The sequence below is a fragment of the Cheilinus undulatus genome, linkage group 20 (genome assembly GCF_018320785.1).
Source record: "Cheilinus undulatus linkage group 20, ASM1832078v1, whole genome shotgun sequence".
Classification (NCBI taxonomy): domain Eukaryota; kingdom Metazoa; phylum Chordata; class Actinopteri; order Labriformes; family Labridae; genus Cheilinus; species Cheilinus undulatus.
In genome coordinates this window covers 14,808,301-14,924,595 of record NC_054884.1, presented here as the reverse complement: position 1 = coordinate 14,924,595, position 116,295 = coordinate 14,808,301, and the positions used below count along the sequence as shown (strand labels likewise).

At 38.9% G+C, this 116,295-nt stretch overlaps 2 protein-coding genes across 3 annotated transcripts; one reads left to right on the top strand and one right to left on the bottom strand.

The window, feature by feature from the left end:
- The first annotated feature begins 273 nt into the window (after positions 1-273).
- ace (angiotensin I converting enzyme (peptidyl-dipeptidase A) 1) lies at positions 274-36,376 on the top strand. Its single transcript, XM_041815557.1, has 25 exons — positions 274-780; positions 6,971-7,138; positions 7,224-7,311; positions 8,790-8,933; positions 9,021-9,212; positions 10,281-10,378; positions 10,467-10,636; positions 11,171-11,394; positions 11,510-11,654; positions 13,727-13,825; positions 14,351-14,473; positions 14,559-14,764; positions 15,336-15,472; positions 15,977-16,135; positions 18,578-18,665; positions 18,803-18,946; positions 23,753-23,944; positions 24,354-24,451; positions 24,900-25,072; positions 29,079-29,302; positions 29,388-29,532; positions 29,679-29,777; positions 30,025-30,147; positions 33,025-33,215; positions 35,851-36,376. Exons 1-25 carry the CDS (start codon positions 571-573, stop codon positions 36,045-36,047), a joined length of 3,837 nt encoding a protein of 1,278 aa, XP_041671491.1. The 5' UTR covers positions 274-570; the 3' UTR covers positions 36,048-36,376.
- A 60-nt stretch (positions 36,377-36,436) lies between these two features.
- Positions 36,437-91,390, bottom strand: itga3b (integrin, alpha 3b). 2 transcript variants are annotated; one of them, XM_041815558.1, is made up of 26 exons: positions 91,081-91,390; positions 64,130-64,257; positions 61,436-61,518; positions 59,929-60,178; positions 59,662-59,760; positions 56,674-56,878; positions 56,069-56,262; positions 55,078-55,166; positions 54,849-54,985; positions 54,265-54,351; positions 54,107-54,174; positions 53,120-53,265; positions 52,806-52,952; positions 52,543-52,640; positions 51,276-51,444; positions 51,045-51,119; positions 50,860-50,939; positions 50,366-50,443; positions 50,153-50,255; positions 49,689-49,859; positions 45,788-45,916; positions 45,100-45,213; positions 41,023-41,121; positions 40,816-40,941; positions 40,509-40,666; positions 36,437-40,147 (listed from the first exon to the last, which is right to left on the bottom strand). In XM_041815558.1, exons 1-25 carry the CDS (start codon positions 91,254-91,256, stop codon positions 40,556-40,558), a joined length of 3,162 nt encoding a protein of 1,053 aa, XP_041671492.1. In that variant the 5' UTR covers positions 91,257-91,390; the 3' UTR covers positions 36,437-40,147; positions 40,509-40,555. The 2 variants fall into 2 exon arrangements, with proteins under 2 accessions (XP_041671492.1, XP_041671493.1); XM_041815559.1 differs by having other exon boundaries at positions 40,522-40,666.
- Between the last annotated feature and the right edge of the window lie 24,905 nt (positions 91,391-116,295).

Here is a 116,295-nt window from a genome sequence, read left to right as displayed (position 1 = left end):
CTCTCTTTCATTCCCCCTGCCTTTATTCCTCCCACCCTCCCTCTGTTGTCACTAAGCTGAAGGAGGGAACTGAGAGCGAAGTATGTGGAGTCCCTCCCAAACACTCCAGTGCTGCTTATTGGGGATCTGCCTCTCCACATGCAAGCAGGCAGGCAGGCAGGCAGGGAGGCAGACAGACACATCTCATCACCATCAGAGAAACTTGGATCTGATCAAAGATACTGTTGAATCCTGGCAGTGAGGAGAGGGAGAGGAGATAGTAAAGAAAGGAGCAGAGGAGGGGGGGAAACATGTCCAGAGCAGTAAAGTGCTGAGAAGAGGGAAGGCTGCAGAGAAGTGTGGGCTGGCTCACACCGGCACTTAAAAAGACGTCCGCTTTGGCTCCTGTGCATTTCACCAGCAGGCGGGCTGGGAGGGCTGAGAGGGGAAGACGTGAGGGAGTGTATGAGACAACAGCTCCAGGGGAAAGGTGCACTCTCACTTTATCGGAGCAATTGTATTTTTAGCTCTTAACTTCTCCTCTTCATAGGGTTTTCTTGTCTGTGGTGGAGGCTCGCCATCAGCATCAGCATGTGGACGGCGGTGCTGCTTGTGTCATCTTTTGGACTCTCTGTAGCTCTGCCAGCTTCCTGGCTGCCAGGGGACTATGAAAACACTGAGGACGATGCATTAAGGTTCCTGGACAACTACAACAGCACGGCCGAGGAGGTGTTATACCACAGCGTGTCTGCCAGCTGGAACTACAACACCAACATCACTGAGCACAACTCACAGCTTCAGGTAGGCATCCCTTTTTCTCTTTCACTGGTACAAATTTGGCTCCTTTACTGGCACCTCCTCATCTGAATTCCTCCTTGGTCAAGTCATAAATTAAGGGTCTGAGCCCTGCTTGACTTGGAGATCACCCCTATTCATCTCCATCCAGAATTACATGCTCAGTTTCCTCCCGGAGAAGCCAACTCAGCTTGTGTTTTACTGGAAATCTAAAACTGATCTGAACACCTGCCGTGCAAACGTCTACAAGTTTTCAATATATTTCTAAGGGGTCTTGCACTCTATTATGCTGCCTGTTGGTTTTTTATGATCTTTTCTACTTTATAAGTTCTTCCACTTGCTGTAGGAGGCAGTTTTGCACACACTTTTACTCTTCATGGTATCCTATTTGCTGCAAATTAAATGCTTCACCTTTACAGGAATTCCAAAATAAGGCTGCATGCTATGGGACATTAGTTTAATAGATGGCTGAAATGGCTTGATAGTTTCATATCAACATACGCCTGAAATGCATTTGCATTAACAATAAAGACAAGGTAGAGTGGCTGCAATAAAAGCAAGTAGAGTCAGGCAGGAAGCAAGCAGATGAAACTGCAGAAGTGTGACAGAAAATTGACTTCCCTTCAGGCAAGTCAACAAAGTCATGTTCATAGATCCTTGCAAACACATTTTCCCTCTCATACACAAATTCATGAGTGCAAAGCCTGTGTTTTCTCCTCTGTGTGTGCTTAGACAGCTGTCACAACACGATTTTAGTACACTATCCAGGCGTTCCTCCACAAATTGAACAGGTGTAGATGTGCCCCCCTCCACCCCTACACCAGTGTCAGCAGGGTCAGGATTCTCTGCTCACTAGAAGGTGTTGGGGATTTAAGGTGAAGGATGAGGCAGGATTGTAGCTGCCATGTACCGGCGTGATTTTTTTTTTTATCCTTAAAGGTTCAAAGATAAGATCAAAGTGGATCAGAGCGCTGAGATCCATCTGATGTGGCGGCCAGGGGAGAGCAGAGTGATGCGGCCTGACAGAGAAATTCTTAAATGTTGGCTTTGTTTTCTACTTTAAGCCCATTACATTCAAATTATTAAGACAAACTGGCAGACTAGATTACAACATGTGCACTCAGCTCATTCAAACATGCACACACTTCCTCTACTGCAGCACCAGGAGTGAGCCTGTTATAGTCTCATGCAAACGTGCAGAGGATCAAACAGAATAGAGATCAGATCACAGGCTTCTAGTCATGCTGAATTAAGAGTAGTGTGAGTGGATATCAATGACTGAAGTCTTTTGAACAGTTACCTTCAAGGGTCATAATCAGTGTAGAAATTTCTACATAAACCGTACACTTTAAAAAAAATAAAAATCTAAGCCAATGTATTTGTTTTATTTCTATTGAAAAACGTCATAATTAGCATTTTAAAAATATGCATTTTGTTTCAAGAAACTACAAGGCCTGAATCCCTTTTAATTAGTAAAAGTATCTGCCAGAGCAGCGAGCAGAATTATTTGTAAATATATTGATAGTACATCTTCTTTCAATAGAGTTTAATTCTTTGTGAAGCTAAATCAGAAATTAATTTCCATATAGACTATATTTTGTTGATGAAAAATTAAGAATGGGTTTAAGATGGTCAGAAAGCTTATTGTAACTTTAAGATTCAGGTTTGTTTGGGGCAATTGATGACTCACTGTGGTGCCTTGGCATAAGCAGTCAAGCAAGCAATCAAAATCAAAACAAAGTTTTAGCACATTCAGTTTTCCTGCTTAACCACAAACTGTGGGACAAAATTTAACACAACAGTATGTTGTTTTTCACTCTATGACTTTATCTAAAAGTGCTCCAGTATGGCAGCATTAAATGGAATGAACAACAAGCCACCAGGCTGTAATCAATAATGTAACAGAAACTTAAAAATATGTCTGGTATTGAATACAGTCAATTTTATCTCAGCAGGGAAATGGCTGACTCCACCTTAACCAAGAAAAGTCACTACTCAGAGTGAAAATGATCATCACAGGTTACACAGCATTTGCAGATAAGAAAGTGCTTACCCTGGGAATCACAGTCAAGTTATACGATATGATACAGCACAGGTAGCTATTACTTCATTTAGTAAGTGCTCTCATATGGCATCATTAAAAGTAATAAGCCACAAGGCTTGAATCAGAAACATTAAAGTGAGCTAGATTACATCATGCAATGTGTGTAAATTGTCAGTCTTATAATTTCACTCCTTCTGAACCAAGAATATGCACGACACTGAAGGATTGACTTGAACGTGTAGCACAGAATTTGCAGAAAACAAAATACTGAAACTTAACAATACGATAAGATACAATATGATTTGAAATTTAATGATACAATTTGGTCGGATACAATGTGAAATGAAAAGAAACCTGTTATACAAACCATGCGGTACAAAATTATAAGATACGAAACCATATGATACAAAATTATACCATAAGATAGAATATGATGCGAAATGATTCAGTGCAATATCAAACAATAGGATACAGTAGAAACAAAATATAAAAATGATACAAACCAAATTGATAGGATACGATGCAATATCATATGACACACTGTAATATGATACAATGCAGAACTATAGGATATAAAACAATGGGATAATATTGGATCCGTTACTATATGAAACAAAATCATATGATACAGCACGATACTCTACCAAATGATATGTAAAAACTGAAACAAAACTAGAAATGATACTTTAGTCAGTCATTTCACGTTTGTAATTTTTTCAAGCATTTAGTATGGCAGCATAGCATAGCTAGTTTGGCGTCAGGCTCTGACTTTATTGCTCATCGCTGATTTATCCTACATGCAGAATTCAGGAGTGATGAGATAACTGAATTAGGAGGATGTGAGTCATGTGATTTGATTAAGATGCCCGTCAGGTGTGACCTGACATGCCAGATGGGAAAGCTTCAATAGGAAACATCTGAGAAAAGGCAGAGGCTTTGAAAAAACTCGGTTTTAGTTTTGGATTGGGTGAAAGTTCTGTCTGTCACATCTCTACGGGCCAATCAGAGCAACAAAACACGTGACGTAGCCGCTATCGAGCTGTGCGTGCGCAGCTACTGAGGAATAACGCAAAACATGGTGACTATAGACATGTAAGTACTCAACTTTTGTCGTTTTTGAAAAGAAAACAACTCACTGCTGTTCTTTGTTCTTCTTTTAACGAAGAAATGTCGTCAAGTTCTGATAAAACTGGCGCTTTAGCGGCATCCATGCTAATCTCTTCCTCCATAATTGCACCAGCCCCAGCCGCTTGTTTACGTCACGACTCTGCTGCGCCTGAAAGTACTGCCCCTCGTTGCTGATTGGTCCTGTCACTTTCTAACCGGGCCCAAACGGTTCAGATGTGAGCTCTGAAAAATGGATTCGCCAGTGGAAAATAAGGAAACGGGCGTATCCATCTGCTTTGCAAGGTTATATCAGGTGTGAATAATTGTGCTTCAACTTACTGACCTGAACTACCTCATGAGGTTCCTCACATAAAGTGAAGCGAAGGGAACAGGATCAGATCCAATCTGAAATGAAATGAAAAAATAAACAGATGAAACGATACAAAATGATTTAATTCGATACGATACTAAACTATAGGATACAGTGCAAAACAAAACGATGCAAAATGATGCAATACAATACGAAACAAAATAAAACAAAATAAGGTGAAACGAAACGATACGATACAATGTGATACGATGCAATGTGATATGATGCGATGCGATGCGATACAATACGATACGATACAATATAGCATAGTTAGCTCCTCCCAGACCTGGCCTGGTTTCAACATATTCAGCCTCTACATCCCCCTAGCAAAGATACACAGTGGTTTATTAGACAGTTTTCTTTGGTATAACAAAATAAAATGTATGTTTTTTATTGCTTTAAGTTCAAATTTCCTACTGCATTGGAAAAGATTTTTTATTGAGTGCAAGCAACAAGTCTCAGTTTGCTTTTTAAATGGTTTGATGTATGATGTTTATCAGACTTAGTAGGTGAATGTGAATTTTTTTTTGTCAGTGGTTAAGTTAGAGAACTTCCCTTATGTTGTGTGAAATCAAAGTCTTACCAAGGGTATATGTCTTACTTCTTAAATATTTATGATATAGATAGCCAGAGTACAAGGCTTGAAATGTTAGTTACCAGTAAAAAAAAAAAAAAAAATCTAACAATCATCTCCTTTCAAGGCACTCGTGTAAATTTGTTTGCTTCACTAGCAGATATTTTTTCCTTATCCAAGTGTTCCAAGCTAAAATTTTCCTTTTTATTGTTTGAAATAAGATACCTATCTTTATTTTTTCAGTTGATTGTGACATATTAAGTGTGACTAGATGAGAAATTTGACAAATGCAAATGACTTTATTTGATGTAGTCTGATGCTAATATAAATCCACATTTTGTCACATATAAAGTTCATCTAAACTTTAACTTCTGACAAATTGCAAAAGTGACTGCAGATTGGATAATACAAAGACCTTGAGGCAGAGATAACGAGCAGAAAAAGCAGTCATTTCAGCCTTATCTTTACTGTCTTTCAGTGGAGGAGAGTGTGATAATCTGGGTGTTGGCTGACTGGAAAAAAGCCACAGATTGAGAAAAAGACAAAGATTGAGAGGAGGAGCACAAAGGTCTAAGTTAATACTTCAACTCACTGTCACCTGTTTTCCCTCCCACAGCCTGTTATTTTAGCAAAGGCCGGGAGAAAGACAGATAAGAAGAGGCTTTAATGAAAACATGACCGGAGTGAGGCTACTGTGCTATCAGACTTGACAGGATGTGTGTTGAACAACTGGTGAGCTGTGAGCGCTATCTCAGCCCTGCAGTTAAATCAACATTAGTTTGTGTCTATTTTTCTTGCTTAATAGGTTAAACATGATTTGATTTTTCTAAACTGTATCAGGGTAAAGTTAAGGGTTGCAACTACATCAAGTCATTTTTCTTTAGCATATGGTTCAACATGTACAACACACAATGCTCCAAAAACAGCAGTGCTTTGTCATTTATATTGAGTAAATCAATGGGAAAAACACATCTACTATCCATTCAATTTCCAGGGGCAGCCTTGACCCCATCCATTTTTTCGATGCTGTTATTACACACTTACAGCCTGCAGTGTCCATGACCTCCCACAGTGCAATAAAGAAAAGCTCTTGACACTCACTGAAGCCATACATGAGCATGTGTACAAGAGACAAAGACATTTATTTACAAATGTAATCCTTGAGCTTTTGCAGCTCTGTCCTTGCTCTTGATAGGTAGATCGTTTTTATTGATTCCAGTGGAAGGATGTGGTGCTTCAGCTGACGATGAAGGCTCAAACTTGCACTTGTATAAAACACTGACATAAGCCTGACTATTACATTAAATGGGGACTGTAATGACATTGCATTCAAATGTATTCAAATTACTTTGATATGGAGTTGCTCCCACATCCACTCTTCTTGAAAGGCTTTTCACGTGATTTTTTAGAGTGTTTCTATGGGAATTTTTGCCCATTTGTTCTATAGAGCATTTATCAAGTCAGGCACCGGTGTTGGGAGAAGGCCTGGCTTGTGATTCCCATTCCAATTCGTCCCAAAGGTGCTCAGTAGGGTAGAGGTCAGGGTTTTGTGTGGGCCAGTCAAGTTCCTCCACATGGGACTCATCAAACCATGTCTTCATAGTCCTTTGTTCACTGGGGCACAGACATGTTTGAATAGAAGAGGGCCTTTCCCCAAACTGTTGCCTCAAAGTTGAAAGCATAGCATTCTCCAAAATGTCTTGGTATGCTGAAGCATTGAGAGTGGCTTTCACTGGAGATAAGGGGCCTAGCCCAAACCCTGAAATCACAACTAGAGATACAGCCCATTCTGTGGGGTTTTCAGGGGCCCAGCCAACTCTGTGGGCAGGTCTGATATTGAAGGCTTAAGTTATACAGCATGTCTCAAAAATATTTCTCTCTCCCCTGCTTCGTTTTCTTCATACGACTCTTGTGAGAGGGACAAAGATGCAAGGAAAAGATGCAACTTGAGACTTTGAATGCATCCTGTTACACGTCTGCAGGACAAAATCAGCACAGATGAGACTTGCTCTTGTTCACAATGGTCACCAGAAGTGACATTACCCCAAACTCCCACACAGGAACTTTCACACTGATGACTTCCTCCTCCTCTACTCTTTAGGTTCAAGCATCTCTTGAAGAGCAGGAATTCTCCTCAGCATGGGGCCTGAAGGCCAAGCAGGTCTTCACCCAAGAGACTCTGGACAATCTCACTGCAAGCGACAAGAAACTGATGGGGAAGATCATGATCCTTGGAGCTGCCAATCTGCTTCCCAATGAGAGAGAGGAGGTGTGTTAAACTTTGTAAGCAATTTCTGATTTTCTGGCCTATGTTAAGCACAAAACGCTGACTTCAAATCTCGTTTTATCTCCAGTATAACACAATCCTCAGCACCATGGACAACATTTACTCCACTTCCAAGGTGCATCCACAGCCGAACATTAGCTGGAGCCTGGAACCTGGTGAGTACAAGTACTCAAATAAAAGGTTCCAAATGCATGAACACACATATACAGATGTTTTGGAGTAAGTTGAAAGGAACAGGAAAGGTTGGGAACTATGAAACAAACACGGACGCAGAGGGAGAAGTCTAGAAAGAAAATCATTATAAGTGCTTCAGATCTTATCAGCTTTCAGAGAAAGAAACAGGATGGGCAAAATGACTTCAGAGAGTTCTCTAAAGGAAGTGTTATGGATGTGCCCATGAGTGTTGAGTTAAAAGCTATAGAAAAATCATGTTGGTATCTTTTAACGGCTGGCTTTTACTGTGAACAATGGCTCTGTATTTTGTTAGCAGCAACTGCCAAAACTAATTGTGAGAAACGCCTGCCAAGGAAAACACAGTACAACGAGAAGGCAAAAACCTATTGCTACTTAAAATGAGCATGTATGAATAGAAATGAGCTAATTTGATTGCTCTAAAGGTGTAGATTGCTGGTTTCTTGGTCTTGGAAAAAATCAAAGGTGGGGCAGGGCCATTCGAAGTGTGTGGTTTGTCTGTTCATAAAAACATACAGCCATTAAAAATAACATAGACATTCACCTTTCCACTGGTCAAATTGTCCTCTGTCTTCTTTTCTTCACCTTATTTCCTACTTTGAAGATAAATGATTTAAAGACAAACAGAGCATCACAGAGTCCCAGTAACTCAAAGCTAATCTCTTGATTTTGCCTTTTGTCCTTTTTGGGAGCATAAAGTCATCTAAACATTAATACTTCTTGATTGTTTTAGGAAACTGTGCAGGTTTTTGAGTTATTTTTTTAGTTTTTGTTTTCTTTTAAGCGAATGAGATTGACTGCCCTACAAGAGATTAAAGTCATAATTTGACTTGCCTTTAGCTGGTTATTTAACAAATTAAAGCAGTAAATTTACAAGAACTAGAAAAGCACTCAGAGAGCTCAGACCTCCACCATTAGCCCTATCTCTCAATAGTACAGAATCCTTTAAAAAATTCCTGCATCCAGACAGTGATCCGGATCACTCCCAAAATCTAATCAGTTCTTCCTTATGCCATTTCTGACATTTCCTGAAAATTTCATCAAAATCTGTTCATAACTTTTTGAGTTATGTTGCCAACAAACAAACTAACAAACTAAGTAACAAACCAACAAACCCTGCCAATCACATAACCTCCTTGGCGGAGGTAATGAGGTTGTAACTTTAATTTGTAAACTTATCAAAAATTCATTTGTGTTAAATTACAACTTTATTAAACATTCAGAAAGATAGGACTTCATCCTCTCTGTATTACAACTTTTTCTTTTACAATTTTATTTTAATAAATATAAAATCTTAATCTTTGACTTTCTTCTTTTAACTTTAATGTAATGAATTTGAAGAGACAGTTTATTTTTTACCTTGATTTTTTGTATGTTACATGGTCCGGTACTCTCCTATACACTGCCCTTCATATTTCCCACTTTTTATTATTTTTTACAGACCTCACAGAAATCATGGCTACCTCGAGGAGCTACAAGAGGCTGCTGTTTGCATGGGAGGGCTGGCACAATGCATCAGGTGTCCCTCTGAAGGAGTTTTACCCCAGGTTTGTGGAGCTCAGCAACAAAGCCTCTCAAGCTGATGGTAAGAGTCTCTGTTTGACATTGAAAGCACAGAGTTTATAATGGATGAAGAAGACATGCTAAAGCGTGTTATTTTTTCCCTTTTTAGGATTTGCAGACACTGGAGCTGACTGGCGCTCTTGGTACGAGACGGAAACCTTCGAGCAAGACATAGAGGATCTCTACAGGACTATCGAACCGCTCTACCAGAATCTGCACGCCTTTGTGCGCCGTCAGCTCTACAACCAGTACGGCCCAAAATACATCAATCTTAAAGGACCGATTCCAGCCCACCTGCTAGGTACAACTTAATTTCTTTATCCTGCCTCCAAACAGAGTCTACTGGCAAAATGATGAATATTTACTTTATATCATTAGAGACTTTATAAAAAGTTATTAGCATATGGGGAAAGTGTTTTTTTTCTTCCTTTACTTGCTGGAGGATAAAAAGATTTGTTTGTGAAGGCAAAGTAGTGTCTTAGAAATTAAATCTGTATTTTATAAGTAGACATTTTAAATCTGTAAGTATGTGGATCTAGTTTATGAAGGCAAAAGTAGCAGTTGTCATTAAAACTGTTGCCTCCACTGAACTTTTCAGAGTAGAAAAAGGCAAAACAGTCAAGATAAGCCTCCTGACAGTTACAGTGTCCCTGCTCATCGATGATAGGCATTCCCCTAACTATGCACATTTTTTTAAAGTCTTTTGCTTAATAAAATGAAAATGAATGAGTTGCAAAAAAAAATCACCCACTGAATATTATGCAGCAATACAGAAATAAACAACTGTCACCAAATTAATGTTTTTAATCAGGCTTTTAACATGTTTATTTCTGCTATTAATGCTTTAATATTGGCTTTAATGATGATTCCTCAGCTTTTGAAGCTAGCCTCAAGTGGTCATTTGAGGAACTGCTTTTTTTTTTTGCATTTTGCTTGTTCAACAAAACTAGCCAAAACCATAAATATTCGGTTGACTCAGGCAAATATTTAAGTATTTTCTGCATTTTTTTAAGGCTCTCTATCTTAATAAATCAGTCTGACAGTATCCAACAAGCCATTAGGCAGGCTTTGTCATTGTTTGTTCATAAATAAACTAAAGTTCAAGATTTCAAACAAAAAACCTCACTCTTTCAGATATACACATTTTTTAAAAGTCAGACAAAAGTTTCATGCCCAGCCCATGCCATAATTTTTCTCACAGTCCCTAACACTCACTGTGATTCTTTAATTAAGTCTTGGAAAACTGTCAGATTTAATCATTCTTGTGCTGATCTCATTACTGTGAACGAGACATTTCCTATGGTGCCTTGGAGCCAAGTATCCCATATCGAGTATTGTTGCTTAAGTGTGTTTTCTTCCTCACTCTCAGGAAATATGTGGGCCCAGACCTGGAACAATATTTATAGTATGATGATCCCGTTTCCTGGCAAACCCAACATGGATGTGACGAAAGAAATGGTCGATCAAGTGAGTGTGGGGGAAAGATTTTTCTAGAAAGATGGGCTTTATAAAAGGAAAAATAATAAATTCTGACCTCTCTCTTCCCTTTTCTCAGGGCTATGATGCCATTCGCATGTTTCGTGTGGCTGAGGAGTTCTTCACATCTTTGGGTTTGGAGGAAATGCCTGAGGAGTTCTGGAACGGGTCCATGCTGGTGAAACCAGAAGGTCGAGAGGTCGTGTGCCACGCGTCTGCATGGGACTTTTACAACCGCAAAGACTTCAGGTAAAATGCATTGATTTAGCTAAAAGTAAGATATTGAGCGAGCTGTACTTCTACTTTGTTCATTTCAAAAATATGGGCAGAAAATGATAAAAGTAATATTGCACTAGTTTTTAAAGCCTCTGTGTGGAAATTTGAGCTTATTACAAAACAGAATATTATCAGTGCTGTATGGCCTATAAAAGCAAACAAGACCATCAGCAAGAAGATTGATTTTTTTAACAGGATTTTTTTTTTTTTAATTTTCAACCTCCTGGTAGGCTTTACAAAGCTTAACTTGGAGTTTAAAGCTTGTTTATAACTGAGGAGTAAATAGTTTTTAATGATTTTTTTACTCTTACAAGTGTTTAAAAAGCTTGAATGTTGATACACAAATCTAAATTCAACCAAAAAGTCAAACCCTTAATGTATTGGTACATTTACAGCATGATGCTCCACATATTCCACACAAGTCAGTCCAAATACAGTCCATACTAGATATATATACTAGAAAATACAAAGTCATTAATGGCTCATATGAGTGTTTGCTACTCTTAGGATCAAGCAGTGCACCACCGTGACAATGGAGCAGCTCTTCACTGTGCACCATGAGATGGGTCACGTCCAGTATTACCTGCAGTACAAAGACCAGCCTGTGGGCTACCGCCGTGGAGCAAACCCTGGTTTCCATGAGGCTATTGGAGATGTTTTGTCGCTTTCTGTTTCCACACCAAAACATCTGCACACAATTGGTCTGCTGGACAACGTGACCTCTGATTATGGTAAAGAAATCAACATATATCTGCATATCTGCCTCTCAAATATTCTCACACAAACATTATTAAGTATCTGTCATTAAGAGTAAGTCATTTAAACTTGAATTCGTTGTGTTTCCAGAAACGGACATCAACTACCTGTTAAAGATGGCTCTGGAGAAGATAGCTTTCCTTCCTTTTGGCTACCTCATTGATCAGTGGAGATGGGGTGTGTTTAGCGGACAAACGCCTCCAAAACGCTACAACCCTGATTGGTGGTACCTCAGGTATGCTATGAAACATTTTACTATCAAGGAATGGTCTAACTTTTTATGAAATCAGAGTATAAACTTTTTACTGTATAACAAATCTCATAGTACATAAAATACCTAGTTAGCTATAGTTAGTTCAACAACTGAAAACAACTTAAAAATATCTTTGAATAAACAAACAATAAATCAGTGTTTTACAGGGTTTAAATGTCACACCACTTTTTATTGAATGCACAAGCCTAATACTATGCTACAAATATGAAATTAAAACAATCTGGGTTTTCTCTTCTCCCAACAAACCATGAATGCTAGCTGTTTTGTAGCAACTAAGCTACTTAGCTTACATGAGCCCAACCTTCGCTGGGGTAGTAAACAAGTCCTGAACAAAGTTAATGTTGATTTAGCAGCTTGTCAGCAAATAATGCTTAGTTTACGCATCGCATTAATTGCTAGCATTAGCACTGAATACAGGTCTAAATTGGTCAGTTTTTTGAGGTTCTTTTTTGTCGACAACCAGTGAAACATGTTATCTGCTCAATGCTCAATAGTTGTCAATAGCTAGCTAATGTAATGTGTTACATTTTCACAGTAGGGGTGGGGCAAAATATCAAGATGACAACATTATTCAAGGCTAATGACATGGTTTAGGGTAACATGAATAAAGTGAAATTGCTCAAAGCAGAATATGAGATTTGAAAGAAATACAGCTGATAATGTTAGGGTGTAAAGACATGACAGGATGAAGCCTAAGAGTTAAAACTTAGACCAGTTCGCAGTGAATGGACACATTTATCTTGCACTTTACCTAATAAGAGACAATTTATGTTTTTCAGTGAAAGTGAGAATAAAAGATGCTTGTTGAGGTTGCCAAATCCCTAAATACATTTAAAACATTGGTTCTATACTTACATTCAGTTAACAAGGTAACATGATGTATCATATTTTTTGTTTTGCCATGTACAAGTAATCATAGGAACATATCGTAATCACTTATGTCATATCATTAAATATCATATTATTTATTGTGTCATGTCATATCATATCGTATACTATTGTACATACATACCGTGTCATGTTATATTCTATCGTAATGTCTAGTCTGGTGTCATATCTTATGATTTTGTGTCATTTTGAGTTGTATCTTATTGTATTTCATGGTCTGGATTTGTATCGTTTTGTAATGTTTTGTATTGTAACATCTCGTATTTTATCCTTTGGTTTCCTTTTGTATTATCATACCGTATTGAATGGCACCCTAGCATTGTATCGTATCGTGTCATTTTGTTTCATATTCAATTGTATTGTCTTGTGTCTTTTTCTATCATATTATATTGTTTGGTCTGGTATCATATTGCGTTGTGTCATATTGCATAGCATTGTATCATGCAGTATCATATCGAAATCATATCAGAATCATATCCTATTGAATCAAATCCCAGTATCATATCAGTATTGTTACTGTATCATATCATACTGTATGTTATGGTATGGTATCATGACATTTTATCTTTTTAGTATCATATTGTAAGCTGGCTGTGAGTTAGCCTTCTACTGTCACCAACTTTTTACATTGAGATATTCTTCGAGTTCATGCTTGTGTCAAAAACAATATAGTAAGAGTAGTGGTAACGGTCTAAATCAGTAAAACAGTTAAGAATGATTTCAAACCTCTGCCAAAGTTTTTATGCATGTTCCTAGAGTGGCTCACCACTGTGAACTACCAATTTGTTAACAATGTTTATGGACTTTTGAATTGAAAAACTGTTCTGGCTGCTTTCTCTTTGCTTTCCTTCAATGACATCAATATCTGATGAGACTGAGCAACAGCTGATCAAATCCAGCTGTTTTGTTGTAACAGCAGAACACTGTGGTTATACTGGCTTGTATTCATACTGAAGTATAATCATGAACTGATGAGTTCCTGGAAAAAGCCACACGAGTCCAGATGACAGTTTTTTGGAAACATCAAACTCCCAAAGATATAAAAGCTAAATCTTTACAAGCTGATTAACTTTCCAAAAACGAAGGTCTCAGTTATGCAACCTGTGTTCATGTGTTCTAAATCTGACTTTTATTTGTTTTTAAAGGACAAAATATCAAGGTATCTGCCCACCCACAAAGCGTACGGAGGAGCACTTTGATGCTGGGGCCAAATACCACATCCCTGGAAACACACCTTACATCAGGTAGCATTCCGTTCCAACACCACTACCACGTGTAGCTCCCACAAAAAAGAGATACAGACATTACTTTTTCACATTTCACTTTTGACTGCATGTATGGTGATAACTTAAGTTACACAGAACAAAGAAATCAAAGCTTTTGTGTTGCTTTAGCTCTATTTTAGAGCACAGTCACTAAAGAACATGTTGATGTGTGTATTTGCCTGCATTCATGTATGTAAGCACCAGGAAAATACACGAATTATGTAAAATGTATGACCACAAAAGAACAGCCAGTGGTCTGGGAATTGAGGTATTTCATGCTGAAACCTGGACTGAATTACAGGCTCTGGATGTGACTTGAACAATTCAATAACATACAGTAACAGAAAACAAAGGAAGTAGACTCTTTAAAAGAGCCTCTGACCTCAGATGTTTTCTTTGACATCATTTCTTACCTCACATCTCATTCTAATAGTAATTTTTATGTTTTTTTTTTAGCTGTTATGTTGCATAATTGTAATCCAAAGAATTTGTTACCCCCTGCAGATACTTTGTCAGCTTCATCTTGCAGTTCCAGCTTCATGAAAAACTGTGTGAGGCAGCCAAGCACACGGGTCCTCTGCACACATGTGACATCTACCGCTCAGCCGAAGCAGGGGCCATTTTACAGTATGTGATCTGATTGTAAGGAGCAGGAATTGTGTTTTATTTATCGAAGCAGTGAATTTAAAATGCATCTATATTGTCATTCTAGGAAAATCCTCCAGGCTGGCTCCTCCAAACCTTGGCCTGAGGTGCTACAGGAGGCTATCGGCACCAACAAGATGGATGCTTCCTCACTGATGAAATACTTTCAACCTATTATTGACTGGCTGGCTGAACAAAATGTGAATGAGACTTTGGGTTGGCCTGACTATAATTGGGTACCACCTATTCCTGAAGGCTATCCTGAGGATATTGGTAAGAGGGAATTTAAAGCGCACCTAACAATTCAGTCCACAGCTTACTATGTAATTTAGGATTCTATAATTTCATAATAATTATTATTAATTCGGAGTCTTTCAAACTCAGAATTTCTGAGTTTAAAAAGCCATAAATTAACTAGAAAAAAAAATCATATTTCTCAGTTTGAAAAGTTGTGCATATTAATATTATACGACAAAAATCTCAAGTCAAAATAAGCCACATTGTAAAGTAAAACCTTTACAAGAAACCAAATTGACAGTGTTTTGATAGGGCTAAGGAACAAAGGTTGGGAGCTCCTAGTCAAGGGGAACCTGCCGTTAAACTGCAGTTTTTGCACGTCTGCATTGGTTTCATTTATTAATTATAGAGGTTGCCACTCAGCAAAAAGACATAATATTACAGTTTCATTTAGATTTAAATCACACATCCTAAAAAGCCAAAACCTGTTAGTACTAAACATTCAGACTCCAGTTATGATGTGTTTTATTTTTCGATAAGATTGAATAATATCTTTCTTCAATGTATGCATTCTTCAGCTTTTTTTGCCATGTTCTCCTAACCCTAGACAAGAATACTGATGAGCTTGATGCAAAGAAATTTCTGGATGAGTACAACAGCACAGCTGAGGTTGTATGGAACGCCTACACTGAGGCCTCCTGGAAGTACAACACAGACATCAACGAAGCCAACAAGCAGGCCATGGTGAGACCCTCAGCTTTACCTTCTCTACCTTCTCCTGATTATGAAACAGACTGAAATGAATATTGATGTCTCTGTATGACCTTCGAAAGCAAGTGAGACTACCAGTGAGATGATTGATTATAGCTGTACTGCTATTATTAATGCCTGGAACCACAGCTGCAGGGTAGGTGTCAGATGAAGTGACTGACAGCATGCTTGAACTATCACTATTGAAAAAAACATCTTTGCCAAAACAAGTCCGCTCACGGTAGCTTTGTTAAGTATGGTCTATACTCAGTCAAATGTTTAGAGCTGTGGCATGTTTAGGGAATTTTGTGTGAGGTCAGGGAATTAGTAACTAAATGAGTCGATAAGTGACTGCTCAGTCCATGTTTCAAGGTTTGCTTTATCACCTATGTACCTACTGTATTTGTTCTCGTTCTGACCATCAGTCCAATAACAGCCCATCCCTCTATAAATCTTGCTAAAAGACAATGATGTGAGTTTTTTATCACTCTTCTTTAGCTGGAGAAGAACCTGGAGATGTCAGCTCACACCCTGAAATACGGACAGAAGGCCCGTCAATACGACACCACTGACTTCCAGGACCCCTCAGTCAAACGCATCATGAAGAAACTCAGCGACATTGAGAGGGCCGCACTGCCCTCTGATCAGCTGGAAGAGGTATGAGAGAAAAGACATTTTGGACTGACAGTTATTTATTGAGCACAGTGATAAAAACATTGAACTTGTTATATTAAATCAAAGTTGTCAGTTGAAATAATAGAAAGGAAACCAGATATAGAGGTTTTTGCCATTACTGTTTACTATCAGTTTGAGTGCAAGAGAGCCTAAATCAATACAACAATGAGCCGTCATGGAAGAATAGCCACAAGCTGGACATTTCTTTCTCTTAAGGCTTATTTTTTTTAAGTTACTAGCTCTTCCTAAAGGACACATGCTAGCAGTGAATAAGCTAACGGGATCTGTCCAATGAGAGAACTATGAAAACACAAAACTGTGTATCCAAAACTATTTATCAGTTCACTCAGGTGCATTAATAAGTCAAACTCAGGATGAGAAGCTCAAGGATGGATGATAGGTAGCTATGTGCTCCAGTATAAACAACAGGAAATTCTATAATCCCTTTAATTTCACAGCTTCATTATTGTTTAGTGAATAATGAAAACTGAGAAAGAGAGAGATCAATGAGAGAAATAGAGAAATGTTTATAAACACTAGTAGCAGTGGTCGTGGTTGTAGTAATTAATAGTGCACCTAAAATGTATGACCTTAGAACAAAATAGTTGCCATAGCAACATGTTGTTTGTCATGGAATCTTTAAATACTTGCATATTCAGTTCAAGTCATTCCAAACAACTTAATTAATTCCCCCTGGGGCAATTGCTTTAAGCTGCTTGTACTTAAAGAAAAACATAGATTAAAAACAGTGTCAAACAGACAGCTTTAACCTGGTAGATATTAGCCCAGTGGACAAATTCACAAGATTGATAGGGGTGTTGTTGGTGGTTTTGACTAAATGCCTCAGTGGCACACCCTACACAGTCTCTTACAGTGCCTGTAAAAAATATTTGCCCCATTGGATGTTTTACCCTTTTATTGATTATATAAATCAATCATGGTCAATATAATTGGACTTTTCTTAACAAAAAAACAACTCTTTAGTGTCAATATGAAAACAGATTTCTACAAAGTACCGTCAATGAAATTAAAGTCGATTAGGTAAAAATTTGTAATAGAAAATAAGTGACTACATAAATATTCACCCCCTTTAAAGTGACTGACCTAATTCAACAGAGGTCCAGTCAATCGGTGCTAGTAGTCTCCCTATTAGTGAAATGGGGATCACCTAAATGCAGTGAACGTGTCTTAAGTGATTGTAGTATAAAGACAGCTGTGTTTGGAATGGTTAATTGGTATTCTCACGGCTTTATGGCAGAGTGGTAAAGAAAATGTTGAAAAAAGTCTTGACTAGAGTTCACCAAAAGGCATGTTGGAGACTCCATGGTCAAGCAGAAGGAAGTTCTTTGGTCTAATGAGACCAAAATGATGCTTTTAGGACATCAGACAAAAAGATTTCTTTTTGGTGGAAACCAAGCACTGCACATCACCACAAACGCACCATTCCCACTGTGAAACAAAGTGGTGGCAGCATCATGCTGTGGGGATGCTTCTTGGCAGCTGGCGCTGGAAAGCTTTTAAAGTTTGAGGGTAAAATAAATGTGGCAAAATACAGGACAATCCTGGAGGACAATTTTATTCAGTCTGCAAGAAAACTTTGACTTGAGGGAAGATTTGTTTTCCAGCAAGGCAACAACCTGAAGCATACAAGCAAAAGCTACACAGAAATGGTTTAAAGACAACAAAGTTAATGTTCTGGAGGGGATGAGTCAAAGCCCAGACCTCAATCCAATAGTGAAAATGTGGCTGGACTTGTAAAGAGCTGTTCATGCCTGATCACCATTCAAACTGTCAGAGCTTGCATCCAAGGGGGGTGATGTGTTTGACAGGTGCCCTAAATCTGGATCATTAACTCAGCAGGTAGTCAGACATTTTAAATTTTTGGTGAGAATTTTTTTTTGCCAATTTTAGTGTAGATTTGGTAAAGACCTTGAGGAATAAAATGTTTTAGCTGTAATCTTCATCTCACTGATATAAAAAAAAGCTGTAAGTCAAAATAAGTATGTCAAAAAGGTCGCGGTTTAAAAAGTAGGACAAGATAGGCAAATAGTCCTGAATTGTTTTAAAACCTGTTTCTCTACTTGAGAGCAACTTGACAAGAGCCAGCTGCCAGGAATCTGTTAGCTTGTATGCTTGTTTGTTTAGCTTTTTACAAACTCAGACTCGCCTTGTGAAGGGGGAGACTTTTCAGAGTCATAAAAACTCAGAACTTGCACCATTTTAAGGCTTGTTTGTAAGAAATACATACTATTGATGATAATAAATTCAACCATTTGCAGTGATGATCACATTCACCTGTTAAAGGGAGACCTATTCATGCTGTCATTATTTTGCAGCCTGTTAAAAGTTTTCATCATCAAATCACGAATATAAATTTCTGTCATATTTAACATGATCTAACACGTGCATATCTTTGCCTTTTAGTACAACAACCTTCTTTCCACCATGGAGACTAAGTACAGTGTGGCTGAAGTCTGCAGGAAAAATGGGACGTGTCACCCACTGGATCCAGGTTAGACAATAGAATATACCTGGTTTTAAAATAACAAAAAACAAAAAACAAAAAACAAAAAAACAAAAAACAAAAAAAAAACAATCTAGCATATGAGTAAAAAGTCCGGTAACTGCTTGTTATATTCTTGGTTTCAGATCTCCAGAGGATCATGGCAGAGTCTAGAGATTATGATGAATTGTTGTTTGCCTGGAAAGGGTGGAGAGATGCAGCCGGCAAAGTGATTCGTCAGGATTACAAAAGATATGTGGAACTGGCCAACAAAGCTGCAACGCTCAATGGTATGATCTTAAACATGGCTAAACATGCACCTTTTTATATTTTTAAACTCCCTTCCTTGAGCAAAGACAGTTGTCTGGGGTTAGCAATACTATTTAATCTTTAGGCTTTCATAATGTAATATTGAGTTTAATTCAATTTTAAGTATTTTTTTTTCTTTTAAAAAGGCTAGTTGCTGTTTTGAAGCAGATTTTAGCAGATTTTCACCCATAAATTTGGTTTTACTCTGTTTTCCAATAATAATCAGTAATTTCAAGTTGTTTTATTCTAAACCTCAAATTAATAACCCTTTATCTCAAGTTGAAAATGTTTTTTTTCCATTATTAGGAGGGAATTTCTCAAGAGAAGCACCAAAAATAACTTTTTTATCATGCAATGACTGAATACACTGAATGAATGCATGTCATCTTAGGGCTTTCATAATTTTCACATTTGCTCAATACATGTATATGCTGTTTTACAGAGAGTTGGGTGACTCAAATCTGACACCACATTCATGTCATCATGGATAGGGAAAGGCTAAATTGTATATACAACGATTGGAGCTAGCTGTTAGTTTAGCTTAGCATAGCACAAATGCAAGAAGGCAATACACAAAAGCATGTAATTGTGATAACTTCACCAAAACTAGCTTTCCAAAACCCCTAGAACAGACTATCTGTCCTGATTATATCTTGTTTATTATAAGCTAGCTTGAATCCGATCTGAGATGTTTCTAGCCCTAACTAAACGTACTACCTACTTTTGTAGAGGTAAGCTAGCAGTTTTCCCTAGTTTCTGGTTTTTGTGCTAAAATAAGTCCACTAGCTGCATGAAATTGGTTGCATTTCCTTGTCAGACTCTATATTTTTGCCAGCATTTGACTTTGATAAATTAACCTGATAGCTAGCAAAAACTAAATACCAAATGTAAGCCTATTTTAGCTTCCTCTGTTAGCCTTAAACTAGCCACTTAGGATGGTTTCAGTTCCAAAGGCTCAACAACAAGCTATTCAGAGTTTGAGGACTACACAAACAGACAAGATGACTTCAAAGGGAGTTTGTAATGTTTCAGAAAGATTGGTAGAAGGTGTAGGATTTAGCAGTGATATCATTTGCATACAACAATTTAAAGTTGGCAAAGTAAACACTTGTTAGGCAAATTTTTTATATAGTTTGTATTTTAAGGCTTTTAAAAATTTTATTGACTCTGCCAAGGAAGTTATGTGATCGGGTGGGTTTGTTTGTTTAGCTACATTACTCAAAATGGTGTAGACGGATTTTGATGACATTTTCAGGAAATGTCAGAAATGGGATAAGGAAGAACTGATTCAATTTTGGGACTGATCTGGATCACCATCTGGACCCAAGAATTTTTTAAAGGATTCTGTACTATTGGCAGATAGGGCTAATGGCGGAGGTCTGCGCTGTTACCACTTTACACCAGGAGATGGTGGACATGTGTAACTTCAATCCCAGCAGCAGTTTTTGAGTGTGTTTCTATTCAAAGTTTTGGAGTTTATAGAGTTTGAAAGACCATGTCCAGTCGAGGAGACGAGTCGGAGCGTAACAGAGAGAAAGACAGCGAATTGTAGCGAGAATACTCACAATGCTGGGAGGAATAGAGGAATATTCATCCTCTGCCATGACTTTCAGTCTGGTGAGACTATGGGTGCATCTGTTGGTACCCGTAGTGAGGCCAATGCTTTGCCTCGCTGTGTTTCCACCCCACTGGGGAGGGAGTAATCAGCGAATGCTGTGGCAGGGGGATATGGGGACGGATCCAGGAATTTTGTAAAGGATTCGTCACTATTGGGAGATAGGGCTAACGGCAGAGGTCTGCGCTCTCCGAGTGCTTTTCTAGTTTTGTTATTATTTTTATTATGTCTTCATGCTTGTCTTTAGCACTTTGGGGTACTTCAAGTGCTCTGTACTAGTGGTTTTCAAACTGGGGGTCATGACCCTTTAGGAATCACCAGTGGGTGTGGGGGGGCATGGAAAATAGGAACATAGATGGATTAAAAATGGAACAAAAATCATTGAAAATAATAATTTGTGACACGAAGGGCTCTAATTTTGTGGCGCAGCGCAGGGTGGCAGAGCGTGGCGCACCCCGCGCAGTGGTAATTTCGTCCGGCGCACCACCGTGCACCCAATTTGGCAATGTGGTAGACCAGGCTGCACCGAGATGGGTGTGGCGGTGCACCAGGGGGAGGTGTCGACAGATTTAGCTTGGCACAGTGAAAATTTTGTGCCAAAACAATGCGGGGAAGGTGCACTGAAAGCCCGCCAGCTCCAACCTGGTCTATTCTCAGTGCAGGTGAAGCGCGCCCGGTGCAGTGGTAATTTGGCTGACAGGTGCGCAGTGCGCACACGTCACCAAAACCTCACTGGCAGGTTTCAAGAGTGTCAGGCACATTTCAATGCAATAAACAATCACAGCAACCACTATTTAATGTAACCGTCTGAACCAGCATATACATTTGTATCTATATAAATTATCCTGTCACATCTGATGTCAGATCGAAGATGTTTGTCACGCGAAATTAAAACTCAACCTGATGGCAGCTGGGAGTGATAAAAACTAACGAGTTCACATCTCTCAGCCAACCACAAACAGCCACAGCATCTGATACGGCGTATATATACGGCTTCTCTCACCTCATGAAATTCAAAAGAAAAGAAAAAAGAGAGAGACGCTCGCTGAATAAATGTAAGTCAGTCGGTGTCTTAAGGATTTACCAGTGATTGCCCATATTTCTCTGTTTTAATCTTTATTCTTAACGAGATCTAAAAAGATGGAGTACATTATTGCAAGGAGGATGAGGAGGAGATACCGGGAGAGAATATATCACCAAAGGTTCTCCTATTTGGCGATGACAGAGCAGGAATGCAGGTGGATCACAGGCATGATGCCTGGATTAGCCTGCTGCTGTGTTTAATGTAATTGTCACTTAATTTTGTACTCCTATTCATGACACAGGAACAGATTACATCTGTCCCACGAGGTGGTCCACATGGTGATGCACATCATGGCCTCTGATGTGCAGCCCGGTGGCCACTGTGTGCCTTCTTTGCTCTTACAGCTTTTTTTTGGCCCTTCTCCTTACATCATTGAACCATTTTTTTTTACATTGGGCAGCGATTCTCAGAATATCTGGGCAAACTTTATTGACAGTATTAGTAACTTTCTCCCAGGCAGTTTTTGCATCATCAGCCCGTGGAGGTCTGTTAGCATTACCATATATTCTGGTACTGCGAGCTTGGACCTCCCAGACCAGCACATCAGTTTCCTCCTGGGAGAAGTTTGGCTGCCTGGAGCTGCTGCTGCTGTTTTCATCCATGGTGGTGGCGAGGTGAAATTGGCACTGCGCCTTGCCCGCAGCGCATTTAAAGGCAAGGAGAGGCGTTCATTGGATTGGTGAAGATTACACTCGGCTGTGTTAAACCCATTCATGCCTTCTGTCCTCCCTCTTTGCCACTTGCACTGGTGGGAGGGACGGAGGCATGGGTGCGCCGCGCTGCACCGGACTGCGCCGTGCATGAAAATTGCAAAAAGCCTTGGACACACCCCGCCTGCGCCTGGTCTACGAAAATAGAGCCCTATATGTATTTTTTGGGGTTTTAATAATCACTACATATTACAATCTGTTCTGTTTGTTTGTTTGTTGTTTGTTTGGCAATCCTTCAATTTAAAATAACAGAAACCACTCTAGCCAATCAGGATTAAGCAGCCACTGTGAAGGACATGAATATGTCAGAAAGTTGCAACACCACTGAGAAGTTAACTAATTCCTACCTTCTCTGAAAGGTGCAGTGTGTAATATTTAGCCTAGTAGTATTAAGCAGAACAAACTTGGTTAAAATCAAAAACAATATTTATAAGTAGGCCTATTTAAATTAGGGTTAAATATCCTGAAAATAAAATAAAAATAAGTATTTTATTCAAACATAGGAAGGGTTCCCTTATGAACCACTGAGAAGTTAACTAATTCCTACCTTCTCTGAAAGGTGCAGTGTGTAATATTTAGCCTAGGAGTATTAAGCAGAACAAACTTGGTTAAAATCAAAAACAATATTTATAAGTAGGCCTATTTAAATTAGGGTTAAATATCCTGAAAATTAAAAAAAATAAGTATTTTATTCAAACATAGGAAGGGTTCCCTTATGAACTCTGTCATCTTGGATTTTTGCATGTTTCTACAGTACCACAGAGGGGATCCAATCACAGATACAAATTCATTTAAAATTCCACTGGTTGCCACAATTGTCACCAGAATTGAGAATTGCAATCTAGAATCTGATTGTTAGATGTTGCTAATACCCCCAATTTTACACACTGTACCTTTAAAATGGAAAGATGTTTGCAGGCTTGTCTACAAAAGTAACAACCACAGAAAACAACAAATTATCTCAAACTAATCAGTATTAATCTATATTGATAAAGTGTTGCTTTACTGTTATAAGATTGGCTGTGATATGACATATTGAATATGATAAATGAATATATATTATATACAATTAATATTAATATTATATTACAGATATTTGTTACAACAAAGACATAGAGTGAATGAATAATAAGACTTAATATGTTGATAAAATATGGAATTATATGAAGAAACTGTCGATTTAATTTTCCATATATATTTTGTCTTAATGCACAAGGAATTCAGGGAATTTTGCAAGAGGGGTTCGTGCCACAGGCTTTGAGAAACCCTAGCTCTACCTATAGAATTACTTTTCCTAAATCAGTTTTTCAAGCAGCAGTTTTAATGATTTAAAATATACTCCACCAATTAAAAATGTAATTTTTGGTACTGCCTACAGGTCACACAGATAATGGCGCTTTCTGGCGTTCCCTGTATGAAACTCCGACCTTCGAGGAGGACCTGGAGACTCTGTGGAAGGAGCTGGAGCCGCTCTATCTGAATGTGCATGCCTATGTCCGCAGAGGTCTGTACAAAAAGTACGGCTCCAAGTACATCAACCTGAAGGGGCCAATCCCTGCTCATCTGCTGGGTGAGTTATGAATGGGCATTTTTGTACCACAAAGCTTTACTGTGTGGAAGCAAAAATTTGGATGTTTTCACCGACCTCAAGAATGTAACCTTGATCATGCCAGCCTTTCTAAGAGGTTGAAGCTAATGTTGCTCTGGCCAAAATGGCACTTGAGTGAGTATTTCACTTAGGAATGTAAAGGATTCAAACTCTTCTTTTATGCGGAAGCATACTGCATTGATATTCTGTCGTTGACTGCAGTTGCATTTGGATTTAGGCAGGATTTAATTTTCTTTCAGAGGCGTCAAGCGTGAGATTGCGAGTGACAGCTTCACACAGTCTCAAATCCCACTCAGTCTAAGTCTGGCAGGGCACAGATCTATAAAGCTGTAGAAACAGAATGTATGATCGCTGTCTTCTCTCCACTCAGGAAACATGTGGGCACAGACGTGGTCTGGCATAATGGATCTGGTCATGCCCTTCCCAGATGCTACGCAGGTTGATGCCACTCCAGCCATGATCGCACAGGTGAATAAATACACAAAAGCTGTTACGTAAGAGAGACCACTGCACACATGAATGCACTCTTGCACACGCCCATGCTCTCTTCCATTGCTCGCTGTGCAGCTTTGGAGGTCAAGGATCATTTTCTATCTGTGAAAGTAAGACTCGTGTGTGGTTTAAAGTGAACATTTGACCAGAAAAGGATAAATATAGAAGCTTTTAGCAGCACTTAATAAAGCAGCAACCATTTATAACTGTCATGAGGTTTACTGAATACATAACAACATTCATTTTTGAGGAAAAACTGTGCTCTCTCCTTTCCTAGAACTGTAATTGTTTACACTAAGTGTAGTCATCCATTTTTCAAAAGGGTCTGCTTCCAAATGTCATTGCCTGCAAAGCTGTTTATATAAAATCTTATATATACAGTATTTATCCAGATCTTTACTCGTCCTCTTTTTCTTCTATTTAGGGCTGGAATGCCATAAGGATGTTCCAAGAGTCTGACAGTTTCTTCACCTCGCTGGGTCTGCTGCCAATGCCACCGGAGTTCTGGAACAAATCCATGCTGGAGAAGCCGAGTGACGGACGCCAGGTGGTGTGCCATGCGTCTGCATGGGATTTCTACAACCGAAAAGACTTCAGGTAAAGAAGCACATTTTAGAACCAATTTTACTGTAGTTGCTTCTTGCACTTTAGTTTAAAAAGGTGGGTCAGGACCTAAAAGTGGGTTGCAAAGCCATTGTCAGTGGGTTACAGATGTGTATCTTGGAAAAATGGATGCTAAATGTCAATGATGGGATTTTATTTTTAAGGACATTTGTCCATCTCTCCATTCTATTGCATCTATTACTTAATCTCAAGTCAAAATTGCTCATTTTTCATAAAGGATATTCTGTTATGATTGAAATATGTAAGAAATTTGGGTAATGATTTGCCTTTGAGGAGCTGGTGATGGGTCCTGATCAAGGTTTGGATTCAGACTCGGCAAACATTTTTACCAGCCACTCTATTTTAACAAGAAGAATTATTTAATGATGTATGATAGATAAAAACAAGGCTTATAGTATTCAAATTATAGGCTATTTAATTAGAGGGAGTTGTTGCACAAATAATTCACACTGTTACTCATTTTAAACCTGTGTTTTTCAAATAATTTGTCCTGTGCTCGAACATGCAAACATTTGCTGTGCTTTGTGCAAGGGCACTGTAAATTCATAGGCATTTTCCAGCATTATGAGTGTCAGACTCACTAGAATTAAAGATTTTTGTGCATTTTCTGGAGCCTAAAACCAAATTCAGTCCAACTTTCTTGGGCTTGTCACAAGCAAGACTTCGGCTCAAACACACCTTTAGCAGATATACTAGTTGCAGTGGATATGATACTGAGTTGAACCATTGCAGTACACAACTGTCTGTAAACATCTGACAGCAGCGCTGACACAGGGAGGAGGAGACAAGGGTTTTGGTCAGTAGGAAAGCAGAAAAAAATAGGTCTAAGTTAATTTATGCCATTCACTCAAAGAAAATCACTCTTTAGGCTTAGTCTACTTTTATTTACCGGCCAAAGTGGCCAGTAAGCCGGGCAGATTCACCTGACACTACTCAAAAATACCTGAATTTGGCTGGTGATGATTGCTTATATCCTACCCTCGTCCTGATAAACCAGGTGAGAAGTATAAAAAAGGCATAAAGTTTAATAGCTACTCAAAAGTTTGGACCAAGAGACCAAAGTCGAAGGCAGTTGAGAAAATAAGTAAGGTTGGATACAAAATTAATATTGCTAGCCATAATATGGGCACATAAGCACAGCATCCTAAAGTATCAGACATTAACTGGTCAAAATTTGAAAGACTTTATTCTTTTGTACAACCCTGGGATGTTTATGAAATTATTTGATGTTTTATAAACCACTATAACCACAAATTTTACTGAAAATTCTACAAAGACAATGTATCAAATGCTGAAATCGAAACGGAGAATGTTTTTGATTTTAGATAATTATTGCCTCAAAAACAATTGGAACAATGGCATCAAAGAACTGACATTGTTGTTAAATGCTTAGCGAAACATTTCACAGATAATGAGGGTAACTTGAAACAGATCAGTAACATGATTGGGAGTAAGATCATCCCAGAGAGGTTGAGTCTTTCTGTAATGGGGATGGGGGGAGATTCCCCACTCTGTGAAATGCTGTGCTGGAAGATACAGGAACAAATTCAGTTAAAATGTTAGCATAAAATTGTAAAGCTACAGGGGATTCCACCATTTCCAGTACATAATAAGACAACCAAGTTAAAAAGTCCGGGAGTACAAAACTGGTCTGCCTGCAGTCCTGAATGGTCACTCACAAAACATTGGTTACATCATGAAAGGTCAGAAAAGACAAAGCAGAACTCTACATATTGAACTGCTTAAACCCATCATCAAGCAAGATTGTAAAACATTACCCTTTCAAATCTAACAAAACTGGCCTCCAAACTTTACAAATGCTCACAAATAGTTAAAAAAGAGGTGATGCTAAAAACCCTTAAACATGACCTTGCCTCAACTATTTTGGAATATGTATCTGGCATTGAATCAGAATGGTCATATGCCTTCTTCAGTCAGGAACACTCTTGTCATACATTTGACCATTTTATTGCAAAATGGATCTACAGTTTTACTTGGTGAAGAAGGCTTTGCTCACAAGATTCTCCCTGGGTTAGTCAAGCAGTATGCTTTGATTTTGCAGGGAGTGCATGGCTAGAAACTCAGATATACATAGATACATTTATGACAATGTGTATTGAATACAATAAAATTAGTTCAAATGCAATTAATATAAAGGAGCATGAATCTGAACATGAGGGTGCAACAAGCTTTATGCTATAAAAGAGGAGGATGGGGTGGAGGAGATTAAGCTTTGCCAGCAGCAGCAGCAGCTTGGTGCATCAGAATTAATACAAGTAGGGATTAGTGAGAAGTGCGTCACATTCAAATGCACCACTGTGTTGAGACAAAGAGCTGTGATTGGCTGTGAGCCATGGGAATCGATAAACGGGATAAGCTGGTCATCAGCTGATCACGGCTAGGTGTATGACTACTGTGTCCTGTATGAACCAATGCTAAGCTTCATTTTCCAAAAAAAAACATTGGCAATTTAAGTTCCGACATTTGTTGTGCTGCCTTTGATCATTTTTGCAATTAGATGTGGTGTTTCAATTATTTGAAATGCACCACATTCTGTTTTAATTAAGAATGTGCTCACACGAGCAAACTGTACTGTGCCTAAGAGTGTTAGAGCCCCAAGATCCAGTTTGATTGACTAGTCACAGTCCTCTGTGCTCAAGCAGAGTTTCCTTGGCCCTGGCACTGTTGAAAGAGGTGGGCTTGAGCACAGTGTGATTAATGCAGGTGCTCTTGACAGTCATTTTAAAACAGTAGTGGATCGTTACTCAAAATAAGCCACAATATGAGTAAAGTTGCTGTCATGTTTGTGTATTTCTCCATTTTGCTGACTCAGTGAAATGGCGCTTCTTGGAAACTGTTTGTCATAATATGACACAATGATGTATCCATGCTCAGGGCCAGTTTGGCCCTGGATCAGTCTGAGTCCAGGCAAGTGGGGGACTTGGTAGGGGGGACAACCATACTTCAGCGCTGAATGGAGGGAAGTTGCCCAAGAGTGAGAGAACTTTTACAGTGTCCCACCTTTTCCGAAAATGGGATAGTAATATAGATTTTTCTACTTAGTTTGTGCAGAACTCTGAAACTTAGCTGTCCTTCCTCTTAATGCTGATAAGTTAGCCAAACTTGGCATGACTTGGTGATCATGTTGCAACAGAGAGGACTCTTTATGTTAAATGATGATATTAACTGATGCAGCGATGAGTCTGCAGAGTCCAGTGGTAAACTGAACGTGACCTGGCTTGATAGACGTGATGAAAGCAAGGGGATGTATGGTTCTAACTAGAAAGGTGACTGGTCTATTACAAAATAGCAAAGACATCATAAACAATACACCTGAAGAGAAAATGAATCTGACACAGCAGGTAACTAAACGCAAGGAGGAGAACGCCTAGATGTTTAAAAGCTTCAGAGGGGGTTAGTGAAGACCTGTAGTCTGCCAGGCCATATTCAATTGGGGGACAGGCCAGGTCAGTCCAAGTGTGGCAAATATCAGAGACCAGCAATCAGGATATGTTGATACTCATCCTCAGATAAAATGGTTAAAATAAATAGATTATTTTGTCCTTAAAAAAGGTTGTGCTATATCCTGAAAGAAGAATTTTATTTTGTGATCATCGGCCAGTAGCTCTGTACAGGTTTTAAATGTACAGCATCTATTCAATAACTTTAAGTTCCTATTTGAAGTTCATAGCTGGTATTGAAATGGGCTGAAAATAATACCAATGCCTCTTTATGGGCTGCAAAAGCAAATGAGACAATTGAGAGGAACACAGATTATTTTTACATGGTTATTTTAAAGCGCTTTTATTTGCATTTAAAAAGTTCAGTAAAGATATAAAACCAACAGCTTTGTCAGCAGGGAACACCAAGCTGAAAGTTCCTTACAGGAGCTTTAACTTTCAGACATATTGTTTGCACAGAGAACAGGAAGAGAGGATTATATGTTCTGAACAGGAATTATGTCTCTGTGTACCTCCAGGATCAAACAGTGCACAGTGGTGACGATGGACGACCTGATCACGGTGCACCACGAGATGGGACACGTCCAGTACTTCCTGCAATACAAAGACCAGCCTGTGTCCTTCCGTGACGGAGCAAACCCCGGCTTCCATGAGGCCATCGGGGATGTACTTGCCCTGTCTGTGTCCACGCCAGGGCATCTAAAGAGCATCGGCCTCCTGGACAAAGTAGAAAGCAATCATGGTGAGGGTCCAAGGCCAGGAGTCCTGTATAGCTCTAAAAACACATGCTGTTTGTTAAGCTCGGGATTTTCTTTCCCCTTCTCCAGAGAGCGATATCAACTTCCTGATGAGCATGGCGCTTGACAAAATTGCATTCCTGCCTTTTGGCTACCTGATGGATCAGTGGAGATGGAAGGTGTTTGACGGACGCATCCCCTCAACTGAATACAACAAAGAATGGTGGAACCTCAGGTAAAGTTCACTTGGAGTTTTATGACTTCCTCCATAAGGTTTATTATCTCAATAACATGATACTTAGAGTTTTATAACCTTATTCACTGTGATAAATGTTTGCATTAGTTTTTAATTACTAGATTATAATGTTGTTTGCTCTGCAGGATGAAGTACCAGGGTCTGTGCCCACCTGTAACCCGCACTGAGGAAGATTTTGACCCTGGTGCAAAGTTCCACATCCCTGCTAACGTGCCCTACGTGAGGTAAATCTTCCTGATTCATCAGAACAAACAGAGCAACTGATAATTAAGCAGAGGCATACTGATAACAGCCTTCACAGTTACCCAGTCATAGATAAGATAAAAACACTTAACAGACATAACATGCTTTTGCTGACACAGCTAAAAAGTTATCAGTCATGATTACGGAGGTTAAAGGGATTTTGTTGCTATTTTTTTCTAATCCCTGTGGACTCAGCCTTGAACTAACATGTTCAAAATCCTCCATCAGGTATTTTGTGAGCTTCGTCATCCAGTTTCAGTTCCACAAAGCTCTGTGCAAAGCTGCTGGACACACAGGCCCTCTGCATACCTGCGATATCTACAAGTCTCATGATGCAGGGAAGCTCCTAGGGTGAGTATGCACACCTTATTACAAGAACAAATATATTTCTGCAAAATATCCTTTATATGGCATCCATATCTCATAAGGAGTTACAACAGTTGAAAGCACTCTTAATGCATTTAAAAAGATTTCATACATATATTATTCACAGGCCATCAATATTAATTTAAATTTGAGAGATCTTAGGAGTGGGAATCTAATTTACAGTGACATGGACTCTACTTAATAAGCCAATAAAAGACAAAAAGCAAAGCAATTAAAGAATATCAAAACTTACAGATTAAATGTCAATTATAGCTCCAAACAGGGGAATCAGTTTGAGTAAAATTTTCACAGTTTTCAGGTAGAATCAAGATTGGGTATTTTAGAAAACACCTTAAAAAAGAAACCAGCTTGAAAAATAAAAAACACCTCAAACATGAGCTAGTACATTTGTATTATTTCTGGTCTAAAACATTGAATCACGCTCAGACACACAGTGTGGAAATCTGACCAACAGGGGACTCTCAATCAAAACCATACCAAAAATTGTAGTGCGGAGCTCCATCCACCAATGATGCCTACTTGTTTTTCTTAAAACTATTTTTAATTTGGGAACCCTTTTCAATAAAGCCCTCTCTTTTCATTTTATGGTTGAATTTCACATAAGAAGGGAGAAAAGCTGTTGAAAGTAGGCTTCGTGGTTCATGCCACAAGCTTCTCACAAAGCATTCAGGGATTGTCTTCAGTATAGACCAGAAAGGCCACTTTTAACAGCTTTTATCCCTTAATATGTGAAATTCATCCATGAAATGGAAAAGGTGATTTACTGCCCAGTATATGCACCTTATGGAGTGTAGCTTCTTTTAAAACTCCTGAATTTAAAACACAACTCAGCAGTGGAGGTGGGCGGAGCTGAGCAGCATGTCTCCACATGGTATGGTGGGGACACACTGTTATGAGGATGGGGGGGTGTGGAGGGTTGAAGTTATATTATGAGCTGAGCTTATGCAAAAGAAAGCACAGCCAATGGCCAAGAATAATCTTTGTCCATCACAAGTTCACAGCACAAAACCTGAATGTCGTTGGCCAGGGTGTCTCACACTTATGAATATTCAGGACGCTTTATGTTAACAGATATGATGATTACAATTAGCTACATTATAAACACAAGCAGACGCAGCATAAATGCATATCGAAACACTTGGCATTACCAGAAAACATGAACACAGATAGCTTCACAGTGGGGATTGTCTGATGGACATTATGATATTTGAAAGCCACAAAATGTTGTTTGTGGTACATAAACTAAACTTTAGATAATGGTTAACTTACTCTCTCAACTCTTTCTTTGAGTCTGACCACAAAAACTGTCCATCAGAAACATTTTCACAGGATTTATACAGCATGTCTGTCTGGGGAAAGTGTCCATCAGACTACATCAGTTGTGAAGCTGTTTGTGCATTCATGTTGTGCCTGTATGCTAAGTGTTTTGAACATGCATTCATGCTGCATCTGTTTGTGTTGTAACCATTTGCAGCCATCTTTTTTTTTTTTTAATCCATTTAGACTTAAGCCATAAAAGGTATTTTTAAAGACAATCTCTAAAAACCTTAGGGGTGTCTGAAAAACAGCACAAGATTTGAAAGTTTACAGGAGGCTTTGACCAAGATATTTCTGGTCCAATCTGTCTCCTGGCATGTATTATAGTGAATCATGTTAAAGCTTGTCGGTCACATATCTTAAAAATATAAAGGTGCTCCAAAACATACTGTTCATGAATCAGGTCTTAAAGGTAAAAGCAGATGAGCGTTACATCTGATCTAAATGGGTAAATGCTAAATGCTTCCCTGTTATTGCAGAGCATTTTCAATATGCTTTAATGTGAGACTTCCAAGCCATCATATGAATGAGATACAGCAACAGAACAGCTGCTTCCAGTGACAAATAAAGCTTCCTTTTGTAGCAGTAACATCAGCTTTTCCACCATAATGATTAAAAATGTCATCGCGTCTGTCATGGCAAGATAAAAACTGTTACAACTATAAAAATGAGAAATTTCTCTGGCTTTAAAAACTTGGAAATATTGGATGTTAGTAAGTAAAGTGCAAAAAAAGTCAGTGCAAAAATTGTTCATATTGTTCCCTCAAGAAAAGCCACAGTCACAAATCCAGATAAACATCTTGTTTCAAGATAATAGAAGCAAAAATAAGGCCTGGATTGCTTTTAGTAAGTAAAATAGCTACCAGTGATGCTGGTATAATTTTTTTAAGTTGCTTTTTATACATAAGGTACAGATCTCATTATGAGGAACTTAACCAGGTACAGTTTAATGCTGCATCAGCATTTTTTTGCCATTACAAACTATCTATGATTTTTTTTCCTACTTAATATCTTTTGATAAGATGTCTGTTTTTTTCTGGTGAATTTAGGAACAGTAGTGCATTTTTAACAGTAAGTTTTCAAAATAATAACACTTTGTGTTTTTACAATGAAGTAATGTGTGTAGTGTGTGTAAAAATTTGAAATTAATTCATTGAAATTTATCACCTTTGTCAACTATTTAAAATAAAGGTTAGGAGCTAAAAGCTGAGGCTGAACATGAAAAAGATTATAAATCATAAATTATGAGATAGAAGTAAAAATAATATACATATTGCTCTGTACTAGTATTAGGCTAAAGCATGATCACATGCTTTAGCCTAATACACATGTATGTGGTCTATATTTTGTTCCATGTAGAGCAGAGTTGATAAAGCCAACATGTTACAGCCTATATAAAAGAGTTTAGAGTTTGCTGATGTAAGCAGCTGGTAAAAAAATGTGTTTCAGACCGTGTATGTAATTCTTTCCAGCACACTCTCGTCTCCTCTGACTTTCCTCTCTGACCTGCTCTCTTAATCGCAGTGATGTGATGAAGCTCGGCTTCAGCAAACCCTGGCCCGAGGCGATGGCCATGATCACCGGTGAGCCCAAGATGACCGCCCAGCCGCTCATGGAGTATTTCCAACCTCTCATTACATGGCTGGAGGAGGTGAACAGTAAGAACGGGGACATTCGCGGGTGGCCCGAATACGACTGGAAACCTGGAAACATAAGTATGTCCAGGGAAACTGCACACTTTCATACTTGCATAAATACACAAATAAAAGCACACACATGTAGGCAGGAGATTTGTGTCAAATGAGTTTTCCAATCTAAGAGCCAAATGTGTTTTGAACGTCTTCCCAGGGAAAAACGGTGGTTGCAATGTCTTCACACAGAGACATTCATGTTGTTTTTCTGCTCTGCTGAGGCTTACAGTTGAATCAATCTGCAGCTCTGCTTGTTTTACTGATGAGCTCGTGCTGAAACGATGCGTACAGATTAGATTGATGAGATCCTCTGCAACACGGTGAAAAAGAGATAGTGGGAAACGGAGAGCTCAGCTGCTGCTGCTGCACAGAGCAATAAAAAAATATAGAACTATGGGAATAATGAAAAGAAGAGAAAGCCTTAAACATGCAGGGATTAAATTACCCTGCATTTCACCTTTTTGATTCATATCAGATGGTGTTTTATAACAACACAGATATACGAGTTTCACAGTCATGTCACACTTAAACAGCTTTAAATTCTTGATTTTTATCCAGTTACAAAGCTGCACCAGCTGCAATTTCAGACCTGTCAAGTCCTTCCTGAGCAACTATTGAGCAATAAAAGCACCAGATAGAGCAGTATTAGTGGTGCTTCACTTTTTAAGAAGGTGAAGATTTGTGAGGCTAAATAGTTTCCACGGTCTTCAGCAAGTGTACTCCATGGCCTGCAAAAACATTGGATAAAGCTTAAGTGAAGTCAGCCTGAACAGGGTTTTGAAGCCAGTTCTCAGCGGTTACCATATTGAAAACACCGCCTCATATAAAAACAAGTGTTGACCAGGTACAATTACTAGCAAAACAAAGCAAAAGTAATTTAAAGTGAGTTGACAAAGTGAAAACAAAAAACTGAAATATAAAACTGACAGAAGTACTCAGACCCTTTGTAAAAAAAAAAAAACCTTGAAATGTAGCTCAGGTTCCTCCCATTTCTTTGGATCATTGCTGAGATGTTTCTATGCCATGACTGGAGTCCACCTGTGGTAAAATAAACTGATAGGACAGGATTTGGAAAGGACACACCTCTCTATAGAAGGCCTCACAGCTTACATTGCAGATCAGGGCAAGAACCAAGCCTTGAGGTCAAAGGAACTGCCTGCAGTGCTCAGAGGCAGGAGTGTTGCAAGGCACAGATCTAGGGAAGGATACAAAATCAGTTCTGCAGCACTTAAAACTCTCAAGAGCACAGTGGTCTCCATAATTCTCAAATGGAAAAAGTTTGGCACAACTTGGACTCTTCCAAGAGATGGTCAACTGGCCAAACTGAGCATTAGAGGGAGGGGGGCCTGGATAAGAGAGGGGACCAAGACCCGATGCTCACTGACTGAGCTCCAGAGATCCTGTGTGGAGATGGGACAAAGTTCCAGAGGGACAACCATGACTGCAGCCCTCCACCAATCTGGGCTTATGGCAGAGTGGCTGGCCTGAAGCCTCTCCACAGTGCTTGGAGTTTGTAAAAAACTCCACATGAAAGCCAGTATCCAGAGCTGTCAACAATAATTAATTTATCACAGTGAACACCATTGTGTCTTGATGTATGATTTTGAAGGCGATTTTGAAACAATTCAATTTTTTGTAATTGTCTTGGCTTTTTTTTTTTTTGCGCTATTTGCATGAAAACTGCTTCAGATTTATATTTGATCTTTGTACCATCTTAAACCAAGGGCAGTTAACCGGATACAGGCCTTGATTTTGAAAGAAAATTAGGACCTTTAGGTCAAAGATTATGCATGAACTTAACCACAGAAAAAAGGAACTTGTTATGGATTAATAAGGAAATAAGGGAACAGTAAAAAGGCAAATGTTTGATCACACAAGGTCCAGATTTTTTTGACTTGTCCACTGAGCTGTCGGTGAGTTTTTAAACCAAAATGAGACTTTAAGGTGCAGTGTTGTACTAATTTTACATCACTCTGGCTGCAGGCAGACGCTGCAGTGACTTAAATAGGGTAAGTTGAAAGGGACAATAAAGCTTGTACCTAATTGTGGTTACAATAATAAATGCAACAGTCATGGACCTTAATTAATCACACTTAATGCAGACGTTCTTTTTCGTTTAAGTAAAAAAAAAAAAACCTCATAGATTGCTCAGTGGACAAGTCAAAGTCATCTGCACCTTTAAAAAAATCACTTTTATACCATAACCTAAATGTCTTTTTCAGTTCATAACAAGTTCTTTCTCTGTGGGTAGGTTAATTTCATAATCTCTGATCCAATTGGCGCTCCTTATTATCTTTCAAAGTAAAAACATGTCTGTATCCAAACAGGAAGTCTAAGTCTCACTTAGTTCATAATAGTAAAAACAAAATAAAATTAAAAAATTAAAATAAACAAAATCCAAAATTTAACAAAAAGATCAATGGCGATTAATTTGGAAATTAAGAATAATCCCAATTTTAAAAATTTGACGATTAGACAGCCCTAAAACAACTCATCACAGGAAAGCTAGTGTTGTCTTCCGAGATATTGAGATAAATGAGCTCAAGAAAACAACCTAATATCTTTATCATGGGGAAATGTAGTAAAATAATCAGCATTGGTGTCCTCGAAGGGGTCATATATAACATAATAATCCAGTTGTTCTTTATTTGTTTCCCAGGTGAACCAGTGACGACGGATAAAGTGGACTTCCTGGGTATGAGCGTGGACAGCCCTGCTGCTGTAGCCGGCCAGTGGGTCCTGCTAGCCATTGGCATCGTCCTTTTGTTGGCCACCATCTTTTTGGCCTACAAATACAGGAAGTCAAAAAAACCTGAAAAGTCCCTTTCCATGGTGGAGCTCAAGCAGAAGGACTAGTCGGTAGAGTGACGGCTAACAGTAGCTAACACAGTGCCAACCTCAATGTGAACATTAGTGTTTGTGTGTACTGTACAGTACATCTGATCAAATCTGCCCTTCTTGTTTTGGTCTGCCTCCTTATCTAGTCTTGTATATTTATTGTATACACTCCGAGTCAGATTATTTTTGCCTATGCAAAAGATTATTACACTTTTGTAATTTATTTGCAATATTTGAATGTTTAGGGAGGCAATGATGTAAATGAATGTTTGTAAAGTCGTAAATTGTGTCAGATTTTTGGAATATTTGATTTGTTTCTTTTTGTTGGACCCTCTGCATTTCTACAATAAAAAAAACTAAATATACTTTTGTTTTTGTGTTTCAAAGAAGATAATTGTAGTAAAAAATCAAAGTTTCTTAAAAACCGTTTAATTACATAGAAATGACACAGTGATAAAGAACAACACCACCACAGAAAACAGGGTTTGTGCATCAGTTTCAGCCCCTTCCTCTTTACTCAGAGTCTATAGAGCCTCTGCAGGAGCTGCAGTATCAAGCTGTGAACTCTTGGGTAACACAGAACTCAGCGGTAAAGCAACACATGGTCCCATCAGAGACTGTCTCCTGGTCCAGTCTTTTTTTCAGTGCTGCGGGTCCATCTCAGTAGGCCATGATGGCTTGGAAAAAATCCAAGTGTACAAAAACACATTAAAACAAAAGCCAATGGCATAAAAATCCATTCAAATAGTCAAATTTAAATGTCAGTATGTACAATTTATAAATTCACTTTTGATGCTAGAGTGTACAGTCTCTAGACATATCCTGTATTATCTTATCCAGTGTCATGACTCCCTGTACGTCATATTTTTACACATATATCCAGATGGTTTCTTTACTAAAATAAAAAAGACAGTGTAATAAATAAGAATCAAGTGTTCTCCCATAATTCTACATGAAGGCAAGAAGCTATTCACTTAAAGGGTATGATATGCAACATTTTAATGTTAATAAAACCCTATCAAACCATCTGGGTTTGTTATTCTCAGCTCTGTGTTCATACTGATGGGACACTGCTTCCATTTAGCTGCTTTATGTTTTGCTCAGAGGTTCAAACATGTTTCAGGTTTTTTTTTTTTCATGAACCTCTTCCGGTCCAACTGCCAGCCTGTCTCTATGTGGGGGAAGACAGATTGCTTTGGCTGGCTTTGACCCAGCAGTGTATTAGCATGAATGCTAACTATAACAGAAGTCCTGTCAACTACCAATGGGTAGTCCTGTCAGGTACAGGGATGGTGTGCATTGCATTTATGCCAAAAGTGGAGCATAAATTATGTTCGAATTTATAGGGCTGACAACATGTAGTAGGTTAGTTTTTGGTTTCGTTGTGTAATCTTAGTTTTTCTTTGGTTGACTACAGCCTAGAAATTTACAGAGCAGGAAAAACATTTTTAGGTTTGATGTACAATTTATTGCTTGCTATCTTGCTTGCAGCTTGTTGCTAACCTATTAGCAAGGTCAACAAGGAAGCAGGTCCATAATAGCTTTCTGAAAGGTGGCATGGCGCCATCTACTGTAACAGAGACGGATATGTGTCTGGATGATTCTACAAACTGATGCTATGCTATGCTATTTGCATGGATAAATTAATCTCCGACTGTGCATGTTTGCCAGATCAAGGATAGTTAAATATTCAAATCAAGCCACAACCATAGCTCAACTGAACTGTCCATGTAAATGTACTGAACTGAAGGAGGCAAGATGTTCTGGCCATAGACGTACCATAGATCTCTGATGCCCCCTCTCGCAGACCGTTAATGTGAGATACCATCTCTGTCAGAATGGAAGTGCCCTAATTTGCTGGAACAGTGTATTTCCAGTTTTATATATTTTGGGGGTAAAATTAATCTTAATCCATACATAATGACAACAGTTACATTCATAAAATAACCACAATGAAAACATTACAAACTATCACAACAAAATTGTCAGTGTTAACTCAGCTCCAATAGTTTTAAATATAACACTTTTTCCAAGTTTACAAAATTCTCACAAGTTCTGAGTTAAATTTACACTTTGGAAAGTGTTTATATTTTAACTCTTGCTAATTTTCAACACTCAGTGTTGTTTCAAGTTTACATTTCACACAATATTGCGTTATTTCTTTTCACTTTGTTTGTAAATCTTAAGTTTTTATAATTCTAATCATTGACACATCAACAACACATCTAAACACCCTGCATCATGGCTTGGATCAACTGACTGTCTACAGAGTTAAATTCAGACTGAATGGATCAACACTGTCAAATAACGGCAACACTGATGGCCATTGAACTCAGAGTGGAGTTAAAATTACACTTTGGGAGTTTAACTCTGAAATGATAAACACTAAGAATTCAATTCTCCAGTTTATGATGTGTAAGTAACATTTCAAAGAGAAGAAGGTCAGAGGTCTAATCAGGGATCAAATTATGTATCAACCTGTTTTAGAGGTAGTTATACCAGTAGTGGCTTACTTTAACTCCATTAGCTAAAGCTAAAGCTTACTAAGCTATGCTAGCTACATAATTAATGTTACTACATGAGCGAATGCAGCTAAGTTAGCTTTAACAAACATAGGTAATAAAAAGTAGCTACATAGATAATGTAGCTAAGTAGTTTACATAGCTGCTTTCTGAGCTTCGCTTTAGCTACTTAGGTCTGTTAGCTCTATTAGCTGTGTAGATATGTTAGCAAACGGAGTAACATTAGCTGCATTAAAATGTTTAATGAAAGATGAACTTTTTTCCTGTAGCAGACCGTTTACTCAGGCTTTTCAGGTCAGGTTTTCAACTTTAACTTTTAGTATCTAACCTCTACCCTAACCCAGTTTATTTAGAAAGTTATGGTGTTTATTACTGTTCTGTCAAAGATGGGTCTCACATGAATGTCTGCAAGAGGGGCTGTCAGAGGAGTATGGTGTGCAGCCACACCTTCCTCAAAGGTAGGGAAGCTTTGTTTTGGTCTGAGAGACGGAGTGGGACTGAAAGTTGCATATTGTACCTCTAATGCATGGGGACTTTAAAATGCAATGTAAATTGAGTAGCCTTTTTCCTGGTACCTTTTCTGCTTATTTCCCAGCAGCTCTGAGCATCGCCAACATCTAAATTTAAAGCTTCAGACAAACTCAAACTTGCGCCTCTTTAGAAACCTACTAAAGCAAACCAGAGCATTAGGGCGTTGACTGATTTCTATTTCTATTTCCTCAGTGAAAAGGCTGTGTTTACGTTTTTCAAGGCAAAGGTCATAGTGCTTGATGTGTAAAAGACAGCATTTTAAGTTTTATGTCTGAAAAAACTACTTACACATTTACAGGACAAAAAATAGATGCCAAATTCATGCATAACTAAAAGTTCTTCTCAGGAGCTTTAAGATGCTAGTTGATGTAGTAATATTTGCTGAAAAATGGTGTGGAAGTTAACATAGAGACACTTGTGTTTCCATGGATGCTGGTCATATTCAGTGTAGTCTGAATCTGACTGATGTAGGTCTAAAATCCTCACACAGCCTTTAACCACTGACCACAAACTAACTGATGCCTTGGGACAGAAAAGGCAAGAGGTACACAATGACAGAGTTTAACAACAGACTCACTCCTCTGATTAGAGACGAAGACGGAGTCCGAGTAAAACAAAGAAATTTCGGTACCTTAAATGCCAGCAACATGACACAAAAATGTCACCTTGAATGCAGCCTAGATTCACTGTACAACACTGCATTCATAAGAAATACTTACAAATTACAATCTCTGAAATATGTTCAGTATATTGCACTGAAAAAGTCAAGAAAATCTACCAAAGTAAAAATAAAATATCCACAGTTGGTCCGTGTGCTGCAGTCCATGTGGCCTGACTGAGCTGAGTGTTTGGCCCGCGTCAAACCAGCGTGACAGTTAACGGTCCAGAGTGAAGGCCTCAGTAGTAGTACCGCTGCATCTCTGTCCAGTTGGTGATCCAATACTTTTTCTGTGGCTCTTCGGGCTGAAATCCCAGATTGAACTGGTAACGTTCAGCCTTGCAAATTCTCACCCCGCGGTGCTTTGGCATTACCCGGTAGTAGATGGCTCGCTTGAAGAATCCAAGCTAGCAGGAAAAGAGAGAAAACAACAGAAGAGGGGGGTGACGTTAGAGAAGAGATGCTTAAAAAAGGCAGGAAAGATGGGATTAATGACGGACGGAGAGGAAGAATTAGGATTCACAGGCTTGGGAAAATCAAGTTAGGTTGAAGATAAACCCTTGCTGAGGAAGAAAGAGACAAAGAAAGCTGTACAGAAAGATCAGAAATGCAATACACATTACTTTATTAGCCTGAGAATAGAGAAGAAGCAGTGTTAGGTAGACAAAGCAGAGAAAACAAAGTTGTAAGCAGGCTGATTTACACCCCAAGCTGAGCACTGTAATTAAAAGTATCAATAGATAAATTCATTAGTAGGGGTGCTTTTACCCATAAGCCCTACTGGTGTGTGCTGTAGGGGGACCCGCGGGGGGGCCTCAGTAGTCATCGGTCAGCCTCTCTGTCTCAGAGGGCTGGATCTTCATCTCAGCCTTCTGGGCCTTGGCCTCATACATCTCCCTCCTGCTGGCCCGCTGGAAGAAGCCACACTGCGAGGGTGCATGGAGGAAGGGGGGTGAGGCAAAGGTTAGCAGATGGTTCGATATGGAGGTTGGTGTGGGTAAAACAATAAATGAATACACATGGAGAGATCCAGAGCAGTCTGTGTGATCAGTGCTGTGATGATTGACAGTCTCACCTTCCAGAGTATCAGAATGATTATTCCCAGTAGTAGAACTCCAGCTACAATCGCAGAGATGATGATCCACAGTGGGAGCTCATATGGCACCTCTACCCCCTCCACAGGCTCTATTTCGACTGAAAACTACATAAAATATTCACACAGTTTAGAAAATCATTATTATTAAACTCTACATATTATCATCATATTATCATCAGCACGCACCATGGTGGTCTGACTGTCCATCCTCAAAGTTGGTTTATCAGTGATGAGCTTCAGTGTAGCTTGACCTCTGACTGTCACTCTCAGAGCGTTGGGATAGTCCTGCAAGAACAGAAAAATGTCTTTAAAACTTGTGTTTGCTTTTCTTCTATATGTGCAATACAAAATCTTAGCTGTGTGTTTCTATATGCACACTCAAACTGCAATGCTGTGAGGTGAGAAATGTTTTCAGAGGGTTACAGAAAGCTTAAATGTACAGTATATAAAGGTGGCTCAATCAAAACAAGAACAAAAGATGACGAAGAGAGAAGCAGTGTTCAGCTATGCCCACCCCCAATGTTTACTTTTTGTTGAACTGAGGACACTTTTAAACAAAACAATGCACTCTGTGATGTCTACTTACTAAACAACCAACCAACGATTTTCTTTCATGGAAAAAAATTCACATAGTGAAGCAGAAAAGCTGTTAAAAGTGGGCTTCCTGGCTTACCCTGTGAACATTCTTAGAATGCTTGGCCACTGGCAGGCAACATTAACCAGGAAGACAACTTTTAACAGCTTTTCTCCCTCTGGTAAATACACCTTTTCAGCCTTTACTAAATAGCCTTTAATTCAAACAAGAAGTAAGTGAGCAGCGAAACTGGCCACTGGTCAGTCTCCAGCGCTTGCCAGAAGCGCCACTGCTCAGTCGATATAATATTTTCAGCAAAGGTCGCTGCCAAAACACATCGATCCAATCAAACAGATCAACTCAAACAGAAAGGAGGACGCAAAAACCATCTGGTCAACTTCAAAATATGGCAAAATGCATGGACTCACAATTGTAAATCTCTCTGGAGTCATTATCATGTGATCTTACAGGCTTGAACTCATAGTTCAATGCACATGCAATGCTGCAGAAACAGAAGTGGAATTCAGGGACTGGAGATTGGGGATGAAGTTAGGCATTACAGGAGGTACTTAGGCAACAGCTGATAGCGGGGAATCATCAAGTATATAAAAAGTCAGCAGTACAAAACATGAATGAGATACAGTATCAGAATGGTAGCGGCTAGTAGCAGTTTATGTTACTAATGTTGTAGTCTATGACGGAAAATCCAGTTCATTAGATGGTGATGATGATGCCAAAATCTCAAGGCTCACTATCATCATATTCATGCAAAATGCCCCAGAAACACATGCTGCAGTATCTCAATCTGTATAGTTGCAGTAATACGATATGGTTGTACAGTTCCCATGGCATACCCAGACTTGCCTCAAGGCACAACAATGCACCACAGCACACCATTTGGGAACCATTAACATAAATGATGACTATCTCCACAAAACAGAGCAAAGAATCTGAAAGAATCTTTGTTTAAGTTAGGATGTTTATTTTAAGACTTTGAACATGGCAATGCAATGGAAAGATCAACAGAGAGGGATTTTTCTTGTGTTTGTGTGACTATATTTGTACATCTTATGATATTTAATCCTGCCTAGTGACTGTCTTTGTGGAAAGTGGTCACATACTGCCCCAGAGAATGATTTTGATCAGGTATCTATATAAGGTCATGCATGCTGTGTAGACTATGAGAGGCAGGGTCCTGAGACGAAGGTTTATCTAATTTTTACCTTCTGTTTTCAATTTTAATTTAGTTGTTAATAGTTTTTACTTGTGGTTTGTTAGTTTGGTTTAGTTTTTATTAAGCAAAAATGCTCCATTAATTCCGTTTTTAATAGTTTCACAGTTTTTTTTCCCAATAATTTGGGGTACTTCTTAAGGGGCAAAACTAAAAAGGTCCAGAAAAAGTAAACATCATAGAGAGTTAAATTTTAATTCATTTAGGCTGGTCCTTAATTAAACCTTGAGACCAATGTAAATTTCCATTGTGTGAAGTCTTCATTGATCAAATCAGGCTGTTTTATGCTCCCCAGGCCTATTCTATTTTAGTTTTGCAAGCACAGAATACAGTTTCTGTTTCTTTGTTTTTTTGTAAAGCCTTGATCTAATTATAGTTTCAGTTACTGTAACTAAAATGATTTTTACATTTTAGAATTTCATTATTTTGTGAACGTTTAATTAGATTTTAACATGTATAGTTCTAAAAATAAAAAAAAAAACCTATGTGAATCATTTGAAAAACAAATAATGTAACCTTGAAATTAAAGTAAATTCAGTTTCCATTAACATAATTTTCATTACTTCACAAAACTTATACACTTAGAACTGGCACCATTGCACCTCTTGACTTGCATTGCAGGAGATGGTGCAGCTTTGAACACAATCTTGGTTTTACCCACAGTCTGAGAGAGAGGAAGAATCCAAACTGTGCCCTTACACAGTATGATGGATAACAGACAACCTCAGTAAGAGGATTCCATCTCTTATTCAGTAATGGGCCTTGGCACTTTTATTGTGAAATACTGCTTGACCTAAATTATGTAAATCCAGGAAACCAGAGTGAAACCCGCAGTGATATAGTCAAAAAAGTCTCCATTACTTATGAAAGTCTGGCTGCAGAACATCTCTGACGCTCTACCAGACTGTTCATCTGAGACACCGTATATCTCAGGAGAGAAGTACTGTAATTTGCCAGTACAACATATTTCCAGTTTTATTTTATTTCAAGTTCAACTTCATTTACAAAGAAAGTCTGGCAGTTACATTCATGAAATGACCACATTGCAAACATTAAACACTAAGTAACATTTCACATATAAATCAGAGAAAAAGGTCAGAGGTGTAAAATGGGATTAGATTATGTTTAGAGTGATTTAAGAAGTAGTTACATAAACAGTGGCTTGCTTTAGCTGCATTAGCTTTAGCTAAAGCAATCACAGCTAGCTACATAATAACATAACTAAACTAGAAAAGCACTCGGAGAGTGCAGACTTCCGCCATTAGCCCTATCTCACAATAGTGAAGAACCCTTCAAAAAAATTCCTGGATCCGTCCCCGTGTGCCCCCCACCACAGCATTCACCGATTACTCCCTCCCCCAGTGGGGTGGAAACACAGCGAGGCAAAGCATTGGCTTCACTGCGTGTGCCAACAGGTGCACCCATGGTCTCACTGGACGACTGGAAGTCATGGCAGAGGGTGAATATTCCTCTATTCCTCCCAGCATTGTGAGTATTCTCGCTACAATTCGCTGTCTTTCTGTGTGTTACGCTCCGACTCGTCTCCTTGACCGGGCATGCGTCTTTCAAACTCTATAAACTCCAAAACTTTGAATAGAAACACACCCAAAAACTGCTGCACCAAAAACTGCTGCTGAGATTGAAGTTACTCATGTCCGCCATCTCCTGGTGTAAAGTGGTAAGAGCGCAGACCTCCACCATTAGCCCTATCTCCCAATAGTGCAGGATCCTTAAAAAAATTCCTGGATCCAGACGGTGATCCAGATCAGTCCCAAAATCTAATCAGTTCTTCCTTATCCCATTTCTGACATTTCCTGAAAATTTCATCAAAATCCATCCACAACTTTTTGAGTTATGTTGCTAACAAACTAACAAATGAACAAACAAACAAACCCTCCCGATCACATAACCTCCTTGGCAGAGGTAATAAGCCACTGCAGCTAAATTAGCTTGAGCAAGGTGAGATTTAGTAAACATAGAAAGCTATTGTAATTAGATAGATAATGCATCTACATATCTTACATTGCTGCTTTGTGAGTTTAGCTTTAGCTACATTAGCTATGCAGCTTTGCTGGCTATGTAGCACTACTATTTATACCTAGGCTAGCTTTAGCAACATGAGCTCTAGCAATGTGAGCGTTAGCAAATGTAGCTAAAGCAAACTTAGCTACATAGATAACATAGAAACAAAGCTTATGTAGTTGCTTTGTGAGCTTATCTTTAGCTACGTAGGCTTCGCTTGCTGCTTTAGAATGTCTTCATAGAGGACAAGCTTTTTCCTGTAAGAGGACTATTTAGGCGTTTTGTTATCATGGCCTCTTTAGAACTTAAGTATTTTGAAATTGCAAAATCCAGATGATGTTAATGGGTTTGCAGTTAACAAAGTTAAACTTTTGATTAGGTGTTCCCACTTCTGTTGTGTTTGTGTAAGTATTTGTGGCTGTATCATTGAGCTTACCTCCAGCATTGTGCTGTTCCACAAACGGGAGCGGACATAAATCTTTGCTGAAGCAGTCATGTTGAGTAGAGGACAAGTGAATGTCACACATCGGGCTGTTCCCTTGGAGCATTCCTGCAACACACAGAGGCAGAAATATCATTTTAAAAACTGACCAACGCACAATTGTGCTGAAAATAGACTTTTAGATTAAACACAATAATGACAAAGATTTGATAGTTTGCAAAAATGTCCATCGCTGACACTACTACAAAGTCTTTCGGGCTCACCAGTTAAACTATTATATATAGAGAGTAATTTGTGTTTATAATAAAAGAAAAATTCAAAATATAAGAGGATCCACTTCTGCACTTTATGAGATTGCTTGTTAGTGCGGCATTTGTTGAGCTAAAGTAGAGTGTTACAAGTCAATTCATGCCTCGCAAGCAGTAAAGAGCTAAACAAAAATGACCCTGACATTTGGCACAGATATACTTCATCCCCTGAGGATTAATTCGTCTGACTCTGGTGATCCCCTGACTTTTCCATCGGCCCCAACATTACACTGACATTTGAGCTTCGTAGTAAAAAGTCTCTGGAGTTGGATTTAATATTATGCAACATAATACAGATACATGGTCATATATGTATTTTTAGTACAAGTCATGCTCTCAAAAACTTAGATGACCTCTTATTGCCCTTCTCCTACCAAAAGAAAGGTCTCTTTGCGTGGAGTGAGCAGTGTGATGGCTGACTGCGGCTCAATAATAAGTGGCTCTTCATCAGCATCTCCCACCACAATCTGCCGTTTAACCCTCCTCCGTTCGCTCTCCGACAACTGGAAGACAAGAAAAGGAGACGGGAAGATGAAAGAAAGAAGCAGAGGAGACGGAGACATGACATCAGAGGCCTCTGGGTAATTACTGGTTTTGATAAAAGCATTACCAAATTCTTCTCAGAATAGCAGTTTCATTCATTTCCACTGTCTATATCGAGGCCGCACGTATTGTGACTTTCTATTTAAGGCTCTGTGAGGTTTGTTTGTGGTGACATGGATGTTTTTTCCTATGTGTATTTTTGAACAGCTGTGGTTTGGCTTTGAGATCGTTTTCACACATCTTTTCTGCCACTGACTGTTACTTATACTTCTCAGACATCTTCAGCTCACTCTGATGTCAGGAATTACAATGCATTAAACAAGTCTGTGAACAATACAATGCACTCAAAGGGCAAATGCAAAATTAAAGTTGGCCTAGCCTAGTTTAATGACTGTCATTGAGTTCATGGTTACATTATTCACAGGAATCTGTGTGGTCATTCAACAAATAGACTGTGAGTTATTGAAGTTAGCATGTTCTTAGCCATGATAATATTATTTGTTAGGTTACTAGTGGAAGTTTTATGCTCAAACGACTGCTGAAGTTCACGTCAGTCTAGCTTTAAATGCTAGTTAGTGCTAACTAGCAAATGTCAGTGTTTTTACACCATTGCAAGACTGCCAGCATACCTGTATGAGCATTTAACTCCTGTTTTGTAATTGTCAATTTAGTCAGAACATAGGTTGGGTTAAAATCTGGATTTGTCTGACATTTTGGTTTACGACCAAAATGTTCAGTGCTAACTAGCAAAATTTACCATTGTGTTAGCATACTGCCATTAGCTAACTATTTAACTACAAATATTACTACTACTTTTATACTGCGTGTTTTTTTTCTTGGTTAGTCTATCAGCTTGGTTTGGTTTGTCAAAACTATTTTCCAACAGGCTAAGCTGTACTTTCTAAATGCTAAACTGCAAATGCTGACAACACATTTAAACCATTAAAAACAAGTTAGCATCCTGGAATTAGCATTAACTCTGTAGCAATCATCAGTGTGTCTGCTGACCTGTCATGAAAAGCAGATTATTTATTTCAATTGTCTCATGCATTTGTGACTCACAGGCATGTTAGCATACTGGCATTAGCATTCTCTCAATGTGTAAATGCTATTATGTCGGTTGCTCTGTCATTTTGTTGAAATTGTAAAACTTGTTTTGTAATTTACTTTAAACCAACAAAGCTGATGAGATTTCATTTCCATTTCATAACCTTAGCAGCATTGCTGTTTGAATAGCTAATGCTGCATCAATACATTTCAATAGCATGTTATCATGCTGCATTAGCATTCAACTCTTTATCTTCATTGTGTTCATTGGTCTGTAATTAAAGTACAAAACCAAAAGGTAATTGTCTCATAATTTGTTTTCTGATTCCCAGGGGTGCCAGCATACAGGCATTAGCATTTAACTTTGGCGATGTGTTATCTGTCTAATGCCTTGCTCTGATGAGATTTCCATCAGGCTCAGTTGTGCCTCCTGATTAATGTTGATTAGCATATTTTTCCAACATATTTACATCACTGCAAGCATGTTAGCCTTCTTGAATAGGCATTTAACTCTAGAAATGTAACAGCTTCAATTCAACTCAAGGCTGATTGTGCAGAGGTGTGAAGTGACATCCCCAGGTTTCCCATGCATTTACGGTATGTCATATCCACTCTCCCATGCTTTTATCTGACTTTCCTGTCCTATCTCTATGTCTCTATCCCTATGACATGAAAAAAAAAGAACAGAACCTTTTCATTTGTGATCATCATTGCATTATTTGGTCACCAACTAGGTTAAAAATTAGTTTCATACATTCTTTGGTTCAAACCAATTCAAACAACGGTGCATAAATGTCTCATACTTTAATTTCAAACCTCAAATAGTGATGGCAGTAACCTTGGCTGTACAAGCCAATACCAACATGGTTTAAGCATGCTAGCATTGTTGCATTAGTGTTCAACTATTAATTGATAATGCAACAAGATTTTATAATCACATTAACTGTATTCTTTTTTAGCACACCCTGGATAAGCTACTGTAGCCACAGTAATGTAAAATAAGCACACCAATGCTCCTTAATGTCTCAGCCTTGTGTTATCAAATATTTTAGTTTTTACTCTTCCCTCATTTCCTTTTGGATTCTTTTCAAGTTACTTTCCGTGGTTAAGTTCTTCAATCTATATGACACTGCTTATTTTCTTTCAAAACCAAAGCAGGTCTGTATCCAAACAAGAAGTCTGTTACCCATAGTTGCAAATACTGAAATTTCAAAAAGGGTAATTTTATTGCAATTGAGTACAGAAATTCTCATATTAATAATGATTTAAAAATCTAATCATAGGAAAGCCCTATTCTCTATATAGAGCTCAACAGTGGATGCTCACTTTCTGGCGTTTCTGGTTCTGGGAGTAAAATTTGCCATTCAAATCCCCATTTATTAAAATCCTTAATACAGCACTTTGAAAACATGAACCAAGCTACTTGATAACTCAGTCACTACTATAAAACTTTTGATTCAGAGCAAAAATGGTGTTCGAAAACAGAGAAAAATGCAAAAGTACAAGAGTGTTTATATTTCTACAAGGAGGATGAACTACATGTTTCACAATTCATTGCAATTCATTTTGCTCATTGTTTATGATAGCTTTTCAAACTTTAAAACCTTCAGGTACCTTTTATTAATGCTTATCTTTATTGCTGTTTACATTTTAAATGTTAATGTCGTAATATACTCTAAGCTGCTTGTATTTTGCGTCACACTACCGTGGCATGTATTGTTAATCTCAATAGTCAACAATCTTTGTTGGCAGGCGCATATGTTTTTTCCATGGTTACCGAGGACCACACCAATCAGAGACATCACTGTGATACTTCAGGATTATGGGTATTGTAGTAGTTTTGGCTGAGATCATAAACTATTTTCTTAAAAAATGTTGATATAGTATAAGCTTTTGTCTTACACAGGAGCATATATCATCGTTTCACATTCATGTAGCTCCTGGTAAGTCTAACTTGAATACTTCTGACAATATTACTTATAATCAAATCTGCTATAGTAAAAATGAACGGGAATTTTACTTTGGGAGCTACACTGTTGAGCTCTATTTGCAGCTGCTAGTGAGGAAACTTGTCAGTGAAGTTAAAACTGTTACTTGCTCAAGTAAGGACATATGTTATCCATATTTGGATCAGTGCAAGCATCTTAGCAAACTGATATTAGCACTTAGTCCTAATCCCTGGTAGCATACTAGCAACCTAACAAAGCCGATTTTATTGTATAATATGAATTAAAACTCTTTTTCCCCCTTATATTTGGGTCTTTCATTAAATCCAGTATTTCTGTCTATGGAACTGCACTGTGGCTTTTAAGTAATGGGACATTTCTGTCTACGCATTTTCGTGCATATGCGTGTAGGTTGTACAAATAATGAGAGAACAGAAAAACCTCTGCATTGTTTACAGTACAAAGAGATAGGAAAGTCTAGATGAGAAAGCATGAAATGCATCAGAGGTCAAGGCTGGATATAGAACAGGATGTTTTAATGTGGTTCTGAATCATTTTTTTCTTTCTTCATCTGAAATTCTTGTTAACTGTCAGCATCTTTTGTATCCGTTTTGGTTTCACAGGTCACAGTTTTGCTTTATTCTTTAACTGTTTCAGGTATTTGTGAGTATCCTTCTACATTAGAGTGATTTAATGGCACTTGTAGGAAAGAAACATATTCAATAAAAAAGAGCCTTACAGTTAGGTTAAGCAGGTTGACAATTTCTCCCGGAGGGTTACATTCAATCTCTGATTGCCCTTTGACAACAATCTTGGTCAGATACAGCAGCCACTTCCCATTGTTGACCTCATAGGGCCACTCAAACTCCACCGCCAGAGTCCCCATGTCTCCCAGGGGCTGCGCCTCCACCTGGTAGAGGCAAAATAACAGAACAAATTAAACACATAGTGTAAAATACCATTCAGGGCTTTGTCTGTGACTTTGTAATTCATAAATAGCATCCACCCCTGGTCTTGTTTACACCACAAACCATGGCTCACATAACAGTCCCCTCCTCTGCAATATTAAACTTGTGAAGAATAAAAGTTTAGCTTCAAAGACAGGGCGTGGGTGAAGGAAATGTGGGTTAGGAGCACACATATTATAGAAGTAATACACAATCCTGGAGGTCTAACGTAGTCCAAGTGGTGAAGGTGACTCACACTGAAGGTGAACTCCACCAGACTGCCCACGTCACTGGTGTTGACCATGGCTGACTCGCCCATCACCGTGCCGTCGAACGTCGTTTGTACCACAGGCTTCACTCTGGTCAGGGTGACGGTTAATGTGATGAGACATTAAAAAGTACACTATGAATGGCATTTCAGTGATCTTTACTGTATGTACAGTAGGTCATGAGATGTTATGCAACTCACATGGAGAAGGAGGGGAGGATGGTGTTTTCAATCAGCAGAGCCACAGGCACGGGCGTCAGGTCATCCTGTTCACTGAAACTAAAGAAACAACGTGTATTTAGTGCTTCTTATGACAGAGTCATGGCACACCCACTTCATTTGCTGATCATTTGGGTAAAATTCATCTTCAACCAATGACACAGCTGTAGCATTACAGGCTCTAGAGATGCTATAAAACTCAATGAACCCTTTTACCTGAAAAACCACAAGGTTTGTCTAAACATTGTTAAGTTGATTGTTTCTAAAGCTAATATACCATGATGTAATGCTAATTCTCTCTGCCCGTTAGTGGGAGTTTCTACAATGTACTATGGCATACACATAAGGGTAAATCCTGGTCTATCTGTAAGAAATTCTACTTCCCTGGAGAGTAATACATCAGTTGCTGGTTGTATAGATGCTACACAAGCATGGACATCAAATATTTAAATGTTGTGTCTATATTAAGCTCTTACGTGGACAGAAGCAGCTGGGACTCAATTTCATGTGTGTACAGATCAATCCCTGATGTCTCAAAGTTCAATGTTAATACCACCTGGTTATAAAAGGAACCAAAGGAGAAGTGACACAACTCAAAAGAGACAGAAAAAAACACCAAAAAACTTGCAAGGTAAAAACAATTAAATATTTCAGTAATTACCTTTTCATTGCCTTTAAGTGGATTTCCCAGGTTACACATCAATGTGCCATTCAAAGTGCATTGTACATCGCTTTCCTGAACAATAAATTTGAATTTTGAGAAATTAAACACAAGAGTGGAGTGTGAGAAAAAAGAAGCCACTTATTAAGCATGCGTGTATCACAAAAAGGAAGAATAACTGCTAAATGAAGGGTTTTTTTTCAGTCATTTGCTGCCCTCCACTGGACGTACCGCAGACCTGACACCAGAGTACTTCAGTGCCTCAGGCATGGTGACGTTGAGCTTGGCCTGGTGGGCGTCTTCAGCCACTCTCCCTCCATCAGGAGTGTTTGTTACCTCCACCTGCAATCTGAGTATCTTCATGTTGCTGTTGAACTGAAGAACTTGGAATTTATCTTGCCTGTACAAAGGGAAACATAGAAGACACTTAAGTTATTGTAAATGTTTCATTTTTGGCAAATGTATACATTCTCAAGTTATTTATGTCCAGATGTAACAGCTAATCCTTTTTCATTTACAACATTATGGAATAGGGCTGTAATGAGCCACTCAACTGAGGACAACATACCTCACAGTCCAGTTGTATAGTTGTTGAAATGTAATTTTTTTTAGAACATGATGTGAATCTATGAAGCGTGAATCTTTGTTTCCATTGGGCAAGAAAAAGAAAAATATCCCTTTCTTGCTAAATCACTTTAGTCAGTCATTGCATGTTTACTGTTACTGTACTGGAAGTGCAACCCACATTCGCAGCTACATTAGACCCCACAGAAATAAGGTGTATACATTTTTCTGTCCAACTGATTTAAATCATCCACAATTGTGCTCATTATTGGGGCTGACATTACATCCCCAGTATTTAAGCTTCCACTTCATTCTAATGCTGGTACTCAAACATTGTCTGTTGTTACACATCAAAGAAGTAATTGAAATACAATAGAATAAGAGTAATAGTTTTTAATTTGTAATCAGGATTTTGTAAATGGCAGAGTTATGTGAAAGGCCCAACATCACTCACATCTGCATCCTGAATCTTCAACTGCAGTTTAATATTCTTCATGCTAAGCTTAACTGTAACATAGCTTAACATAAAAACCAGAGACAAGAGCCTGCTGGAGTCACATTTTCTTTTTTATTCATAGTAACAAACAAGACAGCCTATAACGTTTTCAGTTAGGCTACAATGATTTATTGCTACTTGTTTTTGTTAGCTGCAATACTGATGTCACGCTAATAATTAACACAGAATAATACACTGAAAGCCGATCAATGTAAGGTTTTTAATTTCCTAAAATTGACTGAGTAGTTATGTAAATATTAAGACTTAAACATTTGAAAAATGTATTATTCAAAGATCAGAATGCTAACTTTTAGCTAATGCAGCATCCATTATGGTTAGCCTGGCAGCATAAACAGCTAACAATGCTCAGTCCCGTAAAATTTCTTGTGTGATCTTTAGTGTCTACTAAAATACTTTATTGTAAAGAATTCTCCTAACCTGGGGTAAGGACGCTCCTTTTGGTCAACATACTGGGCTTTCAGTTGTAGATTACTGCTACATTTGTTGTCAGGGCCACACTCCTTCTGAAAGTTAAGCTGTATAAAATGAGAAACATAAAATTACTTTTTATCACAAACAATCAATCATATATATATATATATATATATATATATATATATATATATATATATATATATACATACACAGTATATCTTCATTGTCAATTGCTAGCCTTTGCATGTTTTTGTATATCTCCATACCTCAGTTTTCTGAGAGAGTTGTTGCTCCTGGCTGAGAATTGGAAAGGAGTCCAGATTCTCAAGGGAAGATGTGGATTTTGGTTTTTGTTCATTCAGGGACATGTTGAGGAAAAAGACCACTGGCTCAAGTTTGTCTCCAACAGGCTCCTGTAGAATCGACAAAGAATTATAATTTGTCTTCAAAGCATATGAGAATTGAGAGACACTTTAAAATGAAACTACAGCTAAAAAAAAAAACCCATATCTAAAATGCATGATTAACCACTATGTCGAGAACCCACACTGACTCAAGGGTAATTGCATTACGCCCTTACCACCACATACAACTCCAGGGTATGACACTTGGGTTTCGAAGAGGGAACATTCAGCGTGTTTGTGTATGTGTCGTCATTATTTTCTTTAAATAGAACTCGGGGGCTTCTTCTTCGCTCCACGTCAACCTCCACTGTGTACTTCACCTCTTAAAAAAGTAAAACACAAAAAGTTTATCGCAGAGCGCTGACGGAGGAACATGCATGAAGTTAATGAAACACTAGTTAAAGAAGATATGAAGATTTCCCATGAAACCCTATTTCCTAAAAAAGAACCATTCTTTTAGCATTTTGCAACTTTTTTGGCATTTAGTGTTGCTACTGTCCCAACTTTTTTAAAAGTTGTTTTTGGCAACTTTTGGCTGTTTTCAGTAGGTTATGAATTTGTGCCTGGAAAAAAACTTATGCCCAAAAGTCTATGAAGTAGTGTACATATATCCAAACATTTCATTTAACTCTGCTGTACTGTCAAAATGAGTAAATTTCATTAGTCATTGTTTTCTCAATATAACAGAAGTATTTTCCCTCTTCCTTATTTTTTTTTTTTGGCTCATTTGTCACAAGTTTCAGATCATCAAACAAACTTTAATATTAGACAAAAATAACCTGAGTATATACAAAATGCATTTTGTAAATACAGGAAGTGGTTGAATACTCTTTCACGGCACTGAATTTCCCTTTCTTGGGATAACAGCTGCTTTTTCAATGACAATGAGGAAAATCCTGAAAATCTCTGGAAAATTGGCTAACAATTACATGTCAACATGGGGAAAAGAAAGGTAAAATATATTGGTTTAGTCCTGTCCCTTTTTTCAGTCATATATGTCCCATTTAAGACCCAAACTGCAACATTTTTCATTAAATTATAGTTGTTGAAAATTTGTGATGTGCTTTGTCACCTTAAAGACTGGTGGGATCTGAGGCAAGACTGGTTTAGAACCACTGTTTTATCCAATAAATCACTTGTTCAATTAAAAAATGATGTCCTACTTATATTTTTCTTGAAGTCTTTGTTTCCGTTGCTCAGAGTGAAAGACATACACAGAGTAGCTTTGATGCTGTAAAACACAAAGAGGGAAAATGTTAAATATTCAAACAAAATTAAAACAAAAGTTTTAGACTGAGATATTCTGAGGGAGACAACCCACCATGGTGTATCTCCTGGACACTGACTTGGGTCTACAATTTCTGGCTCCACAGTAAAGTATCTAGATAAATGGATTACTGGACGAGCCCTGAATGTAAAATCATATGAAAACAGGAATCAGGAGTTAATCCAATGGAAACAATTCACATAATCACAACTTTCAATGTATAGATGAAAACAAAAATCTTTAGTTTTTCTTCTCTATTCTGTTCATGAAATAAAGACATTCATACACATAATACAAATACCATGATACCAAAAAATTACCTTCAAAATCTAATCAGCTCATCCTGGAGTCAGAGTGGCAAAGATTCATGTAAATTCTCAAAGTGTTGAGATATCCTGATCATGAGAATGGCACAGACAATCCAAACACACCACACCTCCAGTCTATGTTATCACTGAGTTTGCCTGCACTTTTTGATAATGTATATAATTCTCTCCTAATAACCTATCTTTTAGAACAACTCTTTTTATTCTAAATATTTCTGTAATTTTCACTTCTGTCAGTTGTCACAATAACGCAGACTGTATGGTTTAGAATGAAAGACTTCATCCAAGCGTTTCTGATTCTCTCATGTGTACCTGAGCAGGGCTATGCGGTTGTCCAGCGAGCCGACTAAGATGTCAGGGTAACTGTTGTCATCCATGTCCATCCCTCCATTGAGGGAGTAGCCAAATGTCTTGAAGCCTCCATTTCCCACTGACTTACCCTCGATCACCTACAGGGGGCAGCAATGACACAAGAGAGATCAACCCAACAATTCTGGAAACTTCAGATTAAGTTTGTCCATGAAATAAAGTCAGATATTACCTGACTGGGATTTTCTGAGACTCCCTGTTTGCTTCCCATCCATATGTAGACTCTTCCTGTGTCATGGAACGGAGCTCCCACAGCAACATCTGCACACATGAAGTAAAGGAGTGAAAAATCCACAGGAGACCAGACACTGTTCATGCAGAAAACCACAGACTAGACGCTGCAGAAAATGCAAGGTCTGTTTATACCTCTAAGGGGCAGCATAGCACTACTTAATAATTAGTGCACACTGAATTGTAACATTTTTAATCTGCTTTTATACTGTTAACCATACATTTTGAGTCTTTAAAATGAATATTTACACCCAAAAGTAACTAAATAGGATCATTTTTAATAATTGAAACTTACTGTGTCCTCTCTATAGCAGCCTCACAACAATACTTAACCTGTAAATATATGGGTTTATTTTCTACATTATTACATTTTTTCAAAATTTCTGAGCCTATAAGGTGGGGCTGGGAAACTGATGGCCTAGGGACCACATTTGGTCCTTACTCACTGTGGTCCACATGTCAATTTTAAATATTAGTAAGTTGTACACATAAAGAACCTATCTCACTATCTCACATTAAAACATGAAAACAGCAACATTTTCAAAAACACTTTCATAAATCTCTGTTTAGCAGTTTGAGAGAAATGGGTTTTAACATACAGTATTTCTAAAACTCTTCTATGGAGCATTACTGAGTGTATTTGGAAAAATAGGAATGTATTCAGAACTGGACGGATAAGTTTGTGTTTTAATCATCGTTGGCAATAAGTGTAGATTTCTATCAAAACAGATTAAATGTTAAGTCATTCCTAATGAAACTGTGTCACTACAAATCCTTTTTTAGGTTGACTTAATAGCTGTAAGGATTTAAAGACAAAAGATTGCCTTAAACCACAGCATCTTTTAACCTACTTACAGAAGCCTTTAGTTTTTTTTGTTTTGTTTTTTTTCAATTAGCCCTCAGTGTAAACGTTGTTTGTGTAGGAGACATACCTTGGAATCCATCTTGGTTGATATCCCCGATAGCCGCGACTGCCAAACCAAATGCAGAACCTGTTGGGCCCTTCCGCACCACTGAAGTGGTCTTCTGGAAGGATCCATTCTCATTCATGAAGATGTATACAGCCCCTCCCTGATCCTTCATACGGTCAAAGTAAAACGGGGCACCAACAATCAAGTCATTCCAGCTGCAAAGGGAAAACATTCAGAGTATATGTAAATACATGCATGAACACATATCTCTGTGTTTGTGTCTCAAATAGCCTTAAGATTCAACAAGTAATGCTGTGAAAGAGGCACATGATTTCACAATGATGTCATCAGACACCTTATCTCAGCTGCTGAAAGGACACGTTTTCTTCTCTCATCTGAGCTCATGCATACATCAATGTCATGCATTCCATGCATTTCAGAGCAGCGCATAGCTGCAGAGCATTTGAGCGTGAGGCAGCTCAAAGCACAAGATGCACATCAAGATTATCCACTGACACATGAGGACAAAATATTTGTGCATCTTTTAAGGCTTAATTGGATAAATGTGCCGTTACAATAAAGAAAAGTTGAATAAAGTGTACTCAGTGTCTCATGCAGAAACACACTCATCATTGTTGAGGTCTGTGACGGCCAGGCTGCTCCCAAAATATGATCCCACTTGTTCTCCTGGGATGAGGAGCGCAGGCTCAATGCTTTTGTCTTGCTTTGCTCCAAACATCACAGAGCCCTTGGATTCGTCCCTGGGAGACCCTGTCACCACTGTGTACTCATCATGGCTCAGCAGTTTTTTCTCCTCAATAACTGAATAACCTGCACAGGATGAAGATTAAAAGTCAGCGTTAAAGTGTGTTTTTTTCACACTCAAAATTCATACAAACCTTGTGAATACAAAAGATAAAAGTTAAACACATTTTGAAGGGAAACACCCAATCTAAGTCTTTTTTTCTGATTCTTCTGCAAATAAAAATGTAGGGCTGTCAACATCAATGCATGAATCACAATAAATTAAAGTCCACAACTGGTTTAACATGAGATTAACTGCATGCTGGTCTCACTATCCACAAAGAAAAGCACAAATCCCACATATTACAATACAAGGACTCAATTTCTCAAGCAAAATCAAACTACTACTCGAGCCTAATCAATTCAAATGAAGGAAACACCAAGTCTCTGTTCTCACTATTCAGCAAACTTCTCCAACCCCTGGACTCCCTACCTGCCCACCTGTACTCCACTGACACCTGTAACTCCCTTTTACCCTTTTTCAATGAAAAAATTCACAAAATCCACCAGTATTTGGACTCAAATCCTTCACCTCTCTCCTCCTCTGAACTTCCCCTGTACTCTCAGCCATTCTCTGCCTTTCAACTTCCTGCTGCTTCTGACATCTTAGCCCTCATCCAAAAATCCAAGCCCTCCACATCTCAGCTTGATCCCCTTCCCACAACTCTGGTCAAATCCTGCCTCCCCTCTCTGCTCCCCCTCATATCTGCCATCATCCACTCCTCACTCACCACTGGAATTGTTCCCTCACTCTTCAAAACTGCAGCTGTCACCCCTACACTGAAAAAACCTGGTTCAGATCCCAACAACTACAATAACCTCGACCCCATCTCTAATCTACACTTCATCTCCAAAATCCTTGAAAAAATAATCGCCACTCAACTCCATTCCCACTTAAGTCACAATTTCCTCAATGAACAATTCTAGTCCGGTTTCCGCCCCCGCCATAGTACAGAAACGGCCTTCATAACAATCACCAATGACCTCCTCATAGCAGCTGACTCCAGTTTACTCTCCATCCTCATCCTTCTTGATCTGAGTGCGGCCTTTGACACAATTTCTCACACCATCCTCCTCAGCAGATTATCTTCCATTGGTATCACTTCCACTCCCCTCGACTGGTTTCACTCATACCTCTCAGACCGCACTCAGTTCATCCGCCTGAAGTCTTTCACATCACAGCCCTCCCCTGTCACTTCAGGCGTGCCCCAGGGCTCTGTCCTGGGGCCCCTTCTTTTCATCATCTACCTCCTTCCCCTTGGCAATATTTTCTGCAAATTCAACATCCACTTTCACTTCTTTGCGGATGACACCCAGCTCTGCCTCTCCAGCAAACCCAACTCCTCACTTCCACCCCAATTGCCTCTCTGAAATTAAATCGTGGTTCACCTCTAACTCCCTTAAATTAAACAGTGACAACACAGAAGTCCTCCTCATCGGTACAAAATCCACTTTATCCAAAGCAGACAGTCTCTACCTCACTATTGACAGCTACTCAGTCTCCCTCTGCCCTCAGGTTAAGAGTCTGGGTGTCATCCTAGACAGCTCCCTATCATTCCAAGCTCACATCAATAATATTACCCGGCCTGCATATCTCCATCTACGCAATATCAATCGCCTCCGCCCCTCCCTCACCCCCCATACCACTTATATTCTTGTCCACAGCCTCGTTACCTCCCATATTGATTACTGCAATTCTCTCCTCTTTGGTCTCCCTCACAAATCTCTCCATAAACTTCAACTGGTCCAGAACTCAGTTGCTCGCATCATCACTAAAACTCCCTCATTTCACCACATCACCCCTGTCCTACAGCAGCTCCACTGGCTCCCGGTTAAATTCGGAAAAGAGTTCATAATCCTCCTGTATACATTCAAGGCCATCCACAATCTCGCCCCCCCTTATCTCTCTAATCTCCTCCACATAGCCAACTCCTCCCGCTCCCTTAGATCCTCCTCCTCCATCCACCTCACTGTGCCCTCTAGCTCCCCATCTCTGGAACTCACTCCCACCAGACATCCAGAACATTGACTCTCTCCCTCTCTTCAAACCCAGACTCAAAACCCACCTTTTCAGATTAGCCTACTCTTTGTTATTACTTTGTCCTATTTTATACTGTGTTTGCTTTTCATCTTCTTGTTTTATTGTACTATTTTTATCTGTTAAGTGACCTTGAGTGTTGAGAAAGGCGCTTATAAATAAAATGTATTATTATTATTACTATTATTATTATGCTTTGTTGTCTCTTTCAGCACACTTTGGCTAATTCACTCTAACGTCTCCCTGCAGCCCCAGGTATGTAAAATAACTCCATCACTGCTCCTTAAAATCTTATTTTGCTTTAAAAAAAAAACTCACTGCAACTCAGTCGAAGAGTCAAAACTCATCTGCAGCTTGTGTTATTAAACATTTACCTCTTTACTGCTGCCTTACTTCCTTTAAGATCCATAAAAAGTTAATTTTCTGTGGTTAAATTCATGCCATAATCTTCAATCTACCCTTAGTTTCTTTCAAAATAAAACAGGTCTGTATCCAAAAAGGTCAAATACCCTAAGTTCAAGACAGTAAAAAAATCGAACATTAAACATGAACAGTTTAAAATTCCATATAGTGGAATTTTAAAATGCAACAAAAACAGGAAATTAATCATGATTAAGTACAGAAAGTCTGAGATTAATTGTGATTAAAAAAATTGTTTGACAGCCTTAAAAAACACATCTGCATTTTAACACTTAAGTCTTTGAAAAGTTTACTTTTGGTGCCAGAGATTCTTAAGTTTTTAATATGATGCAGAAACATTGCCTGTATTTACCCATGTAAGAGTAGCGTTTGTTTAGCTGTCCAAAGTCTTTGCCCCTTGAATCCCAGGCATTTGCTGGATCTGGATCCCTCCATGTTACATGAACATTTCCTTTACAAAAGAAAAGGACAATCAGATAATTCATCTTCATGCATACATGATCAAGAGTCTCTCCAAGTGTTAGAATATAACTACGAATGACAAGACTTCACAAGTTCAGCACAGCCTTTGAAATCATACACAAACTCGCCATAGCTGCGTTGCTCTTTAATGTCCCACCTTGCCACATGTAGCCTCCCACTGCACCGATGTAGACGTCAGTGTCTGTCATGCCTCCTGAGATGCCCATGTTGCACATCCCCTCCAACCTGTAGTCGTAGTTTGGGTTGCAGACCTCATATCGGTCATTCTGCCACTCATCGTATTGGTCAAAGGTCAGGTCGTTACTTCTGACATAGCATCTTCCTATCATTCGCCGCTGCTCCTCTGTGCCGGCCTGGATGACCTTCACATAGCGATGTCCACAGGCCTGGAGGGAAGAGATGAGTTCACTGTGAGATGTCATAAACTTTATCAGTCTAAAGAATTTTAAACTATTGATTGGGTGTCTCGAGACTTGATTTAAACAACATTTTTTTTCTTGATATTTGTATTTAATACATTTGTTTTCAGGCCCTTGCGACATCACCACAAGGGGCGCCAATAATCTCAGGGTCCTGTCAGCTCTGGCGTTGTTAAAATTATACACATATTTTTTTAAAGCCTGATTAGAAACATAATGTATTAAGGCCAACCTAAAAGATTATAAAATGAAGAGAATCTGTAAATATTTGAGCATTAATGTCAACATTGCAAATTTTGACATTTTTCAATTATTTCATTTCATAATTATAAAGTTGAATATTTAAAAGAAACAGAACTCCTCTAAGTTTAAAAAGTTAGAAATTTACCAGAAAAAAATATGAACTTTTTTAGTTTGAGAAGTTGTAAATTTTGACAACATAAACTCAAAAGTTTCATGTTTTTAAAGTCATAAATAACGAAATAATAAACAAAAAAACTGGCGGAAACTAGACTGAAAACAGTATTTGTATAGCCCCAGTTTACAAAAACCTCTCTTCTAAGACCAGGTCATGATTATGAGTTAAAGACTGTGTGCAAAAATCACAAATATTTCCAGACTGCTCAGTCTCAGTAAGAAGACTGATTCTAAAACAGCTCTCAACTGCAGGACTGTGCTGGAAAAAAGCTTAATGCCTTATACATCGTTGTAATAAAGGGTAGTTTATACATAGATCTTGTGGCAAGAACACATTAGGAAAGTAGGCCTATTATGTTGGGATTTTCTTGATAAAACCAATACAGTTGTTCTTCGGTTCAAGTGGCTCCCTGGGGGGGTTAGCTTTTCTTAGATATGATTAGGGGGCCCTAAAAAAAGAGGCTGGGAACTACTGTGTTATTGAATGGCCAAGTGTACTTAATTATTGCCTGAACAAGTGAATACGAGAATCACATCAATGTCTATGGTAAATATGAATTTTTGCTTAAAGTTAAGATGTCAGGTTATCGGTAGTATCTGCTACCTACATGAGTCATTCTGTTTGGTGTGCGACTATTGACTGTAATATCCAGTAACCATATGAGGCAGTAAATACTGTCACCTGTGATCCTAAACAAAGGTTTTTATCACACCCTGGATCTCCTCACTGCTACCATAAATATTACCATACAGATAAAATGCCACCTGTGACTCTGACTGATAAAGAAAACCAGAGTATCGTCTCACCATGACACGTCCCCCAGGATGGTCCCTCTGACTCGCCACCGTCACACCCAGCCACATGCCCTCCACCATCTCAGAGGAGTCCGCTGTGGGTGACATGAAAGGGTTAGAAGGTTGAGTACAAAACACAGGTAACATTCAAGTACTTAATGTTTTCCTTTGGTTTTAATCTGATTTTAAACAATTGATTTTCACATTTGTAAATCGGTATATCTTTTTAACTAAACATACCAACATTCAGTTCAGAGACAGCCATAACATAATGATAGTTATCATAGTCGTAGATAAACTAACCCAAACAGTGAAGCTTCATTCAGAATGGATCATGCCCTGACAAACAGTAACCACAAAAATGTGCTGTGACTGAGGCTATAGTCTCCTCAACCTCAACATCAAAAGTGGAATTAGCTTATTATGGTTCTTACTCTTAGCCTCCAGGGGGCCTATTCACCTGCAGGTAGGTGAGCAGTGAGTCTATCAGTTAATAACCTTCAATTAAGGAAGGATGCGCTTTCAGAGCTTTATATCCTGGAGCTCACTGTGTGGCTGCAGTGTGTTAGAGGACACGCAGCGGATTAGACACACAATGTTTGACACACAGGCTTTATCCTGTGAATAAAGAGGAAGCTGACTGATTAGCGTCAATGGGCTACTGTTGCTCACTTAGTAATCAGGGAAGTCCGCCGCAGTACCTTGTTCCTCTCAGGGGGAAAGTTAACCATTAAGGACAGAAAGTTCACTTTTCTTTGTGTTGGCTTTAGAGGAAGTTATGACAAATCTTAGATCTCACTGCAGATAAACACTTGCTAACACAACAAACTAAGATGCTGTATTTGGTAGACAATTCTCCTGGCGTCATAATCATGCCAGCTATGTGAGCATGTGTCTATGAAGCTAATAGCATTGCCCAAAGAATAAATGTGTCTGGTTAGACCTATGCAGAACAGCTGGTAGGAGCAATGTCAGTATGAGCCCTACGCTAGGGGCTGGGTAATATGGCCTAAAATTTAGATCACAGAATTTTTTGCCCTTCATGGTAACAGCATTATACTGTGGTATTAATAAATTCAAAGGGATAACACATTTAAACACATATTCAGTCAGGGTGTAAATCACCTAGTTCCTTACAGTAGGTTATCGATTCTTGGATAACAAGTTGTCCAATATCACAAGATCTGCTACGATAGAATTCAATTTGATATAGATGTCCATGAAACATATCAAACAATTTTGTGAGCAAATTTCACACAGTTACAAAAAAATAGGAGAGAGCAGCTGGAATCACACCAAGGTTGGACAATTTTTTAGAGTTGTTCTGATGCAGATACCAGTATCAGAAATATGTCTGGCATTGTTTAAAGTGCATGTATTGGTATTGGCTAGTAAATGAGTTTATGCACTGATCTGATACCGTTTGGTTTTACTTTATATTTAGATTTGTTTAGCCATGCTAAATATTAGCACTATAAACCGGAAATCAATAGTTAAAAGAGGTTTTTAGCATACATCGTTGCCTCTTAATTGTTTTTCCTCTTGAGGCTAGCTGTTGTGCCACCCAATTGACTCTACTGATGCCTTTGAATCCATTGCGACAGCATTTTCAGTGAGTCTGGAACTTGTATGACTTTTCTGGACTTTAATGATTAAATCCACACCAGTTAACAAGATCTTGTAAGGGTTTTATCTATTTTCATCCAATTATGATCATTCATTACTGCTAGCTTGAATGCTAACCGTCATATTGTTTACGTTTTGTGAGGGTCTGTCAGCCAATGGCAGGCTGTTCTGTAATCACGTCATGGTGCCTGAATAAAGCATAATGGAGAGAGAGATAGAGAGAGCCTGTGATGCAGCCCCTTGTGTTATTGTTGTTGTAATGTCAGTCCAGAAAGTTCACACCGGTATTGGATTGGTACTCGGTATCGGCTGATACCCAACACCTCGGTATCGGAATCGGTACCGGGAAGGGAAACACGGTATCAGAACATCTCTATATTTTTAATTCATCATAAATCTAACATGAGATGTTGGACTACAATCAGTGTATTATAGAGGCAATAAAACCTGACTTTTCTCTGTTTAGCTGCAGACCCTATATCAGACACCACTCACTTTCTGAATCCATGGGTAGATAACGAGGGAATATCTGTTTCTACCTGTAAACCATCTCATGTAGCAATCATATATGATTAAAACATGCAGATGTGGTTGGCAAACTAAGACAAGAAGCTCTTGTTGAGGATGTGCAGCTGGGCAGAAAATGTTAACGTGCATACGGGAGGAATCTCACAATAAAGGCATAGTTTTAAGGTGACCATGTAGATTGATGTTTTGACCTTCTATCTAATTAACCAATCAGTGTATACATGAATGGAGTGTAACACCCCTAATATTCAGGCAGTGCATTGTATGTTTTCGACATGGCGTATAGGCAAGCAAACATATTTTCTTGGCCCATTTTTACGTAAAACTCATTAAACTATGTGGATAGAACATTCCCATTTCTAGCCACTATTGTGCGGTGTCTTTGAGCATGTAATAATCACAGGAGCAACTTTCACAGAAAACACTGGAGGTTAATGCCACTATTATAGCCAAGTACCTAATACAACCTAACTTCAAAAATCCCGAAATATCTCTTTAAGGATAGGCCTCGGTAGCTACCCCCCCCTCTTCATGTTGGGCAGCCATGCTTACTTGTGGTGACCAGGTCCATTCTGGTGCAGTCAGTGGTGTCTATTGTGATGGGACAGGAGTAGATAGCCCCTGTTTCATTGACATTTTGAAGAGATTGGGCTTTCTCTTTGGGTGCTCCTGCAAGAAGCCTGGACACGTAGAGAAACAGAAAGAAAGACACGGTCAGATTAAGATGATAAGATTATATCAGCCCTTTCACAGTGTTAGACATTACAACAGAGAGACATTTCAGCAAAAGGATTTAGGTAACCCTTTAGGGCTAAACAGAGAAAATAAAGAGGTGTTCTAACACTCATAACAGAATAAAAAAATGCCTCAGAAAAAGCCTGAACTTTATTTTACAGTGGCAGATAGTGGATTTAAGTTAAATTAACATAAAGTCCTTGCACAAATCTCAACTTTGATTTAAGGATCAACTGATTCGATTTTGGAGTTCATACTGTAGGTCAGAGGTCAAGGTCGTTGGGCCTCATATTCATCCCTTGCTTGTCAACACAATTTCTCAAAAACACTTTAAGGAACAACAGCAACTCCATAGCTAAAGAGTTCTGGCCGAGCAGCTGCATGCAAGCCTCACATCACCAAGTCAACAATCTGGAATCTTCCAACAAAAGTTCAGTCTGACATGTACCTGCCCAAGAATTACCAGACCAAACAGTGTAGTTTGAGAAAAAGAAGAGGTGGCAGTTATGTGCATGGTTTAGCCTGCCAACAACAGCTGCTGGTGAAGAGATCAGAGTAGATCTAGCATAAGTGGCCATTTTTTATCAGAACTGGACAACATTAATCAATGAAAACAGGAGTAAAGGACATTATTTAATGTGATATTTAAGCCTGGTTAGTTTGGTGTTAAAAAAGAGGATTTCCCCCAATATAATTTGGAAACCTACAGATTTCATATCAGAAAACAACTGGTGGCTACAATTAGCTAAGCTTAATTGTGAGCCAGGATTTTTTTCAGTGTTCTGAGTCAGGCTAATAGACTGTAAAAGGAATTGGACAAAGCCTGTGTGACGCCAGCCATTTTATTACAATAGGCAGACTAAAACAGCTTTTGAAGCCAATCTGTGGCGGCTTCCATATTGAAATCACTGTCTCAACCAAACTTTGGATCAACCTAATGGCAGACAAGAGCCCGCCCACTGAGCCCAACTTCCTGTCAGTTACTGTTTATAGCCTATAGAAAAAATACATACATTGGTGATACTAATTTCATTAGCCCATAAATTGTATTTCCATTATGTGTTAGCATGGAGCTAATGTGCCTCTGCTAGCTTTGTGTCAAATCAATGTAGAACGTATGCTTGCTATATAGCGTAGCTAACGTTAGCAGTCGAAGTTCGTTTTCTAGAAGTGTTAGAAAAAAACGTACCTGTTAGTTTGATATTTAGGACTACATACATTGTTGTTTGTTGAAAAAATATTTGATCTAAGTTAATGTTTTTGTAGAAAAAATACTCATGTTGGTGATGCTAATTTTCATTATCCTGCAAACTGGATTTTCCATTATGTGTTAGCATGGAGCTAATGTGCCTTTGCTAACTTTGTGTCAAATCAATGCAGATTGTATGCTGGCTATATAGAATATCATTTAAGAACATGTTACACAGTGTGGCCACAATGAAAAAAACTATTTAACTCTGTTTAGTGACAGATTATGTTCTCATTTGTATTTTACAGATTTACCTTGTCTCTGTGTATAAGGTCTTGATAAAGGACCATCGTACTGGTATGTAAGAGAAATTCTGTGTTGACCACAGTATCTAAGTCTGTATCAAGAAGTATCTGCTGTGGTATTTTAAACATGAGCATTTTACTACCAACTTCCATTCAGCACTCAGAATTGAAATACTTGTCATAGTTAATGAATTATGAAGGTCACACCTTGGTAACTGAGGTTATGAACTACTCACACTCAAACACAGGGCAGGTCAGTTCACATGATTTTACAAAGGAAATAGTGGAGCAGTCAGAGAACGGCCCGTGACAAGTCTGGGCACCACACACGAACAAAGACATACAAACTAGTCTTCCAGTGATAGAGCTGATCTCTGTGTCCACTCACCCAGACCCTCCCTACATCAGCACCTTTAAACACAGCACACAACTTTGAAGAGGAGGGATTACTCCCTCTGCACGGCCCTGTGCTGGGACACTCTATTTACTGTCAGCAGGAGATTTATTAGCTCCACTTTGTAGGCGGAAGGTGAAGACAGTCTTGTTTACGGTGTATGTGACACACGACCTGCTGTATGTGGGAAACAAAAGCATGTAGTGGATAAGTCAAAGTGCAGATTTGAACCTTCTTTTCATTCAGACTTGTTCATGACATGGTTGAACTCTGCCATGTCTCTGGTAGTGAAGAGTGGTGGAAAGTGGTGAGTCAAGGTGTTAGTCAGGCTTGTGGGCTCATTAAGTGAAGAAGCAGCTGCTGCCCTACAGGCACTAATAGGTGAGAGGAAACAGATTATGGGTGGAGATATAAAAATACACCTTTACTGTAAAGTCAGCGTACCTTCAAATTAAAACATCTGTTATGAGTCAATCCTTCATTGTTTCATCTTGCAGTGGGATCTTTTTCTCTCGCCCTTGGTAAAACCATGGATGGATGGATGAAGAAGTTCATGAAAGATGCTGAAAATACTGTGTAACTATGTACCAGGCTCCACCACAGACGCTTGTATTTTACACACTCCCCCACAGAGACAAAATGCCCCCATACAATCACAATCTTATCATAAGAGCATCTCAAGAGCCCAAGAGAAAATATTTCCTCTTTGATGCATCACCTGAACCGGAAAAGACTCAGACAGTTTGTCTTAGACATCAGTCATGTGAATTGTTTCTGGGGCTGATGTTTGATTAAATAAACCCAAAACAATATGGACTCAGTCAATCTGTAGATGACGATGTTGAAGTTCTTATCTAGGAGGAGGAGTGCTGGATATTGTTCTGTTTTTCTGGTACATAACTTCTATATTGTAAAGAACAGCATAGCAGCCTGGGCTGCAAACAAATATTTCTAACATTGATTAGCCTGGTTCATTAAATACCATCAATTAGCAAAAGGTGCAGGATGTATGGGTGCCAGTTTAGCTCAGCTAGTCGAGCAGGTACCTGGTCACGTTTTCAAATCCCAATCCTGGTACTGTTTGGTGGATGTCCTTTGCTATACTCTCTCTGTATTTCCTGTGTCTCTTCAGATTTTCTATTCAATATAAAAGACTAAGAAATCTTCAAATGCACAATACACAGAAGATGGTTCATTAATATTATCCCTGCTGGATATTCCATAGTCAACAGTAAGCGATATTATTAGAAAGTGGAAGTGTTTAGGAACAACAATAACTCATGCTCACCGAGTCCAATACCAAGTGTTGGATGGAGTCCTGTAAAGCGCTCTGACACTGGACTGTGCAGCAGTGGCAACATGCTCTGTGGAGTGATGAATCATGCTTCTCTGGCAGTCAGATGGGTGAGTCTGGGTTTGGCGGATGTTGAGACAACATTACCTGCCTGACTTCATTGTGCCAACTATGAAGCCTGTCAGAGGAGGCATAATGGTATGGGGCTGTTTTTCGGGGTTTGGACTAGACCCCTTTTCTCCAGTGAGGGCCAATCTTAATGCTTCAGCATACCAGGACATTTCGGATAATGCTATGCTTCCAACTTTGTGGCAACAGTTTTGAGAAGGCCCTTTGCTACTCCAACATGACTGTGACCCACACTATTAAACCGAACAAGTTTAAACTGCTCAAGAATTTTGTTGAAACTGATTATAATAAACTTTTAAAGTAGTGGAAAGATTTTTCTAAGTTAACAAAACTTGTACGTTTATGTTGGGTTAACTGGACTTTTATAAGTTAAACTACACTGTGGAAACTTTGAATCCAACTTAAAAAGAGTGTAAGCACTTCTCGTAAAGCTACGTGGTCTTTATCTACTGCAATTTCCCCTTATATCTATCACATACGTTAATTTTAAACACTAAAGGCACCCAAGGTGGTCCAATTTAAGGGACTACATGCGACAGAAAGTGAAAAGTGTATGCTGAAACAGGAAGTCCACTTCCATTATGTTTCCACTGCATGTTATCATTGCTCCCTACAGGCAGGAATTCTCTGAGACAGTAACATCACTCATGGAGCAAAAGTGTCCAATGCCAAAAGCATACTGGGGACAGTGACAAAAACACTTAATGAATGCTTGAGTACCGTTTGCTTAAAATAAAAAATGTGTTCAATCAACCCAGAAAAAAATAGAGCTAGAGTAGCTATTTTAGATTTTTAAGTTAACATAACTCATTATTTTAACAACCGTCAAATGTTTGGTTTCACTTTTGTCCATAGAGAGTATTTCCAACAGTTTTCAAGTCATAGAATCTCAGACTTTTTATATTTTTTTCAGTCTGTGTCTGAGCAGCTGTGACAGACCTTAACAAGTTAGATGCTACATAATGCTACATATGGAAGCATGAACTGCTGTTCTGTTGCTGTATTTCATTTATGCTTATGTGCTGTTTTCAAACTAATGATTCTAACGAATCAATTATTGGACAATCAGTGCAACTTGTCATGAACATCTTCACCCAATTCATGATGTACAAACATCCTCCAGCTGGGAAAAATATTTTGCTTAAAAAAATCGCAAAGTCATTTGACTGATTGACTAATTAATCGATCACTACAGTGCTACAACAAATATTTTCACCTCATGGATGAAAAAAGGTATTTTTCAGCCCCCATTATAAGAAACAGAAAGGTGCAATTATCCCTTCTTCTTTGTCTGCATTACCAGCAGGGAATCAATTATCTCTCCACAGTGATGACAAGCAGCAAGAGCCAAGATGGCCTCTGAGGGCCGGCAGTTTCCAGTGAGCCAGGATGAGAGGCCTTGGTTCAATCATTCAGTCATGGAGACAACATCTGAGATTCCACTGAGGTTCGTGGAGGTTAGAGGGACTGATGGATACGTGGAGACTCAAGGCCACAGAGTCCCACTGTGTCAGTGTGCGTTTTTTGTACAAAAGAAAAACATGAGAAAGTAGGTGCGTTTTATGCATGAATGTCCTGTCTCTCCACTTTCAGAGCTGTTTAATCTGAAGTCAAGGTCGGCTTAAAATGTTTTTCAGCTGTGAGCAGCACAGTGTCTCAAAACACCGACTCACAAGGTCAGATGTTCTCAAACCCAAGACATTTAGTACAAGACAGAAAAAAAATGGGTGTTGTAAAACACTTAGAGGCCAGTTAATGTGAACTTTGCTCACACAGAAAATCATGAAGGATTGGGGAACAGGCTTCACTGCTAATCACACATTGGGTAACCTGGGAGGCTTGTTGCAGCAAAACCAAAAACAAGAACCAATCCGATCCAACCTCAAGAGCACACCCACTGTGTTGTCCTTGTATTACAGAGCATTGTGCGTAGTCTGTGTTTGTTGTGGAAATTAAGCTGACTGATGGATATAGATCAACAGAGCAGACATCATTTTAAACTAAGTGTTTTCATCCTGGCTATAGCAGGTGTTCCAGTCCTCCTAAAACAGCAGAAAAAGTTCAGCATTTTTAGAAACATTTTGCATAGAAGTTTGACACCAGTTGTGTTTATAATTCTGAAGCTAAATGTGTAATTTAGCCCAGCTTAGCGCCACAATTTCAACAGGATTTAGTTGCCAAGGCTGCAGAGCCATTTAAGATACATGGATTAAAAATAACCACTTGGTGGTTATATGGCTCTGTGAGGTATACAGTTATTAGACGGTGAGAGTACAGTGGTGGGTCAAGCAGTGTTAATTTTGTCGACTAAAACTATGACTAAAAATGTTTGTCGACAGCCTTTTTTTCCATGACAAAAACTAAACTAATGTATGTCTGTCTTATGGACAGTTAATCTATCAATAAGCCCCGCCTTCATGCCACAAGCCAATCACATTTCTTACAACTTCACAAAGCACTCAGGCACCTTGCTCGTACACAAAATCATTAGAAATTTTGATTTCCTTCCGTTCTATGATAGTTTATACAGTTGTAACTTCGGAAAAATGTCACAACTTAGGTTATGATGGTCAACTGTATCAATTGCAGCACTGAGGACAAATAAAACAAGCACTGAGAGAAGACCTTGGACGGAAGCTAACTGCAGGAGGTGTCATAGGGCATATTATGGACTTATTTACATTACATGTTGGTAATTAGAGATTTAAAACAAGAAGACAGCAGTATGACAAAGCTGAACTTCCTCTGACTCTATTAATCCGACTCTCTTTGCTGTAATACTGACTGAAATACTAAAACAATCCTCTTCAAATACGCAATGTCACACAGTCAGACTAAACAATGCCACCAGCCTGTCCTTCACATCGCTGATGTCAGGTGAAAAAGGATTTTTCTAGCAAATAAAGTTTGTCATTTATTATGAGGAGGTTTAAAAGGATTACTTTAAATTTCTCATTATGAAATTCACCAAAACTTGAGTCACTCAAGTTTGAATTAGGCCTAAAATCCCACCTCATATCCCGTCCTGTTCTTACTGCAACAATGTATGCTGTCCCTCTATCTCACTCCCTGCTCATCACCTCCTCATAAACAGCCTGTCAGAGGGAGGGATAGAGGGGGCAACCAGCAGCTGCATTCCTCCTCTGAGAGGACATGTTGAAATTCGCCCCCTCTGCCTAACAAGTGATATCCAAACGTCTGGCTTAACCAAACATTTACTGCAGCAAACACACCCAGACAATGCAGCATGGCTGCAGTTTTTACTTCTGAAGAATACAGTATATATGCCTCTTTTTAAATGAAGGATTTTGATGGACTGGTATACATTTTTCTTATCAGTGGTGTTGTGTTAAACAAACAGAGGTCAACTTTCTGGTCAGTTCAATCACAACTGCCCACCAAACTCCTGGAGGAGGAGGGGAGGAGGTAATGAAAGGCGAGGGAGGGAGCTCCTTGTTTTACATGGGGGAAGAAAAGGAGGACTTCTAGTTTCATTTCACGTAGGCCTAGTCAGCATTAAAGGTGCAGCTCCTTGGTAGCTCATATGAATTGATTTTCCATTTCCACCTGCCTCTGACTCAACATAGCATCACCAGCTATAAAACCCAACTTAATTAAATATGATGAACCACTGTTAGAGGAATTTTCTTGTCATCTCACAGTCTTAAGAAAGACTATTAAGACTAGACAAAGTTCAGGATGAGTCTACAGAGGATAGAAATGTCTCTTTTTCATTTATTTTATGAGTGAGAGATAACCTGATACAAGACTTTAAAAAGCTATGACAACAGACAGAGAAACAAAAAATATACTAGGTCAAGGAAAAGCATCAACAGTGAACAATCCAGAAGAAGATATTTGGTTTTTGAAATGGGAGCAAGTTATGGATCTATTACTGAAGCACAGTGTTTGTAGAGACTACACCCATCAATTAAACTGCACACAAATCCACAAATCCACAACACAGATCAAACAATACACACAGAGTGTGTGATTCACAAATGCATCCAATAATTCACAAAAAGGTGGGTCTTCTCTAGTCAGAACAAAGCAGAGAGTCAAGCTTATAGCAAAGGAATGCATTCTAGTGGAGAATAGGCCTTATGTGTCATTTAGAAAGTTAGAGGTGTATAATCTAATTCAGTGGAAAACTTCACTCATGGTGCAAATGTATCTTACATCAAAAACAACAACAATCCACCAGAGACATGAGAAAAAGAACCATAGCAGGGATCACTGTATAACAGATCACAGCCAAACACAACTAAACACAGATAAACACTTTGCCCAAGGGCATGATGGGTAACTTTGCCCACACATCCCCTCAGATTTGAAATCGCAGTGGGTGGATCTTAGATTAATTGACTGTTTACAGAGTTGAACTTAAATTGGTGGATCAACACTGTCTCTCAGAATGGAGTTAAAATGAACTCCATGAGATATTGGCACTCCAGCTGTTGCAGATGTTTTTGGATGTGATGTGGAGTCATTCTTCTGTTATGTGCTACTTTGTGGACAACAGAGGTGGAAAAAGTGCAACAGGACTCAAGTAAGAGAACTTTCCACTCCTGCAAAACAGCAAACCATTTTTTTTATTTCATGGATGAATTTGTCATCATGGGAGAGAAAAGCTGCTCAAAATGTCCCTCCTGGTTCATGGTGAGAGTGATCCCAGAATGCTATTTATTGCTATTTATTGCTATTGTACCTTTTTATTGCTATTGTACCTCTGTTTTATTGATTGTACATTGTTAACATCAACCTGCCCAGGGTCAAAGGATGGAAATTAGCCACTGGCTACAATCCTACATATTTACGTGCAAGTGTTTAATAATATGTACTGACCCTGGTATTTCAAATAAAATAAATACAAATACAAATACAAATGTTTTCAAGTAGCTCCCATAAAGAGTGTAACAAGCAACAGATCCCTCAAACTGGTTAACCTTTCTCCATGCTAGACACAAGCTGATCCCACACGCTTGCTATGAGCACAGGATAGCATAGAGTTGAGCTTGTATAACACTTTTCTAGTAGTCTGGCAGCTCAAACTGTCTTTCGAAGTGGTCACACCTACCCATTCACACACTGATGACAGAGGTAGCTATGGAGAACTGGCCATCAGAATTAGCTAATCCCATCCATACATATTTGCACGCTACCGACAAAACAGCAGGAGCAAATTGGGGTTTGCCCAAGGACACATCGACATGTCACGTCCAGTTGCCTCATGGGTGCGTACCTCTGTTTTGGTTATCTACACCAGTGGTTCTCAACTGGTGGGTTGGGACCAAAATGCGGGTCGCAGAGCAGTTTTTTCCTGGGTTTCAAATGTCTGTCTGGAAAAAAATGGTTGCAAAGAACATGCATCCATACCTTTTATTTTCTCTGTTTTACTGTGATAATAGGTAAATGTAAATGATTTATTAACATTTTGACTCATTTATCTCTAAAAAGCTGCTTTTGCAAAGATAATGAAGCAATTTCTCAAGATCTCTGGAAAATCTGGATAATAGTTATCATGAGGAAAGGGGGCGTAAGACATGTCAGTTTTGTCCTGTGTCTTTTTCCTAAATTCCTAAATTCTGTTCCTCCAAGAGCTCAAGTGAAACATTTTTTTCTTACCAAACGTGCATTGTTGATATTTTTGGAAATCTGGGTTGCGATTTTGTCCTCAAAGATATTGGTGGGTCCAGAGGCTGGACCAGTTGAAAACCACTGATCTATACCATGAATCAACCTATTGTCACAATATTTGATGTAGCTTTTTCAGACATTTATCTGACATTAAACTCTTTATACAGCTGGCCACTGCTATAATAGTATGTATAAATATTTAAAACAATGGCAGGGAGGTGACAGAAAAAGAGAGCAAGAAGGGAACTTTCCATTTCTTCTCTTCTTCTCTTTGCTGTAGTTGTGTCTTTGGTGTGGCTGTGGTTGTGTTTGAGAATGTCAGCCTTACTCAAGTGATGGATCACCTCTCCAGATAAGACATTAGGACAACCTGTTTGTCACAGGGTGCGGCTGTGTAGCCTCAGGGTAAAGATAAAAAACCTTCAGCTTCATGTTAAAGCACCTCAGGGCTTGTTTTTTCACTGTCAGCCATTTTTCTCTTTAAAGATATACAGCAGATACAGCAGCTAGTGATCATCCTCTACTGCAATTATAACTCTGATGCACCAGTTGCTGGTGTAAGAGCTATACGTATTAAAAGAACGTAGATGCAAAAAGATACAAATGATGAAGCGGTGGAAATAAACAGCACTGATCAGACTTGTTGATGTGAAGTAGAGATGTTCTAACTTGATACTGATGTTTGTCTAATACTGACTCACAGAGATTTGGTAATACTGAGTGTGTGGTTAATCTTGGGTAGATCTGTTAGTCGTCTTCCGCTGACTATGTCATGTACCATCGTCATGCCTTAGATAGCTATTTTGATTCAAGTATGTGGGAGGGAGGCAGCCAGTGAATCAGCTGTTTTGATGGTACTCATATTTGCCAAGCCTATATATTCTGCAGCTACTTTAAATATCAGCGATAGTATTTTTTTTATGATGCAAAGATGTTAAAGCATTGTTAGGCTGGATATTAACCTGTTTGTAACTATGCATGTGCATGACAGCTGTCTTAATCCCCAATTGTGATTTAGCACCTAATTTAGCTAATTTTTGACACTTCTTAACCCCTTTTCACTACTTCATTCTGCCATTTCTGCAAAATTTTTGCCGCTCTTAACTCATTTTGATTATTTTTGCCACTTTTCACCCATTATGCCACTCTTTAACCACTTTTTGGCACTTTCCTGCCAATTATTGCCCCTGTATGCCACTCTTTGACAGCCTTTCACTACTTTGCCAGGTAATTTTTGCTATATTTTTGCCACTTTTAACCCATTTTTGAAACTTTTTGCCTCTTAACCCCAAGTTTTGCCATTCTGTTACTCCTCTTTCCCACATCTGCATGTTTAATCCCCTTTGTGCCACTCTTTAACCATTTTTTGCTACAATTCAACTTCTTTACACCACTTTTCCTGCCAATTGTTGTTCCCTTGTTCCACTCCACAACCCATTTTGACACTTATCACCCATTTTTGCCACACTCTGACCTATTTTCACCACTTTATCTGGCCACGTTTGCAACATTTCTCCCAGCCTTAACCCATTTTTTGAATATTTATTTTTAAAAATATTTACTAATAATGGCTGACAAGTGAATTTTTGTAAAAACTGATTAAATGTTGTCATTCTAAAACTATTCAATATATTAACTGCTTTTATATTAACTGCTTTTGGGGTAGACTTTGGGGACCTGATATGGCCTCCGTGCCACCAGTTGATGATCAGTGATCTAGTACTAACTACATGGAAGTTTTCAGCCGTTCCACTTCTCCCACTGTATCCCTCATAGCAGACAGCACACTGCCTGCCCATCCAGTAAGTGTTGTTGAAAAGTTTAAGATATCATAAAGACACTGGACCCAAAGCACATTTCACTACCCAGGCTGAAGAGTGGCAATGTTTATGTCCCTCTCAAATCAAAGATGAAACCTACCCCTGGTTGTTCAGATAGATAACAACAGAGAAAATGACTTAATAGTGATGCTTGTTAGAAAGAGACAGTTTCTTTTTGGCTTAACAGAAAAACAAAAAGTGCTTACTGATTTAAAAAAAAAAAAAAAAAAAAAAAAAACTGCTATTGGATGTTATAGAATAGAAAGTGAAGTGGACCAACATAGTTGGCCTGGTTTAGAAAGTCCATGGCAGAGTCAATAGCACTGCAGCACACTCCTGAGTCTCACTGACACTCCCAAATCTGCGGCTCATAGTAGAAAACCAAAGGATCAAACAAGTACAGGCAAGGAAAGGTTGTTTAAAATGCTATTAATCCTTAATTCACTAAACAAACACAAACAGATACTCTAATCCACTCTGCAGAATGATATAAAGTGAATGCACTTCAGATAAACAGGACAAAATTGCCACTTAAGCCCAGTAAACAAATAAATGGAGTTGATATTGAATGAAGCGACTCAATTTGCAGAGTGATTTTAGCATCAGGACAGGAGCAGAGTGGAGCTGAAACCTGTTTATGCTCTTAATGATGTAAGGACTTCAGTGAAAGAGGAGAGAGGAGGTTAAATCGAACATAAAATAGTATGAACTCCCTGCCATGACTGTGTTTTTTTCACCTGTATGACAAAAGCACTCAGATAAATCCAGGTATTTCTGACAGGAAATGGGCAATGAGCAAACACATTGCTGTCAGACTATTCACTGCGAGCACGGCTTGTTATTAACCTGCTGACGTACAGAACATAACTGACAGATGAGTCCACTGTGGACAAACAGTCATAGGTCAAGCTGCTCCAAATAAGAACGTGTCGGTCACACACAGAGTCAGCCAGATATGGCAAGGGAGCAGTCGTTTTTACTGCAGTTAGCTCAAGATCAGAAGTATTTCTTTTCTTATCAAGATTACAGAGCTTGTTCTTCATGATGATAGGTTACTTTAACCTGTTATATTTAGAAAGCCAAAAGACAGTTTCCTAAAGATCAAGGCCTCATGAGTGACAGTCATGAAATAAATGTCTGGTTTATGCATGTAAGCAGGATTTTAGCCACAAGATCACTGCCATGGTGGCACAATAGGATTGATACCTGAATAGTAAATCAAGTTTATTGACTCTATAATTATATAGACACAGTGTCTCCATCTTCTTCAGTTGCACAAAAGTGAAGCCAAAATAAATGCACTGGTAGCAGAATTTAAAGCCAAATCAGATGGCTGGTGGAACCATACAGTTGTCGTCATACGCCTTCCGCTAAGCTTAGCACACAACTCATCAATAAAACATCAGAATTCTTTCAAGTGTTTATACAATCCACAGCAGAACAGTTTCTTGAGTCAGTTTGAAGCAAAGTCACAGAGTTATGTTAAATTAAACAGCTGTTCTGTTGGCTTTTATTAGTGATCTCTTGCTCTAGATAAAAATGCTGCTGGAAGATCCAGTTGTCAACAACTGAGATTACATCTAGTCTTTTTGGATGAACTAACTTATTTAAACAAATTTATTTAAAAATGTCAAACTTGGATGTTAGTCAGCTTGATGTTAACCAACTCTAACAGTAGAATTCACGTGTGACAAAAAATGTTTCACATATGTTCAAACCTTAAAAGTTTACACCATGTCTCATCTGTTAACATGGAGGTTTTACGACCTACACTGCAGCCAGCCAGCTATTGTTCCATCAACCTGAGTACATGGTCTGTGCAAAACATACAAGTTTTGTTTTGCTAAGGGCCCTCCCAATTATCGTGCATCTTAGTCCAGCCAATTATGAGCCAAAATTTAGCATTTTGGCTCATAATCTGTTACAGTATTTTTATAGATCAGCGGTAACCTTGCAAAGCAGATGGATTGGCTGGACTCGGTGTGTCATCAGACAAATCCAACTTGCAAAGCTCTAATCTACAATGTTTGTTCCCCATCTTAAACAGAACTAGCCAAGGAGAATGGAGCAGCAGCTAACGGCGGGGTTTAGTTGTACTCAAAGCCAATAGCAGTGGCTGCCCCCTGGTGTAGTGATTACTGCAGATGTAGCTATAGTTTAGCAGTAGTTTAATCAGAACTGGACCACAATTCTTTATTTATCAAATAAAGAGCAAAGAAGAGCACTTAAAGCTTGTTGTAGTGTGAGTTGGTACATGCAATGACTGCTGGTCTGATGTAGCCACAGTGGCAGTTTTATCAGGACCAACACCTTTCTTTATTAAAACCAGAGCTAAGAGCCAAACTGAAAGCTTCACTTGGCAGAGTAGATGCTCTTGCATGTCTCCCAGATGGTTTCAGCATGAATTTTATAATGGCTCAGCTGTTCATAGACCATGGCAGGGCTACTGTGTAAAACTCAGGTCTGCCACCTCATTTGGTCTTGTCGCTCTGAGCACCCACTAATGTGACGGACAGAATGTTTGTCCAGTCACATTTTTAGAATTTTTTGAAAAGTCCTGCCCTTCTCAAATGTTTTGTATGGGTGGTTTCTTAGACGTATGTGAAATGAATCCATGCGATGGACATATGAAACAGTCTATCTGGTGTGTAAGGTTAAGTAGCTGATAGGGGTGTGACGAGATCAAAACGTCATGAGATTTCTCATCAAGGAAATATCCATCTCGTGAGATCAATATTGCACAGACACTAGGAGTAGCAGCTCTCCTGACAGAAAACCAAACCAGTAATTATAAAAGATCACAAAGATACCCTGGACACTTCAAACTTGTTGGTTCGACAGCTAATGAGGAAACGGAGCTGACCCATTAGGATCACCGCTCCAACTCCACCCCTCCACCATGAGCGCTACTTTGGACTGCATATGATTCGCCAATGCATAATAAGTTCATTATAACAGTGCTAAATGATTAAATGCTGCTACAGCGTTTATTTAGTTCGTGTATGAGCGCAGAGCGCTTATAATCACAAAAACAGAAATTCTAAAACTTATTGTTAGCATAATAGATATAAAGTTTTGTCATGAACAAGAAGAATTAACCCAACCTGGTCCACAACATCGAACCCAACATCACTGACAGCCATCAGCACATAAAGCAACAAACAGTCCAACAAGAGGAACCAGATAAATGTGACAAATATTCATACAGATTCTTCTGTGTAGCTGTAAAGGGTGCCATTTATTAACCAAGAAAGCCTACTAGAGAGAACGGAAGTTAGTGATGAACTCTGTGTCCCAAGTAAACCTCACAGAAATCCCTATGGCTGAAATATCACAACATCATAAATAAGCAGCTGAGATTTTTCTGCCTGGCCCTCTGGTATCTGTGTCAAATCTTAAATAAGAAGGGGGAGACAGTGTGCATAAATCTGTGAAATCAAGGAAATAAAATGCTGACATCATTGTAATTAAGTCACAAGAGGAAATAAAATAAAATGCTCCATTAGTATCGATGAAAAGAGGAACTAGCATGTAACCATCAAGAGTATCAGTGGGCACCTGTGCTCTAACAGCGGTCTAACAGGTGCTCTCAGCTGGACAAACATCCTGTTTAAAGACCACCATCTGCCTTAGTGAAACAGTAACAGGACAGCAAACTCATTTGGACCCAGTGAGACAAATTAAACATGGCGTATCGTCTCCCTGATAATAAACTGACTCACCAGTGAAACCCTGTCTGACAAGGACGGTGTTGTTTTGACTAAAGCACGCTAACCGACCCACTGACCACCCAGTGTTATCCTGGCTCCCCCAGAGCTGCTGCACATGACAAACACAACAAACATGCTATACATTAAAGTGACAGGGAGAAGTGCACACAAACAAGGACACAAAGTGGCACAGCTGGACTGAGCTTAGACACAGGCTTTTCAGTGAGCAGCCTGCAAGCATCTACGCTGCAAAAATCACATCATTCATGTCCCTTCAATCTTCCAAGACCACATTCAGACCTTGCACTAACACTGGGAAACATCCGTTTTGGGCATTTAGATACTACGTAGTAATCCTCAATGCCACGTGTGGCTGTACCTCTGTGTATACCCAAAATGGTTTGAGATTAGGCCGCTTAGACTACATACAGGGGTGGTCTGGGATGTCTTTATCTGGACTAGTTAGGAAGCATGGATGCCATTTATACTGGCACACATTACAGACTACCATGAACTGGGTAGTCCAACAGTATAAGAAAGCTGCATACATCTGCCTAGCCTTGCTTGATGGGAATACAGTCTCTCTAAGTCAGTTGTTCTGAACTGGTTTAGCATCAGGACCCACCACAACCTCCTCAATGACAAATCACGACCCAAATTTCTTGAATTTTTCAATCAAAACCACTATTTTTAGTAAATAAAAAAGGGGTCAGTTTAGACATGCAATGGAACAAAAAATGTAACAGAACAATGAGATAAAGAGATTTCCTTCCAAATAAAAGCCCATCATGGACTTTTTGCCTCATTTTGTGAGCTTTCACACCACCCCAAACAATCCAGACAATCCGGGAAAACAGACCAGAGTTTGTTTAAAGCAGACCAAACAGTTCTGGTGTGAATGCGCCCTTAGGTCCTGACCCACCGGGTAAGAAACAAGCCTCTAAGTTATCCTCATTATTTGGCTCAGCTAAATGATGAGAGCCGGTCTTATGGCTCCCATACAGCTTTTCATTTGGTGTCCTCTCAAAGACCTCCAAGACCCCAATGGGATGACCTCAACTGTGGGGCTAGAAGTGACATACATTACCCATGCTGGAACCAAAATAACGTACTGAATGATGTTTTCTGCTCACTATCAGAGGTTAGGGTGGGTGGCTACTCACAACAGCAGAAAAAAATCTAAAATTTACTGAGAGGGATGAATATTGATTTAACACACCTCAATTGGAAAACTCAAATAGAGTGAGGGTTAGGCCCCAAAACCTTAAAGGTCAGGGTTAGGGTAGGGGGAGGGGGATTGAATAAAAACCATAACACCATAAACTAAGAAAAACCAACAAGGGTTATTGCGTCACATCCCGCCTCACAGTCAAGGTTGCCCCACTGTAGAGATCTTCAATGGATGGGCCCAAACGCTGCACCATAGAGGTCTGCTCTAGGTGCAGGAAACCGGCTTTCAAGTGGGAGCAGGCTCCTATCTTTCACATAAATGAGATGGTTCTTTAATCCACCTCATTTACAAATGAAATATCACTGATCAGTCATGATCTTCAGTTGAGACGTTTTCTCTAACTATTACCCCATAAGGTGTATTTACTAAAAACTACATCATTATTCCTTAAAAGCATGGTTATAATGTTAAAGCTAGCCTTATTAGCTCATGGCGCATTCACTCCTCTGCATTTATATTGCCTGCTGCTTTATTGCACATTGCATGCAGAGATAGAGCCACAAGCTAGATGGACATATAAACAAGACTTAGAGCAACAATAATAAAGCATGGGTTTTTTGCATAAGTGGCAGGACGAGAGTTCCAGTTGTACATCGTCACTGAAGACCTGTTGTTAATGCACAGAGCAGAAGCATAAGTTCAAATGCCCAAAAACGTATGTTAATGCAAGTTATAAGCAACATCCAAGTTATATGTTCAGACAAGCACCTTTATGTGTGAGATCTTCATTATTAGACAAGGGGGTACGGTAGCTCAAGAGACCATGGGGTTTGCCTTTATATTACAGTAATACAATAAGCAACATATTCTCCTATTCAAAGAGCAGAGAATAACAAACCTGTGGACAGGAAACATATTGAAACAGCTTCATTACATGACAAATATTGCATCAGTCACAGGATATAAACATCATAACCACATCCCATTCATGGTGACTTTTCCTTAAATTTCCTGCTGCACTCACATAAAAGCTTAAGCCAGACTTCATATAGACATTTTACTAAGAGACCTTGCAGGAAAAGCTCTGCTCACATGTGCAGTTCACTCTGAAAATGTGAGGAATTTTGCAGCAGTTTTGTGTCTATGAGAGCACTTTTACAGTATGCTAACATGCAGTTAAGTTAAGCTATGATTATAGCTCCATTAGGCCAGTTATTGGACAACTGTCCTTGTCCCAGAATACAAGCACAAGGGGAGTACGTACATCTATTGATGGAAGTATGCCTGACTACGTAACGGTAGGAAATGATACGCCCCCTTTCAGCTGGTTTCAGTTGTGCTATTATGTCACATACCAGACTATCGACAAATAAGGGCCTGTGCTTATTTTAGTGTGGGGCACTGCCAGAGCCTTTTGTTCTGGCAGTGCCCCACAAGCTCATTTTAAGAGTGCTTCTTGGCACTTGGCACTGCTGCTAGGTTGCAAAAGTTGGCTTCTGCTTTCCTCTGTATTACCCAAAAGGGATGTTTAGTATGATATATTGTTACTATTTATAGTCCATGTGTTTATTTGGTTTCTACTAGGAAATATCCCAGATGAAACATGAAAATGAAGTAAAGGAATCCTGTCCTACCATTTTCAGCAAGGTTGGCACCCTTTCCCTTGCAAACATTCAACTGTCGTTTTGTATAAAATGGTTTGCAAAAATTGTCCATTTCATGTTTTATGTACGTTTGTCTTAATTAAAACGAGTGAGATAAAAACAATAATGCCCTTTCAGTAAAGCAATTGATATCAAATTTGCAATATGAGCAACAATAACTGCAATTAGATATATTTTTTAATTGTCCTACCCTAGTTCATCCTGTCTAATATGGATGAAGCTTAGCATTAGTTCACGTCAATCATTCCCCTAGTTGCAATTGGCTGATAGCCAGCTGACACCAACTACTGCCTCCCAGCTCCCACAACCAATCACAGCTCTTTCTCTGCCCATATATCCCTGCTGACATAAAGCTTCACCTTCTCCACCCCAGCCTCCTCCTTTATAGCTTAAAGCTTGTTGCTCCCTCCTATTCAGGTTCTGCTACTATGGATTAATTTCTTCTGACTAATTTCATTGTTTTCAATGCACATTGTCATAAATGCATCTGTCCATATGGGGGTTTCTAGCTATGCACTCCCTGGAAATGTAGGTTGTAATATAGAAGGGTTTATTGCTTGAATTTGTTGAAAAATACACAAGGTAAGGTACCTAGTAATAATTGGATATCAAATCACATTCACAAACTGGGATCCCCAAATCCCCAACTGAATGATCTAGATGTGTTAGACCAACTTTGAGAAATTCAGGTTATGTTTTGCATATTTACATGCATTTTTGAAGTCTAAAGTCAACAGAATAAATACACTTTTTTAATATCATGCAAACGTACCCAGTATAAGTGTTTCCATCAACACAGCTATGTACCACCCACTGTCAGCATGCCAAGCTCTCGCTCACATATGACTCAGCCTATATAAAAGCAGCACAGGTGTGCATGAAGCATCTGTTTTTACCTGTCCAGGCTTGGAAAACACCAGTAAAGACCCCTGCAGCAGAGTTTTGTCTACAGCTATCACATATGCTATCATATTCTTTCATAAAACTTAATAAAAGACGCATTTTGCTTCTTTCTTTTTTTTTTTTTAGCATATTTGTGTTGCCTGTTACAGCACACTATCTTCCACCTTCACATTCCTAGTGTAAACCAATACTTGAGGATCATCTCAGCTTCAAAGATGAAAAATGGATTTTGAGGGCAGCCATTGAAGCATATAGTTTTTCTAGCTCCAGGTAGCCCTCATTAGCCCGGAGGCTGCCTACACAGGCTGCTTTTCCATGCTGTTTAAGGGCATTTGTAAAAGCAGGGGGAGAAAAGAGGGATCTCTTACACTTTTGTTAACATAGACACAGTCCTCACTGCAGGTATTTCCAGTGAAAGCCCCACCGTAGAGAATCTCCTCTGTGCAGACCAGCAGGAGGTTCGAGGTCCCGTTGGGATTCATTTCAACGTGTTATTAGAAGCTGTCATTCATTCTGCTGCTACACAAAATGCTACTCATGCCATTAGCAGCTGATTGGACACAGGCAATAAAAGATTAGGGCTGGTCACCATGGACAAACTTGCACTTAACTTCAGAGAGAGCTGGGCTTCGGCTCAAACTCCAATCCAGCTTTGTTCAGCACCCAACACAACAAAACACCTCGCTTAAGCTTCTGATTACTTACTTTGAAAAATATGGCATCTTTGATAAAGCTTTATGATGCATTCATTACTGGTTATTAGATCATCTACTGGTGCTCCATGGGTTAGAAAATAAACTTGGTTTGCCAAGTTGATACACAACTATATAGTAGCTGCAAGTTAACACTAGATTTACCACTTAGTGGTTATATGAATCAAAAAGGTACAACTGCAGCACTGTGATAGAAAGAAAATCCCCCAAAATGTCATAAAAATTGCATTTGAATATTACATTTACAAGCAAGAGGTGAAGACGAAGCCCTGATATTTGACCTCTAATATCCATCTACACTGTATATACAAAAGTTTTTGGTCACATCTGTTATTTATTAAATTCAGGTGTTTCAATCAGACTTGTTTCCACAGGTGTACAAAACCAAGCACCTAGCCATGGAGTCTCCATCTGCAAACATTTGTGATACAAAATGGGTCTTTCTGAGGAGCTCACTGACTTCAAGCATAATACTGTCATAGATGCAATCTTTGCAAAAAACAGTAAGTGAAATTTCATCCCTGCTGGATTCTCCACAGTCAACTGTAAGCGATATTATTACTGGAAGAGTTAAGGAGTGGAATGGCGGCTTTAACATAGCGGAAAAATACTTTTATCTTATAAAAACAATACAGGCATATACTTCCACACACATAAAGACTTTGCATCTGTAGTAAAAGATTAATAACTTTAAAAAATCTGTATATAAAATGTAACACTTGCAACACTTCCTATAACTGGGAAATCTGAGAAGCAACTTCCTGTCATGTAATGAATATGTGAGGGTTGAACAGACAACACAGCATTGTTATCTCAAAGTGTTTCATTCAGGCGTGACTGGTGCTCTGATACATTAGAGACTAAGACCACAAGCATTTCTGAGGGGGGGATGTTGGACCAGAGCCAAGTCAGACTGATCCACCTGCATCATTTACATCAGACTGCACTGCAGAGCAACACATAGCAGGTCCTTCAGTTTATGTTATATGATACCATATTCTAACTAGAAAGTGTTAAATCCATGTGTTTTTTCACTGAAACATTATGCATTATTTTCTTAAACAGGCTTAAGAGGAAGTGTAATTATATAAGATGAGTATTTAAAGACTTTTTCCATCTGCAGTGTTACATCGTGTGTGTGTATGGCTGTTGGAAAAAAGTCCTGTTGTATTAGTCCTACTATAGTAAAACTGGACTTTTAAATGTGAGTTAGTTCAACTGAAATGATACTGAATAAAGTTTTAAAGACTGCTGCTGGAAATCTTTTTTAATGGTAGTTATATCCATGAAATAACCTCAAACATTACACACTAAGCAACATTTCATAAATATAAAGGTCTAACCCAGGGTTAAGTTATATATAGACAGGGGGCTGACATTTTGAGAAAATAATCTAGTTGCCCTTTTTGTCCACAAATATTGCAACTGTAAATTAACATGTGATTATTTTTTCAGTTCCTCATCTCATGTACTTCTTCACAAGCAAAAAATTAGTCATTCTAAATAACAACATACACAGTGTTTGGAAGATTAAATTAAGGCAAAACAATTTGGAATAAATCTAATTGTGATTATTTTTTAATTCTGTATGAACTGTTGTATTGAAGGGATTTATGATTTCATGTCTTTCTCATTTCTAAGACAAACATACACAAACAAGCATTGTGGGATTTTCTGTCAACTATTAAAACACTAACACTTGAATGTTTGCATGATGTGTAGAGAATAACATCTCTTAAGCAAAAAAGTATTAAAATGGCAATCTGACACACATTTCAGGTTACAGAAATACAGCACCTTCTGTGATTTGAAAATTGCAGTGGGACATATAAATATTCAATCTAAATTTGGATTCATTGCCCAGCCCGTAGTATAGACCCATTTTAGAAGTAGATACCTGAGCAGTGGCTCACTTTAGCTTATTTAGCTTTAGAAAAAAGCTAAGCAAAGCTAACTGCATAATTAACATTATTACATAAGCCAATGGGGCTAAGTTAGCTTTGGCAACTTGAGTGTTAGCTTATGTAGATAATGTAGCTAGAGAGGCATGTAGATGCTTTGTGACATTTGCTTTAGCCACATTAGCTATGTACCTAAGTTAGCTATGTAACTAAGTTAGCTATGTAGCTTATGCACTTAATGGAGCTACATACGTTTGCTGCATTAGAATGTTTTCATGTAGGACAACTTTTTTTCTTGAAGCCAACTGTTTCATCTGCTTTATTGAATATTTTGTAGTCAGGATTTTAGGTCATTTTATTTAACTTTTAACTTTTGGTATCCAAACCTTTACCTAAACCCTTACCCTAACATTAAACTTTTGACAGTTCTAGCATATGTTTCTGACACAGAGGGCATCTCAAATTAACTTTTTGGGAGAGGGTCCATCAGAGATGTAGATGTGTGATCTGCAGTCAGACCCCTCTCGACTGACCTAGGCATTCTGCGCACACTCTATGTTCTCTACGCTAAAGCTTAAAAGCATAAATCCAAGTGTTGCAAAAGCTGCCATGGCGTCTCCACACGAGTATTACTGCAAGCAAGCAGTATGACCTTCAACTGCTTGTACTGATAGTAACGAAGTTTACCCAAGTTTAAGGCTAACTACTCAACACACAACCATGTAGTTGCTAACTTACTAGCAAGCTCAACAGGAAGAAGGTCAGTAGTTAACTCGCTAAAAGGGGGAATATTGCTGCCTACTGCGGTGGAGGTGCTGAAGTACAAGGAAAGTAGTCCAGTTAAACTGCCAACTGAGTTTTAACTGTAGCATGTAAGGCACTGAATAACTTTGCAAAGTAGGGTTTTGATGTTGGAATTAGACGTTAACCTGTATGAAGTGTAAGCGGAGAATGAGTCTGTGCATGTTCAAACTCAACATGTTTACGTCTGCAAACTTTACAGCACATCAGCTTGTTTAATCTGAACCACACAGAAGAACAGGGGAAGGCCCCTTCAAATTAAAAGACTGACTTTCATGGCCTTGGGCCACTGCAGGCAGACAGAGGTGATCTGGAAAAACAGAGGCACTTAAACTCTAATTAAATATTCATCAGTCACAGAAATTAAATACTTCTTCTTGGGGCACAGCTGCTCCCATCTTTAAAATGAGGTGGATCTGTGTGCTAAAAGATGAGCAAAGAGTTTAGATTTCAGAGGGTTTGTGTGTGTTCCCCAATAATTGTCCCCCTGAAACATCATTCACACCCCTCCTTGTCTTGTCTCAACCTGAAACCTGGCAGGTTGTGACTGTGCAGAGAAGGGGAATACATTCCTCACATACCATGGAGTCAGGGGACTGGAAGAGCCAATAGGTGGCCAGCTGACTGCCCGTTCCCTCCTCCCTGCTACAACTGAGAACAAAAAAAAGCCCTCACAGGGAAAAAAAATCCAGGAGACTTTAAATGGGTGTTTCAAAGAGACGGGGGAGCAGAGAGGTAAATACCCCCGTACAAATTGGCCTCAGGTAGCATTGGGATAATTCAGGTGAGGCCCTTCTCTGAAATGCATTGCTGTTTTGCTATTTGATCGTGTGCCCCTCTTAATGTGAAAATGCATTTTGAAAATAGCTTCAGTTAAGCCATGCTGTTTAAAATCTTAGCCTTAGTCCTATATTCAGACTAATTAGACTATAGCCTCCAACTAAAGATGCAAAGGAAAACTTTATTGCTCTCATTTATTTGCAGAGCAGGGAGTGGAAACCCTCCCTCTTGACTTTTATCCTGGACTCTGTTTGACTCACGCATTCACAAAGAATGGCCACTTTAAACATTGTACAAGTCACAACGGGTTTATATGCCTCATTCTTGCATTTTTCAAATGTTCATGCTGAAGCTCTGCTTTGATAATGAGGAGTGAGGCAAGAAACAGCTCTGTGGTGTGGTGAGACAGATCAGGGCCCACTAAAGAAGCCAGACAAACACAGAGGAAACAGACAGGACTGTAAAAATCAGCCCAAGTCAAACATGGGAAACACCATCAGCACATTGTGATGTGTTTTCAGGGAATCTCAGGGTATGTACACTGCTAGGACTGACATGGAGGACTGCCTTCACTCACAGTGTTGGCCCAACAGAAAAACCCTGCTGAAAGCTGGGATAAAGCAAAATTTGTCGGTCAGATGTCAATGTGTCTCATGATATAGCGGCATGTAGTGATAATTTCCCAACCAAAAGTGAAAATATGGTTAAGGGTGTTCTAGTTAACATTCTCGTTTTTATTCACAGGTCACACAAAGGCTGAAAGATTCTCACTTCTTCAAATAAAGAAGTGTTTCTTATTGATAAAAGAACCCGAAAAAACACAAGCAGCCAAATAATACAGCTATTCAACAGCTAACATCACTGACCTTATTTCTTACTCTTTTAGCATGTAGCCTGAAAAGCTAGCACAGAATTAAAAACAACTATCAAGAAACTCAAATTTCAGAAAGAAACTTCATTCATGTAGTCTTAACTGTTTCACTAAGGCAAACATGAATAGTAGGACTTATGTTGCTTCTTTCTTTACTTCTTTTTTTTAACAGCAAGTTATTAACAGACACCAGGCCATTACAATCAAAATTTGTTACCTCTTTTCATTCACTTATAAATTCATGTTTATGTTAACATTATTCACGTTGAGAAACTTTACTTAATTTGCCTTAAACCCTATTTCTTGACTGAAATTTGCTGCCATTTCTATTAATATGCTAGCAAGCTAGCAGATGCTGCTAGCTAGGGCACTAGCTTGCTAACAATACCATATAGCATTCAATGAGGGTACCAAGTGTTCATATTTCCACACTTCATTATTGGTGAACACACTTTGCACACTTATACACTCAAAATATTTAGTAATTTGTACAGGCATATGCAATTTGGGACACACTGCAGCTGTTTATGCTGGCCCAGCAAAAAAACTCAAAAAGCTAGCCCAGTCTAAAGTTAGTGTTCTTAATTATTGTTAAACAGTTGTCAGTCTTTCTCAAGAGCTTGTAGCAGTAATACTGCTTGAGAAATAAAAAGTGAAATTCATGTTTTAGCACATGTAACATGGTAAATGCTTACTGTTTGATTCACATGTCACATCGAGGTAACCTGACAAGCCAGATGGATGTGTTTCACACATCAGCAGCATCCACGCTAATGTCTTCCGCCCATAATTGCACCGACCTCTCGTTGCTGCTTGCCTACGTCACAACTCTGCTGCGCCGGAAAGTACTGTCCCTCGACGCTGATTGGTCCTGTCACTTTCTAACCAGGCCCAAAAGGTTCAGACGGGAGCATTGCAAGATGGATTTGCCAGTGAGAAACACAGAAACGGGCAAATCCATCTGCTTTGCAAGTTTAAGACTGAGGGTGATAGGGTCCCATATTTTGAGATTTAGAAGTATATCTCGCCGATTACGAGGCCCAAAAGTAACCCTAAACACAATAAACACAATAACTCACTGACATCATGTCTCGTTTTCTTAGCTGCTCGCCTGATAAGCAGGCAAAGAAATCAAAACTACAAACTCTAGAGCAACCAAATTTCAGAAACAAAACAATTTTGGGAAGGTGTAATGCTATTAAAAACTAACCCAATCTGAGATTGTTGACTATGTACATTTTATCCAGTCACAGTGACATCACCCATTGGTTTCTGAAGCTAAGTTTGAAATAATGCAGGACAATTAATCTAATCGCAATTGCAATCCCAATGTAAGGCTGTCTATTACATAATCGCATAAAAGGCTTCAATTATTTTTGTATTTAGTAGAACCAAAAATCATTGACCAAAATGCTTGCAGAAAGGCCTTTTAACTTTACAATAGTGCCACTACTGCATCTTTTAGAAGTGCCTTTATTTTCACAAAGGGAAAAACTTTTATGTTTGGGAAAATATTATGTTAAAAGCAGAACTTAGAAAACTTCAGGTGTGGCTTGATTTTTTTGTTTTGAGTGGAAAAATACACACCTCAAAACTATCATTATTCTCTGCATTTTCCTCCATAACAAGGCAAGCAGACTCATTATATTATTAATGTATTATATTGTAATCACAATCAAAAATTGCAATATTGTCCAGTATAATCACAATCACTCATTTTAACATGCGGCACTTGTTTTGAAGCTCATTGATGGTGGCTGCCATGTGTAATAAATGTTGTGGATTCAATTTAACAACTTTGACTTGTATGATCAACATGGATGATGATGATGATGATGGTGGATTTGCCCCTGGTACTCTGTGCTGTATCACAGTCAGACAGCTTTGTTTTGCTGTGAATGGGCATTGTAACATGGGTGTTAACGGGACTTCAAGTGCTTTGGCAGCCAGCCGTAAGCAGACACTGCAGTTTTTGCACTTGGCTTCCCACCCAGAGGTTGCTGCTTGGCATCTTTTAGACCAAATGGTCATCTTCCAAGTCCTAAAGATAAAGCCAAATAAAATCAAATGCTGTCTGTAAGGACTGAGCACAAATCTGCCTTAGCTAGCAGACGACTGATAACACTTTTACAGCCTCCTTGTCCCAACAGGCCACCTCATTACCACAGCCATGAGGAGCCCTTCTTGGGTTGCAGACTGTGGACGGTGACTCCATCCCTCTGGAGACGGGGCCAGGATGTGACATTGATCGAGTGTCAGCTGGACACTGAAATCCTTTCAATAATCTGCAGACTTCTCTGTGATGCACGCAAATCCACCGCTTTGCATGGAGATCGTTCTGATTAGCTTTACATTCAAACTCCTCAACAGTGACAGCACAGAGGAAGTGGGCTCTGGTTTACTACGCTCTTCCTGCACCAGGCTTCAAAGCAGAATGAAGACACAGATAACAGCGAGTTATGAACACACTGTGTGATCAAGGATGCGGAAGGATTGGGGGGGTGGGGGGGGCTAATTGGCTGAGGGAAATCCTACACTAAACAATGATATAGTTTGAGGAGCTTCATTAAGGAGGCATACTGGAAAAGAAATGTGTTTCCTTTAACATAAACTCTTCTCCATATAGACTTGCTTGTAAATCATCCCAAACACTATACATAGGCATTCATGTCTTAGTAATAACAAACCCACAGGTGTTTCAGGCCAGTGCACACTTTTATTGCGAAACACTAACCCACTTGTGTCTTAGCTGAAAGTCATAGCCTCAGGATAAGTAAGTAGAGCAGCCATGCCACAACTCTTAGTGTGTTATTTTACATGAAAATAATCGAAGAGGCTGCATTTGGACAAAATGACAAATATGGCACTGATCAGAAATAGAATTTTAACACATATTACCCAACTTTCCAACTCCTAAAATGATCTTAAGGCTATTCTCCTTATTTATAGAGCTCTAATATTCTCCTGGCACACCTGGGCTAAGCTTAAAACTCCTTTAAGATGCATGAATCAGGATGTATGGCACTTTAATTTAACCACCATAAGGTTTTAAACAACAAAAAGAAATAAAATTTTTTAATTTTAAAACACAAAATGTCACTACTTTCAACTTATTGATTTGATTGCAAGAAACCAGTCTGCATGAAAAGGATCCAAATCTCTCCGCTTACTTATAACAGGTGGTTTGCCTTAATAGGAACTACTTTACACGCAGCAAAATGAAGTCTGGAGACAAATAGAGGCGTTTAACAACTCGGAGAAGTTCGTAAAGTCTCTCCAGGTGTTAACTGTTGCCTACTCCAAAGCTTTACCGTGGGTTTTGCGCAGTCAGAAGGCGCAATAATCGTCTGCGAGGCGGATCAAATGGATGGTTTTTATTACGCCTCCGCGTCCAAGGCAGGTGCCTAGCTTGTTTGTATGCTAACATTTTTAACCTGCAAATGAAAAGAAGTGGATATTTATAAAGATATGAAGAGATGAACTTACAGGTACTTTGCTGAGCCCTCCGTCTGGTGATGCAGAGCCACAGAGAAGCCAAAGAAGCTCCCTTTGGTTTTCCCTTCTTTGATCACAGGAAACCGCTCATCGATATTAAATCCACTGCAGGTTTGGGTCCCGTGGTACAGAGTCAAAACAGCGCACAGAAACAGTTTTGGAGACATGTTTTTGGGCTTGAAGCGGATCCACGATCAGCGTGGGTCCGGCACCGCAAGTCTCCCACAATGAGCTCCAACAGGTAGGCTCGCGCTTCACAGAGACCTCCCCATTGAGAGCCGTCAGAGCTGTACTGCCAAGGTGTCGGTGTCTGCCTCACTCTGCCTCTCTCTGTCGCCCTCCCCTGCTCTCCCTTCTTTCCTCTCTGCCCTCCACACCCTCTGAAACAAGTGCACAGGCAGACTGCATTCACTCAGCACAGTGTGGTAAGCTGAGAGAAACCTCCGTCTGTCGCCTTTTTAACCTTCCTGTGTCTGTTACTCTTTTACAAGTAATGTTTTGTTTTCAACCTGTTAGGCCTCCAAGGACAACTTACCAAAACGTTTTTATGAAAATTTGGAGATTGTCATGCTGTGAATTACCTGTGTATATGCGAGTATGTTTCTTTATATTTTCAGTAAACCTTTTTCATGACAATAATAACACAAAATCAAATAATTGAGTCATCCTTTTCAGAACACCCTAGCTTAAGTTATTATAGAAAATATAGAAGTTCACCTGTCATTTTTATTTTATTTACTTTAATCTAGAGAGAGAGAGGGAGATACCTGGATAATTACCACTCTTATCAAGCATCAACTTCAGCATCAATTTGTTGATTTATGCCGAAGTATCTAGCCTTCTTCAAAATGTAAGCACATTTTTTTAGCGTTATAATGGGTTAAAATGGGGCAAAAATATGGTGAAATAGGATTAAATAGTGGCAAAAATATGTCAAAAGAGGCAAAAAAGGGTTAACAGAGGCAGACAAAGTAGATGGATAGTATAGTGGAAAAATTGGGTTTTAAGTGGCAGATATGGGCAAAAAGGTGGTGAAACAGGTATTAAAAGCAGCAAAAAAGGCATAAAAAGGGTAAAATAGAGAGTAAAAGTGTCAAAAAGGGTTTACAAGTGGCAAAGATGGATTTAAAGTTGAAAAACTGGTAAAAAAAAAATGCATAAAAGGGCTAAAAAAGAGGTTGAAAATGGCAAAAATGGGTATAACGTTGACATAAAAAGTGCTGAAAATTGGTTAATAATTGCAAAAATTTATTTCAAAATGCAAAGGGGCATAAAAGTAATACTGTAAAAATTGCAAAGATTGGCAAAAAAAAAAATGTTAAAAGGGGGTTGATAGTATGGCAAAAATGAATTTAAAGTTGCAAAAAGGGCATAAAAGTGGTGAAAACTGGTTAAAAATTAGCGAAAGCAACAATAGGCAGATTTTGGCAACATGGGCTAAACTGGCAGGAACTGTCAGAGAAGATGGTAAAAATGGATTTAAAGTGACAAAAATGGGCAGAAAAGGTGGTGAAATGAGATGTTATAGTGGGAAAAAAATGGGTTAATGTTGCCATAATTTGTTCGAAGTGGCAAAAATAGGTCTAGAGTAACAAAAACAGGGAGAAAATGTGCACAGAATTGATAAAAAGTTTCACCAAGACTAGCACCAATGCTACCAGTCCAACGCACATCAACACTATCAATACATCACAACTGAGGAGGGCCCATTCCCTGGGATTGCAGAGGTCCTGTGAAATCTGTAGGCAGCACTGTGCATCCACTGAAAAACATTAACATGGCTCTGTACTGACCCTGCATACAGTGACCCTACGATAAAATCCACATGCTGCTATATTGTATATTCTGCATGCACGCAATAACAATAACAAACAAAACAACTTATATTTATATGGCATTTAGAGGACATGCTTTTTCAACAAAAACTGGGACAAAGATGTATTGTGCCATGGCATTGCTATTTCTGTAGAGCCTTTAAGCAATATTGCACACTAGTTAAAAAAGAATTATTTTTGTGCTTAGCACCTACTGTGCAACTTTTACAGCTAATGCAGGTGGTTAAATGAAATAATCATCTGCTCTGTAATTATTTCAGCTTATTGTGGAATAGCATGAAGGACTATATTCTGAGAATCAAAGCTTCTGTCAAACTCTTCAAAGCCAACTAATAGACACAAGGCCCACCCTCACATGAGCGCTCTTGTGACAGCCGCTCTCTGCCTCGCTCCGCTGCCTTTATCGTTCAAACTTCTGGCATCCAACAAGCCGTTCATTAAACCCTTAATCCCCTTAGAGAGTTCATGAAACAGGTCAGAGTTTTTCAAAGTTTCTTCTCCTTGAATCTCCCTCCACCATATATCTTGTTTTTCTCAGCAACACCCTCGTGTCAAGAGTCCAACTTCTTTTCAATCTCCTTTTTTTTCTTTTTAAATCTCTGCAGCAGAATGCAACCTTTCATCAGATCTACTTTATTAGCTGAGCCCTGGCTAAGATCTGGCATCACTGACCTCTTCTAATTGATGAACGGAGCTCCCACTGTGTATCCTCTCTCCCCCAGAAGTAATATTTCCTCAATTTACAGTGAAATAATGCCTCAAGGGGAATGTAGTTCATTGTTGACATAACTCTGGTCAACTGGGAAAGCTTTCTATGTGTGTCAGGAAACAATGCCTGTAGTAATGGGTTTTGCTCATATTCACAGGTGTGTGCATACTTTTATCTATATTTAACTCTTGTTTTAGGTCACAGCACAGCCTGCCACTCTATATACAGTTAAGCATAATCAAGCTATTAATGCTAAGATGAACAACCTTAGCCTGCATATTTGGAACCTACCATGTCTCCATAGTTAATCCAGGCTTAACTTCTGTGCTGTTTCACATATTCTGACAAGCAAATGCCTCACAGTACAAATGTGAGCATTCAACATGCCAGTGTATACAGTGTCAACATCTGGTTGTTGCCTTATCAGAGCAGACAACAGAGAGAGCACCTACGCTAAACAGATCTTTGCGATTGTGAAAATAAAGACCCGGCTTAACCGCTCTTACTTGATACAAGAAAAATGTCCTAAGAGAGACATTTGCAGAAATATTTTTAGAGAGACAAAAATAACATAGAACGTCATTTTGACCTCTTTTACTTAACTCCATGAGACCAAGTCCCACACATGTTTTTTTCAGAAACATGGGAGGACCTGATCCTTAACCCCTCTGGGTTTTAGACCCGCCCTTATCATATCTGAGAAGTGTCTCTCTGGAAAAGTGACAGCTGATACTGACAACCTGCTCTTCTTTACACGCAGAAAAAAGCAACAGGTGTGTAATTATACCAGTAGCCACCTGTAAATCACTGTTATAGTGTCTCTTTATTCATACTAAAGATATTTGGAAGAGGATTTAAGGAGCAGTATCTGATCATTTTAAAGGGCAGTGAGTTCACTGTGCCAAAAAAAAAACATAAATAAAAGTTCTGGCTTTTAAATGTGTATTCTCTTGACTAAACTGTAAGCCAACACCGGCCTCTGTGAACCAAAAGGACAAAGAATTGAATACAGTTGCTGCAGCCCCCAGAGTCCTTTGCTCTCCAGCCCTCCGGTCTTAGCCCACACAACACACATGGAATGTCATTTGCAATTTATCTCCCAGTTTCCTGTTTTTTTTTTCTTTACCAAACCCACCACCATCCGCCTCCGTCACATACCACCCCCCACCCACCCCCCGAAAAAGTCTCATACTGCCTCCTCTTATCAGTCCTACACATGATTTTCTGCCTCATAATATCCATATAATTGAGATAGTTAAACCTAAGCACTTAAAACATCATCCTGGCTGCCTTGGGGTTTGTCGTATATCCCAAACAGCTCACAGAGTCTTCTCAAAGCGCCCTTTGAAACAGAGCTGATGGCTGATGGGATGGGGCGTTGGCGTGTGGTTGATGTATGCAGTCCCTGATTTGAATGTGTGATAACAGAGATGGACTTGCTATTGTAGAGTGCTCCATAATAGTCCCATTACTCGTATCTCCTCAAGTTGCCCCTGCGTGCTCAATCCACCATTTTAGCATGCGGCATTCCCCCTGAAATTAGGCTGTGTGTGAGGCTCATGCTGTTTCGATATGAAACATGTTAAAGGTTTTAAGTTTTGCAACTTTGTGAATCTGGGTTATATTATCATACCACCTTGGTAAAAAAACAGCAACAAAAGAATACAGAAGACCATCCGGCATTTTTTTTTTCTAACATAACATTAGATAGTATTGTTATCTTTCCTACTGGTCTAGCACTTTTAGCATTCAAGTATTTCCTTACTAATGTTAGACATGCAAGCTAGCATTACTTGAAGCTTCCCTTTCCTTTTTTATAGAAGCTTATCATTTAAATTTAAGCACTGAGCCACCTCCTAAATGTCATAATGTTTACTAGCTAACTTTACACCAGTTGTGGGAAGGAAAATTCAAGCTTTTCCCATTGTATTGTTTTAATTACTGTAATGTTAGGTTTTTAAAACTTTGTAGCTAACAGTAATAAATTGCCTTTTATAAGGAATTTATTTATTACCTTAACCAAATGTAGGCTAATATTATCATTCAACTACTTCTTAGCTATCATAATATTTGCTAGCTTACATCATACTAGCTGTGAGAAGAAACTTTCAGCTTAAGTGTTTCAACACTGTCTAGCAAACAACTACAAAATATTGCCTAAAAGTTTCTTACCATTGTCGATCAAGGCTAATATAAGTATTCAGCCACTTCTTAGCTCTAATGATGTAAGAGAAAACTTTATTGCTTTGATTCAGTTAGCTAGTAATATCAACTTTTTTTATGGAAGGCTTTGGTTAGCTAGTAAAACTCTAGCTAACAGTAATAAAACACTGCATTTGCTTGGATTTTCTTTTTCAGCACAGCCCATAGTAGGCTTATGTAAGCATACAGACACTTCTTAGCTTTCATAGTGTTTGCTTGCTAAAATCATATTAGCTGTGAAAAGTATGTTTATTGATTTTATTTCATTAGCTGGTACACTGACCTTTTCTTAGCCAGTAGTATTAGCATTAAACATGGTCAATCAATCAGCAATAAAATATTAGCTAGGAAATTTATCATCAGTTCATCACAGTGGTCACTAGCTGACATTACTAAACTGTAATAGAAAAAGTCTTGCTTTTGATTCATAGAGTGGCAATATTATCTTTCTCTATGGTAAGCTAAGCTACTTGTGTTAGCATTAAACACTGTCCAGCAAACCATAATAAAATATCCCTAGGAAGTTTCTTGCCAAAGCCACAGCCAACAGTAGTTTGTAGTATGAACTTTGGTTCAGGTAGTAATATTAGCATTTAAACTCTAGCTAGAAGAAATAAAACACTGCATTAGCTTAGATTTTCTTTTTTAAGCACAGCCAATAGTAGGCTAATATTGGCACTTTTTAGCTATCAAAATATTTGCTAACTTACATCATATTAGCCATGATAAGAACATTTCTTGCCTTTATTTCATTAGTTAGTAATCTGAACTTTTCCTATGGTAGGCTAAGCCAATAGTGTGAGTGTTTCAACGCTAACAGCTACAAAATATTGCCTAAAGGTTTCTTACCATAGTTGACCAAGGCTAATATTAGCATTCAGCCACTTCTTAGCAGTCATAATGATTGAGAAAGAAACCAACGGTTTGGTGGCCTTGCTTTAAGTGAATCACTGAAATATGGTTAAGCAAATGATCAGAAGCTTCATATGAACAAAACTTAGACTTTAATTCAGTTTCATATCCATCACTGATGGCTGATAGGTGCCTTCAGGCTCTGCTTTGTGTGCTTGAAATCATGTCCATATGAATGTCCAGAAACTCAATTTATGACCACATGTCAATGTGACAACAGTCCACAGTGCCTTTGGGAAGCAGTATGGATCTCAGTTGAATCCGAATATCCCTAATTAAAGCAGATTTTAACCTATTTTCCTCATGTTTTAGGTCATTTTCTACTGAGCAGACAAGTGCGTTTCTAATGTTTTGCCACACAGCCCGACTGAGCTGTCATGCTATGTGCTGACAGTGCCATCAGTGGTAATACCAAATAGAGGGAATGCACTGTAAATGTACATGTGCTACATCAACTGTTTAACAAGGGTACAGTTGATTGCTAGCTGTTTTTTTTTTTTGACTATCTGGCTACTTATTATTATCTTTTAACTTTTAAGAAAACTTGACGTATGCATCTCTGACTTTTTACAGTTCATTGTCCTCTTCCAATGGATTTTGATACCCCAATGTAATGTGAAAGAGCATTACCCACAGCAGCACAGCAGTTTAAAATGATAAAATTCTGGCCTCTCATCCTGAGATATTTATAAGAAACTGGTACAGCTGGGTGTGAAAACCTTCAGACATTGGGTTGGGATGAAGACGTCAGTTCAACAACTAACTGAAAATTAATCTGCATCAGTCAGGCTGGAGAACATTACATACAGAGCAGGACATTGGATGAATATGAAACACAGCACGCTCTCACACCAATGCCTCGCTGCGTGGCGAGGACACAGCCGTTTGTTGCCATGGAGCTGGGAGCTGCTATGAAGTCAGTATGTTGTTAGCAGTGGTGGAGGACAGTGTGGTCTGTTTAAACTCCAGCCAGGACTCATGCTGGGCTCTGATGACCTTTCACAGGAATAAAACGTGATCTACCCGGTCTGTCGACTAGTAAACACATAAACATACACTATTCTATGTGGGCACATCAGCACTCATAAACACACATAATATGTAGATTTATCACATTACCCCACTGTGAGGACAACTCATGCTTTGGTTGTTTTTTGGCTCTTGGCAATAAGGGGTGAACTTTTGAGTGCCCCAGGGAGGCAAAAGACAATGAACTGCATGTATTCCTGCTGGAACTTGTGCTGTTTGGGTCAGATGAAGTCTAAATTTAGAATGAAATATAAATAAAACATGAGAAAAACAGAAAATTGGCATTTCATTTCATAAAACAACTTTTAGACAGAAAAATCCAGACAACACACAGCCTCTGTTTCCACTGAAGAGACTGAAGTCTATGGTGCAATACTGAACAGTCTACAGTGAAGGAGAGGCTTTAGTGACATCTTTTCTAAAAATGGCACAACAGCACGGAAACAACTGGCGTTGGCTTATCTATTGATTAGTTTTGGTATGAAGATGGGATCATTCACTAGAAAATTAAATGCATTGTTCAAGCAAACTGCTGTGAAAAAAAAATAAAGCCACAACTGAAGTGCAAACAGCTGAAATTCCACGAACTAAGGAGTCCCCATTAACCCCCATGTTAAAATGTCCATTCTAGAAGAACATTTTTAGAGTTTTAATTTATTGATTTATTGATTTTTTTATTTTTTTGTTAAAAAATAGTTGTAGTACGATTGAACCTTTATCTTTGTTATAATTGTTTTAAACCAAACCATAAACATCATAATCATCTTCTGAGCACATCAGTGAGGGTAAAATCACTCTTAATCACAAAAAAATCTGGCAAGGTTACATTTAAAACCATCAGATAATCACGATTTTGCTAATTTTTTTTCAATTTTTTTTTTTTTTTCAATTATTTGGTAGTTTCTCTACCTGAGATGAGCTAGACAGATGTGAATGAGCAACCAAGATATGAATTTGGCACCTTTTTGCTTTGATTCTTGATTAGATCAGAGTAAGTTGGAGTCAGGCTTCAGAGACCCTGTACAGTGACTATGTCCATTTTAATATAGTCTATCAATTATCTATTTAGTACCCTCCAAAATTCCATATTGCACCCCGTTAGGTTTATTCTTGAGTTATACAAGCTCTTTTTTAGACACATCTTAGGATTCAGTTTGATGTCATACAGGATGGATTCGCCATTACCACAGCTCCTATTGGACCTCATGTGTTTTTCCATATGTCCTATAAAGAACAACTGGTCATATGTAATTTGATACTCCTCCATACAGTGTCCCTGCCTGTGAAAATGATGTTTTATGACTTCTCTGGGCTGCTAGGCATTTCTGTTTCTGTTTTATATCTTTTCAGAGCAGCAGTGTGGTGTAGTTTTTATACATGTGTACAGTTTACACACTTTATGTATGTATGTTTGTGTGTGGCTTGTATGTGATTATCTGTGAGCCTTTGCCTTTGACTGTGGGGGATGTATGTCACCATCCACATGTGCGTGTTCATGTGTGGCAGGAAGGAAATGCAGCAGGGGTTTGGGACCCACACAAGGTCCTGCTGTTCTGCAGGTCTCCAGTTCATGCTAAGTGAAGGAATGTATAGCCTGAGGAGGAAGGCGTAGCCTTGAACACTCTCCCACTGTCCGGTGGCACCTGTTTTTCAGCTTAGCTTTCAGTCAGACAGATAGAGCGATGGGAGACAGCGGGTCGTCATCGGCCTGTTGTGGAAACAAAACAGCTGTTATATGAACTTGTGGTGTTCACACAATACTCCAGGCACAACAATAAAACCTTCACATTTTATTTTGTTCTGTGTAAGGAATAGGTTGACTTTAGAAAATATGCCATTTTAATGATAATTTAGAGTCATGAAATAACAGAAGTTCCTTCCATATGTTTATTATAAAGTTACAGCCAGCTGCTGGTTAGCTTAGCTTAGCATAATGGCTTAAATTTGGTGAACATAGTCTAGCTTGGCTCTGTTTTATGTTGGGATTTTACCTAAAGGCACTTCTGAAGCTGGGTAAAATATTTTGATAAGATTGTAGCTCTAATCCTTCACTCTTCTCTCAGAAATAAAGCTGCATTCAACAGAAAGCTAGCCTAGCTAGCATAAAGGCTGGAAATTGGAGGGAAATGGTTTGCCATGGTCTGTCTGAGGTAAAACCTATTTCAAATGTTCTTCTAATCACAATGTGATAAGAATGGTGCCTCAGGCTTATCTGACAGGTTTTGTTTGAAGCAACAATGCCAAGTCTGATAGCTTCGCTTGGCATAGGCTAACGCTTGGAAATTGTGAGGAAAGGCTAGTTTGGCCTTATCTGAGTTAAGAAAATCCATCTAAAAGTACTTCAAACTAAAGCACATGAGAATACTGCTAGAATGAGAGAAGCACTTCACTGTTGTTTTTATCAGGCATAAAGCTATGACCAACGATTAACCTAATAGCTTAGCATAGAGGCTGGAAATGTTCTACAGTTTCCTTAAAAGCTATACTACAGGTCTATGGCTTACTGAAATGTCATGAGGTCATGACCTTTTGGCAAACCACGTTGCAACAAGACACAACAAAGTGACATTCAGAGATCCTGCTAATGGCTGGTTTTGCTTCCTTTAGACAGAGCTACCTATCTCTTTCTCATTGTTTCCATCTACATGCTAGGCTAGGCTCATTTTACTGCTCATGGTAGTTAAGCACACATTTTGGCAAGTATCAGTATTCATTCTTGACTAAATAAAAATAGGGGGAAAATCAATTCCAAATGGTCAAAATGTTAATTTTACAAACCCTAATATCAAAAAAGTTGAGACATTGTGTAAAATGTAGATAAAAAAGGAGTACAGAGATGTATCCTCTTTGTTAAAAATATATAAACTGAAAACATTTTTTATTTTTGGAAATACACATTCTGAATTTGATGCCTGCAGCATGTTCCAAAAAAGCTGGGACAGGAGCCCATTTACCACTGCACCACCACTGCACTACCACTTGATGAAGTATTTACAGTAAAATTCTTTCCCACTCTTGCTTGATGTACATCTTAAGTCACTCAGCAGTGTGGGATTTTAATCACATTTTGATTGGGACACAGGTTTGCACTGCATGAAGGCCAGTCTAGAGCTCATATTTTTTTGGTGTGAAGCCACGCTGTTGTGGATGTTGCTGCAATATGGCTCTTACGTTACTGATGCAGCGACATACTGTATTAACTGACAATGGTTTTCTGAAGTTTTCCTGGTCCCATGTTTTGCCCTCCATCACAGAAGAACGCCAGTTTCATATGCAGTACCCCCTGAGGTATCACAGGTCACAGGCTTCTGTGTTGGTTTTCAGCCTTGCCTGCTTCATTCAGGGATTTCTCCAGATTCTCTGAATATTTTTATGATATTATGGACTATAGATGGTAAAGTATCCCTTTCATAAACTATTATACTATTTCCTCTTGAAGTCTTTAGTATGGTGGAGAACCTCAGTCATTATTGATTATGAGTCATCAAGCCTTTCAGACGTGCTCTTGTTATACCTGTTAATAGTGCTATCACCCTAACCATATATCATACCTGTGGAATATTTCAGGTGTTTTCTAGCAATATGCCACATTACCAGTCTTTTGCTCATGTCCCAACTTTTCAAATTCAGAATGTGTATCTCCCATTTTACACAATGCCCTAACTTTTTTGGAATAAAGGTTTGTAGAGGGTTTTATTGGATGAAACAAACCTTCCTTATGCCATAGAATGGTATCTAATAACTCAAATTATCATAATGATTAAAATAGTTGTGAATTTGATTTACTCCTCAGTGGTATTTATAGCCCTCCAAAAATGCTCTTAGAGCTGAGTAGCTTTTTTAGGTTTTAAGATATGAAAAAACAGTAAAACAAGTTATTGGCAGCAGAGAAAATCCAACACCTATTGCAAATATTTCTACTGCTTGGAAATGTCCCATTTAAAGTGGTAGGAATATGTGATGATTAATTAAAGGTTACAACAAAATTAAAACACTTTCTGAAGAATGGTGCCCTCTGAGTGATGCTTAATCATTAAAAAAGGGAGTCACCCTATGAAGCATTCCTTTCTCTGCCCGTAGAGACTCTTTTGTTCATAACGGTCAACTCTTTGCAGAGGAGTCACAGGTAAAGAAAGAAATGTTTTAAGGGAGGCTGGGTCTGATCTGGCTTTGTGCCCAGACGACTGATAACCTTAGGCATGAGCTCTCAATGGGAAAGATAGACGCAATAATGGCCAAAAATGCCCTCAAAGTTTACATTTATGGAGTAAAGCATGCGTGTTAGCTCTTTAAGGGAGTGGGTTGGTGAAAGGTCTCTCTCTGGGGAATGACACCAGTTTGACCTTTAGCCACAGCTCATTCACAACAGGACTCTCACTGTGCTTTGCCCTCAAACCGCACTAGTTATTGGACGCTGGGATTGCCTGGATGTGCTCCAAGGGGTCAGGAGCACATGTTACCTCAGTCAAGACACATTAACTCAGAACTTGATACTTAACAACCACAGTGAAGCCCAAACCATCTCCTGTCAGTAATGTTTACCAAGGGAGCAGTTATCTGCCAGTGGGGACCAAACAGTCCTCCCTTTCAGAAGGTGTAGCTCTGTCTTTGTGGGTGCACAGCAAGAAACAATGCCAATTGTTGAAAAATGAAGCAAATATCAAAGTGCTCAGGTCGTTGAGTGTCCACTCAAGACTGACCGTAAAGCTACAAATGACTTATAAAAGCCCCAAAAGCTCATTTTGACAGCAGAAACAAACATGCATGCAGTCATGACCATCCAAGGTGGACTCATGTGGCTGAATTCAAACAATTCTGCAAAAAGTGTGGTCCAAAATTCCTCCGCAGTGATGTGAGAGGCATTGCTAGTTGTTGCTTGCTTGCAGTTGTTCATGTTAAGGGTGACAAAACCAGTTCTTAAGTTTAGGGGGCAATTACTTTTTCACATAGGGCCAAATCATCATTTAAAAAACAGCATTTTGTATTTACTCAACTTATTTGTCTTATACTAAATTTGTTTGATGATCCGAAACATTTATGTGTGACATAAATGACTAGGCCACTCCATATATGCAAAAACAAATCAGGAAGGGGCAGATACTTTTTCACAGCACTGTATATTGGCATTTCTGTTCTGTAGTATTAGCTAGTTAAACTTACAATTTTGGTTGTTGCTCGTCTAGTAAGACAGATAAAAATTTAAAGTTAAACACGTGTAATTTTTCTCTTTTTGCAAACAACATTATGTGCTTCAGGAGGACAGCTCACTGTCTAACCCAGTAACTATAACATAGGGGTGTAGGAAAAGGGTCAGCCATGATAGTTAATCAGTTGTTGGAAAATTGTTGCATGTGTGGACTTTACTACACAAGCTGACAAGTAAACTAGCTTAGCTACAAAAAGCAACAACGCTACCACAAAGCTACTGAAAAATGTAGTTTAACTATTAAATTCCATGGCTGTGACTATATTGTGAATTTCATGGTATCCTGGTGACAGAGGCATCTCTGTTGTGGGCATGTGGCGGTTTCAAACAATAGGTCTTCAGGGAAAAAGTGTCATTATTTGGAGTGAAGAGAAGTGGGAGTTACATTTCTCATCAGCTCTTGTGTACCCATCATGGGTACACAAGTCCATAATAGGAGTGGCAAGGAAGCACTAAGAGACAAAGCTCTAGAGATTTTAGAAGCTCCAGGGACTTTTAAATCTGACTTATAGAAGCATTTTGGTTTAAGAAATGAGAATATGCAGACACTGCCAGACTGCGGTGACATAAAGATTTGTGAAGATGTGAGGAGCAGAATCTGGCCATGCCAAAAGACTTTAAGGAAGAGTTCACAATCCCACTAGACAGATCACAAGGTTTATCAGTGAATATACTGCCAAAGACTTCAGCAATCTGAGCAGTGGACAATGAAAGTTTCAGGAAGTTACTAAAGAAGCCGTAGACAAAATGTAAGTTCACATTCTAAGCCTAATGCACACCTACAATCGTGTCACAAATATCATACATTTCAAAATTGTTTTACCGTTATTGAATTTTATTTTTCTCATTTAGGGTCAGCCCTAATCATAAATGTCAAATACTCATTCATTTTAATTTTTTTAACTCTTCAAATGCCATGTTTCATTGATGATGTCACTGCATTTTTAGATGCATAATACACAAAAAATGTTTTTTTTTTGCAAGTTAAAACATGAAAATTAGATAACTTATTTTCTGATTACTGCACAGACACACTCACAGACTCACACACTGATCTGCATTTAAACAAAACCTCAGAGGGGAGCAAAGGGCAGTATAACACTGAAATCTGGTGGAAAAAAACATGTTTTTCCTGCCCTCGCCCATATATGGTAAAAATGACATCACAGGGTAAAAAAAATGGTCCAGGTGCAAATGTAAAGCCCCAACTCTCAAATGAAGCCCAGAAATCAGAAAATGTATGATTCATGCATTAATGGCTTATAGATCAAAAGAAGTGGTTTGAATGGGTTTAAATGCGCATTTTTTGCACACCAGGGATATAACGCTATAAAAAAGGTTTACTTTATTTATGTTGGGCTGATTGTTGAGGCTGGGACAGAATTTTGAAAATTGTGCAAAAATGAACAAAAAATAAAATACATGATAATATTAATTGTGAAAGAGGGCAAAATAAAAAAACAAAAATATATCAATCAATTTGCTGTTTTGTTTTTTGATACCATAATAACTACTGTACCATGGACTCCTTACTAAGGTATTATCAGATGTGATATCCTTTCATCTCTAATCAACACCTCCATTTCAGTACCATAAGCACCTAACACTGCTTAAAGGTCACATATGCAAAATACAGTTTTTCAGGCTTTTCTAACAAAAATATGTGCACCTGGCCTGCCCACAATCCCCCCAAGAATCAGAAAAATCCATTACCCCCCCCCCACCTTTCAGAAAATGTGTGCTGAAACAAGCTGCTCTTAGATTTTCCCCTAATGATGTCATGTGGAGAGTTAGCATTGACCTTTTAGACATGCAAAAATCCGTTACTGGAGTGTTTTTTAGCAACAAATTTCACAGGCATGTTTTGGGGACCTCTGAGACCAATAGAAACTTGTCTTAAAGGGGTAAATATGTGACCTTTAAACCAGCTGAATGACTTCAAGATGATGCAATTAGTGAAAATGTGAGAAAATCTAACAGTATAATCTGAAAACAGTTTGCTTCAAAATGAATGCAAGGATAAATGCTTATTATCTGTGCTGTTAACATGAAATTTGTGTCCTCACATGACATTACAGCTCCTTTTCCAGCAGTTTCTTAATCTTGATCTCAGCTATCTCAGGTGCTTTACTTGAAGGACGCTACCACCCACAGTGCTGCAGCTACAGTGTGCCCTCAGACAGGCCTCCCACTGTTTGCCTTACTGCTAAGTCCCCGCCAGTGTCCCTGGCTAATGAATGGACATTTAATGATCTGAGGGCCATTCAATTGAGTGGAAAATGTGCAAGTCCGTGGAGTACAGCTCCACTCGTCGTCAGAAACAAAGGGCTTGGCTCCGTATTCACAAAGACACTAAAGAGGGACGAAGTGGATTCACACACTGGTTTGAGTGGAGGTTGAACACACACATAGCATGCACTGCTGAGGTTGTTTTCACACGCTTTAGCATAAATCCTTTTCAATGAGAGCTTAGCTCTGGGTCATGTGGTTTTTAAGCATTACTTTCTAAAGACATTATAACAACTCAGTTTTAATACGACTCGCAGAAACCTCTCTGCATCTTTATCAGAAAATTTCAAATCTGAACTTTATCTGAAGAATTTCATGAGTTACTCCACATTGCTGCAGCTTCAAAACCAATCAAATCTACGCTACTGCTTTTATAGGCTCTCTAACAACAAGCAGAGCACATGTAATGAATTTAGGCTGTCAAAAACTAACACATATGCATTCAATAAAACCCATCCTTTTAAGTTACAACGTTTATTTGCAGGTCGAACGGGGCGAGTCATAAACAAAATGGCACCATGTGGTTACAAAAGATCTACTGCAAACAGGCGATCAAAAGGCGAGAGGAAAAGAAATCCTCAGTGTTTATATGTGGTCTGACTGGTGAAGTTTGCAGGGGTCGGGCACCCAGACGGCCTATAGGCTGTGCAGACAGGAAGGAGGCTTTATAAGGAGCGCTGTAAATCACTGAGACTCAGTTAACCACAAGAGGATGGACAAACAACGTGGGAGCAAGCTAGCATTGTGTTTGCTGCTCAGATTTACTGCAGTTATACCGCCAGATTGTGTCATTATTCAGCAGCTGTCCCCCAGATTACATTAGGCCTGGTCACAGCATCATGCATCAGGTTTACTGCCCAATATATTCACCTATAATCCAAGGTGAGGAATAGTGGGGCTGTTAATAAGTGGATTAAACTGATGTAGATAGGAATACAATTATCCATTTTGTCACTGTGACTCTAAGAGACAAGCATAAGGCAAGATTCACAATCATTTTATGATCTTTCACCCCCAGGGGATAAAGCTTATTGTGTTAAAGTTTGTGTATTTTTCTCTGCTGGGAAACATACACTGTATTAAATGTGGACACGGTCTCAGTGATGTCACCCTTTGTTTTCAGAAGCAGAGTTTTAAGGCCCACCATTGGCAGGCACCAAACTAACTTACAGTCAGCCTCCAACCCGTATCAACAACAGCAGTGCAATGTTACCTCGAGCTCTACAGAGGGTCCGAACACCTATTTAGGTGGACACCAGGTAAAGTGCATATACCATATACCATATACCATAGTAGATGGCATATACTAAAGTTTATGGTTTATACTAAAGTATATGGTTTATACCATAGTATATGGTATCTGGTGTATACCATAGTTTCAAACAAGTAGAGGATGTTCAAGCACTGATGGCCTGTTTAAGGTCATGCCACAGCGTCTCAATCAGATTTAAATCCAGACTCTGACCAGGCCACTCCAAAACCTTCATTTTGTTTTTCTTTAAGCCATTAAGAAATGGGCTTGCTGGTGTGTTTCTGATCACAAGTGTGCTTGAGCTTGAGGTCACAAACTGTTAACTGGTTAACCTAATATTCTCCTTCAAGATTTTCCAATAGACCACAGAATTCATGGTTCCATCAGTCACAGCAAGTGGTCCAGGTCCTGAAGCAGCAAAGTAGCCCCAGACCATCACACCACCCCCACCATGTTTGACTGTTGGTATGTTTTTTTTTTTTTTTTTTAATGAAATGCTGTGTTAGTTTTATATTAGATCTAACGGACTGCCCACCCTACAAAAAGTTAAACTTTTGTCTCGTCAGTCCAAAGAATATTTTCCCAAAAGTCTTGGGGGTCATCAAGATGTTTTTTGGCAAATGTAAGACTAGCCATTGTTGTCTTTTTGGTCAGCCATGGTTTTGGCCTTAACTCTCCCATGGGCGCCATTTTTGCCTAGTCTCTTTCTTATTGTAGAATCATGAACACTGTTGTTACTGAGTCCAGTCCAGCAGGTTTACAGGTGTTGTTCTGCGTTCTTTTGTGACCTCTTGGATGAGTTGTCACTGCCTTCTTGGAGTAATTTTGGTAGGTCAGCCACTTCTGGGAAAGTTCACTACTGTTCCAAGTTTTCTCACCATGGTTCGCTGGAGTCCCAAAACCTTAGAAGTGGCTTTCTAACCTTTTCCAGACTGATAGATGTTGTTGACTTTGTTTCTCATCTGTTCTTGAATTTCTGTGGATTGCGGCATGATTTGTTTCTTTTTGAGAACTTTGAGCCTACTTCACTTTGTCAGACAGGTTCTGTTTAAGGGATTTCTGGATTCAACAGGTCTGGCAGTAATCAGGCCTGGGTGTCGATGGTGAAAATGAATTCGGCTTTCCAAAAAATGTGGTAAATCACAGTTAATTTATAACTTAAAAAGGGGGGAAATTACTTTTCATAAAGGGCCAAATAGGTTTGGATAGCTTTTTCCCATAATAACTGAAATCATCAATTAAAAACAGCTTTTTAAAAAAATGTACTCAAGTTGTCTTTGTCTAATATGGAAATTTGTCACATTTAAGTGTGACAAAATTGCAAAAAAAAACAAGAGATCTGGAAGGAGACAATCATTTTTTAACTTAACTAGTTAATTAATCCAGCCCCAGCATCTGTTGATCATTCAGCTGTCTTTGTATGTGGATAAATTTACTTTTTAATTGTGCTATCTCAAACAAAGGAGTAGTGAAGCTGCTCCTAAGCTTTTCACAAGCTGCTAGGATTCCCCTCAGAGGTAAAATTCTCCTGCCGTCACCCGTGTGTACACCCCTCATTTCCTCAACCAGACTCCATGTCATCGTGTGCCATCATCACTTCCCTGAGGACACAAGACCCAGCTCTAAAACCCAAACTGGAGACAAGAGAGAGGAGAGAGAGGGGGAAGGGAATCACCTTCAGGAGCTGTTGTTTATGTAAAAACTTACTCTTGGTCAGGAAGATTAGAGCTAACGTAAACCGACACACTTTACTTCAACCAGTCTTTATAAGCTACTTTTATTTGCTTTAAGGTAAATGACCACTTTACAGTAGACCACGGTGGATTTTTTTGTGTAAGCTGAGGAGGAAGACATGATAGAGCGGGAACTCCCGCAATTTGCTGTGCTCAGGCATGCCTCGAAAAATGACAACTCTGTACGTTGTGTTAACAAGCCCACCTAATGACTAGGTGGATGTCTTACTCAAGACTTTTCTGTGATTTTCCTCCCTGCAGAAGAATTTTCCATTAAAGGAACTAGAGTACATTTGTGCAGAACATTTGAAAAAGATAACACTTTTTAACGCACCTTATGTATGCTCACTGCCACTTCTGCTGACACCTGACATGACCCTTTCAGGGAGCAGACTTTCCTAGAAATGCTTTTTTTATTGTGTCAAGTCATCCAGCCCGCAGATTCAGCGGAGATAATGAGCAGATAGAAGGGAGCAGCTTCAGCTCATCCACTGTGAGCCAAAACAAACATGCGAGGATCAGGGTGGAGCTTCCTGCTCCAATCCTGGGAGAGGGCATCACAACCCCGGCAGATTCACAGAGAGCGTAGCTGTAACCAAGGCTACATATTCACTCTGTGGTGATAAGCCACACCAGAGAGTGTAACAAAGGGGATAAAAGGTCAAGATGAAGTGTGGGATAGTGTGGACTCAGTCAAATAAATGGGGGACTAAGACATTTGTAAATAAAGTTTAATGAAGGAGGAATTTTGATGCCGCGGATGGATCTGAACCCCATAAAGAAACTAGTATATTCTCACCCGCTCTCTCTAACCTGCATTCCCTTGGCCCGCTGCCCACTCAATGAGAGGCCCCTTGTGAATACGAAAGTTTGAGTGGAGCACGAACAAAGAGGTAGTAATCAAAGAAGTCTCCCTCCCTCTTTTGATCACTCCCTGAACAGCTGTTTCCACAGACCGCTCTTACTCATCCACTCTTGGCAAAGTAAGGCCTGAGAAGAGTGGCATGCTTTTCAGTGAGGCTGGGGTTGCCAAGACGGGGACACTTGTAAGCATAGCTCTGTGCAGAGGCTGGGGTTTGTGCCAGATGAGGGAAAAAGATGGAGGGGACAAGCAGGAGAAGACGGGCGGCTTTGTCTTTATAAAGATGTTTAGTCTTTATATATCTTAAACATACACTGTACACAGTGGGGTTCAGGCTGCCCCTATCCAGGATACTGAAACTGCTCAGTTGGACTTGATAGCTCAATTAGTGCAGTGCACTGTTCCAAATACTGATTGACACTGAATGGTATCCAGGTCAGGACCTGCTGTCTCCATCCAACATGCTGTTTGTCTACATCCCTGAATGAATGAATGAATGAATGAAATTGTGCTTGGAATTTTAATATTTTCAAAGCTATGTAACACAATGTAAGATTGAGCTACTTTAGCTAAAAGAGCAACAATTAAGGCTAAAGCTAACTCACCAAAGCTAGCACAACCCTGGCTCAAAGAGGGCAAAAAAGCATACAAACACAGAAACTCCTGCTAAATTTAACCTACTCTCTATATGTAACATGGAGCAATGAAAGCAGAGGAGGAAGTGTGTTAACTGCAGAGCATGGCTACAGAAAGACAAGTGTCATTAGCGCTCCATTTAGAGCAGCAGATGGCCGATAGCACTGACCCTTGCTGTGTTTCTGCTCACAGGAGAGCTGATGTGGGTGGAAGCTGTCCAGCAGGGGAGCATTTAGCTTCAGAAGGTGTTTTGGATATGTTTATACACACATGTGTGTGTTTTTCTGCATTGCTCTGTTGTATGTGTGTTTAGGAAGAAGGTCATGCTCTATAACATCTGGCCACATGTGTCTTCCATTAGTTCTTTGACTCCTTTAGCAGCTGTGTGCACCGCTGGGAGCACATTAGCCAGGCCTTACCTGAGCTCTTTCCTGTGATAGCCTTTAGTGAAAAAAATACAAGCACATCATCTCTGCACGGCGAGCTTTCCTGGTGTGAGAACAGCAAGGCCTACAATCCATATTTCCTTGCCAACTTACAACACCACTGGGAGCCTGGAACAATCATTGTTTCAGAGAAATCCCAGATCAGGTCGAGTATTTTTAGTTTGGAGGGATGGGAGCGCTGACAAGTTGGAGCCAATTCCAGGAAAATTACTGCAGTTTTCTGGGGGCTTCACTTTATCAGAGTTTGGATAATGCATAGTACAGATCATGCACTTAATGGATATGTAGAAATATTTGGAGGAAAGACTAACAGGAGTTTAAGCATCAAAGAGAAGTAAAGAATTTAAAAGCATCAGGTGATTTTCTGTCTGCACTCAAAACCCTACATTACACAGATGGCTCAGAGTCCTTGACTCAATGTTATTTTGTCTTTTTATCTCTAATCAGGACTAAAGAAAGAGGGAGAGCAAGAGAGTAAGCACTTAATAGACTTCCAGCTCTCCCACTCATAAAAGCACCCTGACTCCCAGCGAGGCCAACCGCTCAATCAGATCAGCAAAAACCAGCCAGTGGTGCTTCATTATTGTGAGGAGGTTCATGCTGCTGCCTTGAAGTTTTCAAAGGGAGGTGAAATTACGTTGAGAGCGTAGGAAGCAATGTTTCTTTTTTTTAAAGTAACCACCCCCTGTCGTAATTAGAGTCTAAACATCTTCTGCAGAGTGGGTGTGTGCATGCAGGATTTTGTGCATATGATAATGTGTGAAGATGGGGATGCTCTTGATTTTGTGTTTGTATAGGAGGTAAATATAGCATTCTGTATACTGTAAATCCTTATGGTGTAATTTTAGCTGCAGGTTGCTTAGGACAGTATTTGTACCCTTTACAGAATGAATGTAATAGTAGCCATTGGTTTGTTGACCGCTTTTTGGAGACTCAGGTTTCCCTTTTGGCCACCATGTTGGTTTTAAAGAAGCAGAAGAAACTGTATTTAGATATAAGGGAGACGCACTAAAGCAGTGTTACTCAACCCTGCTCAACCAAAGAGCCAAATTGTTAAAAAATACCTATGCAGGACCCACAATCTAAGAGGTGAAGCAAAAGCAGCTTGAATTGCAATAAGTTAAAGGTGGCAAAAATGGTCAAAAAGCAACAAAAATGGGTGAAAAGAGATGAGAATGGGGAGGAAAAGTGGAAAAGGCACAGAGACTAGCAAAACATGGGTGAGAAGTGGCTAAAAAATGAGTTGTAAGTGACATGAAATGGTCCAAATGTGGCTAAAAAATGAGCGAAAAGTGACTAAAATGGGTAAAAGGCAGTGGAGTGGCAATAATGGGCAAAAACATGAAACATGTGGTATTTAGTAGCAAAAGGTAGCTGAAATGGGTAAAAAGTGGTGAAAAGGGCAAAAATGGGATATAGAGGCAAAAAGAAGTGGCAAAAAAAGAGGAAGCAAGTGGTATTTAATGACAACAGGTAGCTTAAATGGGTGAAATTGGGAGAAAAAATGGTGAAAAGGGGCAAAAATGGGATACAAATGGCAACAAGAAGTGGCTCAAATTGGCAAAAACTAGGAAAAAAAGTGCTGTTTAATTACAACACATAGCTTAAATGGGTGAAAATTGAGAGAAAACACGGTGAAAAGGGGTAAAAATTGGATACAAGTGGCAAAAATGGGTAAAAAGATTCCATAAAATTGTCAAAATGGGTAAAAAAGTGGGAAAATGTGGTATGTAATGGCAAAAGGTTGCTTGAATGGGTGAAAAGTGGCAAAAAATGTGAAAAAAGGGTAAAAAAGTTTCCCTTTTTTAAGGTTTTCTGGGGAATAATGTTTAAAATTAAGACATAAAAGAGCCACAAAAAGTCACAAAAGAGCCACACGTTGAGTGTCACTGTTCAAAGATCCTGAATGCTTATGAAAATGTCATATTTCAGTTTTTTTATTTTCAATAAATGAGCAAAAGATTTTAAAAGTCTGTTGTCCAATTTGTCATGATGGAGTACTGAGTGTAGGTTGTTGAGAATAAAAATTTTTTCTTCAACTGCAGCGTCAGGCTGCAACATAACGAAACTGAAAAAGTGAGAGGGTCTGAGACATTTCTGAAGGCACTGTGATTAAAACAGCCACAAATGTTGTGGCCCAAACTTAAAAGGGGCCTGAGACATGCTCCCCTAGAAGTCTATGTTTATAAGGCAGTTATAAGCACTACCTTCAGGCCAACATCCATACAAATGCAGATTTAAAATGCCAATAAATTTCTATACAGAAAAATACCATCCTACCTAAAAGGAAGTCAAATATAATTTTCTATACCCAATTGTTCTCAAGGTGTCTAAATCTTATTCAAATGAACTTACTGATAATCAGTAATTTTTACTTCTAAAGTGTAGAAACATTCTGTGGCTTACTCTCGTTGTGGAAGATAACAATGATTGTTTTCTGGACATTTAGTCACATTTAGCAGTCTTCCCTATGATTGTGGTTGTGTGTACTGAACCCAAATGAGAGAATGAAGGCCCAGGAGACATTGCAAATGATCGTTACCACTATATTATTTTGAAAGAGTATTTTATTTCTTGTGAGCTCTAATCATCAAAATGAAAACAAGTCTACTGTAGAATGTTTCATTTTGTTTGAGATGAATCTAAAATATAGTGAATGTAATTTTCTGGATTCTATTTTTTTTTTAGATGCGCCCACATATGAGATCAGAAAAGCTGATTCTGATTTTAAGTCTCAATTTTTTCTTAAAACAGTTGTCTTTAACAGGAAAATAAATCTTCTGTAATGTTTTATACTTTAAGATGAGGTCTAATGGGGAGTGACTCTATTTTGGAGGCAGCCTCAAGTGGCCACTCGCAGAACTGCAGTTTTTAGCCCTTCCTCAGCTCCCAGAGGCTGCAGTTGTTTATTGCCCTCTCTTAGTTTCCCAGCTGCATGACATTTCTGCAGTTTTTCCAGCATCTCACAATAAACGTCTTACATAACTTCAATTTTTTTTGTCACGAAGATTGTATTTGTCTAAAGTTTTCAACAGAGGGTACGATATTTGTCTTTAGGGCTTCATAACACTGCACAATCTGGAATGTGGACAAAGGCGTTTCAAAATTGAAATACCAGAGAAAAGCAGCAAAGAAAGCCACAGAAGCAGCCACATGTTTTACTTGAAGTGTAACTTTTTCTAGTGTCCCTCTATCAGGGTCCCTGAGAAAATCACACAACTAGTTAGTGTCTGGTTCTCCCTCATTCGTCATGTCTTTTTGGCCTGAAGGGGCTCCCGTAATCACTCTGATGACTCTCAGGAAGATTTGAGAAGCAGAAAATGGGAAATAAATTACTTTCTCTAAGGGGAAATGGCTTCATTTGTAATGTATAGTACAAAAGGGAGATTTTTTTAAAGCTTGAGAGCAATCAGAGCAGGCTGTAGTCCTGCAGTAATTACTGCTTCACTGTGAGCGAGGCCTGAGCTTTTGTCTTGCGCTGGAAGCAGGCCAGCTGCTCTACTTTTACACACTGAATTACAGACGCACAAAAAGTCGGCTCATGTTTCTGTGTTGTGAGGGTTTGATCGGAGGCGTACAGAGAGTTCATTTAACCCTGAACAGAATGGATTTTCACCTAAAGATATACATTACATCTTCTATGGCATAAAATAAAACAGGCCTTGAGACTGATGCACATTTGAACATGTTGAAATCCACAGAGGAGGAATATGGTACTAGAGAGTTTATGAATTTGGGGACTCTGTTAGCTGTCTGTCTGCTTATATTTGTGGATCAAAGACAAACAGTAAGTTTAGCAGATTACAGAGTGTGGCCGCTGTAATCAGCCCTAAGCAACCATGAATCCATGTTTATTTACTTTGTATCCCCCTAAAGAGTCATTGCTAATATTTTTCTTTTAATCCCTGCTTTATTTTCAAATCAAAGATTGGCCTCTTATCATTTTGGATTAGTTTATCTTCTTATCTGGGGATGCCAACACCCTTTTCATCTAGATAATAAAATCATAATATTCAGGAAAGATAAGTAGATCTGTTCATGGACCTCAGCTCGGTGTTTAACACCATCATCCTCCACCACAAGCTCACCCTGCTCAGACTCCTCAAATTCCACCTGTCAGTGGATCTGCAGCTTCTTAGCTGACTGGAGGCAGCAGGTCAGGCCCAGGAGCATCACATCCAGCACCCAAATCTTCAACACTGGTGCCCCCTAGTGGTGTGTACTCTACTCACTGCTCTTCCCCCTCTACACCAATGACTACACCTCAGGGGCCTCCTCTGTGGAACTCCTGAAGTTTGTAGACGACACCATCAACGGTCTCATCGGTGACTGTGATGAGTCTGGTGTGGTGTGGAGCTGAACCTGCTCAAGACTGTGGACATGACAGCGGACTCCCATGGACTTTGCAACAGTACCAAAATTGAGTTGTTGGAGTTGTCTTTGTTGTTATTATTATTGTCTCATGTAACCAACTTTTGCCTCTTTAAATCAGTTTTTCCTCTTATAACCAATTTTTAAAAACTCTTTATAATCCCATTTCACCACCTTTTCTGCCCAATTCTGTCACTTTTAAGCAAATCTCGCTCCCTTTTGCCTGTTATTGACTCTGTTGACCCCCACTATTAATCACTTGAATTAATATTTATGCCCATTTTAACCATATTTTGCTGTTTGTTATGCCCATTTATGAAACTTTAAACCCGTTTTGCCTCTATTAACCTATTTTTGCTACTTTCTGCCTATTTTTTGTCCAGGTTAACCAATTTTGCCACTTAAAACACATTTATATCTCTTTTAACCCATTTTTAACTAACTTTAATTTTCATTTCCCCACCTTTCCTCTTCTATTTTACCCTTTGTACCCATTTAAACTAGTTTCTTCCTCTTCTAAACCATCTTTTTCCACTTCAAAATCTTATTTTACTGTAACTTTTTAGCATTTTTTGCCACTTTCTGCTTATAATTGTCTCTGCTGATCCCCACTATAAATCACTTTTCACCTCTATTTATGCTCACTTTACCCATTTTAACCACATTTCGCTGTTACACCCATTTTTACCACTTGAAACCCCTTTTTGCCATTTCCAACCTATTTTCACCACTTTCTGCATATTGCTCGTCTCTATTTACCCATTTTGCAACTTTCAACCCATTTCTGCCTTTTAAAAAACCCAATGAAACTACTTTTTAATCCATTTTGTATTCCACTTTTATATATTCAAATTTTACCATATTTTCTGCCCATTTCTGCCACTTTCTTAGCATTTCTTGCCATTTAAACATTTCCCACCCTTTCTGCCTGCATTTCCCACTTTTAACCTATCTTTGCGTCTTTCCATCTATTGTTGTCTCTGTTAATCCATTTTGCCTTAATAAACCACCTTTCAACACATTTAATGCTATTTTTGCCTATTTAACCATATTTCATTGTCTTTGATTCCTGTTTTGCCACTTTTACACCATTTTTGCCACTTTAAACCTCTTAGCAACATTTTTTCCATTGCTTTTTTCCTCTGTTAACCCATTTTGTCTCTTAAAACCCATTTTCACCACTTTTAACCCATTTCTGCTACTATTAGAGTCCCATTTCACCACCTTTTGCGCCCATTGTTGCCACTCATAACACATTTTCATTCTGTTTTAAGAATAAAGTTCACATTTTAAGAAGGCTATATATCACGACATAAATATATTTTTTGAATTATTGACTATGATAGTTACTCAGGTTAGATAGAAATAAAATATGGATGTTAAAGTTACAATAGATCATGATTTTCCTGACATCCATAGGCCCCAGAAACCTCTCCCCTCAATTCCTTCTGATGGGTATCCTTGCTTTGAAAATTTTACACTCCTGATAAGGAATATTATTGCCTTATTTCTCCAAAAAACATTTTATAATTACATTATTCACTGGTCATATTCCAGAGATAGTTTACAGTACACATTTTATCTACAACCCAGTTATGTTAAGAGATTTGATTTTATATCAAATGAAAGCATTGTACCACAGGGAGGGTAATTATATAAAAATAAAAGAACCAAACCTAACAAATTTGCTTGTGAAAGTCTGATAGTTTCACAGGGACTCTTCC

Excerpts from the sequence above, each read along its gene's own strand:
- ace (XM_041815557.1), top strand. The coding sequence starts at position 571 with ATGTGGACGGCGGTGCTGCTTGTGTCATCTTTTGGACTCTCTGTAGCT. Across the intron at positions 7,312-8,789 it reads TAGCTGGAGCCTGGAACCTG|ACCTCACAGAAATCATGGCT; the intron begins GTGAGTACAAGT and ends TATTTTTTACAG. Across the intron at positions 11,395-11,509 it reads CAACGTGACCTCTGATTATG|AAACGGACATCAACTACCTG; the intron begins GTAAAGAAATCA and ends TTGTGTTTCCAG.
- itga3b (XM_041815558.1), bottom strand. The coding sequence starts at position 91,256 with ATGTCTCCAAAACTGTTTCTGTGCGCTGTTTTGACTCTGTACCACGGG. Across the intron at positions 61,519-64,129 it reads AATGGACCTGGTCACCACAA|CGGACTCCTCTGAGATGGTG; the intron begins GTAAGCATGGCT and ends TGTCACCCACAG. Across the intron at positions 55,167-56,068 it reads CAACCAAGATGGATTCCAAG|ATGTTGCTGTGGGAGCTCCG; the intron begins GTATGTCTCCTA and ends TCATGTGTGCAG.